The following is a 144,179-nucleotide window of genomic DNA, read 5'->3' on the forward strand; positions in this document are numbered from 1 at the left end:
TTAATTTATTCCAAATCATCTTTGGATCGTTATCATTGTAAAATGTGCAACAATACTCGCTTGATCTTTTTGAGAACAAAATAAATACCTATTTTATAAATTATTTTAAGATTTTCAACTAAATACAAGTCCTTTATCAGTTGGTTAAAAGTCAGATAATCAGTGCTTTTTGAAATAATTGAAAGCGAAAGATACAAAACATCTAAAAACACATTGTCCAGAATGACTTAGATTCAAATACCATAATATCCAAGTATATACGAGAAATAAGAATAGGTAGTATTTCTATTAGGAATTCTTCAAGAACAGAATCAGATACCCTTGAGCTATTCAATTGAATTCACGGTAGTATTTAAGCATTGACAAATCGTCACCATAGACGTATGGAGATACTGCTCAAATGGTTAATAATAATTATGTTTTTCGGCTTCTATGCATGGGCATAAGCAAAAGCAAAAGCATTTGGGCATGGTGGCATATAGGGATTTACGTAACAATTGACTAAAGATATGACGCTAAAATTTCCTTTTAGGCGCAATTAACGCTTTTCAAATTTTATTAATTGTGACCTTGTATGGTTCAAATAACAAAGAGATGTAATGTTTCGATATAACCAGTCATTCGGAAGATGAGAAGTCATAAATTATATAAAATATTACAGTTTATTGCTTAAGATTTTTACATACATTTAATTAAATAAAATATCCTTTGAGCGTTGGTTTCAGATCAAAAAATATTTTTGTTGTGACAGTATTGAGATTTAGAAATATAATAATAAATTAACGATATGTATGACACATGTAAATATACACATATTTATAAACGTTGACGAGATATTCTTTGGCTTGAGTCAGTCTAAAAATATACTGAATATCAATGGCATTAATAATGACGTAAATTAAAACTTATTATACGAGTTGACTTTCTTCCACAGAGCGTGCACTCTAGACTTTTCGTCGAACAAACTCCTAAGCAGTATAACTTGAAAGATTCCAATGGTAAATATGGCGATAGCGTTAGAAGCCGAATAAACAGTGACTCTGGAAAGACTCCGAGCTGCCGCGTGATCGTCGCGCGAAGACCTAGCTGCGACGGCTTCTTGCATGCGTCGAGCTTTGGTCAAATGAAGCCCGACTCTATTCGCCACTTCGATCAAAGTAGTGCCTATATCGTCGCTAGGTACATCCGCTTCGTTTTGATTCTGTTCTGGTTTATTGTCGTTGTCTTCGTCGCTGTTGTCGTCTTCGTGATCGATTAGTACGTCAAAGTAAACCTAAAGTTGAAATAAAGTTAAAGTGTCGTATCATTCAACATAAGCGTAAAAATAAACATTACCGTTTTTCTACTAATTGTACTATGTGTGTTATCAAAGCAAAATCGATGATCTCCAGTATCGGAAACGACAGCGTGAGCTACTCCCGATTGTCTGCGATTGAGAGACACCAATATGCGACCACCGGGAGCCGACAGAGTGAACGCAACGTCCAATGCGCCTCCGACTCCATCGATAACCTATTAATTATGACGAATAAATTAACGTTAAAGTATAAAAAATGTGAAATTTTTTGAGAAGAATAATATACTTCAAAAAAAGGTGTTTTTAAAATGTTTGTTCAAGGACAACATTTTTGAGGACGTCTGGTTACTTTATTAACGTATAATTCTCAATAAAACGCATATATATTTACTTGATATTCTATATCGATCGATTCGCCTTCCGTAGCTTTCTGATAGAAGCAATCCAACTTGCCAGGATCAACGTTGATGGTTAAATCCCGTTCGAATCCCCACGATAGATTTAGTATCGATATGAATAACAGTTGTTTTAATAAATTCTGAAAGAAACAACACTATATTAAATTATGAGTTAGCAATTATAAATCTTAATATGATTTAAATTTTTCATAGATGAAATCTATTAAAATACACGCTTTACCGGCATTTTCTTTGCACAAAATCTCAGAATTATTTCCTGTTTGACATTAGCAAAATATTGCCAGTCTGAAAAATATTTATCATAATAATCATTGAATAAATAAAAAGGATTTTATATTAAAATGCTTTATACAGAACTATACATTTTAATTTTATTTGACGCTCGTAACTATGTCTAAGATAAAATAAAATAATTCATCGCAAAAGAGGGTTTATTTGGTTAAAATTTTCGACACAAAGTATGGTTTTAAGAAGCTCAAATAATGTAGCTTCACAGGATCAGACTTTATTTCTTAATTTACGTTAAAGAGTTGTCAGATAAATCTATGTGCTACCATTTAAATTATTTGTTACTTAAAGGGTTATTGACTCTACGGGCTTGCAACGCTGGTGCGGCCTCGTGCACCAATTATCTCATATCAGAAGTCCGTAGTAATATCGGTGAGAATAACTAACATATTTTTAAAACAGTGAAATATCGAAATGCAGATAAACTATGGAACAATATGCAACATCTCTCTGTATGTACTTCTTCCTCTTATATTCCCCTGAGAGATGAGTTGGTTTAGTTTGTATTTTGGACTTGACCTATGGAGGTTTGGACTTGAGTTCTGTGGGGGGTTTTCTTGAAACTCGCGTACTAATCACTGTAATTACAATAATTATATGGATGAACGTGACAAAAGAGTGTAACTGAACATATTTGGAAAAAATCGTATGTGTATTTTCTAGTCTCCCAAATAGCATATCCACAATTTACCGTGTTATTGGGGGGTCTACTTTACTTCTTAATCATGCCAAGCCATCTATAGTCTATTTATTTTCAAGAGTCAGTGCGCAAGAACATTGTTTAACGCGTAATCATAACATGCTTTTAAATTTCTGCCCTGTGATTGGTCGTTCGTCGTAAGATCAATCGTTTCATTGAGAACGACCAAGCACAAGGCAGAAATTTAAGAGCACATTTTGATTACGCGTTAAACAATGTTCTTCCGCACTGACTCTTGAAAATAAATAGACTATAGATTCAAATTTTGTCTTACAGCCTGAAAATTTCTACTTAATCAAATAATGTTTTCTTTCGTTCAAAACAGTTACCGAAATGTCAAGTCGGCAGTAAGGGTATTAAATAAATTTATATGTTCTACACGGAATTCTGAATTAGATATAAATCACTTTTCACAGTATATTTTTTTTATTTGCAGCACACTTCATAAATTAAATTCTGTTCAGTGCAATATTAACAAAAACGGAACATTGATGTTGTTGAAATGCCGATACATGAATCCAAAACCATACTTAAATATTTACTATGTTGCTAATCTTCTAATATGCGAGCAAAAAAATGTATTTTGCAATATATTCACTACATCTAACGCAGATAAAATCAGAGCTGATTTTTACTGCTCAATTTATTAAACAATATTTGGACGCATTAATAAAACATTCCTTCGCCAACCAGTTTCATATGATACTTTTGTCACCACCACATCTTATGAATTCGCCACTGACATAATACTTTCTTGTAGTTGTGATGGATTATTAAAGAAAGTTAACTTTTTCTATCTTAAAGACCCGCAAGGTATGTGTCATTAAAAATTTATATTTCGTGGTATGGTGACGAAAAAGGTTATACAGTGTCTAATATTTATTTTTTTCCAGTTCCTGGCCAAAGCCATTTACCTGGGTATCTATTAATTGGTTCTCACTTTTATTTATTTATTTTTGGGGCAAAAAAAAAAAAAAAGTAAAAAAAAAAAAAAAAAAAAAACTTTGTTTCTTATTACGTTAGCTAGCACTTTTTTTTACAAATATTCATGTTACCTTATTAAGGTTTTTAACTAATGGGTTAGAATGATTTTTATTTCTGTCATGATAATTTACTTTAAGTTTATCGAAATAATCGCGTAAAGTGTCTATTTTTAAATCTTTATGTATAATTGAGTTTCGGACAAACCATTGGGCATTTGTCGCCATTCTTAGCGCAATATTTTGTTGCGTTTGTAGTGATTTCGAATAATTACGACTAAGTATACCTCCCCAGACGGGGGAGGCATATGAAATAACTGGTCGGATGATCGATTTGTACAGGAGCAGTTTGTTTTTTACATTTAGTTTGCTCTTTCTGTTTAATAATGGATATAGACGAGCACGAGTTGTTTTGACTCTTGAAGTTATGTTATTTATATGGGATTTCCATGTTAATTTGGAGTCCAGAGTTAATCCTAAGTATTTGGCTGAATTTTGCCATTCGAGGCTTTTATCGTACATTTTTAATTTAGAGAGATTATTATTAGCATAAGCGTGTTTTCTCCTGCGATTAAACATTACAGCGACGCTTTTGTTGGGATTTGCTGTTATTAGCCACTTATCGAACCACTTTTGAATAGTGTTGAGTTTGTTTTGAAGGTGAATTATTGCACGATGGGGGTTTTTATAAGAGCATAAAATGGCGGTATCATCCGCGAATAGGGCAGTAATTACTTTTTTATATGGCTTGGAGGGAAAGTCGCTAGTAAAAATTGTAAATAATAATGGACCCAGAATTGATCCCTGCGGAACGCCTGCTAGAATAGGTCTCGGACTCGATAGATGGTTTTCCAATTTAATTTTAAAGGTTCTATTTTTAAGAAAAGATTCAATTATTTTAACCAGTTCAGATGGAAATTTGTATTTTATAAGTTTAAATAGTATACCATCATGGTATACTTTGTCAAACGCTTTGGCTATATCCAAAAATACTGCTCCTGTTGTCATTTTTTTATTAAAGCCCGACTGGATGTGGTTTACAACTCTATGCAGCTGCTGCGTAGCCGAGTGTTCCGTTCTAAAACCGAACTGTTCATTGGGTAATATTTTATTTTCTATTACATGTTTTAATAATCTACGTTGGATAAGCCTTTCAAATATTTTACTCGCGACGGGTAGGAGGCTTATGGGTCGATAGCTCGCGGGAAGAGTTGGGTCGGTACCGGGTTTTCTCAGAACTATCACATTAGCTTGTTTCCAAACTGTTGGAAAATACAGACAGTTAAATGATGCGTTTATGATATTAAGAAAAAAACTGATAGCGCTAGGAGGAAAGATTTTGAAAGCTTTACTAGGGATGGAATCGTTTCCAGGGGCTTTGCGGTTGGCTAGTGATCGAAGAATATTTTCTAGTTCAATTGACGTTACTGGTTCTATTTGGTTGTGTTTTTTTCCTAGAGTAGTTCTAATTTCTTTTTCTATTTTGTTTTTAAAGTCTACATTTATTAAAGATAAGTTAATTGTACATTGATCTTGGAGGCTATCGGCAATAGCTTCTGCTTTATCTTCTAAAGAATAAACTAGCACTTGTGAAGGAGTCATAATTTTTTTTATATCTACTGGATCTCTGCGTAAAATTTTTGACATATTCCAAAGGGAATTGTCTTCAGGGTTTAGGTCGGTAAGTTTATTCTCCCATAGTTCATTATTGTATTCTGAAATTGCAGTTTTTATTTCGGACTGTAAGCGGTTTAATTTTGATTTATCTGACTTATTCTTAGATTGTTGCCATTTCCTACGAATTTGATTTTTAATTTTAATAAGTTCGCGAATATTATTTGGTAAAGAAATATCTTTGTTTGACTTTCTTTCGAGAGTAACTCGTTCTATCGATTTGTTTATTGAGCAAGTGAGAGTATTAATTTCTTCTTCTATTTCTACCGTGTTGTTAAGCTCTTTTTGTTCAGGAAGGGTTTGCTCTAAGTAATAAGGGAAGAAATCCCACTGTACTTTTTTTATGTTTCTTCTAATGTTAATATCAAAATTTATTGGAAGGCAAAAAATGACTGGGTTATGATCAGACGCGAGACTATTGTGGACCTCTATATTGCATGTGGGTAAGTTGTTTGTTATGGCAATATCTAAAATATCTGAAACACCCCGTGTTGAATAGTGGGTTGGATCTGTTGGGATTTCTAAGTTTATGTTATTATTATCTTTGGCAAATTTATTTAGCGTTCTACCATTTTTGTTAGTCGCCCTGCAATTCCATTCTCTATGTTTGGAGTTAAAGTCCCCTGCAGCAAAAATAGGTTGCGAATAGTTAAATAAATGTTGTAAATCTTCAATGGGATACGCCGGTTTCGGTGGGGTATATACAGAATGAATAATTATGGGCGATCGAGCATCAGCTTTAACTTCTAAAGTTGTAACTTCAAGCTTATTAAATGTTTTTGTAAGCGCATCATTATGCTTTATCTCGTTTTTAATGTAAATTGCAGTTCCTCCCCCGGCACCGATTTGCCTGTCCGAGCGATAGGTTTTGTAATTAGCAAAGTTAATTTTTATCGATTCTTTTAGGTGTGTTTCGGAAATAAGAGCTATATCTATGTTTTGATCTATGAGGAATTGATTAAGTTCTAATTTTTTATCGCGAAGGCCATTAGCATTCCACGCTAATATCCTTAAAATTTTGCGGTGGTGGGTTTTCCCTTTTTTTTCGCACATCATAATGTTGGCAATAGGTGGGAACTGATAAATTTCATTTTTTCACTTAATTCCATAAACATCTTGATTATGACGTCGCGATTGGAGGGGTTCTCTGTTGTCACATTATTGATAGGAGTCACTTCCGGGTTTCCTTTAAGTTTTTCGGCGAATGAGCAGCCGTTTATTTTATTATTAATATGGTTATGGGTTTTTTTATTATCTCGCGGTTTCTTGTAATCTATATTTTTTTTATTGTTTGGGTTTTTAGCACATCCCCCGTAATTCGCAGGATGAGAACCGGCGCAGTTACTGCATAAGGGCTTATCAATTTTTTCCTCGTGGGAGCAATCTCTGGTGAGATGGGGACCGGCACATTTTACGCATGCAGGAGTAGCTCTGCAATTAATCGCAGAGTGGCCGAACAATTGGCAACGGTGGCACTGGAGAATGCCTTTTGGTCTATTCTGCTGCTCCACCGTAATACGCTGGTGCAGGAGATATCCCAAATTGTATATTGATTTATTGTGCTCACTTTTTTTTAGCGAGACTGCAAATAGTAGCATAGGTTTGCTTGACTTTTTATTTTTTAATTGGTTGATGGATTCAACCTCGAACTTAAGCGACAGGAGCTCCTCTTTAATTTCGTCGCAAGTAAAGTCAGCGTTCAGCCCCCGGATGACTACCCGAAGAGGTTTGTCTTCGGTTAGTGTGTAGGTATGAAAGGAGAATTTCCTTTCATCTAGCAAATTAGTAATTTTGCGGAAGTCATCGGTTGACGCCGCAATAATTTTTGCGCAGTCGGTGCGCTGAATAGAGGAAAACGACAAACCATTGTTGATAATGGTTTGTCTCGCCGCTTTGTAATCTGATGGATTATTAAGAATAATTGGCGGGATATTCGCCTTTTTTATTTCCGTTTCTACTATTGGCGGTGTGCTAGGCCGTAGCCTCTTCTTAGCAGGGGACGATTCCCTATTATTCGAGGGATAACGAGTAGTCGAGGGCGCGGTCAGTTTATCAGCGAGAAATGTCGCGGGTGCAGAGGCAGTGTTCAATGTCACTATTCCGGTCGAAACGTTACTCGCGGGTATCGCGGGTGCAGATGCGGTAACAACGATTGGTACCGCGGATACGTTTTGTTTATTATTTTTTTTTATTTGAGTAGAATATGCGCCTTTTAGAGGCGCAGAAATAACTGCCTCCGTTGCGGACGCGGAAGAAACGGAAGCCGTTTTTTTATTTGGTTTTTTGCCCTTCAGAGCTCGGCAATTTGCACCTCAAGGTAGATGCGGAGTCGACGTTCCTCAAGGAGTTCCTGGCGAAGGATCTCCATTTCCTCCCTGAGGTTCGTCAAGTCTGAGGCATGCTCACTTACTTGAGTGAACTCCATGCTTAGGGAGTCCACGTCAAAGATTGGCTCCGCCATGACAGAGCCGGTCTGGTAGACCGATGAGTCAGCGGGGGAAAACCGTCGTTGGAGTGGTGTGCTCAGAGCGTGTATCTCGTCCGGTAGCCGAAACAAGAATGACGAAAAAGGTTATAACATAACACTTTCATGGCAAATTGTTTGAAAATATTTGGTAAGGATTATGTGTTGGGCCGCACTAAAAGCTTGGAGGGCCAGTTGAGAATCACTGCCTTAAGCTGTGTTTGTTAAATTATATAAACATTAGTGGCACCTCTTTTTCGTTTTTATTTTCTGTCTGCAATAACTGTTTTTCAGAGATACCATACTCTGAGTCATCGAGGGAGGCTTTGGAAATCCTCCATTGGTCAAGAATATCTGAAATTACAGACAGCGAAGCTTTGAGAGGCTCTTAACAAAGGATATCGTTGTAATAATTGGTATAAAAAGAAAAAAAAATCATGTTAAAAATTTATTATATACATATAGATGTTTATTTCAAATGGTATACATAACTTTCTCATGACACATTTACATCTTTCATATAAATATCAGACAAACGGACCTAATTAAAATGTAATGATATTGAAAGTAGTAACGATACTATAGGATACTTTAGTCGCGACTAAACGCGACGCATAACGACAAAATACGATATTTAGACTCTCAAAACGCTATAATAGAGTATAAGTAAACAAACCATAAACGTATATTTACGATTGAAGTACTCGACAATACAAAACTACGCGACAACTATTATTAATTAATTAATTAAATTAACAATTTGACATCGCTACAGACATGTATTTTTTCTCACATTGACGCTGCGAACATAACAAACACTTTGCACGTTTACAATTAGCACCGACTGTATCTATACACATCGATCGATTATAAATATTTGTCTCGTAGAAAACAGGAACATTTATGTGATATCATTATACTGCAATGTTGATAATAAATATACACACATAGCACTAGATGAATAAATTAACGGATTTACACAAATGGCACTTTGTCCGTTTCTATTTATGTCAATATATACAAAATTTATATAAAAAATAATGCGATGTAACTCGATCGTTAACGGCAATCTAGCAAATGAGCTAACACTAAGTAGTGTGAAAATAAAACAATTCAATCTCTAAATATATCACTCAGCCGGATTAAATATAAATATATATTCACATAAGTATAATAACTTAATAACCTCGCCTATGCAGATGACATAGTAGTACGATTGAACCTTATTAAAGTTGGACCTTAACCAACGCTGATGCACATTCACTCGACCCTTTAGTTGTCGAGTCTTATCAAATACTATATATCATGTATTACATAATAAAATAAATAATGTCCGACATCACCAAAGTAGCAAAAACTGATATTTCAGATTTCGGCAACTAAAGGGTAAAGACAAGTGTAATTAGAGTTTAAAGCAACACAGGAGTAGAATGGGGAAATTCTTAGAAGGTGTTAAAACCCATCCTTATTAATCCTCTCACCGCGGCTGATATTTTTGCAAGCCATTTAGAAATTTGTTAATACGTGGGGGAGCACCTAATTATGCTATGTTATTTAAATATTATATCAATAAATTTAAGTGATTTTCAACCTTAAATTATACAAAAAAAAAGCTCAAAGGTTCATGTAACATTTAGGTGCCCAATGCACACTGACGATTTTCTTGATGACTTCTATAGGTGTCATCCGCAGTCAAAGGGCTAATACTGTGAGACTCCCATGAATTGTCACAAAATCATAGATCATTAGGCTACGATCAGGTACATATAATATATATAATATTTTTATCATTTTATAAGAAATAAATTGCAAGATTCATTATTAATTTAAATATAAAATATCATCAGTAAAACGGTCATTAAGAATTTCATATTAAAATAGTCATCTTTAGAGAACCCATAAGATTTCTGTTGATATTTGTTTTGTCGCAGATCCTACTTTATAGTTTATTGACAAAAAAATGGATCGGTTAGAATATTGAGTGTGTCAATAATAATTAGCTGAAAAGAGAACATGCTTCAAAAGTTAGCTAAAAATATAAATAAAAAAGTAGAAGATTTGTGATACTGAATTCCAAATTTATTTTGTAATTAATAAATCACTGTCTGAAATAGAAAATAGCATTGACTTTTTTGGAGCATCTTTCATAATGCTAACATCAGAATATATTTAAGAATCGCAAAATCGTCTTACTAAAAATTTAATGACGCATATTTGCGTCATCGGCTCTTAACGATATTTTTTCACAAACGAAGTTATCGGCATGTTATGTGATAAAATAATCTTGGGGCAATCTATAGCAGCAATTTCCAAGCTAAGGGGCGCTATCTTTTGATGAAAACTATAAGGGAAAATTTATTTAAGAATGATATTTTTTTTTTTAAATTATCAATGCAAGAACCACAAATGCATCTACTGATTCAAAAAGACAATGTAAAAGCATTCATAAGACAGCTAAATCCACATTATTTCAATGATTTTGATTTCACAAAGTGCATGTGCAACAATACAAACGATATTTATTCATTTAAATTAAATAAGACCACCAGACCAAACAGATTACCCCAATGTGTCACGATGGTCGAAAACAATAATTGAATTATTTCAATACACTAAAATATATATATATACATATTTAAAATAATAAACATAAATATACATATATATAATTAAAATAATACATATAAAGAACCAAACAAAAAAAATTATAAAATATCAAAATTAAATGATACGAATTGGAACAGCTCCTCGTTGCTGACATTAAGTAGGTCAATGTTTAATGCCAGCGTGTTAAGGAGCCGGATGGCCACAGCCATATGTGAGTCGACAAGTGCGGACTTTGTCAAGCAAATACAAGTGCTTTAGCCATTTGTAACATTTATCTATATTAACTGTTATTAAATCAAAATATCAATACTGTTTTGTGGCAAAAGTAATCCCGAGTAGCTAGCAAGACGGTATTCTCACGATGAATTAAAAAAATCCAGAAGGTTTGGAAACATTAGATATGGGTAGTGCACACATAAAGATTAGGAAGATCAACTTTGTGGACCATGTATTATTGTCTCGTACTAAAACGTGCAGTTTATAGTAACAAAAGAAACGAAAGTTACTTACAAATAACTTAAAACTATAAAAAAATATATATCATTACAACTTGAAACTTCTCGATAGATCGGTACTCACTATGCATACGATTTTTATATATAAATTTCTTTACGATCATAAAACAATGAACTTGAACTGACAACCATAGCGCTGAATCTTATTCGTACAAATTAAATAGATTATAGATCTAATTCCAGCCGAGCCTAATCGATTTTGAACGTTTTATCTATCAAACACTACACCGAGTGTAAATCTTTAAATTCTCAGACTTGAGATTCGTTCCAAAACAATTTAACAAGGAGTTTAAAAGCAGAAATGCCTCTGTCGGAATAAAGGAATATAAGTTACGTATGTCAAAACTTATAGCAAATCATGCTAAATTTTATGATCCGACATTTGCGAATTTAGTGATTTACACTCATCGTTATGCCTGAAACAATTACTGAGACTATATTATAAAATATTATTTATATATAATATATGCATATCGGATTGATATTTACACACAATTGGCTAACTGTTTGCACAGTTATGACTACTTATGCTACGCGGGCTGCGTAGTCGGTTCTGCTTTGATATACTGAATGTTATCACCCGTCGTCGTCGCCGTGAAAGTTCCCGTCGTCGGAGTGCAAAATATTACCTGAAATAAACACGCACGTTCATATAAACCAAGAACGAATTATCAAAACGAACGTTTCATCATACTTGTCCTTCTCGCTGTGATATGAAATACTCTTGTTTGATCGCCTGCTGTTGTTGCTGCGGTTGCTGCTGCTGCTGTTGTTGCTGTTGCTGCTGCTGTTGTTGCGATTGTTGCTGTTGCTGCTGTTGGTCCGGCAAAGGTACTGCACTCCCATCTGAATGAACATTTGTATTGTATTTATTGCACACTACTACGCTTTGTGATTTTGAAAGATGCGGACCTTCTATTTCGCATCCGAACAGGCAATGGTACACGGTCCATCTGAGTTCGAAGGGTATGTGAGATTTGATCTGAAACGTAACGCAAAAGTTATAAACGCCGTTTACTTCATATAAACGTTCATCGTACCTTCAATTCCGACGTCAGCATGAGAATGTGTCTGCACGGCAGTCGGAAAACTCTCGAAAACAGACAGCAGCACTCCCGCGTCGAAGTTCCGAAGGCACTGAACTGTTTTGTTTCGTCGCTGCATAGTAATAAATATGTTGTAGGAATATTTTTTAATATATTTTATTTAGTCACGAATAAAATATATACTTTTGTTGATCTAGGCCTTGTTGCGCTAATAAAGTCTGCTGTCGTACCAAGAAATATGCATATTGCGTCAACGTATTAGTCGGAGACTGCTTTGAGTTTATCGTTTCCTGCAAAGTATATCATATTTTCGATGCGTTTTACAATTAGGTAATGCTTATAAATAATCAAAAAATTACCTGCAATAGACTCAAAGCACAATTCCGTCTCTCCTCCTCCATCGTTTTGACTATATCAAAGAAAAACGTTACGAATTCCTCAGGTTGAAGACTAGGCGTACTTTGCAACGGATCAAATCTATGTATAACTTTCTCCGCACTCTAAAATAGACGAATTAAAATCATTAAAATACCCGATTAATTGGCATAAATCAAAAACGTTAATATCATACGTTATGAATCAAATTTATGAGATTTTCTTTATCTAAAACGCCAGGAAGACGATCCATGACTCTAATGCCGATCAATCGTCGAAGCTGTAATAAAAATTTGCAGCGTTAATTGTAAAATTTAAATTTCAGAATGTTATTTCACGAAAATTATAAAATATAACAAACTTTGCATACGATTTTATGAAATTTTGAAATATTGTTTAAAATAAATAACTGTATCGAGTTTCACTTTTATTCCACGGTTCTCAACCCTAGCTTTAACACTAGATTTATAGCGCCCATCAAATTGACTAAATTGACGAGTTTCCGATTTTGATTTGTATCAGACAGTATTTTATCCGGGTTTTTTATACGACTTTTTATATTTTTATACAAATATATTAACACTATTTTTTTTGGAAACTTTTAATTTTTGAAAATCTGGTCATCATAAAAAACTATTTTTAATAGCATTCTCAAGTTGACGGGTCTATACTCTCTAAGCCTAGTCTTAAGTTAAACATAAAATATTATAATTCAAAATTGTATTTTAATAACGAAATATGGGAAACTCATTGGATTAGCCGAATTTTTGATATTATTCAATTCCGGTGATATTGAACCATACTTTTATAGAAAATTTGACAAAAGTTACTGGCCATTTGAATTGTAAATGATTTTATTATTCAACTTTAATTTTATATATACAAATATAGGTTAATTCCAAAATTCTTAAGCTTAACTTATTGAATCATTTAAAAAGCGAATCATCTTATTATTTACTTTTAATTAAGTGTATATTATTGTGATTATTCCAAAAAATTGACATAAAAATCGATGGCGATTAACAAACTTTTTTGTTTCATTAAATTATAAAAATCATTTACAAAGCGAATTATTAAATTATTTAACTTTAATTAGATGCATATAATAGTAATTAAATGTTAACGATTATTAAAAAAAATTGACAAAATTCAAATCTTATTAATTTTATTACAATTTTAAAGTCAGCTGATTAGCAATTCATTTTGGGAGAAATAATAATAATAATTATAAGCATGTGCAATCTTAAAAAACAATGTTGACCATATAAGAGTAAAGTGAAGACCATTTGAGGTTTATTTATATGTAAAATTTGTGTTGGAAATTTTCAAATGATGGTCTTTAGTTGAGAATAGTGAATTATTATTTGTGATTGTATAACATCATATTTTTTTAAACGAAATTGTGGGTAATGTGTTAATTTAAATTTTGTAGCTAATTGATACCTTTGTAGCGTCAGGATTCTCTCCTTTGATGTAAGCGTCAACGTAAGATCGGAGCATTGGTAAATTTGTTATGGAAGCAGCGTTGGCGACGTCGTTGTGCAGACTGGAATATTTGAGGACCCAACGAGACGCCTGCCAAGCGTTACAACAGACGTACGCTCCGGAAAAACACGATTTGATCGCCTGTCGAAAGAAGAACGAGTCAAAATAGGCCGATTCCCAGATGCACATTTTTCAGTACCTGCGCATTCGGACCGGGTTCGATGACGACGCATCGAACCTGCCTCCAAGCGGGATTGCAAGACTTGAACGTCTCCATCAACCATCGTATGTTATTACCGACTGTTGAAATTCCTTAAACGAAACACACAAAGGGATTTAAATTTATACGCACACACGGCACTATCAATTTATTGTACAAACCTGCGCTGACGATTATGGACTTTCCGTTGCCGTCTTCGGCCAGGATCAAAGTGATAGTTTGACTAACTAGTCCAGGTTGACCTATGACCGCACTCTTAAACGTAATATCTATGAACGATAATAGTAAGTAGATTGGCTGTCCATTTATTAGTATAAATTATATTATAATCACCTGTCTCTACACATATAAATTGAGGAATGGAATTAAAAGCCTGCTGCATCGTCGGTGTTGTAAAATAAATACACTTTAAAACGCCTTTGTCCGAGTGTAGCAATTTTACACCGGCTCCTGTAAAATAAATGCAGCATAAAAGTCAGAGCGGGATTAGTTAAGTTGCAAATACGGTGTAGAAATGCAAATACCGTAGTCTAGTTGCAACTTTCTTACGATAAAGTCGAACTTGGTGTTGAGCCAACACGCCTCTGCGTCGTTGATATTGTCGGAGCTGTAGTGAGAAATTGAGTGAGAAATTGAATGAGAAATTGAATGAGAAAAAAGCAGGTGTATATTAACTCGGCGTCTTCGGCGTCGGTCTGCTGAATCTGATTGTTGGCCGGCACGAACTGAACGATTTCATAGTCGCCTTGCACAATTTGCTGGCTCTGGTCGTGCATCTGAATGGCGGTCGTCTGCTGTTGATTCTGGATCGTCTGCTGTTGCACCCTCCTGTCGGCGACTTGGTAGCACTCTCGATCGGACTCCTCCACCTGAGCGCCTGCGTCCGCGAACCGCTGCTCTTCCTGCTTCACGTCGTAGACGGCGTCGGTCATGATCAGTCGTCCGTTCGCGTCCACCAACAGACTGGAGCCGAAGAAGTTGGCGGAGTTGGCCGACTGGTCGTAGACTATGACCGTGTCGGGCGCCAGCTGGATGGGCTCCCCCTTGGCGTTGACGAACATGGGTTGCTCGTACGAGTTGCTCGTGGCGTTGGAGGGCGCAGAGACGGCGGCGGGAGTCGACGTTCTGGGCGGCATCGCGCTACCCTTGATTTCCTCGCAACGGGGGCGCTTGTCCTCCGCGTCGACTCCGCCCTCGTCCTCTCCCTTGCGCTTCGCACCTCCCCTTCGCTGTTTTTTCTTATCCATCTTCTTATAACCAAACCAAATTCAACTGTCTCTCGTCTTCTTGACTGGCATATCGCTCTTTGCACGATACAACTGCCGATTTACAACTAATCAAACGTCAACAATAAACGAGCGAGCGGACGGACCCACGCAAAGCGGCCATCTTTGTATTAGACAGATATTGTTTTCAATTTTACGGTCTTAACGTTCATTTTCATTTCCATAACCTTTATATTTATACATATAGATTTTTCTTCATTTCCGGATTGTGTATCAAATTTTAATATTAATATGATAAATACCATCTTGGGATTTTAAATATTCCTCCATGCTAATATTAATCATTAAATTAAATAATAAGCACTCATCGGCGCAACAGAGATATTTTCTCCAAAATTGGGGATAAGTTCATTAATTCTTGGATGCATATTTGCATCTCACTCCCGCTCTTTGAGCGGCAGAAAAGAGAGGACTCGGTGGTGCTATGATGTTTGTGTGCAGAGGTGCTAAAGCGAATTATCATTTCTCGGCTATAATTTAATAATAATTATTGGGAATGTTTGACATTTTCTTTTCCTGTGATTTTTAAGTCTTATTTATATTTTTAAGGTATCTTCTAATTTAGGGGCAAAAAATATGATAAATAAAACAGTGCGCAACGTACGACGTCTCTGCGGATGCGTATGATCAATTAAAGTATGCGTTCGATTACGATTCGAATTACGTAAAATGGATATAGCGCACGGGTTTCGCAAACTGAATCACGATTTACGAAATAAATTTGCAATGTTTTGACGTAAGTCTATTCATGGTGGAATGGCAAACCAAACTGAGCACATATCAGCTGTCGCTGGAAAAAGTGTTGCTAATTCGAAAAACAAATCTCTAAAAAAACATCATTTAGTTTACGTGCTATTTTTTTACGAATGAACAATGAACGATGCAACACCAGCCGATGTCTATCTGTCGAGGTCAACCGAAATAATGTTGCGTTAATGTTATCAAAGTGTGGGCAAGTTTTGACTAAAACCCACAGTATTTTAAAAGCTAGGTGCGAACGTGCGGTGCGAATGAGCGTCGGTCAGAACATATGCTCCCCGATAACAAGAAAGTATCAATGGTTGCACTATGTTTTGCGGTAATTAAAAGATATATTAAAAAATATTTATTTCACTTATTGTTCGATTTCAAAATGAATATATTGATATTTTTTTAATGTGAAAAACCCTGGTTTATGTTTAAAATTGTCGGTGTTTACAATTTAATAGGTAAACACCGACGATCACAAGTCTACACTAGTTTTGAACACTGGCAACATCTAGCCGGCTGTCTGTTTCGGTGTTGAATAGATTCTGTCCTCGCCCAAAATGGTAATCTATCTCAAATTATCTAAAGCATCTTGAATGTTTCTAACAAATCGAAAACGAAATATTGTAGTATTAATATGAAAAAACATTTTTATGATAGTATTTCGACCGACCTCCGTTCAAATTCGAGTCGGCGAATTTATTCAGTTTCGTATGAAATTTAAAAAAATTGATATTCAAATGGTGCATTTTTATATTAAAGATGTCTTAAAATATGGTTAGAACACTATATAAATGTATGTTGAATTAATTGCGAATTTTGTTTGACACATACGTTTTGGAACCTTCCACAAACTTCCATAACCTAAAAATATTTGGTTCATTTTATTATAATTATGCTGATCGTATTATTATTTGTTAAAATTACAGCAGCCGCAAATTGTCGTACTCCGCGAAGGCACCGATACATCTCAAGGAAAGCCTCAGCTTTTATCGAACATCAATGCCTGTCAACTTGTAGCCGATGCCGTATGTATATCTTTACAATTCACATGGATTTACATGGATGTTTTGAATGATTTTTTATTTGAATTCTAGGTTCGTTCCACTTTGGGTCCGAGAGGAATGGACAAGTTGATTGTTAACAATCAAGGAAAAGCGACGATATCCAACGACGGAGCTACTATTTTGCAACTGTTGGATATTGTACACCCAGCTGCTAAAACGCTGGTCGATATTGCCAAATCTCAAGATGCTGAGGTTAGTTGCTAGTATCTTAGAATCGAGTATAATAAAAAGCTAATTTTAAATTTCATTCAGAAATGTTTTGCTGAGTTTATTTAGACTAATTTTTGAAATGCAATACTATTTGAATATGTCTATGATTTGAAATACACAATTAATATAAACATTTGATGTTTACGTAGGTCGGTGATGGTACGACAACAGTTGTACTGCTCACAGCGGAAATTTTGCAACAAATCAAATCTTTCATCGAAGACGGAGTTCATCCGCGAGTGATCATCAAGGCTGTTAATTTGGCCGGACAGATTGCCACCAAGAAGTTGAAGGAACTCGCCGTCAGAGTCAACGCCAAGGACAGGTAACGCTACCCTAAAATAATCTGGTTGTTTAGTTTGAATCGTCGCTTCAAATTGATTAAATTTACAGAACCGTTTTGGAAAAATGCGCTTCCACAGCTTTGAGCAGCAAGATTGTCAACCAACACACAGAATTCTTTGCAAAAATGGCTGTAGATTCCGTATTATCGTTGGACCCGTTGATGCCTCTCGATATGATCGGAATCAAGCAAGTTCCCGGAGGTGCTCTAGAAGAATCGTTCTTGGTGGCTGGAGTTGCATTTAAAAAGACCTTCTCTTACGCCGGATTCGAGATGCAGCCAAAAAATTACACAAACTGTAAAATAGCTTTACTTAACGTAGAATTGGAACTGAAAGCTGAACGAGACAACGCCGAGGTATTAATAATCATTTCAGTGCTATTTCAGTGAAAATTATCCTATATGAACTAGTTTTTAAATGTTATTCTATCGTTAGGTGCGTGTCACAAATGTTTCCGAATATCAAAAGATTGTAGATGCCGAATGGACTATTCTCTACGAACAGTTGAAGCTGATCCAAGATTCCGGTGCGCAAGTCGTATTGAGCAAACTTCCGATCGGAGACGTCGCCACCCAATACTTCGCCGACAGGTAGTTCTCGCTGTTCTAGATTAGGGTTTCGTGGGCTTGTTTGTTTTTATATGTTTGAATTTATTGCAGAGATATGTTCTGTGCCGGACGCGTCACAGCCGAAGACTTGAAGCGAACTCACAAGGCTTGCGGAGGCGCTATCGCTTCCAGTGCGCGAGATCTTCGTCCTGAGTGCTTGGGCAGTGCTAAATTCTTCGAGGAGAAACAAGTCGGAGCCGATAGATTCAACATTTTCACTGGTGAGTCTGTCCATCATCTTTCACAGTTGCAATTCAGACAGTACCTATCTATTCTTTTTCTATGATAGACAGTTTCAAAAATTAAATTTTACATTTCATTTAAGGACATATTTATAATAATTTGTATTAAATCGCGACAAAACATTTAAATTTTCTACTACTATTTAGCGCTTTAGCCAAAAATGTTACTAATATTAGATTAACTGAACTTTTAGAATAGAAAAATTTCGACGTAAGAGTCAGAATGAAACGTTAAAAAAACGTATTTTTTAATGTATTTTAGACATTTTTTTGGTTATATGTGGATTTAACTCTTCTCAGAAGTCATAAATCCACGTCAAAAGCATTAAAATCGTGTCGTCGCCGCAATTTTATTGCTTTTGATGTGAATTTTTGCACGGCTGTATGTTTAGAAATAATGCCCAGTATTCAAATGTTTAGATTTTTCTCAAAACAAATGTTTCTACAACAAAATGATTCAATTTTAATCTACTCGACTTTTTTCTGACCAAAAATATTACAAATAAATAAGTGTAAAATTAAACATTTTTACTCAAAATGTACTATTTTAATAATAAAAATACCCTCTTCGACAATAAAAATTCCACGCATTAAGGGGCACAAGAATTAGCTAGATTTCTGTATGTAAAAGTGTAAAAAGAGCTTTTTATTTTAATATCTATTGTAGAACATTTTGACTTCCTCCACTTTTTCTCTAAGATTTTTTAAATACAGTTTCGAATTAATAATTTTTATATTTAGCTATTTCTTTTAAGAAAAAACTTTTTAATATTAATTTCTATTTTCTTTCTTTATATGATTTTTAAGGTAGTTTTTAATGTTTTAAATAGCTGTCATTTTGTAACAAGATGGCAGGTAACACTTAATAGGGTGGTGACTTATTTATGTGTAATTTGTTAAATTGTCTTTGAGAGCCGATGACGCAAATATGCGTTGTTTATAAAATTGTTGTTAAAAGCTGTTAATGCTGTACTGTTAGATTATAAAGCACTTCCTTCAACACATTCTAATGTAATTCATATTAATTTTTAGGTTGCCCTAATGCAAAATCCTGCACGTTGGTACTCCGTGGTGGTGCTAAGCAATTTTTGGAAGAAACTGAACGATCTCTCCATGACGCCATCATGATAGTTAGACGATCGATTCAAAACGATTCGGTTGTGGCTGGCGGTGGAGCCATCGAAATGGAACTCTCAAAGTGTCTCAGAGATCATTCAAGACAGATAGCCGGAAAACAGCAAGCTCTCATTGCGGCAGTCGCTCGCTCGTTTGAAATTATCCCTCGTCAATTGAGCGACAACGCAGGTCTCGATTCCATCAATATTTTGAACAAACTACGTCAGAAACATCACTCAAGCAGTAAGCTTTAATTTTTTATGTATATGAAAATATAATAAATACGATTTTTAACTAATAACGCATTTTAGATGGTAGCTGGTTCGGTGTCAATATCGAAATGGCCGACATCGGAGACAATATGGAATCGTTCGTTTGGGAACCAGTAGCCAATAAGATGAACGTTATCACAGCAGCGTGTGAAGCTACATGTCTGGTAAATATGTCGATTATTATAGTTGAATTAATGTAATTAAGTTTTACTTATTGATTCAAAATATTGTTCTTTATAGATTCTTTCAGTTGACGAAACAGTAAAAAATGTCAAGTCTGACGCCGGAGCCCCCCCTCAAATGCCCGCTGGAATGGGTCGAGGAATGGGAAGACCAATGATGGGTTGATTTGATTCTATTATACATAAATAACGCTAATCTCGCTTTAATATTTTTAAAGAAGTTGCAATGTCAAAAGACAGTATTATTATTTCATTAACGTCTTATAAACGATTAATAAAGAACAAACAATCAATGACGTATATGTCACGTTTACACTTGCTGCTGACGTTATTATTAAAATAATTATCTTATGTATAATTTATTCAACTTTTAATTGATTAACGACTCACACTTGAAAACTTTTTGGTTTTCGTCTGCATTCCTTTTTTATATTTTATAATATAAAAAAGCAGAAAATGATACAGAGTATTTAATATTTTGTGCTAATAAATAATTATAACTAAAAACAGTTTTTTATTTAATATAATGTGGACCGAATGTGTAGGGCTCGATTGGATCGCTGCACTCTGTTTCAGCCCGCGATCGAGTAAATTAATAATAAAATAACCATCGATGCTATGTATAATTTAGTAAATGATTTATGAAATACCTGGATTCGAATCCTATATGGATTTTGGTGTTTTTATGTTTCTATCGTGTCTGCGTGATCTTAATTAGTTTACTCCCCAATAACACGGTAAATTGGGATCATGCTATTAGGGTGCCTGTTACTTTATGTGTGAGCGAACTATAGAAAGAATATCTCACCACACACGCCTGCTTCGCACAAACGTATTGCAAAAAATTGTATGAGTATTTTCTAGTCCCTCAACTCCACGCTCTCAACTCAGCGTGTTTTTGGGGGTCTACTGTAATTATAATACTCAATAGCTCAGTTGTAAAAAATAGTACATATTTATATACTAAAACAAAATAGATATATCTTATTATAGAATATGGTTCTTTTGACGTTTTCGTTCTGAGTAACTCTGACTAATAAGAAAAAATAATTTAAATAGAAAAAGGATGGCCAATATCGAAATGACAGTTTTTTTTTGCTTTTATTTAATTTGCATATTGGTTAGATTTGCCTGAATATAATTTGAGTTGCAAATAAATCAGGTATTAAATAAAATTTAGCTAAATTATTCATAATGACATCTATTGATTGTAAGCTGTAATGAATGTTTTATAAATAATAGGATAGGTTTCACTGATTTACAGACCTTGAATTTAGTCTGATGTCTCACTACTTATTTAGTGGTTGTTGATTGTGTTGACTCTGTTGTAACGCCTGTTATTTTGCAACAAAAGATAAATTAAATCATTAATGTACAACACAATAAACAAATGGTATCAATTTTGAAAAAAATACACAAGGATTATAATAAGTAAAACATGTACATCAATTGCGAAAGAGGCGATATAATAATATTCTTAACAACCATATCTTGGGAGCAAATACTGCCCTGTGTACATACACACAGTGCTACCGCTCCTCAGAACTATCTACCAGTCATGAGGCATAAATTTAAGACATGCGTTAAACAATGTTTTTGTGAACCGACTGTTTAAACACTATGTAAAAAAATAGTTTTCAGGAAGTAATGTTTTATAAAATTCAAGGTTACAAGAAGTACTTAAAAATTTTGTCTTTGAACAAAGTTTTTCATAAAGACCTATTTTTGAGTTCCCATAGCAATTAGTCCTCAAAAAATTTTCGAAGTGCCATTTTTTAGCTCTCTATAATTTGTCCTCTAACAAATGTTTTCAAATAGTTCAGCGACGGGTGGCAATTAGACACAGATTGAACCCCTGCAGTAATGTTTTTTCATTGATGCGCGTCTGAACCGCCTGAAGATTGCCAGTCGAGAGTATAACCGTCACGCCAGTGTTACCCAAGTGCCGCCAAGTTTTGGCCATAACAAAATTTAAATATAAATAGGCCCCAACAATAGTTTTAAAGAAAATTTTTTGAAATTACTTGTTTTAGCTCCTGCAGCAGTAAAGATCTTTTTATTTTTGTGTCCTACTTTGATATTTTCAAAATCTAATAAATACCTAATATATAAATAACAACGTTTTTAGTTTATTATAAAAGTTTATTTTCAAAATATAAAGTTTGTAATCAGAGCCCAACAAATACCTCTCTTAATTATAGCAATAAGCTAAATAATATGTACTACCAAATATTCGCACAAGTTAGAATGATTTGTTGGGCTCTGTAATAATACATTCTAAGAAAAGTTCTTAACATATGTGCAGTTATGAAACATTGATACTAATGCATTTTATTAGTTTCATATTTTTATTAGCTAACGTACTTTACAATCAACTGTAAAATAGCTGCGAACATCAAAAGTGGACTCAATACTGATTTAAAAGCGCCTCCTGTGCAGCTCTCTGTATGTTTGAATAGTTGAACGTATTCTTTGACATATTCATTGTCCGAATCTGCATTAGCAAGACCAATTGTGCTGTCCTGAAACAATGTACAGACAATGAAATGTTTATTTTTATTATAGTATATTTCAATATATGACAAAAGCGTACCTTGAATAGTAAATCTTCAGTGTTATTGAATGGCGAGAATACTTCAAAGTCAATTAACTGGCTGGTCCGTGAATTGTAACCGAAACACGCGTCCAATTCTTGAAGATACAATTGTAAGCTCATCGAGTTTTTGTCGCCCCTGAAAATAAATTTAAATTCACAATAAAATTATCCACAGCCGGTTTTCCAAAGCTGATTTTCTGGACGATGGCGGATTGAGCACAGAGATTATTGAGAAAATTATAGGTTGACGTTCTTTTCAGACTTATGATCAAAAATTTTAGTAAGTAATTTTTGTAGAAGAAGTTTTACCAATTAACTACAAAAATAGAACATTTAAAATAGTTATAGCTACAATAACTTAAAAATAAATTAAAAACTAATATTCCATAAAAGAGCAGGGACGTCATTTTAGAGGAGGGGGGGGGGGATAAGGCATGTCGTAGTATTTCCCCCCCTCCAAAAAACGACTTCTGACTGACCAACTTCCTTCCTCTAGAAAAAGTTTAAATGACGTCCCTGCAGAAGAGATCAGAATTTATTAAAAGAATAATAAAAAATGTCAGCTTATAACACTGGCTGAGTATTTGCGTGATCATCCTATTATAATACAAAACATAAATTGCATAAACGTCAAAATTAAACCACCCAGCATGTATTTATATTGATTTTGATATTTATATATAATACATGGTAGCATATTTTTTAATCTGATTTTGCTAGTCCACGTGAGGGGTAAATACAGAAATACATCTAAATGAGTGTTTTACTGTATAAACAAAATGCTGCCACGAAACAAAATTCGGTACTTGCCACGCTCAAAAACCAATGATTATGTACTCCCCATTGCCGAGATTGACAATGGTTTGGTCCAAAAGGCTACGAAAGTGGCCAACAACTTTTTTCTACATCAATACGTTTTAAAATTAAAACAGGTAAAGTGTTTACATTTTGAAACGTATTTATGTAGCAAAAGGTTGGCCGCTTTCGTAGCCGTTAGGGCCGAATAAGCAATGTGACGCGGCGGGGAATATATAACCATTGTTTTTTTTATCGTGGCGCCGTCATTCTAAACAACTACCCAAAATTATAAGGAGATAATATTACACGTTATGTTTGGGATATCATTTTAATTATGCTTTATTAATAATTAATATAATTATTGCATTTTCTTAGATGCCTATTGAATTAATCAGGATATATTTATTTTATTAATCGGGTTGTATCATATACTTATTTAATTAAGTTTTTTTTAAAACCATGGTGCCACATGTTAAAAATAAATTTAGACAGATTTTCATAATCATAACAATTACAGTATTTAGAACATGGCCATAAATATGGTTATGACCAACGACTGATGCGAGCTAACAGCGCCTCGTGTGCCAGAGTTGTTTTCCTATAGTCGTGAAGGTGCGGTTGTTTATTAAGAACCGTCGGGCAGTCATCGTGTAAATAAACTGTGAAATTAGTTTTACTGTCCCATTTGAATCCCAACAAAAAAAATGGTAATGGTTAACAAAAATGCCAATTTCTCAAGGGGTTAAGTTAACGACTTTCTCTTATAATAAATTGAAAGATTAAAGGTATGTATTAAAATAATTTGTATACCTAATTTGATTTGATAATATTAATACATACCTCCTAGCTACAACTTCACTATCAACTGTAACGGATAACGCGCAGTTATCGTCGACGCTAAAACCGGGATTCGCCGCTAAGCTTCCATTTCTGCAGAGGACGCGGAAGAATTTATCATCGAAGGCAAAAAATTTAGTATATCCTGTAAGTCAAACGCAAATTTAGAATTTCAATGTATGCGCTCATACATCAATTTATTTTAAATAAAATGCGACCTTCGATATTTTGTATCTCCAAGAAAGCCACATGTGAATCAACGTCATGCAGACAACGTAGAGCACCTCTGTTGCCATAATACACATTGCTAAAATCGGCAGGGCATTCTGCAAGATAAGTTTTGCAATAAATATATACATCAACATTATAATACGTAATCATTAAATATTTTAAAAATAAACATCTGGAAAATAATTATTCGAAACGGAAGCTAAATGCACCGGCTCACACCACAGCGCATGTGTGAGTCGGTGCGTTGAGCTGTTCTTTAAAATGATGAAACAGCCATCTGTTTATTTATGGTATACCTTTTTCAGGGTTAGAGTTGCGACTCACAAGGCCTTGTTCATTAGCACCCACCGGCTTGAACCCTCTGCAACCGGCACAAAGCTTGCTTGGATCAGCAGACTTAGTGGGATAATGCGCAGGATCAGTCGCTCCAGGAGCGCACGATAAATCAAAGAAGTTGACGACGTTAGCTGTGTAATCGCATTCGCGTGGACTTATAACTTTTCTTTCGTGCGCTGTCCTCATAAAAGCCACCCATCCTGTAACGAAATTATTATAATAAACACACAGTTTATGCTGAACGCTCTAGAGTTAATCTCAAAACGTGTTTACAATAAAACATACCGATTCCACCATATTCTGGGAAGCAAGCGTTCTTATTCTTTAAATTCTCAAATCTTGTGATGGTATTTTTATCTGAATCTTTAATGACCGCATATACCTTGGATTGTTTTAATCTGGACGTTTCGTGATATAAGACAGCAGTGACATTATAATACCTAAAATAAAACATTGCATTAAAATGAATGAAGTATTTAGTAGTATGAGATCCGATTTATTTGGCCACAAAACAAGACAAAACCGACGTAACGGTACGACGGCCGGCGGGGCCTCGTCCGCCAGCCATTATATTATTTGATTCAGTAACCATTATAACTTTCAATAAACTTCTATGTCGAATATGATAAGAAAGATAGGTGAATTAGCACTTCGACGACCGATAAAAATGTCTAAAATTATCCACTTAAACGCCAGTGACTCACCGGCGAGACACTTTTAAACAAATTATTTAATTATTTACAATTTTTCTTTAATTTGTGAAGATTATTATACTAGCATCATTTAACAGTAAACTAAGTGTTTAATATTTATTTTTAAAAAAAGATTTTGATGCGTGAAAAAAAAACTGCTTACTTACTAATTAATCGCTGGCATTTAAAGTGTTAAGGTAACTGTGCTTAATAGTTTTAGTATGGTGCACGCGAAGCAATTTTGACTGACATTTTAAGCATGAAGCAAGTAGCAGATGACTGCTAATTTTAATTTAATTTTTTTTTATAAATTTAAATTTATTCTTAAAAGTCATTAACGATAAAAATGGCTGAAACGCATAATAAGTAAAGAATCATTTCACATTGTTAGTGCGCTGAAGAGTCAAGACAAAAAAATCACGCAAAGTTCGATCAAATGTCAAGGTTTTCCTTACTGCTTTATTTTATTGTAACAGTAAAGGTAACTACGAATTACATTACAGTTTTACACCGTTGGATTTTGAGCCATGATAACGCTCACATTTAAATGTTTGACCAAAAACGACGTCGTCGTGATGCCGCATTTATCGAGTTCCCATTCATTAATTAAATTACAACCATATTCATAATATATTATATAAATATAGCTTATACTGACTTGCGAGCTATGAAGCCCAAGTTTGAATCAATGCTGATAAAATCAGCGCCTTCTTGTTTAATTTTCTTTAAACAGTCCAAATGTGAAGATCCTTGTACGCATGTGATTTCCGGTTGTAATCCAAGAGTCAATGAAGCTGCTTTAATCCAAGTGCACTTTTCGTACTCGGTTTCATTAACCGTACACCAACGTAGGGCCTTATGACACGATGTTTCTGCTGTAGGCATTGGTCTTCCTAAAAGATTCACGTTTCGATTATTATTTAATATACATATCTAGTGATGACCGCAAAGAAATTTTATGACCAACAACATGTCTGCACTTTTTATATTCTGCTATTAAATAGAAATAGCAATCGAGCTAGGTATGAAAAATTCAGAATAAGTGGCGCTAATAACGCATTTTTTACTTCACTGCTGTGTGCTGTGTTGCACTGCCCTTCAACCGTCACGTTATTACCGCCACTTGTTATGAATTTTTCATACCTAGCTCGATTTTTAATTAATCTCTCAGTATAAAAACTAGAAATACTAAGTCTAATACGATCTCTTAGAAAAGATAGCAATTAAAAAAACTACGTGAGAATTTCCGAAGTCCTATCACGGTGAACTATATTAACGGGTGCTATTTAACAGAAAATTATTTTAATAGATATATGCATTAAAGTAATATAAAATAAATTGTTTGTGCATTTCATGTGAGGTAAATCTTCGGGTTTTTTCTTCGGAAAAGGATTCGTTGCAGAGAGCTATTCATAAGGTGTTCATGTTCTGATCAACGCTCGCTCGCTGCCGCTCGTTCTCACTTAATCTGTGCAACAGTAATGCACAAACAATTCGTTTTATGGAACAATTATTTTATATATTGGGCATTTAAATTATCCTCTATATTACAGTATCACAGTGAAAGGTGAGTTTTCCTTCTTATGTTAAGCTTATCTGCCAAATAAGTATTGTAAAAATCTTCTTAAAAGATTTTGTCAGAATTTAACAAATTATTAGGTTATATGTGTTTATGTCACCGATACAACTTTTTCTACTGGCATTCCACACCAGCGTATGGTTATACAACATTTTTTACGGTTTTGGATAGGGAAACGGTTTTTAATAATTTACCTGCAGTAATATAATCCATCGGAGTTATAACATTCAAAGGAAACTCTAAAACGTCAGATTTCTCTTTGAATAGAATGGAATCTAAACTGTCGACCCAAATTGCGCCACCGCTGCGCCCTGATGGCATCCATTTTTTGATTTCTACAAGAAGTTCCTTTGAATTATCCCTAAAATATATATAAAATTAAGAATTAATAATAATCGCTTCAACAGATATCATTTTTAAACTTTGACATACTTTCTTGCCAGTATCACACCCCATGGCTGATGAACCCAAGCGCATGGTGCTTCTCTATTGTAACCATCGATGCTCAAGGCAGCCATCGAGCCATTTTCACAGAGCAAATTATATGAGGTGATTTCAGTTGGATTGCTCTGTTGAATTATTTAAAAAATATATTTCACACGCTCTTTATTACATAATAATATACATAAATTTAAATAAATATTAGTACTAAATATAATGCGTCGATCAACCATGAGTACCCGGTTGAGAACAGAATAGCATTAGCTGACAGTGGGTTAAAAAGTTAAATAGCTTTGCTTCTCAGAGAAAATAATTGGGAACGCAAGCGTTGGTAATTTGATGACACATAAAAATCGTTTTTATGGTAAACGTCAGGTGCGTACGGTGAGATACATTCCATTTCGCTCGCCCTCGTGCTAAGTGACGAGAGTGAATGAGAAGAAGTGGGCGTGCATAGCGCGTGTAACGCACGCCCTTATCTCTCACTCATTCTCGTCACTTAACACGAGAGCGAGCGAAAGGGAATGTATCTCACCGTACGCGCCTGGTAAAACACCAATTTCCTTAGAAAAAGCTGAAATGACGTTTCTGCTCAAATGTATGATATAATACCTTGAAATAATCCTGAACGTGGGCATATGCTACATAGGCAACGGTACCCTTTCCTGATGTCAGACACTCGATTGCTGAAAGATGGCTATTGACTCCCATGCCAGGACTTGTCTTGGGTTCGAAGTATCTGTATCCATTGCAATCAGGGCTACGGTTTGACGTACAAAGGGAACACAGCGATGGGAATCTGTCCTCTGAAAAATATATATATATATAAATTCCAGTCAGTATTAGAATTTATTATACAGTTTTTAAAATAACTCACTCAATCTCTTGTCTTCTACTGGATCTACAACCCAAGGTCCTGGTCTGCATGCGTCTGAAAAGAAGTTGCTTAGATTCGCAGCTTCATCTTCAGCTGAACTCTTTGATTTAGCGTCACATTTAACATTTCCGCCTGCCGTCTATTTAATATTATATAATATATGTAGTTTTAGATTTCAGAATCAATTTAACATTTAACGTACCTTTCTTTCGAAATACTTCAGCACGCGGTCAGACCACAATTGCTCTTTGGCTTTTCCGTATCCTGGATGACATAGTTTTCCAGTTTTCAAACCAGATACGCCTCCAGTATGATCAGCCTTAACTAATACCACAGATTGGAATGCGAATCTTTCTAAAAACAGGTTTAAATATTATTTTTTTTAAATTAGTTTTAAATCAGTTATTATTTTTGGTTAAATCAAATTCACTAGAAATATAAGAGAAAGTATATATTATGATTAAAAAAAATTCTTGCTACTCGAATAAATATATAAATCATACGTTGTCTTCGATCTTGGTGACGTACGCTGGCCACTACGTCAAATTTATCTGATTTCACGATAGAAGCCAAGATGAGCTCTTCAGTCGACATCATACCAAAATCAGCTTTGCCTTCATTTATTTTCAGAAGACAGTCAATGCTGCAAAAATAAAAATGCTTAAATTAGTACTAAATAAATTCATCAAAAACCTAATTTTTTTTATATATCCATATAAAAAAAACATATTACATAGATTTCTTAAGAAATAAATCTATTGCAAAGGGACTTATAATACAGTATCATCCACTATTACCAAAACAATCCTTAGTCACGATATATAACTAATATAACGGGTTTTAAGGGCACTTTTAAGGATTAAACTTTTTATAGAACTCCCACTTTAAAGTGCTTGTGAACGATCGGTTAATCCGCATATTTACGTTTTGACTACCTATAGAGAAAAACTGCGATTTAAATGTTCTTCCACTACAACGATTGCATTGATTGAAGTAAAAAAGTCAGTACCAGAATTTTCAAATATATTATTTATGTAACCAATGAAAAAATTAAAATAATAAATATATTGAAACAATAGTTACGCTTTTGTTTTATTAATCAATAAACATAGTGAATCGTGTGAGCTGCACTCGGATTATATTTTTGGTAAATTATTTAAAATAATAATAATATTGTCAATATCGGTAATACCTGTATTACCTGTATTTTCTCTCTCGGTATAACCGGTATTGAAAATTTCAGTATTATTGCAATCCCTAATTACCATCCATCGAATGGGAGGAGCAGATCGGTCGACTCGGATCGTGAGGGACTGAATGAACCAATCGCTCGTGAGTAAACAATAGATCAGGGCTTGGCAACCTATGACCCGCGGGTCATAGGTTGCCGTTTGACTATTTTAAGTGACCCATTTGAGTTCTGCAAATAGCATTTTTTTTAAATATATGTACCTGTGCCGGATTACTTGTTACGATGGTATGATCAGACCACATATATGGTTGTTAGGGCCAAAAATATTTACTGACCCGAATAGTATTTTTAATGGGTACTTTTCGGGCACCACGCTCGCATCCCGCAGTTGGCTCTGGAGTTTCAGCCCATGGGCAACTGAGATCCAACTAGGCCAGGTCTCGGCAACCTTTTTTGGCTGCGGGTCAAAATAATTATAATAAATTGTGACAAGACTATTTGGGTCAGTGAATATTTTTGGTCCTAATAACCATATATGTGGTCTGGTTGTGACATCGTAACACATTAAAAAAAATATATTTGCAGAACTGAAATGGGTCACTTCAAATCATCAGACGGGTAACTTGTGACCCGCGGGTCATAGGTTACCGAGCCCTGAACTAAGCCAACTAGGCGCTAGGCCAGACCTTCTTCCTTGGTCGTCGCGATTGACGACCAAGGACGAGTCTACCGTCGCGAAATGATGTTGATAGTCTCCGGCAGTCTTTTGCTAGTTACATTTTAAATATTATGACCCGCAGCCAAAAAAGGTTGCCGAGACCTGCAGTAGATCAAGCATTAGCAAGGTTACAGTAATCGTAAATTTCGTAACACACGATCACAGTGCCAGCTATTTTTAGAATTATAAATAAAATATATATTAAGCCAAAGACCTGTTGTGTATTTGCGTAGAACTACCGCAAGATGCACATATATTACGTACCTTTTAGCACCTAACTATCTTTAAATTTGTGTTTTATGGCATATCATGACACATGTTAGCATTTAAGCATATGAAAAGGTTCATTGGTCGCAATAACTACGATCAAATGTTCGATGACTAATAATACGCGATTGTTTAGAAATATCGCGTTATGAGTGAATTACCTATATTATATTAATTTGTTTGGAATTCTTAAAAAAATCATGTTTTATATTTTTTAATGGAGGGAGGAGGCTTAAAATTATTTGCCGTCCTAAAATATTAATTTGCTTTGATAAAAAGACATTTTAATTGAAAAAAGACGATTAATTGAAAAGAGCTAACCTTAATTCGGGCCTGGCGATGCCATATAGACCAAATGGAGTGCCCTATACTATGGGCCATATATTCTATATAACATGCTATTTAGGGGCGATTTATTTGGAATTTGCAATATTTTTTTAAATTATTGATACATATTTAGAATAGTTAAGTAACATGTTTTTATTGCTTATTAAAGTTTTACATGGTCCTTTGAAGTTAACTATGACATTTTAGTTTTTATCTGATTATTTATTTTTATAAATTTACAAACCTGTCTGTAACTTTCGTGCAAACTACATTACTGCTACCTCTTTCGAGTGCTTGACAATCCTGCGAATTCCCTTCTCTTGCGCATACTCTATCTGAAAACACATAAAATCGTTCATAATCTACATAATAAATGTGCGACTGCTGAAAAAAAAGATATTTACATTAGCAACGCACAGATAATAATCTGTGTACTTAGGAGAACCACTTATCAAACGTTAAAATACAGATGATTACATAATACTATTTAATTTGAAGCATTACATAAAAATGTAATACTGTATGGTCGTTTTAATGCGCTTTATGGCCAACTGCGTATTTTTGATGCGTCCATCTCGGCGCGATTTTTCGCCTATTCAAAATGGCCGCATCGTCGATTTATGGAGCTGAATTGAATTTAGTGGTAAATGTACTTACATAATGTCTCGCTGTCGACTACATGAAACGTTAGTTGATTGTAATAAAACAAACACCATACTAGAAGCACTATAGATCTCATTTTTGACGAGATCCGCTAGCGACGCCGAGTTAGATCGTCACGAACACTGATACTGAAATTATCGTCGGGCGGCAACACAATGTGTGTAAATTTTAATATCAGTGAAAAGATATCTTATCAACGCTCGGAACTTAAATACTAGGGTGTTACTTGTAAATCGTTAAAATGAGTAGGTATGCCATAAAAATGTATTTCAACTCAACACATATTTTGACGCATTGAAATTGTATCGTTGTCTATTTATAACTTTGATTTATTAATTTTTGCTACTAATGGCAATTGTTTTATCTAGAATGCATTGAGTCACTTTTGTCGAACTCTGATTCGATTGATGTAAAGATTAACTTTGATATAAGACCAAGGTGTAAATATGACTCATTTATATAATTAAATATAATAAATTTAATTACATTAAATATCTTTATATATATAATGTGTATATTTTATATTTTACAACCAAAGTGACAGGGACGACATTTGGAAGGGAAGGGGCTGGTATTTGCCCCCCCTTGAATTTGGCCAAAAAAAAACATGTCATTTAATAATATGTCTTAATGAAATTGAAATATTAAAAAAATGACTACTGACTAGCGAACTTTTACTCCCCCCCCCCCCTGGAAAAAGCTGAAATCCCAGAAATTAAATCTAAGAAAACAGTTCCAAATACTTATATCCCGAAAATATTTTCATATCGTATATAGTCAGTCAGTAAAGTGTTATACTTTACTGACTATACCAAGTTTATCAATCAAAGTGTTATTCTGTCTATCTATGTATTATGTTATGCTTTCTAACGCTTTGATCCATATTTCCCCTATTTTTAATATTCATATTTATATTTCCAGTTTTTTTAAATAAGTTTAAAAAAGTGATGCCTAAAGTTCAAGTCATTTTGAATAAATATATTCAAATTATTAATTTACTGATCATTAAATATAATAAAAAGGAAAAATATATATTTTTAATATAAATAGTATTATATTAATTTAAAATTTTTTTTTTCTTTTTATTAATTACTAGATTTTTATTAATTTTTATTGAAGTTATTTGTTTACTGATATTAGTTTATTATCTTACATATAATTGTTCTAAGCCTTTATAATAATTGTTTTATTAATTTATTCTTTTATTAAATTAAATAGAGATATTTATATATTAAATGAAATATTTAAAATACGTTTTATCTAGACGTTATGGACATAGGAATTTCCGATAAAAACAGATGTCCAATACATATAGACGAAGGACTCTAAAGGGTTAATGAATAAACTATGCAGAAAAATAATACAGATTTCTTGTAGGCGTAGGGGAGGGGGGGGGGGTCGGCAATGATTTGTCATGGGTGACCCTGCTGGTTATGTTCAAGGCTGGGGATAGGGTGGGAGCTGGGAGGGGGGGGGGGTGCGATCTGTGGTCGTGTGGTGTGGGTTCTGTTAGTGTGATTATGTCGATGGCATATCTCTGTGCATTTTTCTGCTTGTGATCGCTGCAATCCTCATCAGCTCGAGTAGCCCCTTATCCAGGCGGGGGTCGCCGAGCATGGCTCTATATTTTCCCTTCTGCAGCTCTGCAGCAGGAGGTGCCTCTAGGGCGGGGCAGTGCCACAGAAGGTGATCAGGATCTTGGATGGAGTAGTCGCCGCAGGGACAGCTGGGATCCTCCGTGATTCTGAATCTTTTGAAATATGCATTGAAAGGGGGGGGGGGTCGAAGATCCGCTGATAGCGCATATGGTTTACGAAGGTCTTAAAACGCCCCTGCCCGAGTTTACAATCTACACTCGATGCATTGATCATGAGATAACATTTGTAATACTTTTTTTAGGTACTTACACACCCTAGCCAAGCCACGCCTAGAGTGTTATCTTTCGCTAATAATAGTAATAATACAGCATTTTGATTACTGCAACAAATACAAATACAGTATACTTGTAGGAAGTGCGCGTGTACTACAGTATCTATATGCATCTTATCTACTTTTTGTTTAAATTGTTATATTATTAAAAATAATAACAATAACTTACATTCATTGATAGTTTTAGAATATTGAAAAATCGTATAATACTATTATATTAATGCTTGAATCCAAAAACTCACGGTTAATCAATTTAATATGTATATTTTTATCGCCTTTAACACTCATATTTCACGATAACAATATTATTCTAGTAACTACATTGCAACAATTCGCATTACTTATATATTTAATATCATTAATCATTATTCACGGTATAAATATAAATAAACATAAAGGTGAAGATAAGATTCATAAAATAGATTATAAATATCGAGGCTATATAAGTATTTTTATTCCGGTTGCGTAATAGATTTATAGTAATGTTAATCTTAAGATAAACATCTATTACATAAAACTACAAAAAACATTTATAAATTATAAATGAATGAATTATTTAATTTTATTAATCTTCTGTTGCAGTATGTTTAGCGTTAGTGCAATGCATCAACAACGGGGTAAACACAATCAATAACCACTAAATAAGTAGTTAGTCACCAGACAGAAATTAATGTAATCAATATTATTAATAATAAACTACAATATTATTACAGTATACAATCACTGTGCGCGACCCAGTTAGATTTTATTTTATTTTTTTTTTTTTTTTATAAAAGTTTATTTCTTAAATAGACATAGGTAAAATAGCATACAGATATATTAAATGCACAATACTGGTTCATAACCATTTACATTGTTTACAAATTGTTAAGTTATACAATAACATAAAAAGAATAATAAATTATACGAGAATATACTAAATTAAAGGAAAAATACATAAAACCTTTTACAAATTTTAAAAAAAATCCAAAAAAAAAAAAAAAAAAATTTTGCAAAAGAATGAAGCAGATGAGAAGAACAAATTATACAAAATACACAATATACAAAATAAAACACATACAAAGGTAAATAAACCTAGCCCTGTAGACCTGAAACTGATGACACTGTGATGAGCTTAACTGCATCAAAGCAATATGTGCTTAGGCATTTTATGTTTGTATTTAAATTTAAGTTTTGCTTTGTCGTAATCACCGATTCTTGAAATTAGTGGGTTTGCGTGGTCTCGCGAGATTTTTTTATAGTATTTTTCGGTTTGATAATAACAGTATTCTTTAATGGTAGGAATTAAATGTTTGGTGTGGAGTTTTTTAAGGTTAGTATAAAACGGTGTATTATAAATTATTTTTATGGCTTTATTTTGGATTACTTGAAGTTTATTAAAATTACTATTACTCGCGTTACTCCACACTGAACAAGCGTAAGTTAAAACAGGTCTGATTAATTGTCTATAGACTAGAATTTTATTTTTTATTGTAAGCGCACTTTTTCTATTAAATATTGATTTTAGAGCCGCAATGGCGCCGAGCCCTTTCGACCGGAGTTCAGTTATATGTTTATTGAATTTTAGTCTGGAGTCCAGGTGTATACCCAGATATTTAACGCTCGCTCTCCATTCAATGTTATGCCCTTGTTCACTTTTAATGGGTGCAGGCAAGGGTTGTCTACGTTTAGTGAATATTATTGCTTCTGTTTTGTCTTGATTAATTTTAATTCTCCATTTCATAAAATATTTTTTTAAGTTTTCAAGGGATTTTTGAAGTTTAACTGCAATAGGTTTAAGACCATAAGAACTAGTAAGGATTGCAGTGTCGTCAGCGTACATTGAGAGTTTAGTATTTTTTAACATTGGAATATCATTAGTATATAGAATGAAGAGAAACGGGCCAAGTATACTTCCTTGAGGAACACCAGCTGGTATTTTACGCGGTGTCGAAAATGTATTATTTAGCGAAACAACATAGCTTCGATTCTTCAGGTAAGACCGTAACATGTGAATAATGTAATAGGGAGTTTCATATTTTAAAAGTTTATACATTAATCCATCATGCCATACTGTTTCAAAAGCCTTTTCCATATCTAATAATAAAAGACCAGAACTTTTTTTCATATTAAAATCGGCAGATATGTGCTCTGTTAATCTATTAAGTTGATGCGTAGTCGAGTGATTTTCGCGGAAACCAAATTGCTCATTAATGAGTTTGCTATTAAGAGATTCCTTTAATCGAGATAATATAATTTTTTCAAATAATTTGCTAAATGAGGGAAGTAAACTTATCGGGCGGTAGTTAATTGGTATGTTATCTGCTTTGCCAGGTTTTTTTATCGGATGAATTTTTGCCGTTTTCCAGATTATTGGGAAATATCCAAAAGATAAGCATGAATTAAAAATGTTATTTAAGTACTTAAAGCAAACAAAAGGAAGGTTTTTAATCAATATATTCTCTAATTTATCTATACCTGGAGCCTTTCTATTTGATAATCGTTTAACAATACTAAGAATTTCTGATATGCCGACTTGGTTAATGGATTTTTTATCTATTGGAGTTTTACTAATATCTTTAATTGCCCGGTCTACTTTATTTTGGGTTTTTTGGTCAATGTAATTTTGCGTAAGTTGATAAGATGTAGAAAATGTCTCAGCTAAAATCTCGACCTTCTCCTGAGTCGTGTTAGCTACGTTGTTTCCGGTTTTTAAAGGTGGTATATTTGAGTTTTTATTTTTAAGCGATTTCGTCATTCTCCATAAGGAATTATCTCCCGGTTTCAAAGCTTTTAGTTTACGCGACCACGAAGCGTTTTTGATGTTTTGAATTTGAACGCGAATTTCATCAGTTAGTTTGTTAATTAGAGTTTTAAGTTGGGGCGATTTATTTTTGTGCCATTGCTTTCTCATATTATTTTTAATTTTAATACGTTTAATTATTTCTGGAGTGAGTTCTATGTTATTCCAAATATTTTTACGCGACGGAATTGATGATATTTTGGCCTGCTCGATCACGGATGTTAAGTAATGAATATCATCGTCAATAGTTTTAGTGTCATTTGAGGTATAATTCTGTCGTTTAATCAATACCCGAGACTCTACTATGCTTCTGAATCGCTTCCAATCAGCCTTTGCATAATTGAAAACGACCTCAGACACCATATCGACCTCACCGTCCAACGTAAAGAATACTGGAAGGTGGTCCGAGGACAGAGCCTGGATGCAGTGCATGTTTGAAATCCGGGAATTACCCTTGACCAACGTTATGTCCAGAATTGACGGAGTCGTGTGGTTGGTAGGATAATGCGTTGGGGATTTCGGAAAATTTACAGTAGTGTCCGTATCGTGTAAATAATCAAAGATTAATTTACCGGATCGATTCGCACCGGGGCAATCCCAATGCATGTGTCTCGCGTTAAAGTCTCCAGTTAATATCACGGATTCTCCAAGACGAAACACATCATCAAGGTCACCTCGAAGCAACCTGTCACCGGGAGAATTATACCCCGCGACAATTATTATTAATTTATTATCGTGTTTAATTTGTATCGCGACAGTTTCAAGATTAGTCGTGTTTGTTGTAATGCGCGCGTGTTTAATTGATTTTTTTACAAATATCGCGACCCCTCCGCCTGGCCTTGAGAGACGGTCCCTCCGGAGGCAGACAAAGTTCGGTATAAAAATGTTGACGTGTGGTTTGAGGTAAGATTCGGTGATTACGACAATATCAATTTTGTACTCACTGATCAGCAGTTCCAGTTCTCCAGTTTTATTTCGGAATCCGCGTGAATTCCACGTCAAAACGTTGAGCCCCACCTTAGAAGAGCACATCGAGATATTCGACCATCATCAAGGCGATCTCCATTTTGCTGGCACACTTTCCAGCCTTGGTCCTGATTTCTTGAAGGACGAGCAACATCCTGCGTAGCTCTGAAGTTGGCATTGTGTCTGAGAGGGGCTCCTCAGGCTGCCTGGTTTGGGGACGTTGTGGCGCCTTGTTTATTGGTGCTGGTGCGGCGCCAACCTGGGCGTTCCATGAAGTGGCTGATGAGATCACTGCTGGGGTGGTTGAGGTTTTTACCAACGCTGGTTTCGTTGGTTTCAGTGCAGGAAATTGCGCTTGCTCGAGGTTGAATATGTTGTTCGGCTGCGACGAGTGAACAGTGGGAGTCGGTCTCTGTTGTCTCTTCTGAGTTTTCTGTAGGTATTCTAACCTACGAGGGCAGTCCTTAAAATTGGCCGGATGGTCTCCTCCACAACCAGTGCAGATGGCGGGTGCTTCTCGGTCCTTCTTAGAGCACTCGTTCGTGGCGTGGTTTCCGGGGCATTTGACGCACCTGGGAGCTCGTTGACAATTTCTTGCAGCGTGGCCGAATTGTTGACACCTGAAACATTGCGTTAAATGCAACTTATTACGCTTGTACTTTTCAAGCGTGGCCTTGGTGAAGCAAACGTACCGGATGCTTCTAATAGTGCTCGTTGTTGTATTAGCCGGAAACTGGACAAGGTAGAGCCTGGAGTCTCCTTGTTTCTCGGTCTTGGTCTTCATTGCCGTCACCTTGACGACGCTAAGTCCTTGACGTTCGAGATCAGCGGCAATGTCTTCGGTGGGGACCTCTGGGAGCCCTCTCAGCACGGATTTCACTGTTTTATCGTCGTCGGCGGTGAACGTGTGAAAGGCGCGTTGGCCCTTCAGTCCATCCATTAACAACGCGCGTGCTTCAAATGACGCGCAAAGTACTGACACATTGCCACTTCCCGTGTATCGCAACGAGAAGTTCGATGTTTTTGTGATCGACTTAATTAAGTCGATCGTCTGGAGGTGCGTTCCCGTGATCTCTACGATCACAGGCGGTATCCTCTGCTGCTTCCTTTCGATCACTTCGGGAAGCTTTTCATACCTGTTTTGGCTCGTGGTCGGAGGCATCTTAGCATCCTGGGAAACTTTCGATGTCTTTTTGGGTACCTGCCACTCATGGTCTGGCAGGCCTGAAGTTGATTGTGAGGCGTTTAGGTACGCCTTCAACGTTCCAAGAGAACGCTTGCGCGTCTGCGCCTTCTTCATGGCGCTGTCTTTGTAGCTAATTGCAGTGGGCGTGTCTATCGTTGCAGAACGGTAGCGGGGGTGTCCTTCGTACGATAACGGAGCGAAGCGCGAATGCGACCGCTCGCGTCAACAGCACAGAGTGGACTGATTTTATTTTATTTGTTCATTGTAATATTCATCAGTGAGAATCAGAAAATCTAAGAAAACCTTATCGATCAGAACTATGATATAATATTCACTATTCAATCTATCTAAAATAGGGAAAAAAATATTAATATTAAAATTAGCAGAAAATTATTAGAAAATAATACAATAACAATTTTATATATGTATAACATTAATCTTCATCACTCGAGATACATTCACTATCCATTTAAATGTATCTGAAAATATTTTTTTTTTAATTGAACTGGCAGGAGCATGAAACTATTTTATTAAGTTTATTGAATCAGTATTTTTGAGCTTTCAAAGAAATAGATCTATCATATTATATGATCGCTAAAATTTAGTGGGAAGGTCAATATTTTTAATAATTTTAAACCGATCAATTCTGTATATCTCAATCTGTCTAAGTTTGAAATGTTTACCCATAGAAGCTTTAAAATATGTTTTTAGAGTATTATTCACATAGAAACTGTGTCCAAAAGTGATTATTTAACAATCGTGCAATTACACAAAGGCTCTCGTTACGACTAGAACTAAAGGGTTCCCCCATAATATTTATTTGTTATGAAACGGTCACAGGAAACAGTAAAGCACCGTAAAGCCACAATATTTCCCGTTACGCATACACAATTCAACCTCGGAGATATCCATCAAGCTGTCACTTTCTAAAGGCGTATATTATTTTCGTTGATTTTAAGATGATCGCTGCATGATTGTGATTGGTGAGCAAGCTATGCAGCCCTGAATACATAAGGACAGTCACATGGCAGACACTTGAAGAGATTAGCAGATTTAACGGCTGGCAGACGTGCCTCCACTGACAGATGCGCAAATACGACCTGAGACTCCCGAAGACGATCATCGCAGCAAGAGGAACTGCCTCCAGACACTGTCGCTGCATGCACATACAATACCACTAAAGATCTTCCACGGACATCATCCCTGCGCCAGCTTCTAACCATTGTTCGGAAAAAAACGATACTTGCCCATCATAGTAGCCGAAATATACGTAAGACAATCTAATAAAATTATTACTAGTTTCCACCTGCTTCTTACTGGCTGCGAAGTCACACCCCTAGGGCTACCAAACCTTAAATAAATAAGGTCTGCAAATAGTAGTCGTTCAATTAAAAATACAGTTACGTATATGTAAATATATATAATAAAATACATATGTATAATCTCGTAAAACACTTAGTTAAGATTAGTCAAAAAAATATTTGTAGAAATTAAAATAAAATAAAAATGATTAAAAAGGTTTTATTTTAAATAATAAATAGAAAGTAGTGCTAGTAACCCTGGTATGATATATCCAAAAGAAAAAAAATTAAAATGGTTATTTAAACGACTTTATTCACAATGACAATTATTTTCGAATCTGTTAAGAGCATTGTAGAAACCTTTGGTTTTTTGGGTGAACAAATAATTAAAAGATAAATGTAGTTGATTATAAAAAATGATTAAGAGTCTGAGAAAACAAGGACATTGAAATAGAATAACTTAAAATGCACTTTAATAACAGATTCAATGTAAAAGTAAGAACACATTTGTTACGCTGGCATTTTAAAAGCGCATGTGACGATCGCTTATTTGGACAGATTCGGATCACTTGAATATGTACTTTTCAAATAAACCAACACAAAGGGCAGTTCGTGTCTATACAGATACCAAAGAATGCATTGTTCTAACAATGACGGGATGTGCATGGGCACAGGTACCCTAATTATCAGTACCCACTGATAGCGTTGCCAAATCTCCAGCTGTTTGAATAATAATCGTTACGCAAGGATTTTTGATAGAATTTGATTGATTAAGCAGATGGTCGATAGTAGATAAAAGCGAAGCAATTCTCCAATAAATTCAAAAAGAATAAACTCAAACATACTCATAATTCTTTTATCAGCAATGTTTTTCATTAAAAATTTTCGAATGGTTCAAGTGATTCGTTTGTGTTTTTGGGTCAATATGATCATGAATTATTCATTTGAAAAAATGTATATTATATAGTGCCCTAGACATTACCTATATCTCCTTAGTGCGACTTTGTATATATATATATATATATATATATATATATATTAAATGCAGGTTTTTATATACCACGTTGGTACCATGACACTATAAGTTCGGCCTCAACTTTCAAATCATTGATTTTGTAACAAATCAAACTTGTGACTATTGTCACAGGGATTTGCATGCTTTATATCAATATTGCACGCAAGCCTAGATATTGTTTACATGTTTGCTTCTACGAAAAAATGTGATTCCTTTACCAAAAATGATACTTTTACGTACGTGATTCCCATTATTAACTTACACGCATAACGACGTGCAGACTGAGGCACGCCACCTTAACTAGTCTTTGTTATTTTCCGATTTTTCACATTCATCATCAAAACATGACCTTTAAAATGTAAAAAAATAATCGATACAATTCGCCTGTCTAATTCATTAGAAAATATCCGCAGTTGATATTGTGACGTGTTCGCATTTAAATGAACCACGGTTTATGTTAGACATTATTTTTTGCGAAACGAGGTTTATTAGTGACAAAAATAGAAACAGTTGGGTCGATATACTGTATAATATAATATGATGTTTCATTCGCCGTCGATAGTTTAATTGCGATATGGGAAGTATAGTAAAAATATACTTATACACGTCAAATCGCTGTATAAATATTTGTAGACGATAACGATAATTATCGAGTTAAACATACTATTATGTGTCATGAAACAACTTTCTGGAAAAATATTGAATTTAAAAAGTGCGATGAGTAAGGAGGAAATTGCAAATTCTTAAGTTAATAATGATTAATGCACTTGTAATAATAGCGAACAGTCACATAGCTCGTGTAAATTTACTATAAGACACTATATATAGCTTTATTATTTATTAAAAAGCAAAAGTGAATAGTTTTATTGCATTTTGCAATATCAGATACAGGTGAACTGTCTCTATCACCACGCCCCTTTTGTAAGAATAAACAGACGGCCATTTTATAGATATTTAGATGTAACGCGTAAAAAAATATTATTGGGTCAAAACAGTTCGCCGAAAAGATAATATGGAAAAGAAGTATTTGCTCTGATAGAAATGTTCCAATTAAGATAACATATTTATCAATTCATCAGCTATTATCTATCTATAGTTAAACTTTTTTCTAATATATATTTTCATGAGTTTTTTTCATAATTGTTTTAATACTTTTCAATGTTTTAAATTAGTTATTATTAGCATCACTAAACATTTTATTTTGTCAAACTACTTTTATTTTTATCCGATAAGTAGTTACAGCATTTTTAGCTAAAAAAATTCTGGGTTAAGATTCTAACTTCTAACTATATTTTTATTATCTAAATTCTTTGTCAATGTTTTATATATACTTTTACTTGTAGTGGTCTTAATTTTATTCATGAAGTTTTTAAAATCTTCATTGATATTTTATAATAATTTAAAATTGTAAGATTTTATATAAATTTATTCAGTGTACGATACACTATGTTTTTTTATTTACAGTGCGGTTAAGCAGCTTGGGTTACGGTAAATACGGTCTAAGTAGATTTTGTAAAATCAGCCACTGTTCAATTTTTTGTGTATTCCGAAATAGTAATTGTTCTTGTGTTTTTGTTTGACTTTGTTCGATAGGTTCTTTCTACTGGGCAATTATGTAGGAACCGTCTACATTTGAATATATACTAATATGGTTAATTATGTAGGAACCGTCTACATTTGAATATATACTAATATGCTTAATTATTACATAAAATACTTTATATATTTATTTATTAATCTGTTTTGAAACAAAACGACTTGAATCGCGGTATACACGAAACCATTGACTGCGTCGATAGGTCAAAGATTCTCAAATGTATTGAAAGTATATTTATGGATATCTACTATCAATACAATCAGAAAAATGTTCATTTGATGTTTTATGATAGTATATTAATTAAATAGATAATGTAAAATGTATCACGGTACAAGGAGCGAAAGCGATTAATTTTATATTCACTTAAAAAAATATTTTTCAGACCCCACAGTTGGAAAGCGTTATAAGATCGTGAGATAGAATAATACGTTTTGAAATACGACGAAATATGGCTATTTCGTGACATCCCTTAGATTTTCATCAGTGGAAAACTGGCAGTCGACAAGAAAAGACGATTTTCATAATAAAACTACGCGCTAAGCCCTGACACGGGTCAAGGTATGAATTTTCATTTAGTATTTGCATTTTGATTCGTATTACCGCCATCTTGTGCGTCAATGTCATAAAATTTGGTCTTAACACCTCAGCACGTGTCCAATTTATATTAAATGAAATAATTACTTTAAATACATAATTGAACATTTTTTATACAACTTAAAATTGATTTTATATTTGATAATTGAATATTTTTTTTAATTCACTTTATATATAATATTTTGGTTATGAAAATTGACATGTTTTATTATCTCTTTTCTATTAAAATCATTTAATTAAGCATAGGGATATAAATTCGTTTAAATATATATAATATCGTAGCTGCATAGCAATTTATATTTTATGTTTTAACGAAAATTTTTTTGTCAATTCAACGAATCAACATTCAAAGTGCAATTATGGGACTTATCTGACATAAAACACGTGTAATGATTAATTAAATTTCTCACTTAGCCTAAACGAGCACTAGACACGCAATTTGCAGTCTCGTTATTGATCACACGATTTTCGACTGATATTAAGTAAATACATAATTAGATGGCGCAGTTGCGTGAGGGAAATATTACAACTAAAACAATAAAAAAAACTGTACTTAAAACAATAGTTCGCTATTATGCGTATTTTTATAACTCACTTAGAAAAATTAAATATTTACCGGCAATTTAGATTACGTGGAAAAATAATACGTATTTATTATTTTACTTCTGTGACGTACATAATCTTTTTTTGTTGGCCATAATCTAATATATTTATATATATTTTTTAGATTATGTACTTTTAAGTTTTCCTAAATTAGATAATTAACCAAAGTCGTTTTTGTATGCTATTAAAACTGCTTCAATTGCGAGCTATGTTTATTTATATTCACTATGAATCACGTATGCTTAATTCGAATGAAGATTAATACGTACTTATATACCAATAATTCTACTCTTTTTAAAAAAAAATCGTGGATAGCAGAACTTAAAATATCTAGCGCCTTGCAAAAAAAAAGCAATTTTAAAAAAAAAATGACTTTCTTGTTAATTTTATTTGTTGTAAATTATGTTTTTAAAATTAAAAAAATAAATAGGTGAAATAAACCACACAAATGTTTCTTAAAAGTGAAAATGTTTAATTGGCCGCCTAGTGTGAAATTTTTCATGTATTATGATATTTTCTTTGAAATTGTAAGAGTTAGCTGGCTTGCGAGTTTTATACATATCTTTTTTAAATTGAATTTTTTAAGAGAATTAGATAAATTGATGGTTGAATCATCATGAGTTGTCTTAATTAATAATATATTGATTTCGCCCAAGAGAGAAATGAAAATATCATTCCATCTTCATTAATTTATTTTTAACTGATATGTGACGGGTTGCTGACATTGAAACTAGTAGAATTTATAATTTTTTAGGCTTGTCTTCAAACGTAGTTTAATATTCGAGGTCTGATATATACAAATATATGTATAACTATCATAAAAACACAATTTAATTTTAAGTTTTCTTTAACCCATACAATCACCGATTAAATTTCCATTTTATGTTTTAGAAGTTATACAATTTATATTTTTGATGGCTACAAATGCAAGAAGACCTGCAGTCAGATTTACACTTGGAGCAATGCAGAAAACATCCGATTATCAATCTATTAAAAATGTAAGATTTTTTATTATATATTTAAAAAAAGCATTCAAAACGTGTAAAGGAAATGACTTCATACATTCATTTCTATATATATATATATATATATATATATATAGTCGTTATCTCTTCGTAGAAAAATAATAATGCTTTTGTAGCTTGGGTAAATAAAGATAGGTAAAAATGACTGAATAGTTTTGATCGAATTATCAGTTTTACATAAAAAGGGTGACTCGCAACAGTATCGAAAATTAGGTATTTTATGGCATAAAAATTTCGTCCGTGACCCGTTACTGCAAAACTAGGCCGAAAACTCGACTTATTGACAAAATATTCGGAAAAAATGATAATTACATAAGCTTTGTTTAGATAATACTATAGGGAAGATACGACGAGTTTGAGACAGTTTCAATAAATTATTACTCATACAACTGATTATTGTTTTTACATTGTTAGTAATAATTTACTACAGTTAAGTTCTAATCAGTGGGTCTAATGTATTATATAATATAGATAAATTTATCATAACGATATTTTAATTAAGAATGCTATTTCATTAAAAGAAAACGCAAACATTTAGCTGAGCAGTGATATTTTTTTATATTTTTCAAAATTCTAATATTTTATGAAAATTAAAGTTATATTATATCAATAGCTTTGTAACGAAGTTAAAATTACACGCTGATGACGGCGGTAGCATTAGTTTTTAGTTTAATCAGATCTATTTTTATATCTTCAATATTTTTTAATTTCATTTTTACGTTTAAGAATGAATGAAAATTAAATATATTATATATTATATAACCCCCCCCCCCCGTTATCATGTGATTGTAGTCATATAATTTTTTTATAGCATAGAGATTTTTATTATGTTTATGGTTAAAAACACATCTATATGTTAAAACGTTTACCATCTGCCGTCTGTTCCTTGGAGACCGGCCTTGTAAAAGTTTAAACTTTTGGAAAAACTTTTTGACGAATCATAACCATGCAGCGACCATTCAGCCTATCGTTGCACTCGTTTATTCGACCAACGAAATATGTGCACGCCTCTAGAAAGTGACATTTGCTTGATGGACATCTTTCAAAGGTCGAATTGTGTAACGGGTTAAATTTTGCTAGAAGGTGCTTTTTTGTCGTCGATGGTGTATTGTTTCCGCACCCGTTACGCAACAAAGAAATATTTTTCTCTGCATCGTAAAGTAATTACAACGTGTAAACTTCCCTCCCCCCCTTACGAGGGCTATTGTGGTGGTCCATTGAGTTACACTCTTGTGTCACGTTCATCCTTATAATTACCAAGGTTACGGTGATTAAGTGTGCGAGTTTCAAGAAGAACCCCCACAGAATCTTATTTGGTCAAGTTCAAAATACAAACTAAACCAACTCATCTCTCAGGGAAAAATAAGCGGAGGAAGAAGTACAAAGAGATTTCGCATATTGCACCATAGTTAGTCTGTACTTCGATATCACACTATACTTTAAAACTATGATAGTTAATCTTGAAGATATTACTACAGACTTCTGATTGCTTTTAATGTGGATTCTAAACAGAAAAGTGCATATCATTTAATGAAATACTAATAATCTTAATGAAATGGATATATTAAGCTGTAATGACGTCATTGCAAATTATATGGGTGGGTTAATTGAATAACAACTCTTTTACTGACGACGTCACTAGCAAGTATTTTTTTATTTACGTAATACAGTATGAGTAAGAAATACCTAATTCTGCGGTTACAATTTGATACATTAAAACTATAAATTTAATATGTATACATTAAGAAAAATAAGATAAATATACTTTAAATATTTCTTATTAAATGTTAAAAGAACAAATAAGAAAAATAAGAAGCAAGTTAATAAGTTACAATCAATGAAACAAATGTAATCTGAAATGATTTTTATAAACAAAGGTTTAAAAACAATATATTTCATGTATCGATATACGATATCTAAAATACCTTATAGTGAAAAATTAATGTGTCTGAAATCATCGCTTAAGTTTACATATAAATTGAGTTGTTGATAAAGAAACTAAATGTTTTATACATGGTACTTATATGAAGACAAAATACTGTTGAGTGTTGTTAAGTTGGTTTTAAACTCTGTATATATTTGGATAGTTTATCATTATAAAAATGATAAAAAAATAAAACAAATAGTACAAAACTTTGGATTTCCATTAAACTTGGCCTTATCTTTATATACATACATAAAATATTAATTACATATTTATTTAGGGTATATTAAAAGAGCACCATGATCCAGGAAGAGACTCCGGAGCACCTAGTCCAGATTATAGCCTCATTCTTCAACCAGCAAGCATCCGTTTGGTTCATAATCAACAAAGTAACGTCATATTAATAATATTCTACATATAATCGACTCTATATTTTTTTAATATTATCATTTTAGGGATCAAGTTTTTGAATGCCATTAACGATATACTGCAAGAACGCGTCGAATACGAATCTTCTCGTACGACGTTGGTTAATTTGCATGATGATTTAAAGAAGAAGCTGCGGAAGAAGACCGAAGAATGCATAGCTGCAAAAAAGATGCATTTGATAGATGCAAAAGCTAATACTAAATATTTAGAGAAGGAAAGAGAGCAATTGGTTTCACAGATAGAAAGGTTGAACGCACATTTGAAGCAGCACGCGGAAGAACACGAGCAGCACGCTAGAAGCGACGGAGAAGAAGATACGTCGTTAAAAAGCCTCGCATTCAAAAATATTACTAAGATCTTCGATAAGAAACCGTCTAGAAAAGTGAGTGAGATATTATATTTTATATAGTTGAGATTGTAATGATTTTTGTGTTAGGCCGATCAAAAGCTTGCAGCTGCGCGGTTGCTTAGAGAAGTTCAGCAATTGAGGTCTCGTTTAGCAGCACTCGAAAGAAGATTGGAAGCTGAAACGAGGGTAACGTTTTTAAATTTATGTAGATGATTTATTTTATAAATGTAATTTATTATAAATTCTAGCGTAAGAAGCAAGCTGAAGAAGAATTATCTATCCTCAAAGCGGCATTATCCAGACAAAGGGGAAAACGTGTCGAGCGTTACCCTTTGAAACAAGTCAAAGTAAATTAAGAGATAACATAGATGCTTTAAAATTGCCTTTATTGTTTTTTCACTACAAAAGTTCTTCATACAATATATAATCAAATAAAATATATGTACATCTTAAATCATAGTGTGATGTATAAATATGTAGATACATAAAAATCACAGAAATTATAATACTCATATGTTATAAATATATACTGGTAATGATTGTATAAAATATTTATTATTATTGCCTTTTGTATCACTATCGCGGATTTGTATATTTAATTTTAACTACATGTTATTAAAAACGATAAAAATAAGCTATAATTGCATTATAATAAACATATTTAAATATAATACTGCATTTCTTTATTAATACAAAATATAATATATTTTATAGGTAGCAGTATAAAACATGTCCTTGACCTTGTTATATATATTCTTTCAGGTAGGGCATTATTAATTATATTAATTAATTGTCCATTTGTCTTGGATGAGTCATTTGTGTCTGTGTTAATGTTTTTGTTTAATGGTGTGGCAATTAGGCAGGTGACATTTTTTTGTGATTTTATTTTTCATAATTCTATTTTTTATAATAATCTGCATTTTTAAAAATCGCTTACTATGCCATCGCTATCTGTATATTTCTGCTGTAAGTGCTTACATGGCCATACAGCAGAAATTTAGCCAGAAATTGCAGTAGTTTTTTTTTAGTATTGTTGTAACTTGACAGGCGTAAGCCTAATGTGTTACAATCGGGAGAAATCAATATAAGTAATTTTATATATAAACCGAGCTATTTTATCCTTGAGGCAATAAATGTTTTTATACTGAAACAACACAAATAACAGAAGAACGAATAAAGTTAATCAAATTTAAATTTACAAATAGGCAAAAAAACTAAGTAATTCTCATGTTTAAAGTTTCATTATGTACCAATCAATATCAAAAAATCACAAACAAGTTGTACTAATTAATTATAAAATTACATTTTTTGTACATCAGTCTTTGGCTTCATATTTGAAGTATTCTTGGCACTTACGTCATCTTCTAACTTATCCGAACAATTTATTTTTTTGTGTTTTTGAAGACTAGACTGCGACGTATAAGACTTTCCGCATGCACACTAAAATTGTAATAGGTTACATTAATGTACATAGTTCGATAAAAATATTGTTTCAATTTAATGCATACAGAATAAGGACGATCGCCAGTGTGCGATCTCAGATGAGACGTTACATCACTCGATCGCTTGAAACGTCTGCTGCAAAGAGGACACGAATAATCTCTGGCGTCAAAATGTATTCTTCTATGTCGAGCAAGATCCGACGACTTTATAAAAGAACGACCGCATATTTCACAAACATAAGGCTGCAAGAAACTACAGAGTTAAAATGTCAACGGTTGAAATGCGTCATTTAAAAGTATGAATACCTTAATATTATTATGAATTCTCATGTGAGAGACGACGTGAGAGCTTCGAGTAAATTTCTTCTTGCACAAATTACAACTATATAATTTTGCCCCAGTGTGCGTCTTTTGATGTTGGACTAATATTTGTAGATTTTTATATGTACCGCCGCATATATCGCACATAAAACGTCTAGAAGATAATATAAATATAAATTAAAGGCTATTTAAAAAATAATGATTTGAATTATTTACAATTTTACAATTTTTGTTATTCAATTATTATTTTTTAAATATTTTAATATATAATTTATTATATTTATTAAAAAATAATAACCTCATTTGCTTCTCTAAGCTTTTATCTATTTCAATACTTTTATCAGATTTACTATATTGATTTTTTTCAATTTTTAACCACTCTAATAGTTCAGCTTTAGATGCTGTTCTTTTAATTTTTTGATGATCTATTTTGCTGCAAGTAGCGAGATGTTTGGTGTATCGATCTTTAGCTTTAAATTTTTTATTGCACATCTGAAATCCATTAAAACAATGTTATATTCTATTAAAAAAATTAGCACAATCAAATAAACTACTTTGCACGTAAACGACGTTTTATCTCGCTTCTTGTTGTCTTTTATCGAATTTTCATCCAAACTTTTGGCTTCGTCACTACTTAAAATGAAACGTTTATTTTAATTAACAAAATTTACACTAATAATAATAACAATAATTCTAGCTTACGTCTGATCGTCATCCTCTAATTTAATTTCAGTTTTAGTGAGACCTTCTATTATAGAATCTTTACGGATTCTAATGTTAGGATAGTTAGAGTCGAGTTCCGATTTTTCTTTTTTTAAATCATCACTACCGACAGACATCTTGTCTTCATTATCGTCATAATCGTCGTTATTCATTTCATCTGACTGTTCGTTATCTTCGTCTTCTTCCTTCTCTTGTTTCAACGCAGTCTTGTTCGGGTTAAGGGATAATAAAGTTCGAAAGTATTTATCAGAAGTTTCGCACTGGACCTTGAATCTATAGCTGGTGGATAATTGGCATGAACAATCACCGCACACAACCTCGGGAAGGCCATCTCCCGGTTCTATCTAAATTATAACAGTTCAATTAGTTACGCTTATTTTGTGTTTCAATATATTGAAAACATGAATGAAAATCACAGAGATGTGGGCACAAAACATGGCTTGAGTACAGAGGGAATCCGCCCCTCTGCGACTAAATATGCTGATTGCGGCTCCGGGCTCGCCGCATAATCTGCAGGCTGATAATTCCATTGTATATCGACAGTGCAATCTGTCAACTATACTTGAATTTTTATTTTATATTTTGGTCATAACACCATATTTTATGCTCATTACATTATTTTATAATAATGTTTTTTTATGGTTTGATGACTGTTTACCTAGTAAAATTAAAATAAATTGAAAACGTAAGTGTAATAATATATTTATTTAAATATTGTATACCGTTGCGAAAATTGCACCCGTGAATCTTGGTTATCAATCCAGTGCCTTGCAGATTAATATACACAGTAATATATAATACAGTAAAACCTCGATATAACGGACTAATGCGGTTGAGAGGGTGTCCGATAAAGTCTGTTTTCGTCCTAGGTATTAAAAATGTGTTTTTATTTATTAAAATAAATAAACAAACATTTTTTTCGAAAATACACTTAATTTGTATATAGGTATAAATTTAAAGTCTATGAACAGAATGCCATCTGTTAAATATTTCGTTATCTGAACAACTCAATGATGTAAATAATTTGCTAACCTTTATAAAAGTAATTTTGAAGCGACGGTTGGCTCATTGATTAATAGGTAAATAAATGTACTATTTAGCGTCGGTAATGAACGTATATAGTTTATTAAATAAGCGTTTGATTATGCAGCTTTCATTGTATATATTAGTGAGCTGCATATTAGGGTGGATCGAAAAAAATTAGAAAAAGAAAAAACAATACGAGAAAGTTGGTCTTATGATTTATTTACGCAAAATATATTTAATTATGAATATAAATATAGATAAATTTTATCAAGAATCGTAGATTACTTTAAAAAAATCTTAGGATTATTATGATACTAATTTGCGTTAACTTAAAGAAACTATTAATTGACAATAACAATTTCGGGCTTTGCTTTTTTTAGGACTGGCAGCACCAAGCTGAAAAAATCTTGATATTTGACAGTTCGCAACCTGTGAGGTTATCTTTGTCTATATATTTTATTTCACATTAAATAAAAATGAAGCCCAATATTAAAGTAGAACTAGATAATGACGACGATCCTGTTGAAATAATGTTAAAAAAGACCGGATGCTACGAGTTGCATTATAAAGTTCAGGTTAGGGCTTATGCTCCATTATAATATGCAATCGATTTATATTTGTTATTTTTTACCGCAGGAGTGTATAGCAAACACACAAGATTGGCGCAAGTGCCAAAACGAAGTAAAAGAGTTCAAAGAATGTATGAATCGCAATCAAACAAAAAAAACTTGAAATAATGTATATACTTTATGTTAAGTTGTTATTATATTAGAAAATAAAACACGTTTAAAGAAACAATTGGCATTTATTAAACATTAGTTGTATTTTCTTCCACTATGAAAACAACATTCATCTTATCGAAATCGTCAGTTTCGTCGATTACGATTCCGTCTCCGTTTAGGTTATCCAGATCTAGTTCTAAACTAGCGCCTTCTAGGATTGGATTTAGAACAATTTCCTCGTTTTGGTTTGGTAATACTTTCGTTTTTTCGGTGCTAACGGGATGGTGATATCTTTGAAGATGTTTCTGAAACCGATAGTAATGTAGAATATTTATATTGTATTGATATATTAAATGTAACTCACTGTTAAAGAACATTTAGCGGTGTACTTATTCGGACAGTGTGGACAACTGTGTGGCTTTACTCCGGTATGAGTCCACATGTGATGGTTGAGATGCGAGCTTTGTATGAACTTTTTTCCGCACTGTTTGCATGTGTGGTTGCGTCGATTCGAATGAACGCCGGCCACGTGTTTGTTCAAATGATCGAGCGTTGCGAATGTCCGATTGCAAGATTGACAGCAATGAGGACGAGCTTTGGAATGGACCCGCAGGGTGTGAGCTTTTAAGTTACCGATCGTTAAAAAGCATCGTTGACATTCCGGACAGATGAACCGTCTATTGTTTAAATGTGTCTTTATATGATACCTAAAAAAGATAACAACTAGAATCATATGCACTATTAAATCATAAATTTAAATACAATAAATTTATTTATTTTTTGTAAATATTTTATTGCAATATGATGGGCGATAGCCCAATGTGTTACAACAGGGTAAGTAACTAAGTAAGTACTGAGTCAAAAAAATTAAATTAAAGTCTGTAATCAGTGACATCTATTTGATTAATTATAGACAAATATTACAACTTAGAATCAAAAGATGTTACTATACATGACCTAGCTCGATTTTATTTTAATTATTCATCACAGTATTCCATTGTTAGATTAGGAAAATCAAGGAAAACCTAATGTGATGATTGATATAATGATAGGGTGACCGTATTTCCAAGGATTTAAAACGAGACGCTCCGCAAAAATGTTACACATTAAAAAAAAATATATTTTTTCCTTGAAGAATCATTAATATCGTCAAAGATAAATGAATGAAACATAAAAATAAAACAAATTTAATTTTTATATAAAAAAACAATTATCCCTTCTCATAAGTCAAAACTGCACGTCAAAAGCAATAAAATCGTGTCGGCGCCGTTGCTCTGCAACTTTGTTTATTAACAATATCACAACTGAAACGACTGAACTTATCGAAGTCTTAAAAACGAAATGATTGTAAGTGTATCCGAAAAACAAAGCAAATTTTAAAGATGTGTTTTTTATTTATAAATATTTCACAGGCCGGTTCGTATTCCTTTGTAAAGTAAAATGTATGAGAAAACTAGAATGTGTTTCTTAGGCGCAGGTAGCTGAAGAGGACACAAAAACTGTTCATTAGTGGACGGGTCAAAATAGTACAAATCGAACAATTTTACGAAAAAAACGGAACGTATGATCACCCTATATAATAATAACTAAATCCGATCTCACAGACATGACAGAAATTGCAAAACACTAGGGTTTATATGGGATTCAAACACAAGTCTTTCAGGTATTAGTCAACAATTATATCGCTGGTTTATTAAAGAAGATTAAAACATTTACCTATAACCAGTAGATGATGTCAATTTTTTACCACATTTTGGACAAATTAACTTTCTGTTGGTATGCAACATCCTAAAAACAATTACAATGATATTTATATTTAAAACGACAGTATTATTAATTAGAAAAAATGTTGATGTTTACGTACCGGCATTGTCGTACATGTTGCTTAAAAATAGCTTCTTTAGCTGAAGTGAAATTGCAACCGACGCACTTCATCGGATAATTATTGTGCACGACGATCATATGCTTTTGTAAATTTGTCAATCTTGTAAATTTTTTTGAGCATAATTCGCATTCAAACTGTGCTTTGGAATTCGGAATGATTTTAACTTCATTCTCTGCTTCCTTAACTCTGTCATTTGCACTATAAAAAATGGATAATAATATTATTGCATTATCTCTAAATCTCTATTTAAATCTATTAATACCTCATGCTGTTCATGATGTGTTTTTGAAGAATACTATACGTATTATCTTGAACAGTCGAAGTTTCACCTTCACTGGCTTTATTCTCAGACACTACAAAAAAATATATGTATATATGAACAAAACGACAAAGTCACATCACTAAATTATTTAAAAATATTACGTTTAACTGCAATTGAAGTATCTTTCCTCGATGTAGGATCGACATTGGTTGAACCAAACTTAAATAACTTAGAGGACTCGTTCAGAGCTTCCAATAATTCGAAATTTGATGTGGTGTCAACAATATTTTTTAGAGTTATTATAGTCGATATTTGAATACCATTTTGCTGTTGATCCTTAAAAATAAAAATATAATTAATATGAAAATTTCTTTTTATATTAAAGACTTGGGTTTGCATTACATTAATTGATATTACACCATCCACTTGTGGTTTATTTTGATGACTTTGTAAATGCTTTTGTAGTTCGTCAATAGTTATAAGATTATAAACTTTACAGTGACCGCAAAAGAACGATTCATTTACAGTCCGATGATATACTCTATGATGTTTTCTAAGAGCCTGAAAGTAATAAAAAAAATATAGTCACTGAGAAAACAAATCCACTCTTAAATTTCTTTCTACCTTCTTCAACGTAAAAACTCTATCGCACGAGACACAATTATAAGGAGTTGATTTTAGTATATGATCGGAAACATGATTGAGAAGATGCTCTTCGTTTAAGAATCCAGTATTACAATATTTACAAACGTTGTTCACGTGAAACCTCATATGAGTTTGATAATGTTTTACGCCGTTGAATTCTCTCTTGCATAAATTGCAAAAGATCTTTTCTGCGTCAGGTATATTATCGCATTTCTCTTTTTGATCCACTTCACATTTATTTGAATCAATCTCTTCCGCTTTGCTTTTATGCACTCTTTTCTTATGACGCTCCATTAAATACTTTTGCTTATAAACTTTCCTGCAAATTTCGCATGTATATCTCATAACCTTCTTTGAAGGAAAGTGCACTTCTAAATTATGCTGGGACAAATTGGCAGCGCAGTCGAATGATACATTGCAAATGCTACAAACTTTAATAAGAGCAGAATCGCTATGTTCTTTCTGCACATGCAACTGCAGACATTCGGTAGAAACAAATTGTTTGTTACAATTTTTACAAAACAATCCGCTTACTTTGTTCATAGTATTTTTCCCGTTATCGTTCAGCGTTTGTATGCCATAACCGTTCGCTATAAGTGGAGCATTGGGTATAATGAGCGAATTCGATATGATATTCGACGGCTCCAACCACAAAACTGTTGACTTTGTATCGTTATTGAGCTTAGGTAAGATGCGAACTTCTTTCAAATTCGTTTCTTTATTATTCACTTTTGGAACTATATGGACCGGAAGCGCGACGACAGTTTCATCTTTAACCGCTTTATTCGACTTTTGAATAATATTTTTATCGTTCAATACACTCGGTAGATTTAGTATATCTAAATTGTCTTTCAATGCATTTTGTATAAGAAACATCTTTTCGGCTTCGAGGGATTTCATATTGAAATCATAAGCTTGTGTGATTTGCAGCAAACAAATTTTGCATATCTTATTTGGAAGCATGTCTTTAGGGTTGATCTAAAAACAATAAAATTATATTTAACAGTGAAAAAATGATTTATATAACTTAATAGATGCGATACATACAGTTAATTGCGTGCATATTGTTAAAACATCACTGGGCGTTAAAAAATGAGGTCCAAATTGCCTAGCTTCAAATAGAGAACACATTGGAACATCTTTCGATAAGCAAGTGCGACACATAGCCCATTCTCCCATTTTGTATTTAAAAAAACAAATCACCCGATGACATTTAAGCGGTTGACGTTTACAGTGTTGACAACTGAAGAAATATTGACGTTTCAGTGTTTATGTCAAAGTGGCGTTTTGGTGCTAGCACTTAAAATTATGGCCTATACCAAAATAAAAATATTTTTCTTTATTAACTTCTGCCTTCTTGTGATATTTGTCGAATGCTTATTTTATTTATAATAAAAATTATAGTGACAAAAATGAATATTCTGCTAGGAAATTAGCAATTAATTTTATAATACACTCTTTGTTACTTTATTATTAGCACAGCTGCAGGTCGTTTGATTACTATTACACATACGCAGGCTTACTGTAGACTGATTCCTTAACATATTATATAAACAGTGGCGAATTTACACATAGGCAAGGGAAAATAGCACTCGCATCAAGGCCCTAGAATTTTAGGATTTATAGTATTTAATTAAATGACATGCACTTTTCTGGCCTAATTCAAAGGGGAGGAGTAATGCCCCTACCTGTCTGATTTTTTGTAAGGTTGTGTATTTTTTATCATAATGATATTTAAGTAAATTTAAACAATAATCAAAAAGTACAATTTAAAAACGCTTTTAAAAAAAATTGACTGAGACATGAAAAGTTACAGAATATTTATGATCCCAATAACTTGATGGATTAAACGTAATATATTCCTGTTAAAATATTTCAATTACTACCGTGTTTCTCCTAAAATAAGACATACATAATCCGAAAATTACTACATTTCAAGACTTAGAATATAAGCCATCCCCCGAAAATAAGCCGTACGGACGAAATAACTGACAGTTGCGTTTCTAAAGCATTACAAACGGGTTACTAAGATAATAAATATTCATTTAAAAATAGCTATATGTCAAAACATGAAAGATTCAGACCATTGATTCAACAGGAAATGGATTTGCAGGAAGTTCTGGTTGGATCTCATTGGTTAGCTATGACGATGTTTCAGAAGAAGATGATCTGACTGTTTTCGAATAGATTTACATGTACATATACAAATATTATATTATTATATAATTATGTAAATCGAAATTAATAAATCAGCCGTTTGTAAAAGAAATAAGCCCTAGCACCTATTTTGAACCAAAAATAAAAATAATACAGTGTCTTATTTTCGGAGAAACACGGTATATATCACGGGCGGATTAATAATTAGGATACGAGATTAATTTTCAATATTTTAAGCCATGAATACAACATACACACATGGAGCATAAAAACGGAAGAAAATGGAGAATATCTCGTTTAATCAAACAAAATATTTGAATTCGATTTTTACGAAAATATATCGAACAATGCGTGAAAAACAACAAATATTTAAGAGAAAGAGAAGATTTTTAAAAACAACCAGCAGAATTCAAACAGGTAGAAAAAATTCAAAAGTAACCAATAGAGGAGATAGATGGCAACAATGAAATATGATTGGATATTCTTCACCAATCGCTTTATGGTTACAGATTGTATTTGATAAAATGGTATAGTATTTTCCATTAATAAACCGTGCAATATTTGAGACATAGCGGCATTCAAAGTAGTGTGGCGGTTCTCAGTGTTGACACACCACCGCTCAACTTGTGAAGCGGGTGTTTTTTAAATTAATTTTTATTAGTTTAAATATACATTCTTTTCTTTTTTTCAATCAATATATAACAACGGTCTAACACTCCGGTTCCTCGCCAGCTCTATAAAAAGGTCGTTTAATTAAAACTACATTCGCTACAAATTGGTGTCCCCGACGTGATGGCGGAGGCGCCCGATCCTGAGGCCGCCCCACCCGCCCGGCGAGCCGCCGCCTCCCGCCACCCGCAAGAGACGATCAGCTAAGATGACCGAAGAAAACGGGGTTTCAAGAACGCCGGAATCAGCAACGACGAAACCCGGTTTAACTGAGCACTTGACACAAGAGCGCAGGAAGAAGTTAGGGATATAATCCTTAACCCACCAGCTGACAGCGCCTACAAAAAGGTCAAGGCCGCACTTCTCGACCGCCTCAGCATCTCGCGAGAAGCAAAAACTAAACAACTCCTCGAACGCGAGGAAATCGGAGACCAGAAACCCAGCAACACGACCTCGTCCTCTTCGTCGGCCACCGGCTCGCAGTCCGGCACATTGAGCACCTCGATCAGCCACAACCCGAACGCGCCGTCGGAACAGCTGTCGCGCACCAACCTCTACATCCGCGGCCTGCCGCACGCCACCACCGACAAGGACCTCGTCACCATGTGCATCCAATACGGCAACGACTTTTCAAACGACGACATGCAGCACCAACTGTTCGTTCCAGTTTGGACATCAAACTCAACGACGACTCGCTGCATCGCAACTTAGCTGCGCAGAGCCTTCTGTAGACGCGGCCCTGAACTAGTTTCTCGGCCGACCGAACATCGGGTGCTACAGAGCCCCGCAGCCACATGGAGTCAAAATCAAATAGAGTCAAAATCAAAATCAAAACAACCGCCCACAAATAATTATTCTTATCCTTGTTAGATTATTATGCATATTTTTGTTAGTTTTAATTAAGTATGTGTAGATAATAAGTTTGTAACTGTGTATAGGATAATTAAGTACTAAATAACATATATATCGAATTATAAATAAAATTCTGGCAAGGGGGTCTGTGGCGGTTCTCAGTGTTGACACACCACCGCTCAACTTGTGAAGCGGGTGTTTTTTAAATTAATTTTTATTAGTTTAAATATACATTCTTTTCTTTTTTTCAATCAATATATAACAACGGTCTAACACCCCAGGTCCTCGCCAGCTCTATAAAAAAGGTCGTTTAATTAAAACTACATTCGCCACAGTAGAATATAAAGAGAGAAATAAGACGTACTTCAGAAATATTTCAGTGAATAACTTTATTGTATAAAGGTTAACAGTAATAAAGAATTTTGCAAATGGTTTTAATTTTTCAGAAGCTAGTAAATGTGCTTATTGCTGTGTTTTATTTCGCACGGTAATACTGACGGGGTATAATGCCTAGAATTTTTTAAATCGTGCGTTAAAGGAACATAAGTATTCAAAAGATAATTTTTACTCAATGTTAACTTTAAAAAAAAGTACGTAAATTATTATAAATTAGCTAGTTTTGGTTTGGCATTTCTGGAAAATGACAAAGGTGTACTCTTAACCCTTTGGCTACCGAAATCCGATATATCGGCTTTCGCTACACTAGCGAGAACTGCCGGATCCGACGGCTCCGAAATCGTAGTATCCAATACATTTTCAACCGTCTGTAGGGTAATTGCTTCAGGGGTTTATAACATTTTTTTCAAATATATGTTATAAATATATTATAATCATTATTTTTATACATATACACATATATATATATATATATATATATATATATATATATATATATATATATATATATATATATATATATGTATATATATATATATATATATATATATATATATATATGTATATATATATATATATACATATATATATATATATATATATATATATATATACATATATACATTTAGGGGTGGTGATGATGGCGGGTGGCAATGAGACACAGATTGAGCCGCTGCAGTAATATTTATTTAACGGTTTACGGTGTTTACATGGTTAGAATGGGGCGGACGCGCGACGGCACGCGTCCGAACCCTTACAAGCTTGCCGGAAGAGAGGGAGCCGTCACAACACCGCTATTTCTGCGCCGACCAGTTTTGGCCATAACAAATCTATATTGGCCCCCATACGGCTCCGGCCCTAGCAATTTACAATTGCGAACTATAACCAGGGGGAGGTATGGGGGCCTTGGCGCTGCTGTTGATTAAATGCTGGCGGCGCAAAAGTAGCAAAGTCGTGACGTATGGTGTGGCGGCGCGGCCTCCAGTGACGCGCGGCGTGCTTCGCTCCAAGCCGAGTGGAACACGCGTAGACCCGGGCGGCGCGTAGGGCTCCAGGGGGCGCGAGAAGAACGGGCATGTCCGGGAGCACCTTTCGGGGCCCTGTGGTGCGTCGGTGCAGCTACACAGGGCGCGCGCGTGACGGGCCCCGAACATGTGGTTCGAGCTCGGAGTCGCGGGGGCGTAGCCCTACGGGTGCGTGACGGGTCACGCGTGGTCCACTCGAGCCTGGTCTACGGCAGCACTTCGGTGGCTTCCCGCTGAAGGCGCGTGGCGGCGCCGGGTGCTTCCTGGGTCACGTGGTCGGTGGCGGCGTCTGTCAGTGGCGACGGTGGCTGACGATGGCGGCACATGGTCGGGGGCGCAGGCCCATCGTCTTGGTGGTCCGCCAGCTCGAGTCCGGGTCCAGGGAAGCACCGGCGGGATGGCAGCAAACAGCTCAGCAGCGGCTCGGCTTTTGTACTGCAGCGGCGTCTGTGTCTGCCATTTTGAATCTGACTCCATGTACGTGCTCAGGATCACGTCGCAGGTTACCAGTTTAGGGGTGGTGATGATGGCGGGTGGCAATGAGACACAGATTGAGCCGCTGCAGTAATATTTATTTAACGGTTTACGGTGTTTACATGGTTAGAATGGGGCGGACGCGCGACGGCACGCGTCCGAACCCTTACAAGCTTGCCGGAAGAGAGGGAGCCGTCACAACACCGCTATTTCTGCGCCGACCAGTTTTGGCCATAACAAATCTATATTGGCCCCCATATACATATATATATATATATATGTATATACATATATATATGTATATATATATGTATATATATATATATATACATATATACATATATATATGTATATATATATGTATATATATATATATATATATATATATGTATATATATGTATATATATATATATGTATATATATATATATATATATATGTATATATATATATATATGTATATATATATATATATATATATATATATATATATATATATATATATATATGTATATATATATATATATATATATATATATGTATATATATATATATATATATATATGTATGTATATATATATATATATATAAATATATATATATATATATATATATATATATATATATATATATATATATATATATATATATATATATATATATATATATATATATATATATATATATATGTATATATATATATATTTTTTTTTTTTTTTTTTTTGTTGTGAGGAGAGGAAATCTTCTAAAGACTTCACCAGCGTCCAGATTGCTAGTGATTGTGCCGGATTCCGCTGCAAGCAGCGACCTACCGGCTAAAACCTCTCCCCAGCCCTCTCCTGGACGGCCGGTACTATCTTCCGATATTGCACTTCGGCTCGTCCAGTTTAGAGACTCTGTCCCGTTAGGGCCGCTGTCTTGAACTGTCTTTCAGCTCTTTTTTTTCCGCATCACGGCCGACACGAAGTTCGTCCATGCCTCGTAGCAGCTTCGGTTCAATAACATAGATTGGACCATAGTGTCTACTGTGGCAGACCTTCCTATGATCCTTTCTAGCGCGATCCTGTCCGCTGCCCACGCCGAGCATCCGAAGAGTGTGTGCTCAGCGTCGTCGTCTTCTCCGGCGTTGCAATGGAGGCACTCGGCACTCGCCGCTTTGCCGATCCTCTTCAAATAAATACCGAAGCATCCGTGTCCGGTCATTCCCTGTGTGAGGTGGTACGAAAGCTCACCGTGCTTCCTGCCGACCCAGGCCGACAGATCGCCGATGAGTCTGTGCGTCCACCGGCCCTTGGTGGACGCGTCCCATCTCCTCTGCCATTCCGTCACGGTCGCAGCTCTGGCAGCCACCTTCTCGCAGCCGTTGTAGATCGCCTGTCTCTCCAAGGCGAGGAGATCCAACGGCGGCGTGCCGCATAGAGCGAGAACGGCGTCCTCGGACACGGTCCTGTACGCGGAGGCTACACGCAGCAGGCTTCTTCTCTGAGGCTGAGTCTGGCTTTCTCTATGATCATGGCCTGCGCCCAGATCGGGGCGCCGTAGAGGAGGACCGAGTGGACGACCTCGTTATACAGTCGTCATATATATATATATATATATATATATATATATATATATATATATATATATATATATATATATATATATATATATATATATATATATATATATATATATATATATATATATATATATATATATATATATATATACATATATACATATATATATATATTTATATATATATATATATATATGTATATATATATATATATATATACATATATATATATATATATATATATATATATATATATATATATATATATGTATATATATATTATGTATATATATATATATATATATATATATATATATATATATATATATATATATATATATATATATGTATATGTATATATATATATGTATATATATATATATATATATATATATGTATATATATATATATGTATATATATATATATGTATATATATATATATGTATATATATATATATATATATATATATATATATATATATATATATATATATATTCAACAGTCTGTAGGGTATTTTTACTTAAACCATTATTTAAAAATATTATATTTTATTAATTTACGAAAAGTTTTATTTACATTATAAAAATAAATAACATATTATATACCATTGTTATTGATTCCTGGTTGGAGTTCGGCCGCTCAGATCTCGTATTTTTTAATACGTCATGCGATAATGACTCTTATTACAGCGCAAATAAGAACTAAAATAACACACAATCGCATATTCATCATTAATTAGGTCAAGTTCACTGCAGACAGCGTCGCACGCCGCGACAGCATGTTTACAAACTAAAATACACATTTTGACTTTTTAATTATTTAATAAAAAGTCCCGGCAGTTCTGGAACATTTTTCCAAAAATGCCCGGCATCCAAAGGGTTAATAATTTTATATAAAAAAAATTATACAAAAAAATAATTTTATGTATAAAAAAATAATATCGGATCCGGGTACCTGAATTATTTATGTCATTCAACTTATAACGAATATACTCAAAGACAAAATAATTTCAGAGCTTCAGGATGCAGTTTCTGCCTTGCGCTTTAACTTCAAAACTAAAATTATGTTTTAATAAGAAAACAATTTATGTGTAATGGAGGGAGGGGGAGGTAGGCTTAGGTTTTATATTTCTGGTAATTTATTGATCGTTTTCATAAAAACTTTAATAAATAACCTCAGAAGTACAATGGTAAATCATACACAGCTGAAATATAATAAAATATTTTTATTAAATTTTAATTTACACGTTTCATAATATATTTACAATTTGAATTATTTATCTCAAGCCAGGAGCGAAAACCTTCACACCTCTGTCGAACAGTTTGAACAGATAATTATTTAGCTTTGTGTGCGTCGATAAGTTGGTGTTGTCGTTATCCAACCACGGTTTCAATATTTTGAAAGATCCTGAAACGTCTACGCTTCTTCCAGTCTTCAAATTAGACACGTCGCAAACAATATCTGCCATATGTGAAACAAGCTGAGATACAATATAGCTATCGTCATTAGACGAAGTCCCGTGTGTTCCAAAAACAACGCAAAACTGCTCATCATTTATGACATAGTTCCTACATTTTAGTACAAATAAATTTATATCAGTAATGGTAAACTTTAAATTTGAAAGATGGGTCAGATCATCAACAATCAAACAAACCGATGAGTGCTTGCTTTGCAATGTTTGAATGGCATCTTCTATTTTAGAAAATAGTATGGAAATTAAATCGACTGATTCGTTTGAATCAATATGATTCGATACTATATCTAAGAAATCTATATTTATAACAGAACCTGTGTCATTTAACGATTTCAAATTGTACCCCATTTTCATACCGACGCTGTAATAGTGATTAAAATCGTTATGCACAGTAACAAGACAAATTGCTCCTTTGTCTTTGATTTGCTTAGAAATAAAGCAACTGTGGAAAAAACTGCCATCGCAGCCAGAATTCTCCTTGACCAGAATCAGCTTTCCCTTCAAGCCTTCATTATCCAAATCCAACGTATGTATGACGTCGTTAGCCATTCTAAAAAGGTAAACAAAATTTTATGAGTTTACAAAAAATACATTTTAGCACTGTCATGATAAAATATAATAATGCTAATTGGCTGAATTACATTTGTAAGTAAGAAATATTTGTGAATTAAAGTGTTGATGTTAAGCTATAACTAGCGCTGTGACCAAAGGTGAAGTTGCGTTATCTCTGCCAGATAACTGGCGGAACTAGTCAGGTAAATATAATGATGTTTATTAAATAAAAATAATAACTTTCTGTAAATAATTGTTATACTGTATTTTGAGGCGATATAAATAAATAAAAATATTTTCAAATTTATTTTGCGATACAATATTGTCAATAAAGTGAAACGTATAGTTTTAACGATACATACTTCAATTAACACGAAATACAAATGGCAAACATAACCTTCCAGCTTCGAATTGTGAAGGAGTGACAGTTCGGTGTTGCCATTATAGAAAAACTATTTAAAGCCGGTTGCACACGTATGGTTCCTGATTAGGTTTCCACATCAGGAATTCAGCTTCGGAAACCTGAATGCACGCATTTCAACGCCATGTACCACATTTTCCGAATCTGAATTCCTGATGTTGAAACTCTATCAGGAAACCGTGCATGTGCGGCCGGCCTAACTGTCTAGAGACCGAAATATTTTTAATCGAGCGTAGAACGAGACCACGCTATGCCGTTTTGTCATTGTTTATGCACGCACAGAAACGCATTTCCTACTCAAACCCTATGACCCATTCGCAATAAAACACAATATATTTTTAGCGAAGGGAATGGTGTCGTCCATTATTATAAATATTATTGGGCGAAGACGATGTAGGAAGATCTTCGAGGACAAAAGTCTTCACAAATAATTAAAATATCAACCATTTATTATAGATACTGACCATTAATTATTTATATCGTTCGCTATTATACTGACCAGTGTATAGCGAACTTTTAATACACATACTGATCACTTAATAAAAATACTGACCATCTATTTAAAAATGCCGAGCAAAAAAATATTAAAATACTGACCCAATAAACATAAAGCAATATCTAATTTTAGTGTTAGTTATTTTTATATGATTTTTAATTATTTCTCTTTATATTTTAATATTAATTTTTTGTATAATATATATGAAATATTAAAAATTATATAAAATAATAGCTAAGTATTGGAGCATTACATTTTTAATCAAAATGATTTAAATAATCTATAAAAATAATTAATTATTGACTGCAATAAAATAAAAAATCACGCGTTCAGTCAGTTTAACAGTAAGCGAGTGCTGCTATGTGATAGATAAATAATAAATATCAGGGATGGCCAAGCCTTTGACAAGTGTAATCTGCTTATCTCTAGGTAGACCGCAACTGACCGAAACTAAAAAAACCCTTCTTGCTAATGTTAATTATAATTGTAATGGCTTAGCTTTGATTTTAAAAATCTAGTGGATAAATACAGCACAGGGGGCCAAACAGTCACCATAATTTGAAAATGGTATTGAAAAAAGCTTTGGGTTTTAAGTGGATCCGTAAAGACAATAGAAAGCGGTCTGAACACTAGTTGGGCAAAAAATGAAGCTGTGGCGACGGATGGTGTCGAGTGGCTATTAGACAGAGTGTATCGAGTGGCTATTGGACAGAAGGTTTATATTATGATATTTGTTCTTTATCAGAAGTCAAATAAACATGTTTCCTATGGCGTTAAGGCAGATTTATTATTTTAAAACATGCTAAGTAGTACATTAATAAGCATAGATCTTTAAATAATTTAGTCGTGTAGTAAAATATGTATATTAGTTTGTACTTATTTATTGTTGTAGGTTTTAGAGGACAAATCAGTTTTTCTTGCAAAATATATATGTACATATTTATATAAATATATATGTACATACATTTCACATGTATCAGCGCTAAGTAGATAAAGCTAATGCTGTGTTTTCAATTGCTGATAAGTGATAAAAGCGACGCATTATCATGCAATTACGATAAAGCAATCGCTCTTTGAATAGACATCACATTTTATCAAACGTCCATACGAGTGTTTATTTTATTTTTGTTATGTGTCGAATTCAATTTCATTTGATGTATTATATATTAACATAACTTACGGTTTCAGTTAACCTTCATTTTATCGAATGTAGTACAAATGTATAAAAATATTCCGAGAATCTCGTGATTAATTGGACGAGCACCCATTCACAAAAAAATGCCGTTGACTCATTAAAAACGAAGCATGTGCGATTCTAATATGATTCTCGTGTTACTATGTGTATTTCTGTTGCCAGCTACTTTTAATTTTGTTTCTAACGAATCAAGTAAATAGCAAAGATTTTCTACAACTTAAAACATTAATGACTTAATATTTTTATTTTCATAGTAAAGTTGTCTGTTCATCTCAATGTAATTTTGCATAATTGAAATTATGATTTGAATAATTATGTGTTCGCAGTAATTTCCATATATTAGTTTTACATATTCTTTATTTATATATTCTTTATGTTATATTTTGTATTGCTTTAATATTTAACACAATAGAATAACAAATTATGTATTCAGATTTAAAATAAATCGGTGTTTAAAATAATTTAAACAATTTTTCACAAAGCTTTCAATAAATATTAGCAAACGATAGTTCTATTATTTAATAATGTGCATTATTTTGTTCCAAGGATAACATTTTATTGTGTTAATCGCGCAGTGAGAATATTTTTATTAATACAATTCATAAACAACAATGATAAGACCAGCCAAAGATGTTACTTAGGTCAAAATATATCTTTAATTCTCACCAACTAGTTAGAAACTGCTTTTGTTATTATTAAGGGGATAGGACTACCATGGAGTATATATAGTAGAGAAGATTGTAGATTTGACGTTTACATTCGACATATTAAGATACTATAAGATCAGTATGATAAGCCGTTAACTAATACTTGAAAGACATAGGTTCGAATCCTATATTCAGAAAAGTATTTTTCAATTTATACAATGTATGCGAGATAGGAATTAGTTTTTATTATGTAATTAATTATTATATTCATTATTATTTTGATAATAAATACAAACTAGGCCAACTCATCTTTCAGGGGAAAATAAGTGAAAGAAGATGCACAGACAGACGTCGCATCTCTCATATTGCTCTATAGCTTGTCTGCATTTAGATAATACACTATTTTTTTAAATATGATAATCCTAACCGATATTTCTATGAACTTCTGATATAAGAGTACTGGTTAAAGTATATTAAAATCAAATTTTGGTCAATAGGAGGGCGCAAAAACAATCATCACTTCTTAGAAGTCAAAAATTCACGCCCAAAGCAGTAATATAGTGTCGACTCCGTCGCAGTGGGAACGATCGGTAACGAACGTTCCCACTGCGGCGGCGCCGATACAATTTTATTGCTTTTGACGTGGATTTTTGACTTCTGAGAAATGATAATTGTTTTTAGCGGTCTCCTATTGATCAAAAATGCGGTTTAGATATGTTTCGCTCGATGTTATAAAAAGTCTTAATACGCACGCTAGATAACCGACTCTCCACTGCGTCTCCACTGCGACGGCGACGGAACAATTTTATTGGTTTTGAATTAGATTCTAAGCAGTAAAATGCGTTATTTAATAAAATTCTATTAATCTCAAGAAAACGAAATATTAAAATGAACAGATTATGTTTTCCTAGATTTTTATAGTCTTACGGATGAATATCGTAATAAATAATTTAAAATATCGAGCTGACTCGTAAATAGTGACATATATTGGTTGTACGCTGTAGTAATATCTTTTTAGTAATAAAATATCTGTCACTAATTTACAAACTGGTTTACTTGTAAGTATTCATTGTGTATATAACCCGTTGTAATGTATTGGGCTAACGCGTGTTTTGGAAGACTAACTATAAATAAACAAATTTTGCAATATGTAGCATTGCTGCCTTCATTACTATGGGTTGTGTGGAGATTCGTAGTATTAATTATGTTTAAGGAAATATTGAATTCCCCCCCCTTCTATATTTGAGGTAAGAAATCTGCAGCTATATTTATTTATCATTATTATTTAATATTTCTAACAAAAAAACAGTGGTCTTTTTCAATCTTCCGTTGTAACTTGACAGGCGTGAGCCCAATGCATTACAACATGGGCAATCACAATCAACGCTTATTAGTGCCAGCAATAATAACTACCAGCCTGATAAACGCTTGTATAATTTTATGACTATTGATCTGCAATACATGGGTTTGAATCCTATATGGACCTGTTTTTGTTTTTTCATTTCTATCGTGTCTGTGAGATCGAAATTATTCGTTAGAGTCGTTAAAATATAATTATAATTACGATCAATAGTCACATATTAGGTTGACCTAGATTTTTCTAATCTTACGGATGAATATTGTGATGAATTGTATTGAAAACATGTGATGAATCATAAGTGTATCGAAAAAAAGGTTCAGTCGTCTCAATAAATGTGCTCTAAAGATCAAGAGCAAAATAAGGTTCGATTTGATTATAATGGTATAATTCACTGTATATTATTAACACCGTACGTTAAACATAAGTATATCCTATAAATATTACGCCGATTGTGTAAGATAATTGTGTATAAAAAACTCTTATTTTTTGCACTACGTGAATTTGGCCATAAACGAAAGCCACCGTACCCCCCTGCGACTTTTTCCTGTTCCACAAATAAAGAGGAAATTTAAATATTTAAACGTTTTGTGATCATTGAGAAGATAAAAACAAAATCGTCTCTATGGCTAAAACCCCATGCCCCCCCCCCTAAATGTAAACAATATTACGACTTACATTAAGTGAGAGTCGAATGAAGCATATCTAAACCGAATTTTGCCCAATAGGAGAGCGCAAAAAATAATGGGAACGCTCGCTAAAGAGCGTTTCTTAATATGGAAAATGTTCTTAAAGTAAGCTTTTGTTAGAATGTTTTATAAATCCGATAAATTTTATTTCTTAATACTTTGAACTAAAGATAGTTGTGTCTTTTTAATTTACAATCATTATTAAAAAAAGTTTTAGTGCTATTTACAGTGCGTCATATTTGTTCGTTGCCAAGTTGGCCTTTTGCGTCAGAGCCGGCTTTCTATAAATCTATTTTATAGTAAAAATCAAAAAGACAAAACAAACAAAATCCTAATTTAAATGTATGAGCGATTCCAATTTCGTGATGCATTTTTCTTGTAGGTAAAGGTTAGAGGCTAAGGCCTACTGCTCGACTGTCAAGTTGACAGTTCCCACGCGGCGAGCCGTCAGTGTCGACGTGCGCCGCGGAGCTCGATTCAAGGTCACAGGCGCCATACTCAGTCGATACACCTTCAAGGTCAGGCCGTGACGCAATCCCATTTTTATCCCTTTACATTTTATACACTTTTTTTATTTCTTTTTTTTAAATAAAAATCAATTCTAATTCCCTATATGTATACTAGTTATCAATTTTTAAATTTATCTTTTTTAAATTAAATTAAATAAATATTATTATTATTGAATTACTATTAGCCACGGGTTAATGGTCGCGATTAACTTTATTTTGGATGCAATTGGATTACCGACTTTTTTTAAATAATGATTGGTTTTAATTTATTGCGCTTCAAGGTGCATTGACTCATAACCGGTTTGTTTGTTAATGGAACTCAGTTTCGACGAGTCTGTTTATAAATTTCATTATGATACAATATAATAATAAATTGAAAACATACACATATTGAATTATTTTTAATGGTCGAACTTTTATCGCTTGTCCGAAACTTGCAATTATTATTTTTTTCTCGGCTCGTGACAGTAAACATGAAATAAATTAAAATATTCTTTCTGGTAGAAATTTGGTTGAAAATTGTTATATTTTGTAATACACACAACTTGATTTATCAGCACAATTAAATTAAATATTAATGAATAGGCAATTTTAATTGTATGTTTAGTCGTTTTGTAAAAAATAAAATGACCAAATTTGGCAATAAAATTATTAAAAATAATATTTGATTAATTAAAGGCATATATGTATGTACATATGTACTTTATATTTTATTTAAAAGTAGACATATAACTTTAAATATAAACTACTTACGGGTGAGGAATTTGTTTTAAAGCATAAGTATTTTAAATATATGATATTATTATGTATATAATCTCAAAAATTAACCAACTATATTCAGAGTCGCTTTATTTATAGGCAAACTAAAGATAGTAGCATAATAAAATTAATATATTACTGGGCAATCCAACAAAAATATCTCAGTATATGACCAATTAAACGTTTGCAATCTATTTTGCATAGTATATGCAAAAACTCAAATGATTAAAATAGTTTTTATTTATAACATAAAAATAATATTATTATAAATAAATATTTTTTGGGTTTGAATAAATATAGACTTGATAATGTGAAGTTTTTATTTAAAAAAACTAATATCACATGACATTTTAGAAAAATTGGTAGGTACTTAGTAAGATTTATTAGTGGGGCCGATTGATCGCGGCCCTGTCAGACTAAAATTATTTAACTTCAAAGTTTTTTTTATATATATTTTTAAATGCGTCTTTGCTTTTGATTATTAAATTAGAATTTTTTGTAAAAAATTGGGCTGTTAATAAAAATTAAAAACATTCGCGCTGCGCGAATGATTGATTTTTAACTACAATTGGAGTATATTGGAGAAATATTTTTTCATATTGTTTATAAAATTATATCAGAGATTTTTGATATTATTTTAGAAGGGAATAATTTAAATTAAATTAATTAAAAAGTTTAGCAAGTCAATTTCTAAGATGTTGAAAATTTTTGAATAAAATTTTTAGAAAACTTTTCTATAATAATATATTTTCTGTAACTTAAAATTATATTAAATTTATATAAAAAAAACTTAATATTTATTCATATTTTTTTTATATTAGTGTTTATTTTTATAGACGTTTTAACTGTTCTTTCAGTTACTTTTAACACTATAATATTACATTATTGGAAATACGCATTTTCCCAGTGCTGCCATTTATAATGAGAACATATATTATCCAACAGTAATAAAATTTAATGACTAATAAGTTCCTAATATAACAGGGCTCGGGGCCGCACCTAGGAGATTGACCGCCTGCGCGCAAACATACGATTGCCGCCCCAATACTTTATATTTTGCGCATTTTTTAACGAAATGTTAAAATTAGTTGATATTACACAGATTCTCAACATTTTTTAAGCACAAGTATATTTTATAATTAACAATTTTTAGTGTATCTATTTTTTAATCCGTAGCACACTTTTTAAAATAAATCATAATTTGCCCCCCTTTCTCCACAACACATAAAAACGATTGAATATGAAAAGGAAAATATTTAAACGTGAACATTATATAAAAAATATACAGATTTTTTCTATAAATAATGTCAGATATTTTTCGTAAATTTTTAACCCCCGGCCCCCTCCCCCCATATTACATGATGTTTATTTGTTTCACACTGTCACAATTCCGATTACCCCCACCCCAACCTGTGACATAATTTATGAGACGCTTAAAAGCGTGAAATGTATAATATTTATTTAATTAAAAAATCACTTGGGTATTTGTTTACATATAAAATAAGTCATACTTCAAGAAAAATTAAGTTAAATTAAGATACAAATAAGAACAAAAATAAATTTTAATCCCCCCCCCCACCACCACGATACGTCTCTGTGCCCCATTTTTTATTTTCTGATTCATTTTAGTGGTCGATTAAATTAAGAGAGATTAAATTGTGAATAAACATTGATATTCTTTATTTTAGGATTTTATTAACTTTATGATAAACATTTATATATTAATTTATAATTATAATTCACATAATATACATATATATGATAAACATAAGTACACCAGTGGCGTAGCTATGGGGGGGCGGAGGGGGCGGGCCGCCCCGGGCGGCACTTGCTTGTGGGCGGGATATTCGCGATGGAATCGTCTAGTGTGGTTCTTAACCCTGAATAAACTAAAATGTATGTAAATCTACGAATACCAAGAGCTTAACAATAATCAATTTATTATTTTAAGAAATGCTGATTTTATGACCCTGCAAAAAAATGTATGGGGGGGGGGGCGGCAATTTTAAGGATTGCCCCGGGCGGCACATACCCTAGCTACGCCACTGAAGTACACACATCATATTAACAATACAATAAATCAGCAATAGCGAATCTTTTTTAGGCGGCCGGTCAAAATCAGTGAAACGAAATTAATTAGTAGTTAAATATTAATTAGAATTAGAACAAATAAAGCAATTTTTAAAAATAAATAAAACAGTATTTATATTAGAAATTAAAAAAAATACACGTTGAATGTGGTAATGATTATAATAAATAAGTAAAATAAAAAACTATTACAAAAGTGATATGAGCGATAAGATAATAATCTCGACATCTGTACCGTGAGATCAAAAACAATATCGCCCTGTGTACTTATACATACCGGTACTGCCCCTCAGGGCGACCGACTAATCACAGGGAAATTTTAGATCATGTGATGATTACGCATTAAACGATTTTTCTGTGCACTGAGTAACGAAAATAAATAAAATGTAGCGTGTTATTGCTTATAGGTTTTGATTGTGTTAACATATTGGCTAATGACTGACATGTTACAACGGAAGATTAAAAATAAAGATACATTTGTTATAAAAAAATGTGAAATAATCCCATAAATGATAAAAAATACTATAGCAATAGATTATATATGTACGTTACTATAGTAACTAAAGTGATAAATATGTAACAATATTGAGCATTTATTTTTTGTAACAATTTTATGACCCATCATTTCACTTTAATAATTATATTATAATATAAAACCCAAACGTCAAGCTTATATAATATATAAAAAAAATATTTGCTATGTCCAAGCAAAAGTGATGAAAAACGATAAAATCGATGATACAGTAAAAAACAAAACACTTATATTAAGTATATACATTATCTTAAATATTAAATGAAGTGACGTACATATATACTTTTTATTGGATTATGGTTATAATTTTTAGAACAACTAATTTTAGATAACTGGGACACAGTTATATTTAAACCGACTTATTCCGAGACGAGCGTGTACTTGTTTATTATAATAGTATTTTTAATTTTAGTTTATTAATTATTTATTATGTTTACAACCTAAAATACTTATATAAATTAATATAATTTTTACAGATATAACTTTTCAAAATGTCACAAAACCAAAGAATATCCCGATGGTACTTTGGCGGAGTGGCCTCGGCCGGTGCAGCTTGTTGCACTCATCCGTTGGATCTATTAAAAGTTCAATTGCAAACACAGCGCGGTACCAAAGTGCCATTGGGGACCCTAGCAATGAACATTGTTAGAAATCAAGGTTCGTAAATAAACTGTCATGCATGACAATGCTTACAAGCAATTTTCATATTTACTATGTCGTTGAATCTCTTTAACTGCTCACCTTTTCATAGGCGTATTGGCGTTCTACAATGGCATATCAGCGTCTCTTCTACGGCAGCTCTCTTATTCAATGGTCCGATTCGGAATTTACGAGGTCGCTAAACAAAAAGTGTCCTCAAAAAGTGTATGTATTATATAATACAATTGCGTTGGATTAATATATATAATACATATATTAATTTTCTTTTATACAATTTTCAGGGTGGTCCTTTATCGGTGCAAACTTCTGTGATGCTTGCGGCTCTCGGCGGTGCCGCCGGAGGGTTTGTCGGAACACCAGCAGATTTAGTTAACGTCCGAATGCAAAATGATGTAAAATTACCACTGAACGAACGAAGAAAGTAAGACATTTATTAATAGTTTAACTTATTAAAAATATTATGTTCATGCTCTTATGTATTTTTTTAGTTATAAACACGCAATTGACGGTTTGTACCGTGTCTTAACGGAAGAAGGCGTCACGCGCTTGTGGTCCGGAGCCAGTATGGCCGTGGGTCGTGCGATATTGATGACTGTCGGTCAACTCTCTTGCTACGATCAAATAAAAAGTTTTCTGATCAAAACTCCATACTTCGACGATAACGTTGCACTACACGTGACATCGAGCTTATTGGCCGTGAGTAATAAATTACATTACGAGGACTGTTTGAAAAGTTATCGGAATCGGATATAATAAAATCTTGGTGAACAATGAACTTTTCAAGCAACCCTAGTATTTTATTATATTATAAGATAACTCGATTAATAATTAAAAAAGATAAATATATGCTCTAGTTTTTTATATATTGTTAATTTTATTTTCACAAATTTTCTTCTAAATTCATCGTTTATCAAAACTTGCTTTAATAAAATACTCAAAAATCATTGTTAATAGCATTTTTATGATTGTTATAATTTACTATTTTGTTTAATATATTTTGAGCATGAGGTTTTTGATAACAAATCATTTTTTGTTACTGAAGTAATTTAGTTTTTTACAGCATATGCAATTTTTTGTAGTAGCTATACTACAATATTTCGCCATTATTAAATTTTATCACAATTTGAACCAAAATGATAGACCAGTGATATAAGACAATGATCTTTTTTTATTTATTTATTATAAATCTTCCTTTGCAACATGACGGGTGTAAGCTCAATGTGTTACAATGGGGTAAACACATTGAGCTTATATGACAAAAAATAGTACTATATTCTTGCTGTACAAATGACAAAATAAAATAAACACTTATGAGGGCGCAAAAACAATTATCACTTCTAAGAAGGCGAATATTCATGTCAAAAGCAATAAAACGTGAGAATGCTCTTTACTGAGTGTTCCCAGTGCAACGACGACGGAACGATTTTATTGCTTTTGATGTGGATTTTTGACTTCTGAGAAGGGATAATTGTTTTTTGTGCTCTCCAATTGGTCAAAATTCTGTTTAGATATGCTTCATTCGATTCTCACTTATTATAAGTTGTAATATTGTTGTAGACAGTCTTAATATGAACGCTATATAGCTGAGGGTTTCCACTGCGACAGCGACGGCACGATAGTATTGCTTTTGACGTGGATTTTTGACTTCTGGGAAGTGATAACTGTTTTTTGCGCTCTCCTATTGGTCAAAATTCGGCTTATCAGATAGGAATGTTGGGCATGGTGCTTCATTCATTTTAATTTTTATAATCTTTTTATTTTCAATATAATCCTAAGAAAAATTGAAAAATAAAATTATCATAAAATTGATGTTATTTAGATTTAATAATAAAGGATTATCTAATTTATATGTACATGCTAAATTTAAATCCAATTATGGGCTTATTACATAACCTACAAACCATTTTTATAAAAACGACTACACTAAAAAAATCCGTCAAACTTAACTGTTAATTTTTTAAATATGTACTTTGTATAATATGCTCCTGTATTTTTGAGTCAGTGGTTTGATTTTGATTAGTAGTTTAATTGAACAGTAAGTAAATATATTAATGGTATCAATAGGCAGTAATATTTTAAAGATTTGTTTTATATAATAAATGGTTAGTAATTTTTCGACCTAACGCTCATATTTTTTTATACTATTGACGGAAAATCAAATAATTGGCTTTAGTTGGACTAACAACCGACGGGAAGCCAATTTTATGGCTTTACGCCAAATATTTTGAAAGTGACTGTAGACTTTTTTAATAATATTTTATCTTAAATAGTTCTACTTCTTTATTTGAAGATGTCAATAAAAAGAATAACTGTTTAACTGTAATGTGTTATTAGAGAACGATAATAAGTATTGATAGATATGAAATAAAGTGACAGAAAAATCGAATATAAAATATTTTTATACAATTATCACATTTAATCCTAAGTTTTATTTAAAAGTTACTGACCATTTAATTTTCTACTTTAGTTATATTAACGAATGATTCACTATTGGAGCTTTGTTACTGACCATTTGTTAAAAAGTTACATCTGATCAAAAATTAATATTTAATTTATTTATTATATTCTTTCAATTTTACTTATTTATCGAGTTATTTTATCCTTATGCAAAATTGTTATATATTGTAATTGTACCAATGAATTATATTTTTAGGGTGCTATTGCGACTACTTTGACGCAACCTATGGATGTGTTAAAAACGAGGGCCATGAATGCCGGTGAAGCGACCAGTTTACGAACTCTCATCGTATCCACTGCTAAGGAAGGACCGATGAGTTTTTTCAAAGGTTACGTTCCGGCTTTTGTGAGGCTGGCTCCACACACAATCTTGACTTTTGTATTCTTGGAACAGTTGAGATTGAACTTTGGTTATTTGAAAGTTACGAGGGAAAGCCATCATTTGTAAAAGTGGCAATTATTCCATTCAGATATTATATATTTTTTTTTCTTTAATGAACAAATTGAAAATGTCAACGTGTCAAATTCAAAAGTATTGCAGTTATTTTTATTATATATTATATTTAAAAATATTATATTTATATACAATTTATTGAGACTACTAAGTGGTATTTAAAAATATGCAGTTCTTGAATTCCATATTGACTGTGATTGTTAATTTATGAAAAGGTATATTCCAAATGAATCATTTATTATGATGATTCATTTTATAAATTATTATGTTCATCGCATTCTTTAATAGCATTCCATCCAATTGTTCTTGTTTAATATTGAAAACTGATCTTATTAATATATGTATAAGTTTTAAATGTGTGAGATTTGTTGTCGTTGTAAACGAATTACATGGCACGACACATGTGCTGGTTAATAGATGATACATATCACTCATAAAATGTAGAAAAATATTCACAAGAGTGATTAAATATATAAAAATATAGTGCGTGTCATTATTTATACACATACACTTCTTATATTTCTTATGATATATTGTCTTCCTTTTTTTTAAATACAAAGTAATATACGCGGACAACCATATTAAAATATTATATAAACTTCATAAATATTTTTTAGTTAAATTGTAACAGACAGCATTTCATTAAGCTTGTTTGCAAAACCATAAACTATAATATTTGATTCTTCTTTTAAAATGATTTACTTAATTCAATATAAAAATAAATTATTAAATTCTACATTTATGTTTTATATTTAAATAAATAACTATTGTAAATATTGAATGCCTTTTTCGCTTTTTGCAAGAAGCACTATGTCGCCTGTGTATTAAATATTATATCTATGGCTCAAAATCTTAAAACATTTTTTTATTGATATTTAATACTAATATGTTTATATGTATCCACATATTGTAATATATCAGTTAATTTTTTATGTCAAAGCCTTTTCAAAATCGATGAAGCGGATTATATATTTTTTCTAATTTATGTGAACTGTTGTATGTTTAATAATATTTTATAGTTATTATTATATTTTAACTGTATATTATAATATTTTTAAAAATTATTTTGCAACATTTTTTTAAATGAAAAAAATATTTTTTGTACACATTTAAAAAACATGGTTGTTCATGTATATTATCTACAATATGGCTTAATAAAGAAGTGGACTGATAGCATTAACAAGTGGTTATATTATGAGATATCGTTGAGTGTTGGAAATTGCAATTATATGACATACCATGAAATTATCATAGGATATTATTTTATTATATATATGACAAACATTCCAACAGGTTTAATATTTAAAGTACATATACAGATGTTCAATATAAATGTTATGTAGGTAGAAAAGTTTGCGAAATTGTTTTGAATGTTGAATTTAGAGGTTATCTATAAAAGAACAGATGATAATGTTTATCAGCGTATTTTTGAATAAAAAGATATTATGTTTTTACGGCAACTGATGTAACTGTGTTGAAAATAAATAAATCATGAAGTAAACATTATTTGTTTGGTTATTCAATCATTAATATTACTACAATAGTGTTTTTTATGACGTGATAATTACAACATTTAATCAAAGTTCATGTGGCACAGATTGTCATTACATTAAGTGCGTCGAGTGTGACACTTGTGTTGTTGCGATGCATAAACTAATACTGTGGCTTTGTATCGTCGGTTCGGTTAAACTGGATTTGGTCTGTGAAAAGAATAATAATTACGCCGTCTGTATTGCCGAAGATGATGACACTGAAAATAATCTACAAAGAGGCAGCGTTTCCGATGACGCCGAAACACAACACGTCACGCTGGTGGGTTGCAAATTAACAACTCTAGAAGTGGAGTCATTTGTAAACATTCCAGATTTGGAGACTGTAGATTTGTCCATAAATCGGATAGAAAGCTTACCATTAGGAATATTTGACATGAGCAAAGTCACCAAGCTAAATCTTTCTCACAACCTGATAAGAGACTTGGAATTAGGTATCTTCGATCCACTGGTGTCGCTCAAGACGTTGGATTTATCTAACAATGTATTGACTCAAGTAACTCTTGGTATATTAGACACAATGGAACAGTTGACAAGCTTGATACTCTCGAAGAATCGACTAAAAACTCTTGCGTTGGGATTGTTCGATAAAAGTCCTAAAATCACTAATTTAGATCTGTCGGACAATAAGTTGGATAGTTTAGAACTAGGCATATTTGATTCCATACCGGCGGTGCTTACGATAGATTTGTCGTCGAACCGCTTTTCACCGATGCCTTCGGGTATATTCGATAAATCGATACGAATGTCACAACTGTTTCTAAGAAGCAATGGAATTAGAGACATACCAGACGGACACTTGAACGACTTGAGGAGCTTAACACTCCTGGATCTTTCAAATAATTCCATATCGGTGTTAAAAGACAATGTTTTTGGATCGTTAAAAAAACTTAAAACATTAGATCTGTCCAATAATAAGATTGAAAATATAAATCCGGCGATGAGCTTGATACAACTAAACGCGTTGAATGTATCGAATAATATGCTGAAGAGCATAGCGGTTAGTAACACGTCGGCTTTAAGGATGATCGACATTTCGGGTAATCGTTTTACCAATTTTGGGAAGATTTCTGCAATGCAGTTTCCGAAGAGGTTGAATCAACTGTATTTGCATAAAAATCCATGGGTATGTGGTTGCCTTGAACAGCTTCTGACGATTCTGAGACGGAGAATGATCGTCTACAACACAAAGCCTTACTTTGACGGTAGAAAGCCAGTGTGTGTCGTCGTCGATAAACCGTCCAAATGTGTCATTGATGTCGCAAGAGATCAAAGCTTTTACAATATTTATAATAATGCATTGAAAAAATTTAATTAAGATACTTTTCAATTGATATTATGGATTAAATAAGATTAAATCAGTATTATTGTTTTATTTAAAACCTTAGGAAAACACCTGTATATATTTATAATTTATAATTTAATGTACAGTGTACGAATGCTGAAATCTCCACAAGAAATCCAGATTGGTCTACAAAGGGAAAGAGTCGGAAATCATTTGGATGCTTTTAACCACTTTCAAGTCATCAGCATTAAGAATTTCTAACGGTCGTATAGAATTGTATCATAATTCAAGATATCAATTACATACTTTTTAGAGAGGGTAAAATTTAAAAAGCTCGATTGTTTAAATTAAAAAATTGAGACAGATTTGTTGAAAGATGTAAATATGCATTTTATTTTAATATATATTTATGTGAAAAGTAAAAAAAAAACGTGAAGTCTAATGGTATAACCTAATATATGTCGATTAAAAATAATAAAAGCAATGGTAGGCCCAGATTTGAACCCTGCAGAACTCCAGAGGGGGTGAAATACTGTTTTCGCAAGAAGCCATCATAATTCACAAACTAAAAGGGATCTCTTAAATACTTTAATTAGGCTTGAGGTTTGAGAATTTTCGTAGCTAAATGACATGACAAACTATGTCAAAAGCTTTTTCAATATTCATAAAAATAAACTAACATCAATAAATAATCCACCACAACTAAAAAATATTTTAAAAAATGGGATCAAGGTAAACTCAAAATCTTGTTTAAATAAAATTGAGGTTGTATATCTGTATTAAAATTTGAAAGAGAATACGTCACATGGTTTGCTACAAGGTCAGCAGCATTTCGAGCAAAAATATTAAGATCGGGTAGCAAAACGAGTTTGGATTCAGATTAACGCTGTGTTTTACTCATTTTATTTTATAACTGTATACCACAGTGTAAACGTCACTATGAGATTGATAAATGTGTTTATTACACTTCTCTCCTTATTAAATTGTTCAAATTGTGATTTGATTTGTGCTAAAGAGGAAAGTAACATCGTCTGCTCGGCCATTGATCAATACATTACCTTGCAACGCGGGACAGTGTCTGACGATGAAACGGTACAATCCATATCTTTGTTCGGATGCAGCATAACGACCATCGAAGTGGATTCGTTTGTCAATCTCCAATATGTAGACACTGTGGATATATCGTCCAACTTATTGACTACGTTGACACTAGGAACATTCGATAAATTGGAAAACTTACAAAATTTGAACATCACGAGAAACTTAATCACTGATATTCCATTTGGATTATTTAACGATTTAGTAAGTCTTCGTATCTTGGATTTGTCAAATAATCAACTCACTGAAATAGCACCAGGGATGTTTAACGCCAATGAAGAACTACATTGGCTATCAATTGCTAGGAATTCCTTACAAGAGTTGGCTTTGGAAATGTTCAATAAGAATCAACGTATTACACAATTGAATCTGTCATACAATAATATTAACGAGATCCCTCTTGGTATTTTTGATAACCTTAAATACTTGAGAGTTTTAGATTTATCATCCAATAAACTATCGTCTATACCGCCTGAACTATTCAATTACAACAGTGAGTTGTTAAAGCTGCACTTGTCGGACACTGGATTGAATCAAATATCAGAAGGATATGTCGACATCTTCCAACAGCTGCTTCTTTTGGATTTATCAAAGAACCGTATATCTTATCTTAGAGAAGACATCTTCGGCGCTTTGATCAACATTAAGAATCTCAATTTATCCAGTAACAATTTGTCCGAGATAACGAGTATATCAGGTTTGCCAGAACTGGTGACTTTGGACGTATCAAGAAATAAGCTGCAATACCTTCCAATATTCAGTGCAGCCACAATGAAGACGATTGACATTTCACATAATTTATTCACCAACTTTGGAACGAATCTGGGCATGCACTTACCTAGAAAGTTAAGTGTTTTTAGGCTACATGGGAATCCTTGGCAATGCGCTTGTTTGAAGCAACTGCTCGATGTTCTCCAACGAAGAAAGATAAGTTACACTGTGAGTCCATTCTTTGACGGTAAAAGACCTGTGTGTGTAGTCTCACCAAAGAAAGGGGCGAGATGCTTGAGGGAACCGTCGCAAGATCAATACTTCTTCAACACTTACTTTGCAGGTTTGCAAAAATATAAGAAAGCAAATTAAATAATAACATATTTTAAGTTTGCACTGACTTGTTTTAAATACATAAACGTCGATTACAAATATGTAAGAAACGGTAAGTTTTATGTACTTTATGGAATTATAAACATTGCGGTTTTAAATGAGTCCTTTAATTGCATTAATACTTGTATTGTTTATAATACACCTATAATACACAATACAATTATTATTCATCATTGAAGCATGTATATGTTAAATATAATTTTACATGTAAAAATATCGAAGTGAATAAAATGAATTTCTGATTTAGTAATTTCTGATTCAGAATTTCTGAAAAGTGTCTACTGTAATAACCATTGACATCAATACCTTCTATATTTTAAGTTAAGTGATGGTTATAAAATGAGATATGCTAAACATTCAACTAAATTATATATAATATCAAATTAAACATGAGTTTTAATACTTAATGAGTATGTTTAATAAGTAATTTAATTTCCTATGGTATTTGTTTTCATTCACTTTGAATAAAGCATATAGTTGTAATAAAACATTTATAAACAAAGCATATAGTTTTTTATTCATGAACAAATTAATGTAAATCTATGAAATGTTCTCACAAAGATTAACATACAGTAATCCTCCGACTAACATGTCTTGATTTGACGAAATGGAGCTGTTCTGGAAAAAGTTTTTTAGAAGGACATATTAGCTCACAAGAAAAATACCCTTTCAAAGGATTTAAAGCAGCAAACGATCGTCTGACTGTGATACTAGCTGGAAATCTTGCCTGTGAATGCAAATCGAAACAAAAAACAAGTATGTCAGCGTACAATGCGTCTTCTCATGTTAACTTATGCATGTTGTTTCTTGTCGAAGTCAAGATACGTTGTAAATGATAAATAGTCTATTTAAGTTCTCAGTTGATAGCCTCAAGACGCAGATACACACAATGGATTTAAACGAAGAAAAATAATAATGGTGGTATGTTTTCACTTTTCTATTGTACAAATATTTTACAGGGTCTATAATTATTGTCGTTCTGACAATTAAGTTCAGTTGAGGCCTGCTTTGTATCACAAGAATCTTGAATTATATAAAAAAACAAATAAGAGGGAATACTAGTAGAATGAAGTGGCTACTGTTGTTGATCCTGGTAAGTAAAAACGAGAATATGAGAATGTATACAAATTTATTGTTCAGTTTCTACATACATACATATATATATATATACGTATATATGTATTAATCGGTCTTCTAGTGTATTGCATGTGAAATGCACCAATCGGCAAATGCATCACGATTGCTTGAGAAGTAGGCCTTGGATATCTTTTTATAATATTTTGGTTTTGTGAGCACTCCTCTTGATTTATTGCATTCGGCTGATCTTCCAAATAAGTTCTAACGAAATCAGCAGGGGGATTTGTGCTAAGTAAAAAATTGAGCAAAAAATAATATGCTACGGTTATTAAAGTTGCAAAATCTATGGAATCTTGCATTCTTTTTAACAAAATTCGCCAAATATAGACGGTAATCACAAAAGTATTTTCAACGACTCTTCTTGCTCTAGACTAGGGACGTTATTACAGCTTTTATCAGGGAACGCAAAAGTTGGCCAGTCAGTGGTCATTTATATTCATCATTTAATATTTCCATTTCATTAGGATTCATAGTATTTCATTAAATGACATGCATTTTTTTTGCCAAATTCAAAATTTATGTGTAGTTTTAAATTAATTTTTTTTTATCCAAATAATAAATGAAGATTAATAATTTGTTACAGAGTTTTAAATTGTATATGTATATGTAGTAGTAGTAGTTGTCGCGTCGTTTGTCAGGTTGGCTTGAGCTCCGGTCACACGTCCGTCTGGAATGGCGGGCGCCGTTGGATCTCCCACCCGCTAACCCACGATCGCAATGCATGCCCGCCAAGTGTTGCTACTCTCTGCATTGCGGATTAAGGGGCCTAACAAATTGTAAATTCAGTATACCCGCCAATAACACGGTAAATTGGGGACATGCTATTTGAATGCCCGTTACTTTATGTGTGAGCAAGACAAAGGGAAAATATCTCACCAAGCACGCCTGATTCGTACATACGTATTGCAAAAAATTGTGAGTATTTTCTAGTCCCCCAACTACATGTCCCCAATTTACCATGTTATTGGGGGGCCTACTATGTATTATATAAATTCAAAACCCTACCTAGATATTCTCTCGTTAATATACTTACCTTATAATTTGTATCCTCCTTTCTTATTTTATTTTCTATTAGAGTTTCAAATTGTTCTTTATTCATGCGGAAATATTGGAAGTAGCGTTTAGGGAAACCGTTTAATTCTCTGCAGATAAGCTACGCCATAAGTTCATTCTTTGATGGTAAAAGATCCATATGTGTAGTCTTACCTAATAAACCGTCAGAAGATCAATATCTCTTTAACATTTATTTATCATATTTGGACTATTAAAACGGAGAAAATAAAATATTATTTAAAGCTTAACTGATTTATTTTAAGTACATAAATGTCGATAATAAGCATATTAGGAACAATTAGGTTTTATCCACTTCACCGAATTATAAACATTGCACTTTTAAACGAGTTCTTCAATTGTATAAATACTATTATTCTGTTTATAATGTATCTATATTAATACATAATACAATAAGTATAATATATACTACTGAAAATAACACATGTGTATGTATATCATACACATTTCTGATCCTATTTCATTTTAAAAAAGCTGCACTAATATAAATATATATATAAAATATATTTTTATTGTACATTATTATCCATCATAGAAGCATGCATATGTAAAATATAATTTTACATGTGAAAATATCATAAGTACATCACAGTGAAAAAAATGATTTTGTGATTCAGTTTTGATATATCACTTAGTATTAAAGAAAAGTGTTTATTCTAACAACAATTAACATCAATAATTACTACATTTTAAGTAAAGTCATAGTTGTAGTACGAGATATGTTAAACATTTAAATAAAATATATAATATCAAATTAAACATGAGTTTTAATATTAAATAAGTATGTTCAATAAGTAATAATTCGCTTCGGACACAATTCTATACAAATCATACAGTTGTTATTCATAAACCTATTCAAATTTTATTATGGAATTGTAGTAACTTTTCCATCTCAACTTATGTCGTCAGTTGTGAACCTACGACATAAATTCAAGTTGATAATAATACCATGTCAATATTAAACCAGCTGATGTTTTAACTTTCATACTTATTGAACATACAATCTATTTATAGCAACAACAATTCATATTATATTTTTTAACAATGAGATTTTGTGACTAGATATTCGTATTTAAATAGAGCTTGGAGATTTAGTATATTCTTTTTTGACACGTATCGGTTAAGTCTTCGGTTGGATAGCTTAATTATCGGCTCTACAAAGAACTGAAACGGTTCCGACCTTTTGTACTAGAATTTCGCAAGGAACTTGTTCCCACGGCTCCCCGTCGACTTGCATCGGCGCAAAACCTTTCAGTTTAATCTGAAAAATAAAATAGTCCCTGATAAAATAATGAAATACGTGTGCTAGAAAATTAGAAAAAAATTTACTTTAATATTCGAGGCTTGCCCAATTCGATTCGGTTGAGACATTCCGATTTGCAGCTTTGCAATATGGAAAGACGAATTGATTCCGAGCATTTCCAATCGACCGTCATTGTAGCTCTGATTCGGGATCGTAGAATCGGCTCCGGCATCTGTTAGTACGATAGAACCTTGTTATAAATTTACATGGTTTGATTTTTTTATAAAAGAATATTAATCAAAATTAATCTTGGAAGTGAAAAAATATTTTTTGTTCTAAATTTCAGTAGTTTTGGTCTAATTGTATATGTTCTAGATTTGCGATAAATTTTCAACGGGTTTATATAACATACTCCAGACGTCGACGCCAGCTCCCCAGGACGGAATGTTTAATAGAAGTAACGCTTGAAGAGGCGGAAGCTCGATCAACTCTCCGTCTACTGTAACTTCCAACATTTTTTCGAGCTCGTGACAATCTTGCGATAAAACTTGCTGCGTTCCCAAGCATAGATATATGAGCTGGAATTAAATAATCGATTGTGAAATATTTTATATAGATAAGGTATAAATGTGAAATGTATGGGGAACATATCCTATTTGTTTTGAAGTGATATTTCAATCTATATAGGTCGTATTGAAGTTATTAACATTTTAATGTAACAGTAAAAAAATTATCGAGATTTTACAATTATTTATTCCTATTGTGTATACTTACATAATTCATCCATTGACTTCCTCTAACATATAAAGGATGAAGGCGAGCTCTGTGAAAGTCTAATGCTACTCTAGCGTCGACACCGATACTGATATAATTATAAGCATAAAGCTGACGACGACCAATTTGAACACACCACCTGAAATGATATCAACAAAAATTATTTAAATTGAAATACTATTTTGTAATTATTTATATTTACCTATCTAACGTATCAGATTTGGCTTTCTTCACATCTTTAATTATAGTAAGAGGATTCACAGGATTCGGACACGTTCCGCCCCAGCCGAGAACGCGACTCAGATCGTTACCGGTCCCTAATGGTAAAACGCCGACAGCTGGGAATTCCTTCAAAATAAATTAATTTAAAAAAAGTTGTTTTACCATTTTTTAGAAGACTTAAATACCTTTTTCTTCGAATTAGCGATGGCTGATAAGACTGCAGAAACTGATCCATCGCCGCCGGCGACAATTATTTTAGACTGTGGCGGAATCCATTGAAAATCTGACCTAAGACTCTTCTTACTTAACCGGATCACTTGGATTGGATTTAAAAATCCTCGAAATAGAGATAAGATTTCGTCACCCTCTCCACCGCCAGATATAGGATTTCCTAAACAAATATATCAATATAAATTTTCTCTGTAAGATTTGATTAATTTTATTTTTGTAAAATTTATAAATAAATAAAATATTGATTACCAATAACAATTAAAGGTTGCCAGTCGTTCCAGTCGGGTGGGTTAATTGTGATTCCGCCAGTTCGACTGACTTTAACGTTTGTCGGAGGAATTATCAAGTTTTTCATACTCCCAAAATCACACACCTACACATAGGGTTATATTATTATGTATTCATTAAGAATCTGATGATTGAAATATAATATAATAAATGGCACAAACTTCATCTTTTATTGCATTTGAATCCAAGCAATGTTGTATTCTATGACACCAACAGCAAAAATAATCATCTCCGGCTTCTTCTGATAAAGTATTTAAATCTTCAGACGTCGTACCAACTGTATAACAAAAATTGTTGAATAAAGCCATTCATTGACCATAATAATAACCATCATTATTTATGAATTCAACCTTTGGTCCAGTGGTGATAGAAAGGCTCGTTAATCGAAGAGGACAAGACTCGGCATCCCTTCTTTTTCTCTGCGATCTTTTGACAATTTCTACAAGTGCTCAATGAACATCGTTCGCAAAATTGACCAACAGCCGGTAACATCAACTTATCGCATACAAAACACTAAAAAATATATATTTTATCACAAGCGTGACATTAAATATTGATAAAAAAAATGATCGCGTGACGTACGTGATTGTCGTACGGTATCGCCTTGTTCGATTGAATACTTTTCCAAACGTGACCTTTAGAACGGTATTTTTTTACTTGATAAATGTCCGCAAAACACCAATTCAATAAATAAAAACCGGGTACTATAATGATGAAAGTGTAAAATATCGGCCAAAGTGATAAGTTCACGTAACTGACTATGTAATAGTACATGATTGATGATTAAATCTAAATTTATAAACTTGTAAACGTTTCAACGTATCATTGTTCCTCTTGACGTTTGACTGTTGTTTATCTTCAGGGTTGCCATGGTAAAAAATAATTATAAGCATCTTTTTAAATATTTACGTATTGAGTTATAGTGCTCTTAGGCGGGTAGTGAATAGTAAAATTTAGTTTATAAAGGCGGAGCGTAAATTTATAATTTGTATTTCGTACAAAAATTTCAATAGTACTTTAATATTTTTTCATTCTAAAATCATCTAGTATTGTTATATATGGTAGAATAAAATCAAACAGAGTATTTATAAAATAAATTAGTATATTATTAACCTTTTAAAGTAATGATTTCGTTTCAGTTTCTCTTACAATATTCAGATAACAGACTAGTTATATGTATTAATCTAAGCAATTTCAACCAAACCAAACTATTTACAACAATAAATTAAAAACTATGTTCGTGCATCGATTTTAACCAGTCTTGTGTAGAAAAATCTGCACCCGGGGCAAAGCTTAAATTTGATTTTTTTTTGTGCTAATAATTTGTTGTCAAATTAAACTTAGGATTTTTAAATGATGCATAAAAATTATCATACAAAAACGGTAACATTTTTTTTGCACTAACTATCTCATTTAAAAATTCTAGAGCGTTCAAATTTCTCGTATATTTGAACGTTAGATCCATCTATTGCAATTAATATACAGGATACGGCAGAATCGATTAAGCAGATTTGAGGAATTATAAAAAATTAACGGCGGTATGTAGAGAAAACGTGTTTTTATTTTCGAAGTTAGCAGTATACACTATTTATAATATTTTTTATGCAATAATGCCCTATATATATTTTTTGCAATAAAACCCTCAATATGGGAGACGTTAGCAGCAACACACTGTTGGACACGATTTCTGGAGTTTTGTACAGCTTGTTCACACAAATCGCGGGGTATGGCGTTAACGTTTTCAATTAGCTCTAGTAGGGTGTGAGGGTGACGTTTAAACATACGCGCTCACGGCAAAGCCCCGATGTCCTCCTGTCCAAACCGGGTCTTCTGTTACTGACGGAGTACATGCACCTGCTTTCCTCCACTACCGCCCGGGAATTGAACCCACCTAACAGCACCTGTATTTCTCTATTTATTTCTTCAATGTTGTAGCATTTGCTTAAAACTTATATTCAAAGTTTAAATTTCTAATGCTGATTTTGCCTCCTATGCCGTTGCCCCATTCGCCCCTTTCTTTGCACGGCTCTGATTCTTACCTAAATTTTACTTAAAGTAAATCATTAGATTTAAAATAAAAAATTACTGGTTTAATCACGTAAAAATATTTCATAAGTTCTCTTCATATTATTGAAAAATTGCTGGTCAGTAACAAAGAAAATTATAGCTGAATCCATTTTGACAATATTTAAAGTGATAATATTACATCAAATATATACACTTTAAATAGGTAAACACGGGGCAACTGCGTCTACCTTTCCCCCTTTTTGATAGTCTATAGGTAATTTAATTGAAAAACCCGGTTAAATATTTTATTAGAAATCGAATCAATTCTTCATGGTCTGTCCGCAATTTTATGTTATACCGTAACTAAAAATATTCACTCTCACTGAACAATAAATAAAATATTAAAACGCTGTGAAAAAACTATATTTCACATAAATATTTCATTATTAAACTTTATCTAAAATAAAAATGAAATATAAGGGGTGGGGGTTATTTATTGTATAGAAAAATAAGAGATTACCGAATAGAAACTTTATAAACGGTTGAATAGAATAATCCAGCCTTGATTTATTTTTAGTTTTAAATTCACAAGAGTAAACGAAAGATATATGAATATTTATTTTAATCGCGTTAATTTAAAAAAAATGTTAGGTTATGGTCGCTAATGGCCGACACCGGCCTTGGCTTGGCGCGTTCCTGTGGGGCTCCGTTGAGTTCGTCTGTTTTTCGCTGGTACGGCGTCGCTTCCGTTACTCCCGTTCCGAATCGCATCTTCGGGTGAGTCTCCGGAGTCTTATCTTCAGCTCGTCGGTTGATTTACTTTCGTATATGTCGCCCCTTTGCGCGTACGTTCAACGACGACGACGACGACGACGACGACGTACGTGCGTCTTCCCGTAATTGTCGTTGTTGATTCTCGTCGAAATTGGCGTGAAATCGATCGAAACGTGTCGATGGCGTCGATTCAGGTTTTTACAAAGAGAAAGCGACTCGCGAAAAAAATGACGTTTATCAAAAATGAAGATCTCGTTCGTTCGTGTCAATACGTCTCATTATAATACGTTGTAAACGTTATTGTTTCAGTGCGGTGAAATGACTCTGAAGATTTCTTTTTACGCTGAAGATTACTTTTTACGTTTAAGTTATGTCTGTGCATTATAAGTTCAAAAGCGCGCTCGAATATGACACCGTCACGTTTGACGGTCTTCATATATCCATAGCGGATCTCAAGGCCTCGATAATACAGCAAAAGCGCATCGGAAAGACATCCGACTTCGATCTGCAAATTACCAACGCACAGACCAAAGAAGGTACGCTTGTTCCCTCATGCCGAAAGTTTATATATATTTAAAGGCTATAAATAACACTATAAATATTTTCACCACAAGTAATTGGATATGTATAGAATTCTATTACATAATAATTATGTATTGGGTGCTGCCATATTATTATTTTATAAATGTATACATTAGAATTATATTTATATTCATATTCATGTATAAAATAAATATAGTTCCAACGCTCAAGAGTGTACATTTATCAAATTCAGCATTTATTCGTCTTTTTGATTGATGACTTTCTTTAACAACTCCTGAGACTGAGTCTAGTCAATTTACATAGAGATCTAAACAATAGATATTCTGAAGGTGCAACAAAAGTGGTTTTACATTGTCGTGGTGGAGTAATCGCCCTTTCACTTCTGCCAACTTTCTCCTCTTCCTGTTGATTGATAATTTCAGTTAGGTCAATTGTGAGCAGTACTTAATGGATTCGATAATTTGATTTGCTTTATTTAATTATAGAATAATAAAACAAAAAATATTTTATATTAATTTTAAATAAAAATTGAGTGCTTCTAAATTTATATAAAAAAAATTCCACAAGAGCACACATAAAAAATATGTAAAATAAAGTAATGAAGTTATTAAAAAAGTAGTAAAATAAATCAAAGCAATAAAACGTTGAGAATCATTGATTTTTTCTATTAATTACTATAAATGCAATATAAAATAATAATAAATAACAAGTAATTATGAAAAAATACGTAAAATTAACTCACTCTCAGGTATACAATAACAGATTAACAAATGTGTATAAATTAACTCACTAATCAAAGGGTTAAGTAACAAACTACAAGCAGAATTTCATTCCATTGAATTTACTTAAGTATCAAGATTCTCGATTATTCAGAGATTTTGTAATATGTGTTTAGTGTCCGACTCACTATCAATTGTGAACTTTATCCGTCTGCATTTATAAATCGTCGTCTGGCATAAAAAAATTACTTATCTAAATCTCCAAAGTCACAATCATCTGAATCACATAATATAGTGGTGTGACAAAATAATTGGACCGGACAATTTTTTCCATATTTTCGTAGTTTCTACATACTTTTATGTAATTTAAAAATGTAAAAACAATATTTTTGCACATTTTTAATTTAAATAATTAATATCTTGTAACACCACCTTTATATTTTTTTATACGAGTTATTTATTCTGATTTTTTATTATCATATAATACATCGATATTTTGATAGTAATCCCAAAAGATTAATGAAAATCGAAACCCGAAAATCTCAATCAACTAACAATGCTTTAAACTGAAAAATTAAAACAGTCCGAACTAAAAATCTGTATATTCTGTAGGTTAAATTAATAATCGATCATTTCTGAATATGTAAAAACTTTCTACATGACCTACATATAAATATGTATATCAGGTTTTAAAAGTTTTGTTAATTTTAGTGTATTCCGATGGTAGCACGCTGATTCCGAAGAACACTTCGTTGCTCGTTGCTCGGATTCCTGTCACTCAACAAGCTAAGAAATCTTGGGATGGCGTCACAGGGCCGGTTAACTCTAGACTGGAGCCTGCCGTGGCTCACAAGGGCACTACGGACCTTTCTCGCATGGAAGGCTCTGAGGAGGACAAGATCATGGCTATGATGTCCCAGTCCACTTTAGATTACGATCCTAGCAAGTAAGTTTTGGAAAGATTTGATTGATGCATTAAGTTTATAGGCATAATGAAATTTTCGCAGGAAATTTAGGTAGTAGTAATATTGTTTTTTGCCTTATGATTAACTTACAAAAATTCTTAGAAATTATCTTAATCACAATAATTACGTTAAGATTGTGTGTAAGATTTAGTAGACAACTAACTTAAACAAACAGTAAATAGTAGAGATCTAATTATGATTGACCTTAAAATAACAAATTATGGTAATATCAAAAAAGAGTAGAAATTTCTACAAAAACTTTAAAAGTCCAAAGGCATCTATGTCATGTCCAATATATTTTCTATCCTTTGAAGCCATTCTAAATGAATTAGTGATAAAATTTCCAGTATTTTATTTCATTAGTTATTCAGAGATACTTTGATACTCGGCGATGGCACGATTTTATTGCTTTTGACGTTAATTTTTGACTTCTAAGAAGGGATAATTGTTTAAATTAGCAGAGGCTACAGTGAAATTCAATTATGACTATAGATTGTATTCATGCATTATTTTCAATATATCTAAACTTATATCTGTTTTGAGATCTGGAATTAATGCCATTGTCTGATTTTTTAAACTAATTATTTCTGATAATAATTATTAAAATTATACATTGGTTTGGAGGGTATAAACCATTATTGATGAGATGCAAAAATTTGAATACTAGAAGAAATCTATCTTTTGCCATCGTTTTTCCGAACCACAAGATACCAGTTGACTATATTTGGTCTTGTGGTTAAGCTCGTTTCATTATTATAGTCACAGAAGCTTTTTATATATTCTATTTTTACTGTAGTATGGGTAGATAAGACGTTATGTTGTTGAGCATATTGATTACCTACAGTGACAATTCCCTGACTTAATTCCTCAGTAAAACATAGATTAATCTACGATACTGGCAACGTGTCAGTGAGATTTGATTATACTTATTATATGTAATAGCTCTAATGTATGAATTAATTTAAATACAGCTATCAAAAGATAAGAGGAGCGAATCAACGCGGTGAAGTGCCGCCCAACTATCGTTGTTACCGTTGTCATGAACCAGGGCATTGGATCAAGAATTGTCCTCTTGGCACTGGAGCGGTATGTTACATATTATTTTTTTTAAATCAACTCGATTTTCAATATTAAATATGATATAGGAGCAACTGGACATTAAAAGGAGCACAGGAATACCTCGAAGTTTTATGGTACCTGTGGAAGGTCCCAGTGCTCCGGGTGCCATGATAACGCCTACTGGCGCTTTTGCCGTTCCCGCAGTAGACCAGTGAGTATAAAATAAAATTAGACAAATAAAAAACTAAATATTGATTTTGAATTGAAATATTTTATAGCGAGGCCTATCAAGCGGAAGAAGCAATGATGGAGAGCGGAACCGGAGTAGGAGCCGGGGGACCGGAACCTCCGCCTCGGCAGGAGATTCCCGACGATTTGATATGTTCACTCTGCAGGGACCTTCTCACAGACGCTGTGATGATCCCGTGTTGTGGAAATTCTTTCTGCGATGAATGTAATTAACTAGTTTTTATGCTTATTTATAATTGAGATAAATCTTGATTGTATCATCTTGGTTTTGTTCCAGGTATACGAGGTATATTACTCGAATCTGAAGATCACGAGTGTCCTGATTGTCGCGAAAAAGACATTTCTCCCGTGACTCTGATCCCGAATCGCTTTCTCCGTAACTCTGTGGCAAGTTTCCGCAATCAGACCGGATACTGTCCAAGGAGCAGACCGCAGATGAAAAAAGGTATTTATAATATTTACTACTATCGTGTGCTGCATGATTTTTTATTCCTGGAATACACTGCACTTTTTAGCTAAAGATATATATGTACATGTAAAATTACATGCCGAATTCAGTTATAGTCTTTATTGGAAATATATTGGATTTTTAAAATTAAAACCATGTACATTATCTTTGTGATTAAAATATAGTTGCACTGTGATATTAACACAATCCTCGGTTTTGTTTTAAAGCTACTAAACAACATGAGAATGCCCCCGAGAACGAGGCTCAAACGATGCACGGTTCTGATAATCATAAGAGTTTCGCCGAACCGAAAGAAATGGCGTCCGCTCACCACAACGGTCCTCCAGGAGTCGCCGCCAAACCAAGTAATATTTGCTTGACTGATTTGTGTTTATACATAAGTATTTGCATAACACATTTATGCATTTTGTTTATTGAATCTATTTTCATTTTAGCAGATAGTAGATCGCCGGCACGTCGTTCGTCTCATGAAAAGGATCATTATGACGATTCAGACGGGTCGTACGAGGATAATATTACGGTGACAGTTCCGTCTGGCCATTCCATGCATAATCGCGGTTTCGGCGGAAGAGAAAATCGCAACATGCACCAGCATAGTCATCATCACCATCGTGACGCACATTCTTCTGGAGATCGTTATATGCATAACCGACCTCACCATCAAGGATCTTATGGTATTTGAAGAACCTCTATTATCTAAAACGTACTTTTATAAATGTGTTGATTTTTTTTTATTTTTTTCAGAAGCACATTCAATGTCTAGACCTCCCCTAAAGCCTCCTGGTATTGAAACACCTCCGATTCAACACCACGTTAGTATAGATTTTTGTGAATTGATTGGGTTTAATGTATGACATTTTTAATGAACTATTATTTTAGAATGCATTGATGGGCGAAGAACGGTCCGGTACTCCTACGATTGACGAGCGAGAACATCGAAGCAGCCAAATGCCTCCATTGCATCGTCCTTCAGGTCATATACAGCAGGTTAGCTTATCTTTTTGATATACAGAATGATTAATTTTAATAGATTAAAATTTCATTAAAATTTGCTTGTTATTCGAGTTTTTAATTAAACAATATCTTTGTTTCAGGGTCCAAATTTTCCACCAATGTCCACCGGAACGTATCCTTCACATCCGCGTTCGAATGCACCATACGAGTGAGTATTTCTAAGCAGATTTTTCATTAAACTTCTTCGAATGTGAATTTATTATGTATTTTTTCTTAAACTAGCTATCCGCCTGGCGCGACTGGTCCTCTGAACTCGTTTCAACCGATGCCGCATTATACTCCTGCGTACCAGCCGCTGCCGCCCGGCTCTCAACCGACCCCAGGGTTATTGTCTTTTCTATTCGAGCGTATATAATTAAATAAGCTCAGTGTAACATTTGAAAGTTTAATTCAGGATCGCGGAGGACCCGCTGGAAGCGTTCGAGCGAATGATCAGGGAGAAGGAAGAGAAGGCGCGTCGCAGGGACAAAAGATCTAGGACCAGGTCTAGTACGCATTCCAGGACTAGATCGAGAACCAGGTCTAGATATACACGCTCGCGTAGCCGCAGCCGTATGAGATCCAGAACGCCGTTCTCTCGGTTCGGTTACTTTTGTATTTGTCGATCGAAAAGGTGGTGTTTTATCAACGGAGGTTGTGTTTTGCTGTTCAGGTCGCGATCGAGATCCAGGGCTGTGTCGGGGCGGTCTCCGGTTCGACGTGGAGTCATCGAAAAGTTCCGGTCGTATTCGAGGAGTCCCGTTCGGAGAGCACCGCCGCCGCCAGTCAGACGCCGTTCAAGAGATAGGCGGTCTAACTCCTTTTCCGCCAGCAGGTACACAAGACGGTTGAAGGATTCGCAAACCTGGATTGATCTAGAAATATATTCACACGTTTTTTGAAACTGAATACTCCGTTCTTTTTTATTCTGCGCTATTCATTAAAATTAAGAATTCATACTAAAATAATTTGAAATTTTACCATCGGTACTGTTGTCATAGATGATCCTCCCTGAATCTATTATTTTGGAACGGCTCGTATTTTTGAATTCATATTATAAAAGGTCAGAATAAATATTAAATGGTAAGAATTCTTTTTTTCATTTGGAAATAGTGTTATTGCATAGTGTTGTTATTGCTGTAATTCTGAAGATTGGTGCAACTGGTCGATCTGTTATTCGCAAGGTGTTTTAGGACCAACTTGTTTGGTTGGGCTCGCAACATTCAAGTGTGCTCTTCGTTGCCGCTCTGTCGTTATTCCTGCTTCGTTTGTCGCTCTGAATACCTTCGCATCCTACATACAATTAAATAGATTCGTTGATAGTTATTAATAGAGTGTTCACTGTTTTGACCAACGCTCACTCGCACCTAACCTGTCCAACAGCTTGGGTGCGAGTGAGATATTTTATAAGATATTTCTAAAATAGTTATATTTATATTTGTGAATGTTATAATTTTTTTTAATTCACATGATCGTCCTATGTTCTTATTCTGACCATTTAATATTTATTCTTATTCAGAATAATATAATTATGACCATTCATTATTTTAATTCTGATCGCCCTATATGTTTATTCTGACCGTACGCTATTTTTATTCCAACCATCTGATATTTATTCTGACTGAATAATATAATTATGACTATTCATTATCTTAATTCTGATCATGATATATTTTTATTCTGACCATGTGATATTTTTATTCTAGCTATTTGATATTTATTCTGCCCTAACGAATATAATTATGACAATTCATTATTTTAATTCTGATCGTCCTATATTTTTTTTTGACCATACTTATAACTATGTGACTATTTTTATTATAACCATCTGATATTTATTCTAACTGAATAATATAATTATGCCCATCCTATATTTTTATTCTGACCATATGCTATTTTTATTCTAACCATTTGTATTAATTCTGACCCCGAATAATATAATTATGATCATTCATTATTTTAATTCTGATTATCCTATATTTTTATTCTGACCCTGAACAATATAATTATGACCATTCATTATTTTAATTTTAGTCATCCTATGTTTTTATTCTGACCGTGTGCTATTTTTATTCTAACCATTTGATATTTATTCTGACTGAATAATGTTATTATGACCATTCATTATTTTCATTCTGATGGTCCTATATTTTTATTGTAACCATTTGATATTTATTCTGACCTTGAATAATATAATTATGACCAGCCTGTTGATAACATTCTGACAGATTTGATTTTTATTCTGACCCAAAATTGATTTAAATTCTGACTATTTAATTTGTTGCATTTTGAAATCAGGACCTTCAACGCTTATAGCTACTTTAATATTTCCCTTACAGTGCATAAAAATGCTGCACATTTGTCTTATGTACACTCTGTGTACATGTCAAAATGTGTAAAAATCGTTAATTTAAAATTAAAAATATAAATATTACGAAACAATTATAATAAGGCGCCAAGAACGAGTAGATGCATTAGCAACTGCTCTCAAAATATTGACCTTGAGATGCCCGGTGCAGATTGCTTGTCATTACCAAGGGCTATAAATTCTTGTTTTAGCTTGCAATACTGCTAAAACACAAGCATAGAATTATTCAACGAGTTTGTGGTCTAATTCCTCATGGCAAACTCTTTTGATCACTTCTATAAGTGTAGTAGTATTATCAATTTTATTTGCCTTTATCTGTACTGCATTAATAAAATTGATAAAAATAACTGATAGGGTTCAGAAAGATTCATGAAGTTGCAGCCCAAATTCGAGCCCACATGTTTTTCCATTGAAGGGATGAAAAAAAAATGAAGATAGTTTTATAATCCACCACCTTTGATATTTCGTTGGTAAAGCAAATACCTTCTACTCCAGAATATAAAAAGCACTGCCAGGTCATTTAGCTCTCTGGATTTCGCATAGTTTCCTAGAGACATTTTTTGCTGTATCTTTCGACTAACGTGGTTCATCCCATCTGACCCGTATAAATTAATTTTACCCTCTATCAAGAGTTGTCCTTTCTCAATTTTATTTCATGCTTGTTTCTTTGCTATTTTGGCAGGTATACAACTGCATACACTTCCATCCATAAGCCACATTGTCTATGTGTATTTCTTTATTAAATGTCTTGCCAATAACTATTACCACGTAAGCGCAGTATAGATATTTTTACCAGCATTTATTTTAACTTAAGTCTTAATATACTGTGAAATACACAATATAATCGTATATTTTATTCTAAAATTATGAATGTTTGGTATATTATTTTTTTTAAATATTTCCCCTACAAGAAAAACAACATAGACATACCCTTAAATGAGTAATAAAAAGTTCTGAGAAATCTAACCAAGGATTACGTATATATCTTAACCTTTTAAATACTAAATATTTTTTTCAAAGTCAATAATGAGTCAATTATACATGAAAAATAAAAATAGCTTTTATTGCGATTTATTTAAAATAAAAGTTTACTCAATAATATTCAGATATATCTGCCCATTGTAAACAAATGTTGCGATTTTTAGGCAGGTGGGATAAATCTGAACTTCTCGTGATCTGTTTTTTCCATGCTAGGTGTATTTCGGAAGTATGCTTTAAGTATAATCTATTAATTCAACATATTTATAGAGATATTTATCTCTTTTATCTCTCGATAAAAGTTAAATCTTCTTTACATTCGCACAATATTTGTAACTCTCGAATAAGCGGTAGCGGAATGACTGCAAATTTTCACGAAAACACACGAATGAATCGTAATATGTTAACATAAAAAATATGTACACTCAGTGTACAGTCCGTCCAAGATGTGAACGCTCATCGATATAGTATTGCTGATAAATATTTTAGGGTGATTATGTGAAATTACACGTTCAAATAATTTTTCCTTTTTTAATTTAATTTGTTGAGGAAAATGTAAAATATTACTTTTTTGCTTATCTTATTTAATTATATACATATTTAACTCAAAAACATGAGAGCAGTTTTGGAATCACTCCAGGTTGAATAATATTTTAAAAAATACCAATAAATGGAATTAAACATGGAATAAAATACAGGAATTGTTTTATTGATTACAAAATACCACAATAATTTATAATAAAAATATAACACGTTATAATTTTTAATTCAATTTCCAACGTATGGTCTCCCTACCCTTAAAACAGCCCTGATTTAGTATTGGTAACATTCTCCTATCGGTGTAAATAAATTCGCTGAAAACTGTGTATGTATGCATGCATGCATACACGCACCCTTATTTCTAACACAACGATGATGAGCGTTAACATTTTGGATGGACTATACATCATAGCCATTACAAGGCAATGAAAAGAAAGTCAACAAAAGTAACTAGTTAACCAACTGTGTCTTGTAAATAATTTAAATTTTTTGATTGAAAATTGATGATAAAAAAACGAACAATATACGTCGCAGTAGAGCGTTCCCACTGCAACGGCGCCGACACGATTTTATTGCTTTTGATGTGAATTTTTGCCTTCTGAGAAGTGATAATTGTTTTTGCGCTCTCGGTTTGGTTTGAATATACCTTGATTGTCCCTCTTATATTAGAAGTCCATAGTAATATCGGTAAAGATAGCTATCATATTTTTAAAACGGTTTAATATCAAAATGCAGATCAACTATGGAGCAATATGTGAGATGCGATGTCTGTTTGTACTCATTTTTCCGCTTATTTTCCCTGAGAGATGAGTTGGCTTAGTTTGTATTTTGGACTTGACCTAATAAAAGTTCTAAATCTATAATTAGTTTTAGAACTTTTAATAGGTTAAGTTTGGGTTTGAACAGAAAATGGACATTTCGCTACTGTCAAATTGAGCTTCATAGACATTTTAGAGTAGCATATTTCGCCTATCAGTTAAATTACATTTTTGCTAGTAGAAATATACATCTACTGGTGAAAATTTATTTGGACATAATTAGTGAAAATATAACTACCAAAAGTTACACATTCACTGTAACATTTACATATCGGATGTAAATAAATAATGAAAAAAAATTAAAATATATATATTACTACAATAACGCCTACATATCCATCAAAATGTATTTTTTCATTGACGTCTTTAAATATCTCAAAACTATTTTATGTAAAGAAGTTGTTAAAAAGTCGTCAAGTTAAATTAATTATTTTTAAAAACAAAGCCAAAAAATTGTCTTTATAGAGATACTAACACATTACTGTCTGCTTTTTTATGCGAAATTTTAAATGTTTTGACAAATTGAGACTTTTATAATATATATTTATTAGCATCTCTCAATAAAAGTTTAAATCTTCTTTATATTCGCATAATATTTTTACAAGCCTAAGTTGTATTATTTGTAATCTTCGAATAAACCGGGGTGGACTGACTGCAAAATTTCGTGAAAATGCGCGAACGAACTAATATTTTAACATAAAAATATGTACACTCAGTGTACATCACAGGAAGGCAATAAATGTCTGCATTATTAAAATTTGGCTTCCCGGCGTTAATGTGTTATTATTAAAATATATTGGTTTAGTTCAAGTAATTATTAGTTAGACTAGATATAATAAAACTGTATTTATTTTTTTATATAATATAAAAAACTAAATGCAGTTTAATTTTCAGATCCCGTTCTTTGTCCAGGTCCCGTTCGCCGCGTTCCGGTCGTCCTTTGCGTCGCCGTGGATCACCGACACGTTATCGTTCCCCGCTACGCACTCCGCCTCCTCAAGGTGTAACTCTGCATCAACGACCTAGGTGATTTTTTTTAATAATTTCAAAATTGCGTGTTGATAATTTTAATGCAACCAGTAGTGGCATAATTTATGGTTAATGGTAATTATTTTTTGTTCATTACATTTGTTTTTTCTTGCAGATATCCAAGCGGATCTTCGTACAACAAGCCTTCCGGAAGAAGCGACAGTCAAGAACGTGTCCGTCTCGTCCCAGCGAGCGTTCCGCCCCGTCCTCAAAGACACTTTACGCAAAGCGGTTACGGAGCCGGTACCGGACCAGGCCCCTCGGCCGTTCCGATTAACAGGTATGGAATTATATTAGCATTTTAAAACAAAACCGAAAGTTCCGAATGCCATAGGTTCGGTATATTTAGATGACGAGAGATAAATTTCGCTATAAGCTATCGTTTTGTAGTACCTATTGATCGTCTATCTAAATATATACCTATGATCGTATGTTGTATATTTAAATTTGTACTTATTTTGTGTACAATACGAACGTGATTCATATTTGTGATATGTTTTGAATTTTATGTAATTCAAAGCAGATGTAATTAAAATACTGTAATGTGATAAATATAATAATCCAAGAATGATATTTTTAAATATCTCCTAATAATACATAAGAATATACTGTGATATTTATTATTATTGATAGAATATGTTGCTCCTATTTTTGATGTTTTTTATGGCATTATTATTATTTTAATTGCCCGTTTTGTAAATATTATTTTTTTATATAAAAAGAAATACAGAAACAATAAAGTTACATAGTAAGACAACGATATATATTTATGAAAATAACAAAAATGTATTTGGTTCACTTTATGTATTGTTAACTATATGTAATTTTATTTATATATATTTTTTGTGATAAGTCAAAACATTTTTTATATGTAGTTGATTTTAATATTATTGTTTTTATTGTGTCGAAAGTATTTTTTGTTTATCATAATATTTAACCCTCTGGTTGCCGAGCCTCTTAGGATTACTATATAAATATTGATGTATTACGTAATAAAAATATATCTGTTCTGAAAAATTGGTATTTGCCTCTGAAGCAAATATTAAAAGTGTATATTCAATGATAAAGTCGGTTTTGGCAATTCTCGCAAAAGTCGATGTATCGGATTTCAGCAACCAAAAGATTTAAAATCTCGGTTTTATGTATAAAACATATTTAGGTACTAAGAATTGCATAGGCAACAAACTTGTTAAAGTATTATTTTTGTCTTCAAACATACTAAGATAAATGTATGCGTTTTAAATATTTTATGATAAGAAAAAGCCATCTATCGTAAAAATTGCAATATATTGCCATTAAAGCTACGACTGATGTAAAAAAGGTCGAATTTATTGACCTTAGCATATGAAAGTATTTGTTTGATTAACGATACAGAGAATTTTATTTATGTAATTGGGTATATTTTTTATTATAACTATATATATATATATTATCTAAGAAAGACAACTCTCGTTAATAATAACTGTAATTTTATACATATATATTACTTTTTTGTTTTGTGATACTGAAATCTTTAGTAAATTTGAATAGTTTTGCATTTTTATTGTTTTAGCTATGTTATTAAATTTGTATCGACAAAATTGTTTATGTAAGTTTGTTCCTTTTTTTATGTAATGTGATTTGTTGTAATAATTAATTTGTGATTCGAAAAGTACCGAAGAAAAATACTTCATCAGTCAAAGTCCTTCAAGATAGTTCACTTCTAATGGCGTTTTCATCTATTATAACGGCCGGGAATCCCTGCATTTGACGGATATAGAAACATTAACGCATTCATATTCAGCATCAGTTAAAATCTGAATAGAATAGTATCAAAACAAATATCGCCGTTTATTTTCTTTGTTTATACCAAATGTAGGGATAAAATAAATTATCGACACTGAAAAATGCATTTATTATAACCCTCCGTCCTTCTTTTATTGCACCTTTGATCCAAATTTTGTTATTAGTAATATTATACGATTGATATGAACGTATTTTGAAGCTTTCGTTAATATAATAGGGATTGAATCGACTTGTAGAAAATGTATTATATTATGTATAAGTAAATTCGCTTCAAAATATAGTCATATACATATCTAAACGCTGAATTTGGGATATATGATGTCTTTCACCGTCCACTTCCTTTCTCCTATAATAAATTTATTAGGACGAGCTAGAAGATTGTTGTCGCTGAAGACGATCAAGACGTGCTGCATTTCATCCCGAAGAACGCAAGATCAAGCAATGTATTCGGATGTAACATTATCGTTTGGGTAACACATTTAATACAAACGGATCTAATAGAGAGGTTCATATTTTTAATACAATTTGGGGTCTATTAATTCAAAAATACATTGCAATTTGCCTTTTTTTAACGTACGACCCACAGTTCAGAAAAATGTAATTAATCGCTTATGCCGTTTGTATAATTTCACTTATTAAATAATGTTTTTATGTGTCCAGGTATAATCAACGCAATAACGCTCCTCCTGCGGGACATCCCTCGAATTTGATGACCATGAAAATGATGCCGCCCGGAATGGAAGCCGGACCGCGAATGCGCTACGGTCCGTCGCCTTTCGAAGACGACGTTCCTCCCGGGACGCAACCGCCTCCCCCGGGCTTCGAGCATCCACCGCTAGATCGACGCGAAGAAATTGCACCGCCGGGAATCGAAAGAGGACGGGATAGAGAACGCCAGTATAGAGAACAACGGCCGCCGTTTAGGGACGCCCAGAATTTCAAAGATCCACAGCAGGGATTTAGAGACGGACCCAATCCCAGTTTTAGGGACGGTCCTCAACAACTCTACAGGGAAAATATGCAGCCGGGATTCAGAGATCACCCGTCTTCGGGTTTCCGAGACGTACCTCCGACGTTCAGAGACGGTCCGCCCGGAGCATTTAGAGACGGTCAACCGTCCAGTTTCGGCGATCCTAATTTCCGAGAAGGATTCCGCGACGCTCCTCAAAATTTGAGAGAGCGACCGCCGATTTCTCAGTATCGCGAAAATCTTTCTAATTATAGAGATAACGGCCCGGCGTTCAGAGACGTACCGCCTCATATGAATACGAGGGAAGGTCCGCAGATCAGAGACGGACCGCCTCACATGAGAGATAATGCTAATCATGTGCGCGATAATTTCTCTCACGCTGGAGATCCGCCGCATGTCAGGGAAGCTAACTATCCGCGCGAAGGAGTGGTTCATAAAAGAAGCCATAGAGAGAGTCACGTTAGAGGTAATCCGAATAATAATAATGCATTTTCCGGGCACGATAAAGCGAACCGCGATCATGGGAAACAGGAATATGAAAGAAACAGAGATTATCGCGAACAGGAGAGGCCTAGGGATGGCGATCGACGAGATAGGGACTATGAGAGAAATCGCGAGGAACGTTATAAAGACTATGATAAAAACAGAGACGCTTCGGATAGAAACGATAGAGAAAAAGAGCACGGGAATTACTTCGTTCCTGAAAAACGTCGTAGACATTCTGCGTCTCCCCGTCGCGACACTAAAGACGATCGCTCTAAAGTTCGTAACGTCGATTCTAGGGGACGCTCCAGAGAGTCTCAGGAACATAAAAAAGACGGTAAAAAAGACCACGATAAGGATAAGAAGTTTGACGACGAGAAAGTGCGAGACCGGGATAAGAAAATTAAAGATAAAAAGAAGAAGAAGAAAGAGAAAGATGAGAAGAGAAAGAGGAGGGAAAAGCGAGACAAGAAAGATAAAGTCGACGTTGAAAAATCAGACAAGTCCGACGAAAAGAAACCGGTCGAGACTAAAATAGAAAATAAACCGACAAAGATGGACACTGTCGGCGATAATTCTATCCCAGATCTATATAATGATATTTCTTTAGAAGAAATCGACAAGAACGTTATGGAAACTTACGTTAAAGACTTCTCGATCGATAAACCCGAAGAACATCATGATAAAAAGATCGATACAAAGGAGGAAAACTTTGAAACAAAGTCTGAAATTACTGAGACGAATAAAGAGAAACACAAGAGCGAGGTTTTAGCTCCCTTCCCTGAACTCTCTAAATGGGAAGTGGAAGACGAACAAACCGCTCCTAGTGAAGTTAAAGAACGCAAAGAGAGCGCCTCTCCTATTGTCAAAACTGGCAAAGTTACTTCGGAAGTATTGAAAAGAGCCGAAAATGCTATTTTTGCAAAGGCGATAAATGCCATTAGACCTATTGAAATCAAGAAGATAAGTCTAGACCGTGTTAAACTTTATTCAAACGAAAATACCGAGTCTAATAGGGATAGCAAGAAAGAGTCTGCCGACGTTCATGCTACGTCTGATAACGCCGATCAAAAATTGTTAGAAAGTAACGAAAGTCATAGATTGAGAAGTGACAAAACTCCGCCGCCTAAGTTGTCCGTCAAAGAAAGACTGGGAGGCAAGATAGACGAACCTTCGAGACGCAATTGGGAAGAAAAGATCATTCTGAGTACCGTAGAACGTATAAAATCAAGATCGAGGACTCCGCAGAGTCGACGACACGAGAAAGACACGCATAGACGAATAACGGTAGATTCGTCTCGCGATAAGGGCAGTTATCGAAGACACGCTGCAAAGGCCGAAGAACAGACTACAAACGCTACAGATCAGGGAGAGCCTCGAAAGGAAGAAAAGAAAGCAGCGACCGAAATTGATAAACGCAAAGTTCGCAGCGATGACTTATCGAAGAATCTCGAACCGACCACCCACAGGCATAGTCGAGAAGAGCACAAAGAAAAGAGAGACAAGGCGGAAAGAACCCGTCACAGAAGCGAAAGCGAGGATGCTAAATCTAGCAAGAAGAAAGATAAGCGACACAAAAAGGAAAAAGACGATAAGAAAACTAAGCGCGACGAAACCAATCCGACTGGCGAAGTCGCGAAAGAAGGTCCTTCGAAGACGAATCAAAACAGTGAGGTATCTTCCACAGTCAAAGAAAATACACCGGCGTTGGATAGAGAAAGAAAGAAGTCGTGCTTAGACGAAGCGAGTTTCGAACCGGATTATGATGAAAACGTCGAATCTGAGACGGAGGGTAAGGAATCTGGCGATGCCAAAAAGGTGCAGTCGAAGACGCCGGAGAAGACCGCCGGCTGCTCGGAAACCTCCACTATACAATTGGAACTGGCCAATTGGAAGAAACGAACGCACTCCGAGTCCTCGAGCAGCAGTTCGGAGAGCAGCAGCAGCTCGAGTTCGTCGGGCTCGACGCACAAGCGCCGCCGTAAGAAGCGCAACAAGATCAAGAAGAAAAAACAGCGCCAGTCCAAAGATAGCGCGTCCGAATCGGAGAACACCAGCTCGGACGAGCCAAAGAAGAAGAAAAAGAAGCGTAAGGCAAAGAAGAAAGCGTTTAAGAAAAAGAAGAAGTCCAAACACAAGTAGACGTAAACGGATAGTTAGTTTAAAGTTACTATAGAAATACACATAAATACAGTACAGCGCTTAGTATGCATTGATTTTATAGTAAATATAAATATTCGCTTTTTGTTACCGATTCCAAAATTGCATTATTTTTTATTATTTTACAAAGTTTCTGTTACGAGTGTTTTTGTCGTTAAAGTAGGAAGCTTATATAACAACTGTAAAGAATATATGTGTATGTGTGTGTGAATGAAAATTGGACACATTTTATCTGTGTTGCTTTCTAATTATAATGTATCTAATAGGAGATAACTGTAATGTATCGGAAAATAAAGAAAATCAACAAAAAAAGCTTTTTATTTAATTTATACCAATCACTGCTTTTATAGACATAATTACACTATGGGATGGTTTTTAAGCAACACCTATAAGTTAACTTGATCTATATTGTTTCCAACACTAATTGCATTTTTGTAATTGACTATGAGTTTTGAAAGTATAAATCGTTAAAATAAAAACTGCAATTATTTCACACAATTGTAATGGTGTATAATTTCTTGTAAGAGTAATAAAAAATTGGTATTGCCTGCTGGGCACTCTGAGAAATATCTGAAAATACAGAGATTAAAATGAATTATACTCATCTGCGTTATCACAGTCAGTTCGAGAGCTATCCATTTCATCAATATTCATAATTGAGAAAGATATGACAAGTTTGGTTTTACGCCCCTACTATTAGCTCTAAAGCATAGGATACGGATATAGATTCGATAAACGTATCATTACTCCGATTGATTGATAAATATAAAAAATATAGTAATGATTTTAATTTCTATGAATTTGTTCAAAATATAAACAAGTAATTGGGACGTAAGCCCAAACTTGTCATCTCTCTCAATTATGAATAATGATGAAATGGATAGCTCTAGAACTGACTGTGTTAACGCAAATAGGGTATAGTAAAAAATAATTCTAAACCAGAAATTATCGAATTTATTCTGAAACATATTTATTGCTTTTGACGTGGATTTTTTACTTTGAGAAGGGATAATTGTTTTTTGCGCTCTCCTGTTGGTCAAAATTCGATTTAGATATGCTTCATTCGATTCTCGAGGTCGTAATATTGTTATAAAAAGTCTTAATTATGAACGGTGATGACACAATTTTATAGCTTTTGATGTGGATTCTCAAAAGGGACGTCATTTGAGGGGAGGCAGGTGGGTGATTTGTTCCCTCTTAAATTTGGCCAGAAAATGCATGTCATGTAATGAAATACTATAAATCTTAATGAAATGAAAATATTAAAAAATGAGCACTGACGTTCTACTGTCACCAGAGTTTGAACAATCACGAGAGAGCTACTTAAATTACACCAAATGAATACTTTTGATTTCGAGAAGGCTTTCGATAAAGTTTCGAGGAGTTAACGTTAACTAGAACAAAGAACATTGGGTATTAAATGGATTTGTATTTTTATGGTCAAGAAAAAAAGGAAATATTTTACAGATGCACAATTTGAGTTAAAAAATACATATAAAAGGTCATTAGCTTTTTAAAGCATGGATATTTTTGTATATAAGAATTGTACAAATATATTACAAAGTCTTTATAATACGATCATCACAATCTAACAAAATTTAAAACTATTTATATAAATGTTGAAATAACATTGATTTTTAATTTAAAGGATGCTGATAGCAGTTACATTCGTTTTTGTACAAACGTTTACATATCTACATGATATTATGTACAATTAGCTTTTCACTTTAAAAAAATGATAACTACAATGCAATTAAGATTAATTGTATGTTTTATAGTGGAAAATAAATAGTATTGCGGTGAAATATAAACATATGTGCATATGTATGTATATCTGAAAACCACATGTGCCCATATATATGATAAAAAATATATTTTATTTATTAAATAAAATTCATATGCCGATTTAATATAACTTATCTCGAATATTATTTTTACTGTTAATGTTTAAAAACCTACCTGTAAAAGATGAAAGCCAACAATATCAATAAACTATATGTTAAGATGAAATATTTTGGTTAGGTTGGTTATTTTCATGTTTTTTGTATAAATTTATTATTTGTGCAATGATATTTATTATAGTTTATTTAACAATGCACAAAAATTAATGATATGAGTAGAGGCTGTATTTTAAACAATATTTGTATCACATTATATGTATGTATACAATTATATATTCATTTCATTTTTTTGTACTAAATGAAATAAAATACTAAAAAAACAGTTTTAGTTACATTTTTACAATTGTTAATACATCATATATTATAACTAATGCTAAAAGTTTACGTTAGAATGTATTTAAAGCGAACAGTGAAATTTTGGATATTTAAATCGTTACAAAAGTTGAATTATTAATTTTTAAGATTTTTGTTGTTAATGTAATTTATTCTTTTGTTGTAGTCGATTATAAAAAATTATACAGTAATTACCTGAAGGTCAATCATACTTGGTTGTGTTGATTTGCCATAAGTTCCACCGGTGGTGAGTTTAGGGTGATTATCTATCTTTTATTACCAAGTTAGAAGTTAATTGTAATTCAAGTAGGATTTGATTGTTAATATAAAAGGTGTGACGATGAAGTTTTATTGAAATATCTCCTGAAAATTCAATTTATGTGAGACTAAAGTGAAAATATATCTAGTTTCCAGTTCATATCTCTATTTCTTTAATTTGTATGTAATATAATATAATAATAAATCCAATTTATACGTGGTGTTATTCAGGTACGTCGTTTTTCAATATTTCTATTTCATTAATATTCATAGTATTTCATTAAATTACTTGGATATTTCTGGCTAGATTCAAGGGGAGGCAAATCCTCCCATTGAAATATTTCTTTGCCGTTTTTTTTCATATTACTTTGCTTTGATCACAAAATTGAATCTTATCTATAAACTAAAATTTATATATTATGACTAAAATTTAATCTTTCTTAAATACAACTTTATAAAAATTACATTACTTGTGGTGTAATATAAGTTATGGAATTGTTTATTATTTATTCTACGAATATTTACGAACTGTAACAAACAATATTTTACTAATTTTAATGAAAATTTTAATTTGGCGGTTGAATTTTAGGACCCCCCCCCCCTTCTTTTTATTTATATATTTTATTGAACCTCCGCTTTTTGTTTCCCAGATGCAATTCTAAATGTATCTGTATTCTATACATAAAATTCGTTTAAATCAAGAAATAATATAATATAATTATACATATTTATTTATAATATGTTTATTTTTGCTATCAACATTCAATTTAAATTATTAAAAACACTTTCTTCTGTGTTATACACTCATACATCTTAAATATTTTAACTTTTAAATGTATTATTTAAAGAAAAAAATATTTAATTTAATTTAATTTCAATCATAAAATCATATTTATAAATTTTCCAGTGTCTACAGCCATTATTAAATTTCATAAAATATATATTACTATTTTAATGATTAAATCATATCTGTATATACAATATATATAATACATACATATAGCCCATCCAAGATGTTAGCGCTCATCATCGTTGTGTTGTAAATAAGGGTGCGTGTACGCATACATGCATACATACATAGTTTTCCGCAAATTTGTTTACACCGATAGGAGAACGTTACAAATACTAAATCAGGGCTGTTTTAAGAGTAGGGTGACCATACGTTGGAAATTGAATTAAAAATTATAATGTGTTATATTTTTATTATTAACTATTATCATGTTGTGGTATTTTGTAATCAATAAAACAATTCCTGTAATATTCTATTGGTATTTTAAAAAATATTTTATTGAACAGATATTCAACCTGGAGAGGGATACCAAAGCTGCTCTCATGTTTTTCAGTTAAATATGTATATTAATAAACAAAAAAAGTAAGAAAGGATATTTTACACTTTCCTCACAAATTAAATTAAAAAAATAAAAATTAATTGCACTTGTATTTTCACATGGTCACCTTATTATATTCTCTCACCAATACTATGACGATGAGCGTTCATATCTTGGACGGACTGTACGTTGTTGATAACAATTACACATAAATAATAATTTGATTAGGTAATTAATATTAATTATATATTAAATTTAATGATAATTTTTATGTTCTATGAAATATAAAACACTAGATCCATTGATATTTTTAAAATACTACTTTTAGAAAAAAAATATATGTTGTGTGTACAATTTGTGAAATGTATACAAATCAAACATACAATGCATTATATTCTTATTTAACTAGTTGTAACGCTTCAAATGTAATTTTTTTCACATTAAATTTGAATGAATCTATCAAGGAAGAGCATTCGTCCTTTTCAAACTGTAGTTGACTTATTTTACTCATGTAATTTATTTTTTCCTGTTCTATAATACAAATTGTGTTATTTCTTAAGTTCTCTTCTAGTACCGAATATTGTTGTGGCATCGATATTCCGTTCGCCGTGTTCAACAAACGGTTTGTGATGGAAGCAAATTTTGCTTTGAGCATTTCTAACCGATTTTGTAGCGCTAAATTCTCACCTTTCAATTTTCTAAAATCGGTACTATCGACCATTTCATTACACTCTAAAGAGTCGCCTTGTTCTTGTATGTTTCTATCGAACATGTCCAACAATGTGTCTGTCATGTTATAAAGTGCATTCTGAAACGTGTCTCTTTTTTCATCTTCGTCCGAACATGGGTTCTTATCGAGGCGGTTTAGCTGCACCAATTTTCCACCGACGTCGTCTTGAACACCCAAATACAACATTCTGTTTTGAGGGTCGATTCCCATGGCTGTGAAACGACCGCGAATTCCTCGGATCTTCTCCGCTTCGATGACATCGTTCGATTGCACGTTTTTAGTATTAAGCACGTACAGATCGTTGGTGCTTGTACTGTCCGTATTCACAGGCAAGATGAAGAGCTGCTCTAGATGTTTATCGAGAGCCAACTGCTTGAATCCGTATCGCTCCTTTGTCAATATTTCAATCTCCTTCCCAGTATCGTTGTTCAAGACGTACACGTTTCCTTCACTAGTGTAGAATTTGTTGTTTCTCCTGTCTTCGATGGATCCAGTCGGCGCTGTGACATACTTATGGCTGATCACTCTTCCATTTTCTACTTGGTAAACTTTATCTTTCACGTACACCGACACTTGATTATCTACGACGCTTATCCTTCTCGGTGCGTCGTCAAAAGCTCCGATTGCTTTGCAAGTATAAAAGAACCGATTGATTTCAATATGTTTTTGTTTGCAAGACGCTCTTTTAATGTTGTGCAAACACGTCGTCAAAAAATCACCCGAAGTCGGAACACTTTCAGATTCCGTGTCGATACTTTTACACTTAATTGCGAATACAAGTGACAACACTGCAATTGAAATACGCAAGAGAAACATTATAGATCGCGCGTATACGTTGTTCTTGCAAAGCGGATGAATCAAATGTGCAACTTGTATATTAGTGCACCAATAGGCTATGTAATCAAATGTTAGATTTTATATCGCATATAAAATACTATTTCCTTTGTGGTATTAAAAAACCACATATAGTGTGTGTTATATATTTTTATTAATAATTATAATAATAATGATGATAAAATATTCATTATGGTTATATTAATCTTATTTACTATTGTCATAAATAAGGAGGTAGTGGTTGAGATTCTTCAGCAGATATGTTATTTATTTATTTAACTAATATAGAACTGAATAAAAAAAAAAATATTATAATTTATTTCTTAATGCGCAACGGTGTTTCTTTATTCTATTGTGGAACCATACATTTTACATTTTTATTTTTGCGAATTGTCATAGGAATATTATTATACAAATTCACACCTTCATACAATATACCCCTGGCCGTACTCTATTTCTTATACCTAACTATCCTTAAATTGTTTTATTGAAAACTACTCTCATTGCCCTACTTTGTAATTCTTACTACATCGTTTTATCTAATTTATTAATCGTATATAATATTGTTGCACAATAATTTAAGTGGGGCAATATAATACTAATATAGATTTTTTTTATATTTATACCTAACATATTTGTTATCCAAGATAATAAATATACTTACATTTTTCTAATATTTTTTTGATTATATTATATTACAAAGTCATTTCTATGTAACATATAAGATTTTTTCATTCAAAATAAAGCTATAAAAATATTATATTTACCTAAAAAAAATCATTTTTACTACAATATTAACCCACTAATCTCCAGAATCTTTGACTACGACAATATCAAACTCAAATGTAAGTGTAAACATAAAATGGTTGAACACATCTTGCTTTGAAGAAATATTTTTTACTAACTTTAGGTCTTATTAAACGATTATTATTATTTTATTCTGTAACAATAAAATGGTAGTTTATTGCAATAAACGTTTATATATAAAATAAGGGTTGTAGACCTCAAGTCTACCGGTGATAGTTTTTGAAGTGTAGTTAAAATGGCTGACCTATATATTAATAGGGAAATTTAAAACGAATCGAGAATTCCCTTTGGTCATCGAACGTCGGAGGTCGGGTCAAGGGTCGACCGCCCGTGAGTCACGCGTCTTCCCGCAAACGAGCCCCGTTTTCGAAACGTCGCAATGGCGCGGATCGCTATGACGCAGGACGCCATTTTTACTGAAAGGAAAACAGGAGTAATGATCCGATGCAAAAACGTTCGCCGTCACTCAGTGAGGTTGCGACTAGGCCGCTGGTCGGTCGTGCGTTAGCGGCGCTGTTTTTTCGTAAACTACAGTCAAACTTTACTCACGCACGAAAACCGTTTTCATTATTCAAACGCCGCGCGCCAAGGAAGATATAACAACAACAACGATTTTTTCGACCATTATTATTTTATAAAAAACTTTATTTAACTTTTCCTATGTTTCTCGATTTGTACAAATGTGCGTAATTTTTTAAACAAAAGAGCAACTTTAAATAAACTATTTTTTTTTGAAATAATAAATATTTACCTTATTATAGCAGGAATATTAATTATACGATCAACGGTAATTTTTAAATATCCAGTCTTTGGAAATGTTACTTTTTGCTATTTCTTGTGATTAGATTATTTTTCCCATGCTAATTATAACTATATTTGGTGAATTAGTTTCAACGCCGTACTTTTGAAAAATTAGTAGTGTTCACTTATGCAATCCTTTCGGTCGGTGCGTTGTTAAATATAGTTTTTCCGAATAAAACGCCCGTTTACATCACACGATATAAATATATAAAACTATTTTTTTTGTTGTCGTTCAAGGGCGCCCGATTTTAAGACTTTTCCAAAGCCGCCTACCGCATTCTGTCTCGCGTCGTCAGCTTGAACAAGTGTTTCCGAAAGATAAAACAAACATGAAGGTGTGTGCTTGCATATCCGCCGACGCGAACTCTGTGTAAAGTGCCATGATCGAAAAGTGCAGGAAGATGTCCCTGGAGCAGGAGTCTCCGAGCCCGGAGGTCTCTAAGGAGATCTCCGGCTCGGAGCAGCTCTCCCAGCCATGGGACAAGCTCCTGGAGGAGAGCCCGCCGGGCAAGACGATACCCAAAATCATAAGGACCCGAGCGTCTTTCGGCGACATGCAGCAAAACGACATCGGGATGAATCTGACGCCGGATCCGAACAGCCTCAGCCCGAACAGGCCGCCTCCTCCGGGCGTGGGAAGACTCACCAGGACCCAGAGCTTAGGCGCCAGAAAGACCAGGAGCAACAGCATCTTGGGAAACTTTCACAGACAGCTGAGGTTCTCGCTGAGATCTCCGAGGGGCGGCGGTAAAGAAGGAGGACCGTTTTTCAGGTGAGAGCTCATAATAATTTACATTAAAAACACGTTCAAAGACGTCAGCTTATGAGTAACAAGCTGAACGTTACTGAATTATGACAACCATAACCGGCTTCATAGCACTCTATCTCAAGTATTTGTGTCATGTATAAGTAATCGTTCGCAAATCAGAATAGTTTAGGCTTGGCGTAGTTTTTAATTATCATATTATAGTAATTAAAGCAACATTTCTTTTTTATGTGTATGTACATAGACTTATTTCTAGGTTTTTACACAATAGATGTTTTTATTTTTATATAGAGCAAAGTTATTTAATTTTTTATAACAATTTTTTAATTACTGTACAGTTTGTATAATTACTGTGTCTGTATAACCAAGCCGATTCTGGGTTTTGAACGTCATGGCATGAACAGGGTGGACGTGAAGAGGGAAGCGACTGCTTTTTTGGTCGAGGTTTGACGTAGCTCTGCTTTGTGCGAGATTGGGTGAACTCTCGGGGGTACTTAGTAAAAGCCCTTAATGAAGTCAATACTATGCGCTTATTAAAATGCTTATTAGATCTGCCTCTGATTAATTAAGTTAATATAGCTAATTATTTATACAAAGTCATTCGAAACATACATATAACATATGTATTCCATTGAAGAAACCTCTACAGTTTTATTTTTTTAGAATTGTCCTTGGAATAATATTATACAAATTCACACCTCCCTATATTATTCCACTGGCCGTACTCGTTTTCTTATACCTAACTTTCCTTAAATTGTCTCAATTTCTAGTATTACATCTATGTACATCTTTATTTTTTATTAAATACTTCTGATAACATATTATTTTTTAGCTTATAATAAGCGAAAAATTAACTATAGACTGATGTCGCGTCTCGCATATAGCTTTATAGTTTGTCTGTACTTCGATATTACACTATGTTTTAAAAATATGATTACTATCCTTACCGGATTTATGATATTAAAGTATTGGTCAAAGTGGATTCAAACCGAAATTTGGTCAATAGAATAGCGCAAAAATAATTATCACTTCTCAGAAGTTAAAAATTCACGTCAAAAGCAATAAAATCGTGTTTTTTGGCTTCTGGGATAATTGTTTTTTGCGCTCTTCTATTGGGCATAATTCGGTTTAGATATGCTTTAGTCGGTTATCGCTCGTAATATTGTTATAAAAAGTCTTAATATAAATGCTTGATAATCGAGCGTTTTCACCCCGATGGCATGATTTTCTTGTTTTTGACCTGGACTGGAAGTTCGATATATGGCAACATTGAGCAGTAAAGAAATCAACTAATTATTAGATAAATATTATAAGTAAATATTTCTAATATTTTTTTATGCTCGGTTACGAGAGTTTCCACTGCGATTTTATTGCTTTTGACGTGGATTTTCGACTTCTGAGAAGGGATAATTATTTTTTGAACGCTCCTATTAATCAAAATTTGGTTTAGATGTACTTCAATCAATTCTCACTTATTATAAATCTTAATAGGAACTTTAGATAACCGAGCGTTTCCATTGCGACGGTGACGATACGACTTTATTGCTTTTGACATAGTATTATCTTATACATAAATATATGGTCATAAACTTGTACATGCATATTAAAACATCTTCAATATTTCTTGAAAACCCAACTATTGAAATCTATCAATCATACTTCTACAACTAGTAAATCTATTTTTATTTAAAACTACTTTTATTGCTTTTTTTATTACATATATGATATAATATTGTTGCACAATAATTAAAATAGGATAATATAGTACTATTGTAATTTTTTTTTAGTAATACTTAATCCTAGATAATATCTTACCTATTAAATTAAATAAAATAGTTAAAAATGCTTCATAAAAGGAATTAAAATGAACTTAAATTTTTGTCTATTTTTTTTCTATAGTGAAAACAACCTAATTATTGCGGCCATTTTTTTTTATTAATTTTGTCTCATATAAGATAATATTGATATCTTTTGTGGCAGAATTTTAATACGGTTGTGGTCAGAATTTATATTACATGTGTCAGAATTTATATTAAAGGGTCAGAATACCTCGGTCAGAATATAAGCGGCCAGAATAAATATTAGTCGGTCAGAATTAATAATAATTGCTCGGAGTTTATATTAAATTGTTATAATTTTAATTGAACTAATCAGAATTTATATTAAATTGTAAGACTTAATTTGACAGATGGTTAAAATATTTTTTTTCAGTTGACAATAGTGTTATCTTATAGTGTTGTTATTGTTGTAACGCTGAAAATTTGAGCAATTGGTCAATCTGTCATTCGCATGTCGGCAGTTCATTACCATTATCAAAGTGAATCAGGGCCAACTTATTTTCAATATTGTCAGATGTCAACACAACAAGCAAAGCGTGCTTTCCATCCCCGCTTTGTCATTATTCCCGCTTCGTTCGTCGCTGATTTTTATTTTGACAAAAATTGATTTAAATTCTGACCATTTAATTGATTGTCGATTCTTATGAGGATAGTAGTAGTGGGCAAGAGTATGTAAGTTAAAAATATTGACTTACAAAAGCGCATCTAAATTCCTTATATATACGCATACTTTACATCTCTCTTCGTAAATTATGCAGCAATAATAATAATCTATATAGTTATATATTTTTTATGTTGTGTGCTAGTCTTTTATTTCTGTGAATATCTTTTTTTTGGTAGGGAAATAAATAGTTGTTTAAGGTTTTTAAATTTAATAAATCAATAATTTTTTAATTAAGAAACTATGATACACTACAATTTTCATCACAGTGTTAGAGTGCAATATCAATTACATATTCCTCCCTCGCCAGACACGCAGGCGCCATTTTGTTATGCGACGATGTAATATTGCGTGACTGCAAATAGTGGCAACACCGCAACGGTCGATAGCCTCTGACATGTACGATGCGCTCAAAATTCACTTTTCAAAACTAGAGTTTTCCTCAGATTTGCATTCATATCGCGAAAGGAAATCGTATTCGAATCGCGTGAAGTTCTTGGCACACATTTGGTCGACATTTTTATTGCAATTTATAACCGTTAAATTAAATTCATTTCTGATGGTCGATTCGCAAGGATCTTTCATATAAGAATAATCCTTTACTTACACAAATTAAATATTTTTACATACTAGCGAGGTTTAGCGTTTGAAAAATCTATATTCGAATCCCATATAAACCATTGTGTTGTACAATTTTTATCGTGTCATGGTATTTGTGATTATAATATAATTATAATCCGATCGATCATCATAGTTTTTTCTAATCTCACGGATGAATATCGGGATGATTTATTAAAATCGAGCTAGGTCGTATTTATTATAAATTCTCTAATAACGAGCTACTCCAGCTTATAGGGAATATCATATGTATTAAAAATAATATCTCCTCACGATAATTTGTTCGGATTGTTATAAAGATTATACAATATATATTTTTATAGAAAAATAACAAAAATTGTTCGATTGCATTTAATTGAAAGCACTATGGTTTTTTACGAAATATAGTAAAAATCATTTAGCCTAACTTTGCTAAACTATTGTTCCGTTAGAATACAAACGTTTATTCTCAGAATAAGAAAAATGCAGCATTTGCATAAATTTAAAAGTAGCTCATCAAACTAACTTATTGCGTTGTTTTTTAAATACGCGATTAAAAAAATACAAAGTCACAATAACGACGTATATTATTAATATATTTTGTCCTGTCTCTAAATTAATGTCTACAATAACGAGAAAATTGTGTTTATATGCATGGTTTATAAGATTAGTTATTTTGTATTTATATTAAAACATACATAATTTCTTAAGATATTTCGTATCATTTAATTTTAACATTTTATGATTTTTTATCTCTTATTGTATTTTATATTTTTTTGTGTATTGTAATAATGTATTGTTTATTGACTATCTTGACGCATTAGGGTAATCTGTTAGGTCACGATGCTCTTAATTTTATCAAAATAAGTAAATAATATATTTTTTTTTTGAATCTTTTAATGTAAAAATAAATAAATAATGAAACAGTAAAATTTGGTCAATAATTAAATATATTTTGATATTCATTATTATTTTTTGTAAAGTCATATATGAAAAAATCTTTTGAAATAACATAGAACTAATGAACAGTTTGTACTTAAAATATTGTTTTCTGTTTTACCCCCCTTTAGTCTTCAATATTACTAAAATACGAATAAGAATGGAATTTATCAGCAATCTAATTCGTCGATACATTCAAGTTTTTGTTTGCTCTTTGAGTTGTAAATTTTTTTTTTATTTATCTTTCATTATATTCTAAAACATTTTAATAAGGAATTATTTAGTACAATTAATATATTTACTGTTGCTTCGACGAAGTCGACACCTTCCATTTCGAAATATAAAGAGCACCCCCATATCATTTTGCTCTCTTGATTTCGAACAGTATCCTAGATACATTTTTTGATATCTGACCCATATAAATTTATTATACGCTTATCGAATCGTTTTCTTTTACCAAAATACAAAACAGTATAGATTTTGTGTCGATTGTTTTATTTCATGCGTGTTAGACGCATTTATTCGGTCAATAACCGTTTTTTGACATAACTTTTTCTAAGCAACATATAAAGGTTGTAGTATTGTAATTTATTACACACATATGCCGCATATTGATATACAGATAATACGTAGGTGTCAGTATCGGGCCAAATAATCAAAGTTGATAAAAAAATGGGTTGTGGATCGACGTAAGTGTCCTTGTCAATCGCTCTCTTCTTTTATGTATCTTGGATGGATGGGATAAAAGGCTGATACAATCCATCTAATGAAGCAATAGTGTGTCTTCCGGGTGTTTCTTTATAAACAAAACCTTTGTGGTTTTCCGAATATGATAAAATAATATGTATAACAATACTATTCGGTGCATGAGTCAATGCAAATATAAATCAATATATTATTCCTTACTTATATATTAAACATATGTTTTCAGAGTATTTATGCACATATATACATGCAGATTTTGGTTAATTTAATTCTAGTAAAATTTCCGAGAAGAGAGTCATTCGTAAGTTCATCGTACAGTGGCCCGGAAGTGCAGAGAATCACTCCGGTTTACTGTAGTTAAGTGGCAACTAAGTATAGATCGGTCGTCTAAAATTGCATAAGTGCACGCGGCGGGACTCTAATAAAAGCACCGATTTACCATATCGAGCTGGTGGGCAATTGCTCGTCGAGAAACGATGTCAGCGGATGCTGCAATCGTTGACCCGCTGCAACCGGTGCAACCAAGATCCTGCTGCCCCCGGTTGTATTTATAAAGCTTCTCCAAAATATTGCCACAACATAATTGGACGCGTTGACAGCGCAGGAAGCACAGATTGTCCTGATGGATGATGGAAGCAAGTGCATAATTGAGTCGATTTATGGAAGCTTTTATCAGTCTAGACGGGAAATTTCATAATGTATAATATAATAAAATACTGTAAAAAACACTAAGCTTATTTCTTAGTAATGTGCTATAATATATATCTAGTTTTATAAAAGTAGTTAGTTTGGCTCGAAGATGACTCACAAATATACGTATTCTTGAAATTCTTATGCGTTTAAAAGCATCTAAAATTACTGAAAAATAAATTCAGTTTATGAACTTTAAATTCTCAGCTAATAAATTCAGCATTGATAAGTGTCATGTATACAGTTTTCGGAATTAATAAGCAAATCACCAAAGTTTGCGATACGGTCTCGAAGATGCTCGACTTCGATGTGCGGAGCGCGTTTCACTTTATCCACTGTTGTTGAACTCTATCCAGGGTTTTGAAAAAATATCTTAGATATCTCTACACGAGTTCTAAGTATTAATATATTAACATAATCATCCATAGCTTGAAACTCCCGATTGTTTTCCCCAAACTTTAAGTAGCATTTTAGGTTCTCCGAATTATTACTCGTTCATTTAAAAATGTTTAGCTTTTGATCCGAATTGTCCAAATAACAATCTGTTTGTTTTGAAGCCGCGAGACCAAATGTTTGTTTTCTAATGCTTTAAATTTAGACTTTATCCTAACATATTGAATTGCCAATTAACGCAACTTCAATAAACTCTCACTGGCCTCCAACGTCAGATTTACACAAAACAAACTAAATATATATCGCATGTGAGATTATTACTAATGAATTGAGTGGAGTTATCGCACCAATCGAAGTATCAAACGCGATAAATATTAAACACAATTTTCATATACATACGTACATAAAATGGGCGGGTGAACTTTTTTTACATTGACACATTTGCTAAACATTATTTATTAATTTAGTTCTAATAAAATATTATATAAAATAAAACCCTAAATATACATTTTATATCTTGCTTACAAAACTAAGTAAAGATTTTTAATATAAAATTAAATAAAATATATACATATATATTGACGCATTTTTTGTGCTCCATAAGTCACTTTTTTATATTTAGTAAGATTTATTTTTGAAAGCGCAGTAAATTTTAATTATATATTTATTGTAAACCACTTATTTTAGTTTAAGTAATAACCATTATGAACCAAACCGCGCAGCGATCAATAGTTTTTTTTATTTAATGTTATAACTAAGTTTATATTTTTACATCCACGATCAATTAGACTATTTATGCTTTATATAAAACAACATTATGACATTATAATTTATTACATAGCAGAACATCTATTGTAATAAATAAATGTGTATATCTCAACATTTATGTAGTATCAGAAGATAATTGTTAAGACCAAGTTGTAATATTGACGGTTAAAGATCAAAGCGCGCGGTCGGGATCGGCGCTACCTTTTAATGACCGCCTAACACACGTTTAAATGACGTTCTTGACTTTTTTTCTACCTTTTTATTTTTTACAAATTAGTAAGAAATAACTCATTGTGGTTGCAATTTGCTACATTAAAATTATAAATATAATACGTATACATCTAAAAAAATATAATAAGTACACTTAAAATATTTATTATTACATTTTAAATTTTTTTTTCATATAAATTATATTTTCTCTGTAAAATATATATCTACCGGTGAAAATACATAGATTGAAAAATATTTTTGGAAGAGATTTGTTTTTTAGGGATTACCAGAAAATTTTTGATTTAGAAGTAGGGACATTTCAGCTTTTTATTCGTAGTATTTGACTCATATTTCTGGCCAAATTCCGAGGGTGCAAATGCTCCCAACAGCCTCCCCAAATGACTTTATTAAATTATATTTTGATAAATGTAATTTATTAAAATATATTTTGCAACTTTTACGTCCTAAATTGAAATTTAAAAAATATAAATCTAAAAAAAATATTATTTTAGATCATATTCTGATTCAGTATATATATATACCGACTAATTTCGATTGCTTTTAATTTTTTAATTTTTGTTAGACCAACAGTACGGGTTTCGTCCTGCCCGTTCCACTGTTACTAACCTTCTGTCGTTCACCAAAACGGTGACAACTCTCGATGCGGGAATTCAAGTAGACGTCGTGTATACAGATTTTGAGAAAGTCTTTGACAAAATTTGTCATAGGTTATTATTAAAAAAATTGTCGAACCTCGGTTGCTCAGATAATTTAACTCGGTTATTCTCGAGTTATTTAAGCAATCGTAGACAATTTGTAGCCTATGGTGGACGATTGTCAAAATAATATTTTACCCCTTCGGGGGTTCCTCAAGGATCCAATCTGGGACCTCTTCTTTTTATGTTATTTATTAATGACATAAATACAGCAATTAAAAATTCAAGTTTTCTTCTGTACGCAGATGATTTAAAATTATATAAATGCATTCGATCTGTTGTGGACTCCTTCTCTCTACAAAGTGATTTAGCTCTCTGTGGAGATGGGCTTCCGTTAACCGTCTGCCCTTTAGGGTCGGAAAGTGCCATACTGTGTCATTTTCTCGATCTCGTTCGCCATCACCTTATTTCTACCATCTCGGTGATAACATTTTGACTAGAGAAACTTCCACTAAAGATCTCAGAATCACTTTCGAGAGCAAATGGAGGTTCTCTCTACACATACACGACGTCTGTGATAAATCTTCCAAGATGCTCGGCTTTGTTATAAGGAATGCCTTTCACTTTGACGATCCGTCAGTTATTCGCATCCTCTACGGCACCTTAGTGCGTAGCATTATTGAATCGGGATCTATAATTTGGAATCCCCGAATAGCCAAATATTCCCTTTTAGTGGAAAAAATTAAAAAAAGGTATTTAAGATACCTTTACAAAAGGACATTTGGTTATTATCCGTACTTATATCCCAGCGTCTTTCTTTTAGGAGCGTTGGGTTATGATTCGCTGAGTTCTCGCAGAAAGCTGTATGTCGCTAAGCATTTTTTCAAATTACTAAAACATGCTGTCGACAATCCAGCTATTCTCGAGGAATTCCAGTTTTGGGTTCCGTAACATTTTCGAGAATCACGATCGAGACCTCTTTTGATGGCCGTTAGGGCTAGGACATCCGCACTTGCCGACTCGCCTATAGCCAGGGCCGGCCCAAGGGGCAGGCAGTACAGGCGATCGCCTGGGGCGCTAGATCTTGGGGGGCGCCGTGATACCAAATAAAGGCGCAATATTCACTTAAGATTATCAAACAATATTGTTAAAGAATATAATCTGATATTTTTTGTATACACTACTGTGTACTCTTTACATTATTTTACGCGTAAAAAATCGCGACGAAAATAAAACTACAAATTCTTAAATATCCACAATCGCAAAAAAGAGTATGGTGTCAAATATATGTAATATTAAATTACTTTAATTTGAATTATATTTTTGCGCTCATGTAATGAGTTATTAAAGTATTATTAGGGTGGGGGGGGGGCGCAAATTTAGTTTTTGCCTGGGGCGCTAAATAATCTAGGGCCGGCCCTGCCTATAGCTGTGGCCATCCGGATCCTTAATACGCTGGCATTACATATTGACTTATTTAATGTTAGCTACGAGGATCTGATCTAGTTTATATCATTTAATTTTGAAATTTTATAATTTTTTGTTATGTTTAAGTATTGTTATATTTATGTATATATACGTTTTTTTATGTCTTATAAATTTAAAATTTGTTTTCGACCATCGTGGCGCATTGGGGTAACCTGTTAGGCCACAATGGTCTTAATTTAATTTAAAAAATAAAATAAAAAATAAAATAACTCCAAAGTATCATATAGAAATAAGTATCAATATCATTTTAGGCTAACTTAGACGATTTTTATGTATAATCAAAAACTTTGTTTCTCACCTTATTTGGAAGTTAAGCAACTTTGGTTTTTCGAACGTTCTTGTTAGCTTATTATATCAGTATGTGAGCTATGGCACTCGTCGCTCGTTCTGGAGTACCACAGGGATCCAATTAAGGTCCTCTACTGTTTCTTTTCTTAATCAATGTTATACTACAAAATAATCAATTAAGAACGCAACTTATGTATTATATGTTGATGATCTCAAGATGTTTTATAAATTTGTGAAGATGGTCGATTGAAAAACAGATCTATCAGCATTTCTAAGTATCCATAATAATTCTAGTGAATGTGTTTTATCCGATTCATATTCTATACGATACGCTAATTTGTTGAGTCCTCGAATATCGCTCCAGTGTCTTAAATCAAAGTTCTCATTACTGAAATAGAGAATTAAAAAAATTCACAGATATCTCTACAATAAAGTGCACGGGCTGTATTCGTTTTGTATCCTAATGCATTTTTGTTACGGCGTAGCGTCTATTCAATGAAGCAGTTTAAATTCAGGGTAAATATTTCAGGTATACGTGATTGTATTCTAGTGCCTATTTGATAGAAACATTTGATAACAATTATTTGCTTTGTAAAGTATTTAATGAAGCACTCTTTGAAGTAACTACATCATTGCTCGGCTATTTCTAGTATCGCGATTACAACCCTTATTAGCAACCGTTGCGACCAAGTTGTCAGTGCTTGAGAACACTCCCATTACAAGAGTCATTCCGCTTCTCAAGAGCTTGCTAGACGATAGCTACATATATGAGTGCATGTTTGAGTTGTCTGTTACAAAATGCTTTTATACAATTAACAATATATAAGAGCAGCTAATTATTTATTAAGATTAGTAAACATATAACTTATTTCTTTTAAGTCGTTAAATATCAGTAAATTTGTTTTGCTGCAAAAAACGCAAATAAACACGTCGACTGTTCATTTTTTCTAGTAAACAAGAAACGCTTTATTTTCATAGCTCAGTTTTTTTGTGGCAACTAAGTATAGCGTATTTTCTGGTGTAAATGTTTACATTGTGCGAACAATATGATGATCGTAATATGATTTTTCCATCGTCGGCCGACGTCGATAAACACACGCCAGATTCTCGTGTTTTTTTCCACCTTTTCTAACACAATATCTTTCTCAATGAACGTCTCATTGTTTTGATTTAGTGTCTATTAATGGCTGCGGTTAATTTAAACTCGACGCTATGTCCGTTGCGAAAGTCAACGTCTCGAAAGAGCACACGTTTCGCAGGATGACACGCGAATGACGTTCGTCGTCTGCGTTGCGCAACGAGTTGGCGATTTATTTAGATCGGGCGTTAGCCCTCAAAGGGTTAAAATTAATCTTAATCGCCGAAAGTAGAACTACGTGTACGCGCTGTTACGCTTTGCCAGACATTGACTGTAAGCAATTAATATAGAACTGGGATTACTAAACTTTTTGAGGACAATTTGCTTGAATTATTAAAAGTAGCTATACTAGAAAAATTAAAATTTGAAATGGATTTCTTAATAAAATGTAATATTTATGTCTTTAAATCAATTAATTCTCTAAATTTTTAGAGAGCCAAAAAAATCCAGACTTTATTTTATGATCTGTTAATAGTAATATTTTTAATAGAACTCCATATATATTAAGGACGGAATAGCGTAATCCGTAACGTATCAGACTAATAACTTTCTGAGGTTACAGGTTCGAGCCCCCATTAGTGACACTTGAATTTTAATTTATAAAAAAAACTATATTATAAAAAAATCTATTAGTTATAAAATATATTACACATAATTTATATTTATTAATATAGATATCACCGATTCCCAGACTTTCAGTCAGGTGGTTAATTCTCACTTTGTATGTATTCATTATATCTTATTGACTTACTCAATTGGTACAGATTTACCCCGTTGTAACGCATTGGGCTTACGGCTGTCGGGTTACAACAGAAGATTTAATAAAAAATATAGTAAAAATATTATAATGATTTTTGCTTAATAGTATTCGTATTTTTCATCATAGTTCAATATCTTTTCATGATGTATAATGAATGTACATCACCGGAGGGACTCACTAACGTGAAAAATATGCGTGTTGATGCTTTAAATCTAAAAGTTGTAGATATTTTTCGAATATACTTAGTATATCTTTAGAACACCCTTTTATACACATAAAAATATACTTAATCTAGATGAATTTAAATGCATTTAGTGATAAATCGAAGTTTTTGATTCCTACTTTTCTGGGGTTTTTTTTGAATTGTGTTTTCGCAGAATCTCAAAAACAAAAAAAAATCCAAAAAAATCAGCAATCGCAACTAGTTAAAGATGATATTTTTAATATACACAAAATAATAAAATATAATTATTTACATATTTTTGCGTTCAATTTGAGTTTTCCTTTCGATGTTTCGACAAACCCCTTTTTCGGCATCCTCTGGTGCACCTTATTTTTTTTGTACAAAAATAAAGTTGGAATATGTGTTTTAAAATAATTGTTTTTTTTTTTATTTTCAAAAATATGATAACAAAACTAATATTTAATATTATTTTACAGTGAAAATATATTTTCACTTGCGATTAAGTAGCAGATAAACAATTAGTTATTGGTAGGAAAAATGTTTTTATTACATTCTAATGACACTAACTGACTATTAATATTTTTTTAATGCTCATTACTTGTAGTTATTTAATATTAAGATTTAATTTTCTATTGTTAACACAAATTAGAAAGTACATACATATATTTATATTTAGTTAAGAGACACAAGTAATAATATAGCTTATCCATAACTTAAAAAACATGGTCATTAGCTAAAAGTAAGATTTCAACTTGTTTAAAAATAGTTACTTAATCATTTAAGATAGTTAAAAAATAGGACAAAGATAAGATCTTTGCAGCACCTCTAATATTTACGATTGAAAGAATAATAAACACAGTAATTGATTTTTACAGTAAAAAATTATAAAAAACATTTATTAATGATATTATTTAGGTTGACAATTTATTTAAAGAAAACTGATATAATAAACACATTAATTTATTTTTACAGTGAAAAAGCTTAAAAAAAGTTTATTAATGATATTTTTTTAATTGACTGTGATGTTGCAAAAACTGTGTATATAGGAAATTACTCATGAAATCTTGGTTTTCAGACACATAAAAAGTGATTGACTCACAACTACATATGTAACATAGGGTGAGAGATAAAAAATCGTTCTGAAAAAATTTAGTAAAATCTACGGCATTTTGTTATTACAATAATATTGCCGCTGGTGTTATTAAATATAGTTTTTGGATCATGACGATATTACGAATTTATATATGAACATATATAATTCACCGTATTGTGTATGTCCGACACTAAAATATGTTTATTAGCAATTACAAACATCTCAAACGGTGGCGATGACCTAAAATCGAATGTTAATGTTTCATATTTTATGACGACTACTTTTGTATGTTTAAGTATACATTAGAATATTTCAGTTACATCACTATATTCTATTCAACTTTAATCGCAAATTTGTTTGGTAGTGTCGACCAAACACATCACAGAAAGTAGTTACCATTTTTATAATAAATCTTCTACTCTTTACGAATAAATTCACTTCACAACAAAATATTTATACTTGTAATAAATGATATCGAGAAAACCAGTTTAGATTCTAGATTTCTACATATTTCTGACTAAATAAAACCAGTCTATAAAATAAAATAAATCATTAAAATTTATCTTAAAGTCTTTGTGATCATTTTTTAATATTGGTATTAAACATACTTAATCATACTGATTTTGTTGTTTCATTTCAAACTAATCACATATTTCAACACAATAATGTTTGGTCTTAACTTGTCTCAAATAAATAACGTAATATATCAAATTTTAATCAGTATTTGTAACACACTGAATAAGTGTATTTGTAATATAGACGTGCATGATGATCGGAGATTAGAACGTTTTAGATAAACGTATATTCCAAATGGAGCATACAAAGGCCAGTGAATACTTTCGGATTTCTTTTTCCTTAATTAGTACATTTTATTTGCTGAAAACGATATCTTTATGGCTTAGAACTATAAAAACGATAATTCCCATATTGCTTTAAACCAGAAGTAGATAAGTTAATAATGTTCAATATAAGGGATCAACATAAGTAGAGATTTCAATGTAAAAATATATTTACGTATTCACGTATTAACGTACATATTTATGTACGTATTCTATAATATTTACATTAACATGTATAGCTAAAATTTAATTTATGTTACTCTTAACATGAGTGAAGTTTACATATATCTTTAGAAAATACAAATTATTGCGATATTCCAAAATAAATATTAAATGCGCAATATAAATAAATATTATATAAATAAATCACATAAATCTGTTTTTAGAAAAAAATATGTCGCATCTTAAGCTAACAGATTTACAATTTTATACGCACTCCTTTCTGAAAATCTTAACTGAAAAAAAAGAATGAGTAATATTGGAATGTATTTCATTGGAATAAATTGAAAAAATAAAATTTACGAGGCATCCAGAAGTGATCGATCAAAGACAATGATTTTCTAGACCTATTGTTCCAAAAGAAAAAAATTGTTGCCCGTCGTATGACTCAATACAGAAATGACTCGAACCAAAATAATTTGTTGTTGTTATTGTTAGTATTTATGATTTTCATATAACTAAGTAGGTCGCCGAGTACTAATTGCCATTCAGTCCTTGTTCGATTAGCGCAAAAGACCCAACCCTCTTGGGGCCGTCGAACTGAAAACTGAAAGCACGCGAGCACCTGGCGAAAAGTGCACGTCGCGGGCCCCCGTTCATTTGAATACTGCATTAGGGAGAGGCCCCGCGGCTGACCCCAAGCTGACCCCATTGATTAGACCCCTAACGACACGGGCGCACGAACTCGGATGCAGAAAATGAAAACGAGGCCGTTTTTACGTTATTAGACGTATCCAATGGATACTACGATACACAATACACGTAGGCGTATTCACTCGGACAGTTTGAAATACCCGTGTGCTAATCGTATTCTAATCGGTGTTACAGTATAAGAACAATACATTTTCTCATTAAATTTACAATACCGCAACTTGTATAGGATTGCAAAAATTCGAGCAAAGTAGAATTTTCAATTTCGCTACCTGCTCGCTCAGTGACAATATTTTGGATTGCATTGAACGACGCTCGAATTATGACAAAAAAATCATAATTCTTGTAACGGAATTCTTACATATTGTAACGCGACGATTACGGGTGATCTCGACCGAGTTATTTATTTATTAAAAAAAAATGCATATCTAAAATAATTATTATGGTTTAACGGCGTATATTTAACATATTTATTATCATTTTTTATTGCAATTTTTTCAATTCTTCGTCCTGGTCAGTGACCCGCTTCTGATCCCTCCTGACCCAAATCGCAGGACATCTTAGCCGAACAGGAACGTTCCTGTGACCCGGGGACGAATTTAATTCGAGCGTCAAGTCTTGGCCGCCATCGCCGACACTAGCACTGTTTTTTCTCCGTCTCGATCTAATTTAGTGCCGGGGGATTACTCCAAAAATAATTTAGTATATAATCTGAGCGTATCTTAAGATCGACACGCGATTACTGTCATTGTTTGAAATTAAGCGTGAAATGTAACATATCAAAATAATTACAGGACAATGATGATTTATAATCGAAACGAATTCAATGAGAAAGTTGGATCATAGTAGAGATACGTCATTAGATATTGTATTTTACCTCATATTTAATAGGTGCTATTTAACAGGAAATTATTTTAGTGATAAATGTGCATTTAAATAAATACTTTGTTCCGTAAAACGAGTTGTTTGTGCATTAATGTAGGGCAGATTTTGTCTTCGAGAGTTGTTCACTGGTCAACAGTAATGCACAAACAATTCGTTTTATGGTACAATTATTTTATATGTTGCTTACTTAAATTGTCCATATTCTATAATATATTATATACATATATTATACTTTTATATAAACATGTCATATAAAAAATCATATTTTAGTGTAAAAAAATATTATAATTATTTTTGTAATAATATTCGTATTTTTCATCATAAATCACTAACTTTTTATGTTGTACAATAAGTGTACATCACCGGATTCAGCCATAAAAGGATAGTTTGTTGGAAAACTGGTGTAAAATGACGAAGAAAATTAACTAAAGGCCATTTGTTGTCACTAATAAGGTAACAAAATTGTAAATATATTATAAAATATTCATATTCTTATATATAATTGTTCTAAGCCACTTCCGGACGCGCTCGCTTTAAAATGAAACAATTTATTACTCTGTCAGTTCTGTATGAACGATTTATAAATAATACACGTAAACAAAATAAATTTATTTGAATATAATTATAAAAAATAAAAATTAAGTTTGCTCGATTAATTTTTGAGCCCGCAAAATGAATTCTTTTGTTTTTGAATGGTTGCTCTGACTGTCGACCAATGAAAAATAAGCATATAAGTATAAAACAAGATGGCCGGTAGCAACGATACATTTGTTTATTTAAACATAATTTTCGTTTATTTTTCCCTTGTGTTATTCAATTTGACTGAATATAAATATTCGGATTGAAAATTAACTAGATACGTTTTAACAGTGTAAATTAAATATATACATAATGTGTGCAAGGATTAGAAGAATATATTGATTAATCTATATAAACAATCAAAAAACAATTTTCGTGATGAAATCTTCAAATTTTAAGTTTCGTCAAAGACGCTCCGAGATCAAAAAGTGAGTTTTTCCATTTGCCTTCTTAAAAATCATTAAAAATAGTAGGAGCTTTATACAATAGTTATTAACATTACGAAATATCATATTCTTGTTATTTATGATTCCCTTGCGAATGTATTAGGCTATCAAATAAATACTTATGGATTTTAAATTTAATAGCTTTATAGCTCAGAGAATCGCAGTGGGAACGCACGGTAACGACGTCACAATTTTATTGCTTTTGACGTGAATTTTTGACTTCTGAGAAGGGATAATTGTTTTTTGCGATCTTCTGTTGATCAAAATTTGGTTTCGATATGCTTCAATAGATTCTCACTTATTTTAATTCGTAAGAATATTATAAAAGGTCTTAATATGAATGCTAGGGACGCCATTAAATTTGGCTAGAAAAATGCATGTAATTTAATGAAATTCTATGACGCTTAATGAAATCGAACTATGGGTTGATGCAAAAGTTTTACCGTTTTTTTTATATGGAATAAAACATTTTTTAACTCTTTTTATTGATTTAGTCAATTACATATTTCCATCAGTTCTTATAACATTCTCCCACCTTTTGATTAACTTAATAATACAATTGGAGTAAAACTGCGTTAACTTTGATGTAACAAATGAATTAAGGGATGTTTTTACCTGCTCTATTGCATATTTTTTTTATAATTTAAAATATTTTGCAGTGATCTGAATAAATGATAATCAGAAGGAGCAAGGTCTGGAGAATAGGGTGGGCGCTTGATAACATCGCAATTCAATTAAAAAGAACCACTTTTGCTCTCCCCCCCCCCACCTGGAAAAGAATTAAAATTTCGTCTCGGTTAAAATACTGATTTTTCTCTTTGCAGTTCAATTTATACAATCTCCTTTTTAATAGATTCGTTGTTGAAAGTTATTCATGGGGTGTTCACTGTTCTGGCCAATGCTTGCACGCTACCGCTCGCTCTTACCTACCTTGTCCAACAGTTGTAAACCGAGTGTCGATGTGTCATTTTTATTTTTTACATTTTTATATTCAATTATTACATTTAAAGCAAAGGTTTACCAACTAAACTTTTACGTATGTATATAATTTCTTGCATATTTATTTCTTATTTCAATCTTATTTAGCTGAAAACTATAAGTAATATTACTGCAATACACAAGAAGATCCTCGTGAGAAAGAAAAGCTGATTTCTTCTGATGTCATTCTGGCGTCAAGAGATAAAATGCAATCACTGTTTCAATTTTAAATATCCCACGATAAATTATATCTATCTCTAAAGCTATTAAATTGTTGGTTGTTTTCTCAACTTCTTGTTTGTGTGAAAAGATTTTTTTAACAAAAATAAAAACCAAACAATGAAATTGAATGATCAAATGTATCGAATTGCAATGAAGCAGCAGCAGATGTCGGACTTGAGCAAAAGTTGTAATTTTGTAACATTAGATTTATTAAATAATTTTCTTATAATAATACCAATTTAATAATTATTTTTCTTGATCCTATCGCTCAAATTGTGGTATTGGTATGCATCTATCAGCACGTATCAAAACATCTTATGCATCTACGCAATTATCTCTGCTATGCAAGTTATGCAAGTCGCGATAGTCATGCCATAAAAATGCAATAATGATTTTCTCATAAACGCCGTTAAACGTGCAAAAAACGTAAAATTTTCCACCTCGAACACTGATCGGTTTCAATGACGTTCTTTGTTCAAATTGTTCCTCCTTTTTCTTTCGAACGTTACAAGAAGCGAATAGATCTAAATTCGTATCTTCAATCTGGTTTGTCACCGTTTGGTGCACTACACTCTGCCAACTGTGTGCTGCAAGCTTAGTTGTCCGTTATCGTCGGACGCAAATAATTGATCTATCCTAGAATCGTCTGAAAATAGAGGCAGTTCTTCATTTAGCGACTGACAAATTTATCGACGGACCTCCTTTTACTTCTTGACCTATCGAACGAGTCTGGCGGTGCACCAAGCGGCAGACTCCTCCGAGAAGTCGGAGACTGGCAGTCTGACGAGAATCGGAATAGGAATTCCTGAAAGGGAATAGCGAATCTAAGATACAAACATCACCTGCTTTACATCGTTCAGCTTATAAACGCAACGTTGTAGATCTAAATTTATATCGTTTATTTTTAATCGGTTAAGGTTGACACCAATGAAACGCGTAAACTTTATATACCATAAAATTCACACGTGCAGAAAAAATACAGATTGTCGGTTTATAAAAAAACTGATATAGATTGTCGATTGGCATTGTTTACGCTAAAGCGTTTTAATTATAATACATACATTCTATTTAAGCAAGGTCGTTTTAGATATCCTTTTAACAGTAATGCTGTTATTAATGTGTACATTTAAACGTTGATTTTAATTGTATTTTATTAGTTTTTTTATGTTATATTTATTAATGTAAAAACTACAACAATTTAATTCATATTAGTCGAAAATTCGGTATTTTTTATTAAAACTTATTTCACGTTCATGAATTGTTTTTGCAGTGACGTTAATTTGCTACGTCTTTATTCTGTTGCCGTCTTTAGTTTTTTGCTGGAATTCATAGTTTCATTATAATCTATATAAGGTACACTACATACTTCATTTTACCAGCACGATAGTGGTATACGTCGATGACTAATACCTGAAAGACTTCAATTTAAACCCCTAATTGAGTGTTTCTCAATTTCTATCTGTGAAATCATAATTAGTGATTAGTATATATACATATATACAACAAAAATTAAATGTTGTATCTCAGTAGTGTGTATAAAATAACATGCGTAATAATTAGGTTTAAAATAAAAAAAAATTACCATTTATTTATGTTGGTTTTTTAAGACAATAACTGACGCAGTTTTTATTATGTAATAGTGAAATTTATTCTAAAAATAGTTCATATACATATTTCTAATAACTAAGTTTTTTGCTATGTAGTTTCAAAATAGCAGCTATTAAAAAAAATAAAAAAATCGTAACTTCGTTAAAAAATCTTGTTGAAAAATGTAACAAGGTAAAAATTTTTGGTCATTCGTATGGGTAACTGCCATTTTTTTAATGATATCGTCATGAAATTTAATCTAAAAGTAGTACATGTACATATCTCAACTATGTTTGTTAGATAGTCTGATCCGACATCTTTTTTTAATGGCAGCTATTCAAAACACAAAAAAATATTACACCGTTATAGTAATGTAATGAAATGAAAATCGTTTGAAAATCAAAACTAAATTTTTAAAATATGTAGAAAGCATATGTATGTGGAATATAACGAAATTTGAGGACACGATAACTACTGTAGTTTTAATGATATTGGTTTAAAAAATAACAAAAAATTTGTTTTAAGATATCAATTGTTAATATCTCGTCTGTTTGTTAAATTAACTAATATTGTTTCATAAAAAAGGCTATTCAAAAAAATAAAAAGAATTGTAACTTTATGGGAAAAAACAAAAATTAAAAATATTTGTTTTAAATAAAGGTTAAATCATATCTTTATAAAATTTATTTTACTTGTTTACTAAACTTGTTTTAAAATGGAAGCTATTTTAAAGAAGTAACTCTATTAAAAATTTTCAAGAAAAAAGTAAAGTTATCAGATAGAAAATTCATAAATTAAAAAAAGACCCCTAAGATATGTATAATTGTATATACTTTATCGGAGTTGACAAATTTTAATGAAAATTTGACCAATTAATTAAATATCTAAATCATCTTGTTTTAAAATAGTGGACATTAAAGAAATAAAAATTAACTAGAACCAGTTAGATTTAATGTATTACATGTTTTTATGGTAATTTGTTAAAACTTGTGATTTTAATTGTTAAAATAATTTTGCGAATTATGTTGCATTAACTATGGTAATTTTTTTAAAAAAATCACTAAAAACCTTCATTTAATATTTTATTGTTTATTATTTATAATTTTATTATCACTTTAAATATTTATTTTTCAAAATTTTCTACTGATTTCTCTAGAAATTTTAATAATTTTAATTTAGCCGACATTTTGAAAAAAATGGCGAATCATATTTACAAAAAAATATTTTTCAGAAGTTTTTAATGGATATCTGATTGCGGTTATTGTATCATAATAAACCGTTATATCCTAGACATATGAGAAAAGTTAAATTTAACTCAATTAAATCAATTAAAACTATGTCCGTTATCGTGCCTACAAAAAAATTTACTTAGGGAGGTTTTGGAGCATTAGACCCTCTGAAATAGGTGGGATTTCAGCTCAATTTAGCTAAAAGATAAATATAAAAAAATCAAACTATCCATCAACTCAATGATTACAATCAGTGACGTAGCTAAGGAGGCAAGGGAGGGGCGGACCGCCACAGGCGGCACTTGCTTGGGGCGGCATTTTCGCGATTGAACCGTTCGTGTATGTTCTTAAGTTGAATGCACTATAAAATACATATTCACAAATAGTTAGGAACTGAGTTGAATATTTGAAAATAAAAAGCTGATTTTATTTCCCGGCCGATCATAAATGCCGCTCTTATAGACAAAAATATTTTTGTCCGGCCCGAAAATTTGGCTAGTTTCGTAAAAGGCAAAATTACACCAGATATTATCTATTGTTTGTTTGAGTTGAGCACAAGCTAAAATAATGAAATGCCTAATAATAATTTACTTATTTTATCTAACTTGATAATTGTATAGGGTGGGGGGGGGGAGGCAAATCTAAGGCTTGCTCCGGGCGGCACAAACCCTACAATATATTTCTTCAATTATTGACTAAAATAAATACAAGCCGATTGGCAGCTTTTCTGCACCAAGCGCTAAAATTCAGATATTAATTTTAATCGAGCATTGTGTCTCATACATTTTTGTATATTATTATTATTACTAGATATTATAGAAATGATTTTTTATAACAATATTTATTTATCTATTTAGCTTTTAAGCTAAGTTGTAAATTTACTACGCACCCTAATGATCATAAAAAATAATTTGAATTGAAGGTTTGTGGTCACGAAATTAGTGATTTCCAAGAACCTGATTTATCTACTGCTAAGAATGTGAAGGGATTATAAAGTTTTTTTATTGGGATGAATGTAAAGTGGCACAACTTTATAAGTACCAAAGTAGTTATTTTAAAATTATTTTACACCCCTCTTGATTATTTAATTTAATATATGTCATCTTGTCATACAAAAAATATTCATTATATATTTACATTGACATTCAATGCACATTGCGAATTGGCCAAAAAATACGCCATTGAATCTTTATCCGTCGACCTCGCGCAACTTCAGTATCATTTCGATTTTGGTCGAAACAATGCGCTTCATGACCAGTCGAAAATTAATCGAGTAACTAAATGTACGTTTTATAGTTGCGGTGCGTTTTGAAAAGTAATTAAAACCACGTCATGGTCGTTAAAACGCGTGTTTATACACCTGTCAGTGAGATTTGTGCAGAAAAAGGCTTCGCGGCGTCCGTTCTGTTTTAATGCGCTTTTTTTAAAATAAGCTGCGCAGAACAAAATGGCAGAAAGGCTGAGCGGTATTAAAAGATGTTTGAGTCAAATGTCGATATTAATCGCGAAAGCTACCTCTTCCGGTGAAGCTGCATGGCGAGAGGAGATCTTCAAGTATGTTTTTCAATTTTAGTTTAGTTAATATATATTTTTACTGAATCAATTCACAATGTGTCGAACTGTCTGTTATACATTTGTATCAAGTTTCTTTTCAAAATTTTAAAAGCTAATATCTTTTGGCAACAATATTATGATATATTCACAAACTTTTTATCTTATTATAATTATATTTACTATATTTATTTTTCAATCAATATTATTCGGTCTGAAGATCTGAATCTTGTACTAAATTGATTCTCATTAGATTCTGCCCTTATATATATTCATTTGCTCTTTCGTTTTATGAAGTGTGGCGTATTTCATTTAAAAGTTATTAGTATATTTTTTTACATGACTCGATATTGAATACGCTTGTAGAATTCGTCCTAATTGTATAGGTATTTTAAATTTTAAACAATGTTTTTTTATGTGCAGCTAAGCTTCGAAATTTGCGACGGACGAATACCTTTATAATAATAAATAAGCTAGGACAAAATATTTTTGTGAGATATAATCTGTAAAAACAATGGTCCTTATTTTTTCTTTATGGTATTGTCAAGAGTTCTTCTAGCATTCGGTTCAACATATTAGCTTTCTGATCTTATTTCTGTTTAATTTTATGTGAGAGAAAATATGTTTTTTTCAAACCATGCATTACATCTTTTCATATCTTTTTCTTAACCTCATTTAGTGACATAATGCGAAAAAATACGTCCGTGACACTTTAGCTCCTGGAATTCATACTTCACTGTCGCACACGAACAAAATTCCAACACTTTCCTGTAACATGCATTTAATTAAGTCGCCATTATGCAGCTGTTACGTGATTATTATTTTTTCACAAATAAGCAGTGATTCATTCACTGCGCCAAATATTGTTTAATATTTGGCTCAAGCTCTCCATAAATCATCAAATTATTAATTCACACTTTGGTCGATATACCTGCGGGTAGTGTGGTATTACAATAATTGCGCACTCTTGCGTCGATGCCAAGAAATTGCGAATTGATACGATCCAGAAGATAAGAGAGATTAATAGTCAGTCTTGTCGCTTTCTTGAATGACATTGCTTTTAATCACAGCAGCTTAGCTTTTGGATGTGCGAATAGGAAATCGTTTGGCAGCCGAACCTATTGGAATTAATAGAAAATCACGTCTTACAAAAATAGGAGTAGACAATACAGTATATTCGTGTATTTTATTGTGTATATTTATTGAATATATCGTTAAATTCGGCGGTTTTTAATAGACTTTAAAAAAATGTTTGACGCATTGCAAACTGTTTTGATTTGAAGCGAAAGAGATGTTATTTTGCGAATAAAAAGACGTCAGTGTTGGGATAAGCAGATTTTTTTCATCAATTAATAAATTGTGAAATATATTTTTAATTAATTTTATTTTAGTGTAGGTACTTATTAAATATATATAAATATATATTACTAGCAAAGATCAAGGGCAATATGAATGAGGTATGTTGTTCATATCGATATCTTTTTCAACCGCTTAAACCAACACAGTCATAAGATATTGTAAATTATTGTATTAACTATAAAATATTTTTTAATTTTGTTTGAAAGATTTATTAAAACTGAAGTGATAAAACAATGAGTTTTTAGAAAGTTTGAAATCGGATCTTTTTCAAAAAAAATATTCATCATTGTTGCAAAAAAAAAAATTAATTATTTTTTATTTAAGAAAACATTTGTTTGTATTTTATTATATCAAATTTATTTTTAAAATAATCGAGATTAGTCTGTGTGAAAAACTAAAAAATATTTACAAAAACTTTAAAATATTACTCACGAATATCGAAGGAAGAATAGGAAGAGAAAAGTATCAAATACCACTGTTAAAACGATACTTATCTGTGAGGAATTCTTGAATTTCCAAAGCAACCAAATTTAAGAGACTACTTGTTTACTATCAGGTGTATAGACGTCGCTCAAACAAAACGTTTTCTTATTTCATTTTCTCAGCACACGAGGCCCATTTTCCTTTGATAATTAACGCGAATTTGAAGTTTAGCCAAAATCGATGCTTTTGCTTATTTTTAACGGTCAGACGAGCGTGTCAGTTATGCCATCGCTGTATTGAAAGATTTCCCACCGGAAAACACGACAAATTTTCATCACAATCGTTTCGACTCTCGCAACAGATCTGGAGACGCGAAAAAAGAATATTCATTACTAGCATGACCTTTGAAACTAGTCGCCCACTTGTTTTTTTCCGAGACAGAAATACTGGTGGCCTTCTGGAATGTCTTTCGTTTGTAAATTGTAAAATTAATGCGAAACGAAGCGACGCGGCTTTCAGGAGCGAAAAATCTCCATTGAAAGCGTGACGGAACAATAACAATGGATGTGCAAAAGAATTTTTTGCTTCATGTTTTCGAATATCAAAGACTGGAACGTCATTTGAGAAGAGGGCAGGTGGGATTATTGCCCTATCTTAAAATTTGTCCAGAAAATGCATGTAATTTAACCTTTTGAGTAGGGAGATAATTTATACACATTTGTTAATTTGTTAGTACACACCTAGAAATGAATTAATTTAAAGTATTTTTCCAAAATTATTTCTGTTGATTTTTATTTATTATTATTTTATAGTGAATTATTTTTTTGATTTATTTCACTACTTTTTATATTAGTATGTTTTAATAATTTACTTTAACACATTTCTATTATTAAATTTCGTTAATTTATTTTACATATTATTTTATATATTATTCTGCTTTTGTAGATTTTTTTATACATTAATTCAGAAGCTCTCAATATTTTTTTTTAATTAATTAATATAAAATATTTTTTGTTATGTTAATTTATTTCATACTCTTTAATTGATTCGTAATATATTCTATAGAAATCATTTACATTAAATTATATTTAAAAAAGATTATACGAATATGTTTTTTATTTATTATTTCTTCAGTTTTATATGTAAATATATATGTAACTATCTGGGGTACTTCTAAGCAGTGAAAGATCGACATCGCTCAAATACTAGAAATCGTACGTCTCTGATACTAAACCAGAAATTCTCTATTATAATATTATTTTTACGGCGGCTGGGATTTGCTCGTCAACTTATCATGGCGTAAACTTCGCCGCGCACACTTTGAACGTTTGGAAACTGAAACGGCATACGCCGTTCTCATTTCAGGATGATCTTCATAGACTAGTGATATAAGTTGACGAGTAATCCTGAAAGGCCTGTGGCTCGAATTTTATAAGAATCCTAGTGTTTTTTAATTTATATCGGTCTAGGAGATCAAAATTAGTGACTATTACTATAGATCATCATCTAAACACTTACAACATTAATCTATTAGCAATTCTCACATAAGATGTTTTCTGCCTAACATACGTATATATTTTTAGTATGATTACTAATAAGATATTTTACTTTTCAGATACAGACAAGCGCGATATGCGTCGAGAAGGAGCAGGAAGAGGATAGTGTTCAAGCACGGAGACTGCAACATCGTCCAAGACAACGTAGCTAAAAGAAGAAAGCGTTACCTTCAAGATATATTCACGACGCTAGTGGACGCCCAATGGCGTTGGACTCTATTGGTTTTTGCAATGAGCTTTCTCCTCTCTTGGCTAGGCTTCGGCTCAATCTGGTGGCTGATCGCCTACGCTCACGGAGATTTGGACATCAAAGACGAACTATGGACCCCTTGCGTCATCGGCGTGGATAGTTTCGTCTCGGGTTTCCTCTTTAGCATAGAGACTCAACACACCATCGGTTATGGTGTTAGGACACCAACAGTCGAGTGTCCCGAAGCGATATTCATAATGTGCTTGCAGAGCATCTGCGGTGTGTTCATTCAAGCTTTTATGGTGAGTTTTAAACATGTGTGTTATTTCTGGAAGAGAAAATAATTATCTCTGTAGGTTCGCGTTTGTCTTATTCAACAAAAAATACTTCAAAATGAAAAATGCTACTCTTTATAAATTTATGCGTTAGAATAGTGTAGTACAGTCAATTCACGCTGCAGATGCGAAACTTGTCACTGATTTCCAGAATTTTCAGTGTGATGTGTCTCAATACTTGGCGTTGATTGTTACACTGCTAGACCTTGTTAAGTTACAATAGAAGGTTTACAAGATGTTATATTTAATAACGTGTCAGAGTAATCAATTGGATCAATCAAATCCATATCCGTTAATCGGTAACAATATAAATAAAAATAGCATGCATATTTTACTTTTAGCCAAATTAAAGCATATACATTATGATTTTATTACGTTATTAAGTCATAAACATCGACGACCATTTTCGGAAAATGTATGAGACCAAAAATATATTTTAGCCAGTATTACGCTATTAAGTCCTACACATCGGCAGGGCAAATGTTTCCAAAAGTATTTTTAAAATAAAAGGATTAGTCGGTTGCTGAAAAAAATTTTGTGCAGAACGATCCAATTTAAGTTTTCTATGTTAGCAGCACTGTACATCAGACAGCTGTCAATAATCACGAGTGTTCAAAGTATCAAATATTAGTTTTTAACAACACACTTACAAAATGGATAGCTTAACCACCGCCTTACGCGTTAAACTTGTTTTGCGGAAATGAAAATGCTGTTCGAACTGTGTATAGAAATTTATTGAAAGATTACAATAAATTGCATCATCATATTAAGTGAAAACGACTCGAAACGTTGGAGATAGAGCAATACCTGTGCATCATAGTGGCGCCTGTTCAGCTTAGAATATTGTTGCTGTAAGTCAAGGTGTGGCTGAAACCCCATGAGCTCAAGGGCAACAGTGTGCAACTTAAGAAGAAGGCGAACCTTTTGAAAACCTTTGACAACAATCAAAGCATCATGTACATTTCGCTTTGCTCTAAATCTCAAGACTCTAATGCTTGCCGATGAGTCGCACCAACCTGCACATAGCATTTCGTAACCTCTTCATGGCATAGCGTGTTGTATATGCATGCAAGGGTCGAAATTAATATTTATTATAACTTCTAGGTATCTGTAATGTGATACGAACGCTATCCAACATCTATCTATTACAAAGTGGGGGTGAGTAGGGGGAGGGGGACTTTTTTTAAAGGACGAAGATTGGTTAATTTTTATAGCCTCCTCGCGAGTGTAAAAATGGAGGTATTTATTTATTTACCTGCAGGTAGTAGCAAAAGAAGGGTGGCCTATCGAAAAGGTAAAATTCTCTTGCACGACAATGCGCGAACTCACATCGCATGATTGCCTCATCCACTATACTCACATGTTATTTCGTCAACAGATTAGACAAGTTTCAACAAGTTTAGGTCTTTAATAATAAATTTCTATTTCGAGATTCAATCAACTTGAAAAATCACAATAAATAATTTTAATGGTGTTTATTTTTATATAACTCATCATTAGCTGTTATATTATAATGAAATCAGTATTGAATCTAATGAGTAAAATATACACGAAACATTCGTTACGTTTATTAAAAAATATTTAATAGCACTTTTGCCTATGAGAAAATGTTAGTGAGACGAAAGTTGCGTTTTGAAATGTTTTATGTTGTAATTGTGGTTAGGTTGGAATCGTTTTCTCAAAACTGTCTCGACCCAAGAAACGAGCACAGACCCTACTGTTTTCGGACGCGGCCGTCGTCAACGAACGAGACGGACGCCTCATCATGATGTTCAGGGTTGCCGACATGAGAAAATCGCACATCGTGGAAGCCCACGTGCGAGCTCAGCTCATTCGCCGAAAGGTACCGCGAAAACTCACCGAAAATATCACAAAAGGAGAGCTCTGAACCGCCGTCTATTCCGAATTCGAACAAAAAGTCACGACCTGTACATATTCACTAATGCCACTGCAGTTTATATTGCTTGTTCTTCTCTTTTTGTTCATAGGTGGGTCTAATATTTGCGAAATTGGCGCGGGCCAAAAAGCGAACCACTACCCTGCTGTTCTCTAGGAACGCCGTGGTTTGCTTGAGAGATGGATTGTTCTGTCTGCTGTTTAGAGTCGGAGACATTCGCAAGTCTCATATTCTGGAAGCGCACATTCGCGCACAGATCATTAGGAAAAAGGTACATTATCTCAACAACAAAAATATAAATAGAACGTAATCACAAAATCTTATTAGGAGGTATCTGAAAGCTTATATTAAATATGATTCAGATACTTTCTGACAAGCTTTGGTCATGTTGTAAATTGTGTCCGTTTTTTACATTGAACTTTATCCTAAAATAACCATCAGTATATCGTTCGAACTTTGCGGTTAAAGTGATCGATGCGATCTAAGCAAACAAATAAACGGCCATGTGCTACAAATTGTAAAATAACACGCTGTGGCGGCTGCGCTTTTCGCCAGTGCGCGATTCCCCGCAAAATTCCAAATTCGCAAATGATTAGACCCGTTTATGTGATTTTTATTATTATAAATCGACGTTTTAACATTTTATTTAATCATCGCTTACTAACACGTGTCGGAAGTAAATAATTGAGACGCGGCAGAGCCACAGCTTTACATAATATGAAAAACGGGCACAAAACTAACCGCATGCTACCCGCATATAACATTTTATTAAAACTTAATAATATTTATAATATAAATAAATTATATTTCAGGTGACAAAAGAAGGGGAGTTGCTCCCTTTTTATCAGCAAGAATTAAAAGTAGGCGCAGATGGAGAAGAAGACAGACTAATGTTTATTTGGCCTACTACTATTGTACATATAATTAATGAAAACTCTCCTCTGTATGAGCTATCAGCTTCGGATATGCTGAGGGAGAGATTTGAGATTGTAGTCATGCTGGGTATGTAAAATTATACCTAAATACATTTTTAATATTTATTTCCATATATGGATAAGTCCTTACAAAACAATAGAAAAACACATTATTTTGTGCCGATTTTTATTTCTCAATTGTGGTGTTTTTAATTCTTTTAGATATTGTCTGTATCTGATTGACTTATCCAGCTCTTATTGATTTATCTTGTTTAACGCATTAGGCATATTAAGTTACAACAGAAGATTGAAAAAACACATATGCATATTATTTTGAGCAACATGTTATTTGCACTAAAATTAATGATTTGTGCATTAAATATTAAAAAAATGAGCATTAAATAAACATATTTTTATTCGATAAAAATAATACCTTCAGTAACATTTAATCTGTTGTGTGCAGCAAAACGAATTATTTGTACGTTAAGTTATTGAAAACGAAGCATTCAAAAAAGTATTAAATTGAGCAATATTTGTAGCGTGCACTAAAAATTATATTTTTTGTCAATTAAACTAATAAAATTGTAGATCTATGAAATAATAATATAACTATAATTAGTATATATTAATATTTAATTTTAGAACTTTCATTAGTTTAGGTTTGGGTTACAATAAATTATATTTTAAATAGTATGAATATAATTTTTTTAAAATAGTGCACAATTTACTCGTTTTAATGCACACTACAAATAAAAAGTTGTGCAATCTAATATTTTTTATTGAACTTGATATATTTATTTATTGCATTTTTTATTATAGTAATGCACAAACAATTTGTTTTATGGAACGAAGCATTTATTTAAATGCACTTATCTCTTAAAATAATGAATCGACCGATATAGTAATATGTATATTATAGGCAAAGGACAAAACTTATATCAAATAAAATATTAGCAATATCGTATATAAATTAATTTAATAAAAGTCCAAGATATGAACCTTGTGGTACTCCAAATCATCTCACTCAATATTACTTATTTTTGGTATAAACCATTGGTATAAGTCGATGTAACGCATGAAAAACCTGGGTTCGAATCCCATATGAATCCTGGTACTTTTTTTATTTCTATCGTATCGTGTATCGAGCATGGTCTTATATAGTGACATATATTGATTTTAAGCTGCAATTATAGTTATAGTTGATTATGTTTCACCTATTGTAACGAATTGGGCGAACGCCTGTCATGTTGCTACTGAAGATATACAATAAATACATAAAACTTGGATGCAATTGATCTTTTGAAATTGGCCGTACACGTTTATATTCTTGTCATAGCATTACGTAGTCTCCAAGTTGTATCGAATATCGAGTTGAACTCTTGGGATTCATGTGACTGCTAGATCAAGTCAAACGTCTACTTTTTGCTCTTCAAAATGTCGCAATCTTTGATTTGGCGTGTCTCTACTTATTGCAATTTCGGATTTGTCGATAAGTCGAAAGCGAATAAATTTTCTCAATGTCCTGAGAATAGGGCGAATTAAAAAGTCCTTTACTAATCTCGATCATTTGGACAATGTATATGATTTGGGACGGAAACAGACTCTTTGTTATTGTTTATTACATATTTTATTAGACTGTATCACTACATAACAATAGCACAAACATTTTAGTGTCATTGTTCACTATATACAATCGTGTCACTATTTTTAAATAATCAATTAGATTATTGCATTTCCATGGATTACCGAACTAATTATATTTTTATTCAACAGAGGGCGTCATAGAGTCTACCGGCATGACTACGCAAGCTAGAAGTAGTTATTTGCCTTCTGAAATATTCTGGGGTCACCGTTTTGAACCCATTGTAGCATTTAGAAAAGAAACCGGAGAATACGAGGTCAGGCACACCAGCGAGTCGATTGTTAAAAGTCCAAACCGCTAACTAACATTCAATTAATACAATTACAGGTAGACTATACGTTGTTTAATAACACTTACGAAGTAGACACGCCTTTGTGCAGCGCTAAGCACTTGGATGAGTTGCGTGCTTCTATGAAAGCAGCAAGCAATGGTAGATGTTCATATCGTATTATTATTTTCGCCATTCTTATATTTGGTTATTTTCAGGTATTATTCCAATTCCGGTGACTTTAGCCACAGCTCCTTCTAATGATACGTTGGACTCTTGTTCCGTCGATTCCATGTCGTTGGATGAGCATATAGAGATAAAGATACCTGATGCTAGAATACAAGAGAATAGAAGATTGCTGGAGAGTCAGAGCGACGTTTCTGCTCAAAACCATAACGGCGATAGTGAAAGAGGACCGCCCGAACATAACGGGATTGTGAACAACGGTCATTTGCATCACCATCATCATCACCATCATCACCCGGTACATCACCACGGCAGTCAGCATCAACTGTCCAATTCTTTGAATCTCACAGAGAATTCGCTTCACAACGGATTGAACGGTTCTACTCAGTATATCAATAATCAAAGACTATCCAGGTTGGATTCTTAGATATATTTTGAACTGCTAAGATGATTTATAATATTTATTGATGTATTTGTTTTTATCAGGGCATTGAGCGGTCAACTTAGTCAACTTGGTCATAGAACAAGTCTAGAAGTTCCAGATGTGCCTCCCTTGAAAATTCCCATCACGATTTCCAGGTCGGAGAGTTCTCCTCCACCGGACTTAGTCTAGCGGTGGAGATAACAGGACGCAGAAAGGTGAACAAAACATTTCCATTACTAGTGAACTATTAGTGACACGTAGTGGCGTGCTTATAAACTGAATGGAAAATTTAGTCAAGTTTCGAACCAAAACTTGCCGATTTTCATTTAATAAATTATTGAATGAATATTATTAATTTTGTATTTAAAATAAGTAATTAAATTATTTCAAAATATACATATAATAATTTTATTTAGTATATATATTTATTGTGCATATACATTTTTATATATATATATATATATATATATATATATATATATATATATATATATATATATATATATATATATATATATATATATATATATATATATATATATATATATATATATATATATATATATATATATATATATATATATATATATATATATATATATATATATATATATATATATATATATATATATATATATATGTATATATATAAATAAATAAGATTTATTGTGGGTTTATTGATAGAGATAAACTAACATAAGGTTTCATTATAATAAACATAAAATAAATATTTAATTTACATTACAAGAAGCAAACAATTACTATGTCAATGTCTTTTATTAACATTGAAATTATTATTGCAATAATTTAAGACATGGTTTAAATTATTATTTACACTAACTTTTCTAGAATATTATATATACTATATATAA

General features: G+C 32.6%; 16 protein-coding genes and 1 long non-coding RNA gene across 47 annotated transcripts in view; 8 read left to right on the top strand and 9 right to left on the bottom strand.

Moving 5' to 3' along the window:
* Positions 1–643: 643 nt before the first annotated feature.
* On the bottom strand, positions 644–2,016 carry LOC148226862 (transmembrane emp24 domain-containing protein 1-like). The gene is made up of 4 exons (XM_088202154.1): positions 1,937–2,016; positions 1,689–1,835; positions 1,336–1,512; positions 644–1,273 (listed from the first exon to the last, which is right to left on the bottom strand). Exons 1-4 carry the CDS (start codon positions 1,940–1,942, stop codon positions 899–901), a joined length of 705 nt encoding a protein of 234 aa, XP_088058280.1. The 5' UTR covers positions 1,943–2,016; the 3' UTR covers positions 644–898.
* Positions 2,017–2,308: 292 nt separating this feature from the next.
* Positions 2,309–9,036, top strand: LOC148226863 (uncharacterized). Its single transcript, XR_015811975.1, has 2 exons — positions 2,309–2,376; positions 8,117–9,036. It is a non-coding gene; the product is annotated as an uncharacterized LOC148226863 (long non-coding RNA).
* A 1,794-nt stretch (positions 9,037–10,830) lies between these two features.
* On the bottom strand, positions 10,831–15,468 carry LOC148226864 (uncharacterized). Its single transcript, XM_088202089.1, has 13 exons — positions 14,746–15,468; positions 14,595–14,677; positions 14,404–14,520; positions 14,232–14,339; positions 14,050–14,162; positions 13,809–13,991; positions 12,562–12,645; positions 12,350–12,490; positions 12,174–12,280; positions 11,985–12,102; positions 11,857–11,926; positions 11,639–11,790; positions 10,831–11,573 (listed from the first exon to the last, which is right to left on the bottom strand). Exons 1-13 carry the CDS (start codon positions 15,315–15,317, stop codon positions 11,475–11,477), a joined length of 1,947 nt encoding a protein of 648 aa, XP_088058215.1. The 5' UTR covers positions 15,318–15,468; the 3' UTR covers positions 10,831–11,474.
* Positions 15,469–16,609: 1,141 nt separating this feature from the next.
* CCT7 (chaperonin containing TCP1 subunit 7) lies at positions 16,610–20,651 on the top strand. Its single transcript, XM_088202111.1, has 10 exons — positions 16,610–16,666; positions 17,033–17,131; positions 17,201–17,362; positions 17,530–17,705; positions 17,774–18,080; positions 18,160–18,314; positions 18,384–18,553; positions 19,607–19,933; positions 20,002–20,126; positions 20,203–20,651. Exons 1-10 carry the CDS (start codon positions 16,664–16,666, stop codon positions 20,308–20,310), a joined length of 1,632 nt encoding a protein of 543 aa, XP_088058237.1. The 5' UTR covers positions 16,610–16,663; the 3' UTR covers positions 20,311–20,651.
* Positions 20,652–22,265: 1,614 nt separating this feature from the next.
* Positions 22,266–31,872, bottom strand: LOC148226866 (transferrin-like). The gene is made up of 15 exons (XM_088202085.1): positions 31,693–31,872; positions 31,280–31,370; positions 29,035–29,174; positions 28,734–28,885; positions 28,532–28,670; positions 28,267–28,460; positions 27,646–27,782; positions 27,408–27,574; positions 26,293–26,527; positions 25,228–25,382; positions 24,903–25,142; positions 24,594–24,701; positions 24,379–24,520; positions 22,738–22,876; positions 22,266–22,666 (listed from the first exon to the last, which is right to left on the bottom strand). Exons 1-15 carry the CDS (start codon positions 31,772–31,774, stop codon positions 22,496–22,498), a joined length of 2,292 nt encoding a protein of 763 aa, XP_088058211.1. The 5' UTR covers positions 31,775–31,872; the 3' UTR covers positions 22,266–22,495.
* A 4,003-nt stretch (positions 31,873–35,875) lies between these two features.
* Positions 35,876–39,527, bottom strand: LOC148226867 (uncharacterized). The gene is made up of 2 exons (XM_088202137.1): positions 38,068–39,527; positions 35,876–37,995 (listed from the first exon to the last, which is right to left on the bottom strand). The coding sequence occupies exons 1-2, from the start codon at positions 38,673–38,675 to the stop codon at positions 37,428–37,430; spliced, it is 1,176 nt and encodes a 391-aa protein (XP_088058263.1). The 5' UTR covers positions 38,676–39,527; the 3' UTR covers positions 35,876–37,427.
* A 181-nt stretch (positions 39,528–39,708) lies between these two features.
* LOC148226868 (uncharacterized) lies at positions 39,709–48,066 on the top strand. 2 transcript variants are annotated; one of them, XM_088202152.1, is made up of 6 exons: positions 39,709–39,831; positions 44,563–44,669; positions 46,901–47,009; positions 47,076–47,431; positions 47,486–47,584; positions 47,647–47,947. In XM_088202152.1, the coding sequence occupies exons 2-6, from the start codon at positions 44,586–44,588 to the stop codon at positions 47,752–47,754; spliced, it is 756 nt and encodes a 251-aa protein (XP_088058278.1). In that variant the 5' UTR covers positions 39,709–39,831; positions 44,563–44,585; the 3' UTR covers positions 47,755–47,947. The 2 variants fall into 2 exon arrangements, with proteins under 2 accessions (XP_088058278.1, XP_088058277.1); XM_088202151.1 differs by lacking the exon at positions 39,709–39,831 and adding an exon at positions 42,857–43,032 and having other exon boundaries at positions 47,647–48,066.
* LOC148226869 (uncharacterized) lies at positions 47,766–50,489 on the bottom strand. 2 transcript variants are annotated; one of them, XM_088202139.1, is made up of 7 exons: positions 50,301–50,489; positions 49,864–50,228; positions 49,716–49,791; positions 49,460–49,653; positions 49,147–49,315; positions 48,907–49,083; positions 47,766–48,838 (listed from the first exon to the last, which is right to left on the bottom strand). In XM_088202139.1, exons 1-7 carry the CDS (start codon positions 50,412–50,414, stop codon positions 48,698–48,700), a joined length of 1,236 nt encoding a protein of 411 aa, XP_088058265.1. In that variant the 5' UTR covers positions 50,415–50,489; the 3' UTR covers positions 47,766–48,697. The 2 variants fall into 2 exon arrangements, with proteins under 2 accessions (XP_088058265.1, XP_088058264.1); XM_088202138.1 differs by having other exon boundaries at positions 49,716–49,794; positions 50,301–50,487.
* An 813-nt stretch (positions 50,490–51,302) lies between these two features.
* LOC148226870 (uncharacterized) lies at positions 51,303–51,708 on the top strand. Its single transcript, XM_088202159.1, has 2 exons — positions 51,303–51,485; positions 51,547–51,708. Exons 1-2 carry the CDS (start codon positions 51,387–51,389, stop codon positions 51,640–51,642), a joined length of 195 nt encoding a protein of 64 aa, XP_088058285.1. The 5' UTR covers positions 51,303–51,386; the 3' UTR covers positions 51,643–51,708.
* LOC148226871 (uncharacterized) lies at positions 51,696–57,996 on the bottom strand. 2 transcript variants are annotated; one of them, XM_088202082.1, is made up of 10 exons: positions 57,803–57,996; positions 55,472–55,667; positions 54,404–55,402; positions 54,182–54,340; positions 53,941–54,115; positions 53,780–53,870; positions 53,497–53,715; positions 53,349–53,420; positions 51,997–52,339; positions 51,696–51,937 (listed from the first exon to the last, which is right to left on the bottom strand). In XM_088202082.1, exons 2-10 carry the CDS (start codon positions 55,601–55,603, stop codon positions 51,719–51,721), a joined length of 2,409 nt encoding a protein of 802 aa, XP_088058208.1. In that variant the 5' UTR covers positions 55,604–55,667; positions 57,803–57,996; the 3' UTR covers positions 51,696–51,718. The 2 variants fall into 2 exon arrangements, with proteins under 2 accessions (XP_088058208.1, XP_088058209.1); XM_088202083.1 differs by lacking the exon at positions 57,803–57,996 and having other exon boundaries at positions 55,472–55,669.
* Positions 57,997–62,768: 4,772 nt separating this feature from the next.
* On the bottom strand, positions 62,769–64,036 carry Elp6 (Elongator complex protein 6). Its single transcript, XM_088202150.1, has 2 exons — positions 63,948–64,036; positions 62,769–63,583 (listed from the first exon to the last, which is right to left on the bottom strand). Exon 2 carries the CDS (start codon positions 63,580–63,582, stop codon positions 62,836–62,838), a length of 747 nt encoding a protein of 248 aa, XP_088058276.1. The 5' UTR covers position 63,583; positions 63,948–64,036; the 3' UTR covers positions 62,769–62,835.
* A 4,735-nt stretch (positions 64,037–68,771) lies between these two features.
* Dic1 (Dicarboxylate carrier 1) lies at positions 68,772–75,977 on the top strand. The gene is made up of 6 exons (XM_088202142.1): positions 68,772–68,908; positions 72,755–72,935; positions 73,030–73,142; positions 73,220–73,359; positions 73,427–73,634; positions 75,592–75,977. The coding sequence occupies exons 2-6, from the start codon at positions 72,770–72,772 to the stop codon at positions 75,841–75,843; spliced, it is 879 nt and encodes a 292-aa protein (XP_088058268.1). The 5' UTR covers positions 68,772–68,908; positions 72,755–72,769; the 3' UTR covers positions 75,844–75,977.
* Positions 75,978–77,449: 1,472 nt separating this feature from the next.
* Positions 77,450–80,984, top strand: LOC148226874 (uncharacterized). The gene is made up of 3 exons (XM_088201893.1): positions 77,450–78,711; positions 78,788–78,797; positions 79,535–80,984. The coding sequence occupies exons 1-3, from the start codon at positions 77,494–77,496 to the stop codon at positions 80,863–80,865; spliced, it is 2,559 nt and encodes an 852-aa protein (XP_088058019.1). The 5' UTR covers positions 77,450–77,493; the 3' UTR covers positions 80,866–80,984.
* Positions 80,985–83,729: 2,745 nt separating this feature from the next.
* Positions 83,730–86,723, bottom strand: Dgkepsilon (diacylglycerol kinase epsilon). Its single transcript, XM_088202130.1, has 10 exons — positions 86,435–86,723; positions 86,203–86,365; positions 86,014–86,129; positions 85,814–85,937; positions 85,519–85,724; positions 85,314–85,459; positions 85,112–85,250; positions 84,750–84,915; positions 84,424–84,569; positions 83,730–84,355 (listed from the first exon to the last, which is right to left on the bottom strand). Exons 1-10 carry the CDS (start codon positions 86,624–86,626, stop codon positions 84,236–84,238), a joined length of 1,518 nt encoding a protein of 505 aa, XP_088058256.1. The 5' UTR covers positions 86,627–86,723; the 3' UTR covers positions 83,730–84,235.
* A 1,785-nt stretch (positions 86,724–88,508) lies between these two features.
* LOC148226876 (uncharacterized) lies at positions 88,509–104,780 on the top strand. 19 transcript variants are annotated; one of them, XM_088202054.1, is made up of 18 exons: positions 88,509–88,636; positions 88,943–89,169; positions 90,607–90,841; positions 91,832–91,946; positions 92,006–92,130; positions 92,198–92,373; positions 92,446–92,613; positions 92,844–92,981; positions 93,072–93,311; positions 93,382–93,449; positions 93,517–93,624; positions 93,732–93,799; positions 93,874–93,975; positions 94,046–94,231; positions 94,304–94,465; positions 99,229–99,360; positions 99,479–99,643; positions 101,809–104,780. In XM_088202054.1, the coding sequence occupies exons 2-18, from the start codon at positions 89,004–89,006 to the stop codon at positions 104,741–104,743; spliced, it is 5,289 nt and encodes a 1,762-aa protein (XP_088058180.1). In that variant the 5' UTR covers positions 88,509–88,636; positions 88,943–89,003; the 3' UTR covers positions 104,744–104,780. The 19 variants fall into 19 exon arrangements, with proteins under 19 accessions (XP_088058180.1, XP_088058184.1, XP_088058189.1 ...); XM_088202058.1 differs by having other exon boundaries at positions 99,247–99,360; XM_088202063.1 differs by having other exon boundaries at positions 94,046–94,171.
* Positions 104,781–108,843: 4,063 nt separating this feature from the next.
* Positions 108,844–110,202, bottom strand: LOC148226877 (uncharacterized). The gene has a single exon (XM_088202141.1). It carries the CDS (start codon positions 110,125–110,127, stop codon positions 108,979–108,981), a length of 1,149 nt encoding a protein of 382 aa, XP_088058267.1. The 5' UTR covers positions 110,128–110,202; the 3' UTR covers positions 108,844–108,978.
* A 1,218-nt stretch (positions 110,203–111,420) lies between these two features.
* The window catches only part of LOC148226878 (G protein-activated inward rectifier potassium channel 3-like), a 61,296-nt gene continuing 28,537 nt past the window's right edge, over positions 111,421–144,179 (top strand). For 2 of the 10 annotated variants that reach the window (XM_088202091.1, XM_088202095.1), the window contains exons 1-9: positions 111,421–111,475; positions 111,991–112,525; positions 137,511–137,943; positions 139,965–140,144; positions 140,686–140,875; positions 142,561–142,685; positions 142,757–142,859; positions 142,916–143,297; positions 143,370–143,522. In XM_088202091.1, the coding sequence (XP_088058217.1) occupies positions 112,134–112,525; positions 137,511–137,943; positions 139,965–140,144; positions 140,686–140,875; positions 142,561–142,685; positions 142,757–142,859; positions 142,916–143,297; positions 143,370–143,496 (1,932 nt within the window). In that variant the 5' untranslated portion in view covers positions 111,421–111,475; positions 111,991–112,133 and the 3' untranslated portion in view covers positions 143,497–143,522. Of the gene's footprint in view, positions 111,740–111,840; positions 111,899–111,990; positions 112,526–137,510; positions 137,944–139,639; positions 139,820–139,964; positions 140,145–140,685; positions 140,876–142,560; positions 142,686–142,756; positions 142,860–142,915; positions 143,298–143,369; positions 143,702–144,179 lie in introns of those variants that run through there. The other 8 variants (XM_088202093.1, XM_088202092.1, XM_088202099.1 and 5 more) reach the window with 8 other exon arrangements.

Source organism: Plectrocnemia conspersa, unplaced genomic scaffold (genome assembly GCF_051122295.1).
Source record: "Plectrocnemia conspersa isolate PC_06_02 unplaced genomic scaffold, ASM5112229v1 ptg000013l, whole genome shotgun sequence".
Taxonomy (NCBI): Eukaryota; Metazoa; Arthropoda; class Insecta; order Trichoptera; family Polycentropodidae; genus Plectrocnemia; species Plectrocnemia conspersa.

Bases quoted from the DNA above. Each gene is read 5' to 3' on its own strand.
- LOC148226862 (XM_088202154.1), bottom strand. The intron at 1,513-1,688 runs GTAAATATATAT...CATAATTAATAG, and splicing joins CGATCGATATAGAATATCAA to GTTATCGATGGAGTCGGAGG. The intron at 1,274-1,335 runs GTAATGTTTATT...TTTCAACTTTAG, and splicing joins GTACAATTAGTAGAAAAACG to GTTTACTTTGACGTACTAAT.
- Elp6 (XM_088202150.1), bottom strand. From the start codon at position 63,582: ATGGCTAACGACGTCATACATACGTTGGATTTGGATAATGAAGGCTTG.
- LOC148226866 (XM_088202085.1), bottom strand. From the start codon at position 31,774: ATGAGATCTATAGTGCTTCTAGTATGGTGTTTGTTTTATTACAATCAA. The intron at 24,702-24,902 runs GTATACCATAAA...CTTATCTTGCAG, and splicing joins CAACTCTAACCCTGAAAAAG to AATGCCCTGCCGATTTTAGC. The intron at 22,877-24,378 runs GTATGTATTAAT...ATTTATTTTCAG, and splicing joins AGTGAAGTTGTAGCTAGGAG to GGGCGACAAAAACTCGATGA.
- CCT7 (XM_088202111.1), top strand. The intron at 17,132-17,200 runs GTATGTATATCT...TTTGAATTCTAG, and splicing joins GTCAACTTGTAGCCGATGCC to GTTCGTTCCACTTTGGGTCC. The intron at 18,554-19,606 runs GTGAGTCTGTCC...ATTAATTTTTAG, and splicing joins TAGATTCAACATTTTCACTG to GTTGCCCTAATGCAAAATCC.
- LOC148226864 (XM_088202089.1), bottom strand. From the start codon at position 15,317: ATGGATAAGAAAAAACAGCGAAGGGGAGGTGCGAAGCGCAAGGGAGAG. The intron at 12,103-12,173 runs GTATATATTTTA...ATTACTATGCAG, and splicing joins CAAGGCCTAGATCAACAAAA to CGACGAAACAAAACAGTTCA. The intron at 11,927-11,984 runs GTACGATGAACG...GTTACGTTTCAG, and splicing joins TGCTGACGTCGGAATTGAAG to ATCAAATCTCACATACCCTT.
- LOC148226874 (XM_088201893.1), top strand. From the start codon at position 77,494: ATGCATAAACTAATACTGTGGCTTTGTATCGTCGGTTCGGTTAAACTG.
- Dgkepsilon (XM_088202130.1), bottom strand. From the start codon at position 86,626: ATGTACTATTACATAGTCAGTTACGTGAACTTATCACTTTGGCCGATA. The intron at 86,130-86,202 runs GTTGAATTCATA...TTTGTTATACAG, and splicing joins CTATCACCACTGGACCAAAG to TTGGTACGACGTCTGAAGAT. The intron at 85,725-85,813 runs GTAATCAATATT...ATATTTGTTTAG, and splicing joins GCAACCTTTAATTGTTATTG to GAAATCCTATATCTGGCGGT.
- LOC148226876 (XM_088202054.1), top strand. From the start codon at position 89,004: ATGTCTGTGCATTATAAGTTCAAAAGCGCGCTCGAATATGACACCGTC. The intron at 92,374-92,445 runs GTAATTAACTAG...GTTTTGTTCCAG, and splicing joins AAATTCTTTCTGCGATGAAT to GTATACGAGGTATATTACTC. The intron at 93,625-93,731 runs GTTAGCTTATCT...TCTTTGTTTCAG, and splicing joins CTTCAGGTCATATACAGCAG to GGTCCAAATTTTCCACCAAT.
- LOC148226867 (XM_088202137.1), bottom strand. From the start codon at position 38,675: ATGAAGAAGGCGCAGACGCGCAAGCGTTCTCTTGGAACGTTGAAGGCG. The intron at 37,996-38,067 runs GTACGTTTGCTT...GCAATGTTTCAG, and splicing joins AGCACTATTAGAAGCATCCG to GTGTCAACAATTCGGCCACG.
- LOC148226870 (XM_088202159.1), top strand. From the start codon at position 51,387: ATGAAGCCCAATATTAAAGTAGAACTAGATAATGACGACGATCCTGTT. The intron at 51,486-51,546 runs GTTAGGGCTTAT...TTTTTACCGCAG, and splicing joins AGTTGCATTATAAAGTTCAG to GAGTGTATAGCAAACACACA.
- LOC148226877 (XM_088202141.1), bottom strand. From the start codon at position 110,127: ATGTTTCTCTTGCGTATTTCAATTGCAGTGTTGTCACTTGTATTCGCA.
- LOC148226868 (XM_088202152.1), top strand. From the start codon at position 44,586: ATGGCTACAAATGCAAGAAGACCTGCAGTCAGATTTACACTTGGAGCA. The intron at 44,670-46,900 runs GTAAGATTTTTT...ATATTTATTTAG, and splicing joins ATTATCAATCTATTAAAAAT to GGTATATTAAAAGAGCACCA. The intron at 47,585-47,646 runs GTAACGTTTTTA...TATAAATTCTAG, and splicing joins GATTGGAAGCTGAAACGAGG to CGTAAGAAGCAAGCTGAAGA.
- LOC148226871 (XM_088202082.1), bottom strand. From the start codon at position 55,603: ATGGGAGAATGGGCTATGTGTCGCACTTGCTTATCGAAAGATGTTCCA. The intron at 52,340-53,348 runs GTAAATGTTTTA...TATCTTTTTTAG, and splicing joins ACATCATCTACTGGTTATAG to GTATCATATAAAGACACATT. The intron at 51,938-51,996 runs GTGAGTTACATT...TATCGGTTTCAG, and splicing joins CCGCTAAATGTTCTTTAACA to AAACATCTTCAAAGATATCA.
- Dic1 (XM_088202142.1), top strand. From the start codon at position 72,770: ATGTCACAAAACCAAAGAATATCCCGATGGTACTTTGGCGGAGTGGCC. The intron at 73,143-73,219 runs GTATGTATTATA...TACAATTTTCAG, and splicing joins AAAAAGTGTCCTCAAAAAGT to GGTGGTCCTTTATCGGTGCA. The intron at 73,360-73,426 runs GTAAGACATTTA...GTATTTTTTTAG, and splicing joins CCACTGAACGAACGAAGAAA to TTATAAACACGCAATTGACG.
- LOC148226869 (XM_088202138.1), bottom strand. From the start codon at position 50,414: ATGGAATTATCAGCCTGCAGATTATGCGGCGAGCCCGGAGCCGCAATC. The intron at 50,229-50,300 runs GTGATTTTCATT...GTTATAATTTAG, and splicing joins TGTTTTGTGCCCACATCTCT to ATAGAACCGGGAGATGGCCT. The intron at 49,084-49,146 runs GTATTCATACTT...AGTTTCTTGCAG, and splicing joins GAATTCATAATAATATTAAG to CCTTATGTTTGTGAAATATG.